General features: G+C 33.5%; 1 protein-coding gene and 1 long non-coding RNA gene across 3 annotated transcripts in view; both read right to left on the bottom strand.

The window, feature by feature from the left end:
* The window catches only part of LOC146992708 (uncharacterized), a 12,405-nt gene extending 2,485 nt beyond the window's left edge, over positions 1 to 9,920 (bottom strand). Inside the window, exon 1 of the long non-coding RNA XR_015039058.1 lies at positions 9,763 to 9,920. This is a non-coding gene — a long non-coding RNA (uncharacterized LOC146992708). The remainder of the gene's footprint in view (positions 1 to 9,762) is intronic.
* A 54,649-nt stretch (positions 9,921 to 64,569) lies between these two features.
* LOC118195926 (SIN3-HDAC complex-associated factor) lies at positions 64,570 to 133,791 on the bottom strand. 2 transcript variants are annotated; one of them, XM_085809204.1, is made up of 6 exons: positions 133,457 to 133,791; positions 121,022 to 121,298; positions 87,787 to 88,048; positions 85,471 to 85,615; positions 72,262 to 72,505; positions 64,570 to 65,599 (listed from the first exon to the last, which is right to left on the bottom strand). In XM_085809204.1, exons 2-6 carry the CDS (start codon positions 121,132 to 121,134, stop codon positions 65,377 to 65,379), a joined length of 987 nt encoding a protein of 328 aa, XP_085665330.1. In that variant the 5' UTR covers positions 121,135 to 121,298; positions 133,457 to 133,791; the 3' UTR covers positions 64,570 to 65,376. The 2 variants fall into 2 exon arrangements, with proteins under 2 accessions (XP_085665330.1, XP_035223159.1); XM_035367268.2 differs by lacking the exon at positions 121,022 to 121,298 and having other exon boundaries at positions 64,581 to 65,599; positions 133,457 to 133,787.
* Between the last annotated feature and the right edge of the window lie 10,388 nt (positions 133,792 to 144,179).

The following is a 144,179-nucleotide window of genomic DNA, read 5'->3' as shown; positions in this document are numbered from 1 at the left end:
TACGTTAAATCTAAAACATCACAAAATCTTCACTCAGATATGTTCTTATGTTATTGATGCAGTGGTTTTGTTTTTTCAAATATCACTCACCATTTTGATTGAGTAGAAGTACTTTTTGTGAATATTTGAAATTGGTGATGCATAATTTAGAAAGTTCAATTCAGTATCATGAAACATTAAATTTCTGAAAAATATAAATAAGAACTTTTAATTTTATAATTTTATTTTTATTTGTTTTAAATCTGTGTTAAAATCCCTAGTTGTCAGTTCTGGCCTAGTATAATTTTTTTTTTCTCATTAGCATAATTAGTGTGCCTGAAAATTTAGTGTTGATGTAACTTTCGAACGTCTAAATCTCTTCGTCTTAATCTTAATAAATAGAACGTCTTAAAATCTTAATAAATAGAAAGGTTACTTTAATTATTGAATTTCAAAAACAGCAATTTCCTACTGAATGCTTAATTACAGATGTTCCACTGTCTGCTCTGGAGGGTGCAATTTTAGGAATTCATTTTCTCACGCATAATAAATTGCATTTAGATTTTAAGGTTACTCATCTTTTAGGCAGTAATATCATTTTGGATCAATGATGTTAGGCAGTAATATCATTTTGGATAATATCATTCAATAGTAAGTGGAACACTACCACTAGTAAATATAGTGCAGATGCAAATCTCATATCTCGGTCTACTTTCAGTTTCTTTACCCCTATTTCTGCTATTCTTTTCGTGAACTCACACCTTTCTTCGAAAACATATTTCTGCTAATACTTCTAATCTTCCTTATAATAATACCCTACTTGACATTATAATACCCTACTTGCCTGCACATTTGCAGAGTAAACTTTCAGTCGCTAGTTCTGCGGACACTCTTTCTAACACAAAAGCACTTACAGTTGCCAATTTTTCTTTGGATTTCTTCGGCTAATGTCAACATAATCAAAGGTGTGATCTTAGTTATATGTTCAACAACTTAATGTTAATTCACAAGTAAATGAATGTGCAGCTTAAGCTTGACGATGATTTGGAGTATTGGGCAGGAAATTTTTATCCTAGCTTTTACCCGAGCAGAATTACAAGTTATCGAAACTTTTTACTAACATAGTAACATCTTTGCTTCCTTAAACATAATATAAGAAAATACTAGCCCTTATACCTTACCAATAATATTTGTTGAAGAGACTGATAATTCTTAATGTTTATCAGTGATTTAAGAAAGTTAAATGACAATACGTCAGAGGACAGTTTTCCTTTGTCTAATATGTTTGAGTTTAAGACAGAAGAGTAAAACATAACGTTAGGCATTTGGGTCTTTGTGCTTTGGCATTCATATAATTTATTCCCAGTCTAATTTGTTTAGTCTTATTTATTTTGCCAAGGTATAACTGTGTCTCTGTTTTTGATTTAGTGTAAGAATGGTTATGTAGTTGTTTGATTGATCAATTACTTTGTAAATTTTAGTTGCATTATTATTTTTGAGGATGCATGTCGGGTGTTGTTCGACTACATGTCTTATCTCTCCGTTTGTTTGTTTACTTTTTGAGACTTCCTAAGCTTTAGCTGTAGTTGTTGGCTTTATTATTTGAGCTATGAGCTTACACAGAATTGCGATTCTGAATTTATGTTAAAATTATACGTGTAGTACTATGTTATCCTACTCTACTAGCTGACAATTGGCTTTGTAACTGATATAACAACTGTTATATCATTCTCTCTGACTGATCAACTTATTTACAGTATTATTATTATACCAAGCTGAAAATATTTAATTTAAATTTCGTTTCCTAAAAGAGCGCTTATTTGTAAGTTTACGCCCCGAGTCCTTTTTGTAAGCCAAATGTAATGTTCCTTCTCGGTCGGGGGAGAAACTTTTGGGTAATATTTTGCTTAGTTTATTTAAATTAATTAACAGTTAATTTTATTGTGGAAACAACCTTTTCTATACCTCTTGTTTTCAATCCACTCCTTCGTACCAGAATGAGATTTCAGTTTCGCGAGTTATGCAAAGTAGGATAGAAAGCTACTATTTAAGCTGGTGTCTGAGTTACTTCAGACACAGCGTGTTTTGCCTTTCGGCCACATTGTTTCTCTGCTATTTAAGCTTGCTCTTTTACGACTGTGTATATTAATTGCCGATTAATCTACGTCGGCGGTAGGCCAAGAGCCAACTACACGGTAAAATATCTTGTGTAGCTTCGGCTGATTATTCAACTTAGGTTTAGTTTTAATTTTACATTTTCATTTCGAGTTGCCGCGAGGAATTGTAAGCACCAGGAGTGTCAACTGCAAATACTGCTCTTGAGATGAATAAAAGGGCCTTTTCACCTTTTCCTACGTGTTGTTGTTGATTTGTTGTTGCAATTGAGCTTAGCGAATAGTCGCTTCACAGTTTAAGTAAAGATCTTGGCTTCAAAGTAACTATAATTAAGCTAGAACCTTCTAAATTAATTTTTTTCTAAATTTCTGTTGGGTTTGTTTTATTAATTGTTTTAAATCCTAACTGCTTAAGGTAATAAATTAGTAGAACTCTAATAGAATTAATTAGTAGTTCTGAAATATTGTCAATTAATTTATTTCGTTAAAATAATGTAAACAATCTTTTTAATCTTTAAGCATAATTTGGGATTATGATAAGGCTTGTCTAGAAGAGGGAATGAGTGTTTTAAGCTATGGCTGAGTATTATAAATATTTAAAAATAGAAGTAATTAATTTATCGAGCTGAAATTTATACACAGTATGCATAAAAATATTAAACTTTCGTTGAACTTGAAGCTTTAGTCTAAGTAAATTAGGATAGGAATTGTATAAACTTAATTATGGTTTTGTTTGCCTATCTCCGGATTTCACATAGTCTTTTTTATATGTATTTTTAGAGCTTGGATACTACAAAGCAGCTCATAGGTGCTCAATCTCCTTTCAGGTATTGATGGGCTCTATTCCGCAGGAAAATCGGTAGTTAGCCAATTGGCTTTATGTGAAGAAGTTAATATCTAAAGGATAAAATTGAGTTTTTTTTTTTTGTGTGTGTGTGTGGGGAGGGAGAGATATGGTTTTGTTCTCGGAGGAAAATAGGAAAAACTCATCCTTTTTATCGAGTCTAAGGGCATGTGGTAACCTTGACCCTTTAAAATCGGGAAACGTTGAGGTCTTACTTTCCGCAAAAGCGTTTTCGCCTCTATATGCTAGATAAGACTGAAATACACTTTTATAATAAACGGAGAAAAAGAGGCTCGGATCTCTATCCCTCCATTAATCCTATGATCCAGTCCTGTCTAGCTGTCTTTTTGGATTACTGTAAGCTGCTATATACACTAGCGGTTTACCGCTGCCCTATTTCCCTCTTTCTACTGGGCGGCTCGAGCAATTACTTAATCTTTTTTCTAATTTCGTGATGACTGAAACTTTATAACACCTGTAACGGGCTAGATTTAGCCATAAGCTTTAGCATCTTGATGCTTTTCCTGCGAAGCCTGTATTTACATCTGATGGCACTTAAACAACTCCGTACTTTAGCATCTTCTGCGCTAGTTGGCTTGCCTAATGCTACCGTCTTCTACGATCTGTTAGCACTCTTCTGTCGGTCAAGATCAACTCCAAGTACTGTAAGCCTCTGACCGCATGTTTGAGCTAGTTATTTCTCAGGGGCTTCCCAGTCAGACGGTTGCAAAGGTACCACATGCCTTCTACGTTTTCAACTCGTAACGGCGTGAACACTTGCTCCATTTCTAGGCCATATTTATATTTTTTTTCGCATCTTCAGCTTCAGACAACTAGCATGAGTCTTGAGAGAAATGGGAGTATCTCTGTATAGGAGATATGACCCCTTCGCCGCATCAAAACCTAGTTTCTAAATAAGTGGCATTTATTCTTTTTCAATTAATTTTTGTTCTAGTCAACCTGAGTTATTATCTTTTTCTGTGATTTTAAAAGTTGTAGGGAAATAAACTGCCACTAACTGAAAGGAGTAACTCCTCCTTTCTCAATATCTAACAAAATAATAATAATAATAATAATAATAAATAAATAAATAAATAAATAAATAAATAAATAAATAAATAAATAAATAAATAAATAAAATAGAAATTGTTAATGCAAATTCAAAATATGTTTAATTGATTATGTCAAATTTGTATAATCTGACTCCCGGGAGTAAAAGTTTTTAAAATTACTTAAGGAGTGTGTTATTTAAGCTTAAATTTGGTTATTTTATTAATGTGTCGATTTGAGTTTGAAGCCACATAGCATTTTTGCAGATGTACATGAAACATTACTAAATCTTAGATATTGGGTGGATTACAATTAGCACAATTTGAGAGGAGTACAATTGATTACAGGATGTTGAGTATAAGAAAGAAATATCGCAGAAAAGTTTTTTAGCCCGATGAATAAAAAGACGTATTTAAATTTTTTTATTTTGAAAATATGCACATGTATTTAATATATTAGAAATTAACGGTAGGGGGAAAACTAGACATTTTTTATACCGAGGATTTAATTTTTCAAGAACGGGTTTTGAAATGTTATCATTTTATAACGTACCCAAAAGTTGATGTTAAATATATTAAAAGAAATTGCGGAAGATGAAATATAAAATGTTGAATGTACCTAGAATATATACATATTTATGAAAACACATAACTAGAATATATACACATTTATGAAAAATAAGAACATTGGTAGCATTTCCTGATGTGGAAACTAGCACGGGAGAATTCGCTAGTTTTATATTATAAAAGAGAAATTAAGAATTCATTTTTTGGAAGTATTTTTAAATTGTCTCAGTCTGTTAAATATTAATCATAACCTTTGGCATACACTGCAGATAAAATGTAGATTATCTCACATTCATCTCATTCATCATTATTTTATTATTATTATCGTCATTAGCATTATTACAGACTCTAGCACTCATGAATCACAGGAACTTTGCAGTTCTTCATTCATCCTTGATTATTAATAGCCTCTATGATAAATTTTATTCAATCTTTAACCAAAATCATTTCCGTGATGCATTACCGCATTGTAATTTCATGTAATTCCTCGCGAGTTTCACTCAGCATTATGAGAGATCATACAACCTATTTAATTTATGAAATTTTGCACATTTTACTAAAATTACAAGCAGGAATGCTAAACAAATGTGCAGAAATAACTTAAAATAGAGACTATTATTGCTGCGCTTTTTTTTAATATTAAAAATAACTTTGCCGTTACACAAAGAAAAATCAGTGCAAATGGTTTCAGTTATTTCAATAAGAAAACTGTCTTATCGGAAGATATTTTATCACGTAAAAAGGTTTCTACATTTTTTATAAATCAAAGTTGCCAGCTAAAAGCAAAGCATACATTCTTAGTAATTAGAGAATTTCTTTATTTAGTCTTGAAATATATGTGATATGAATTAAAATAACTAACAATAAATTAGCTATGCATTAAGTCATTCAGTAAGAAATGGTTGTTTTGTATATTTTCCATCTTAATCATTCCTCAAAAGCTGCAATAGATTTTTATGCTATTTCTACGGAATCAAAGGACTTAATGGACAAAAGTCTCTTGAAGGTCCATTTAAAGTGTCTCACAGGAATTATATTCTTTTCCATTAATGAAATTTTGCAAGCTTCGAACCACCGAACAGAGGGTTCAAAAAAAGAAAATTTTTTTCATATGAATGAAAAGTACCGTAGATGTTTACATCTACAGTACTTTTCATTCATATGAAACTGTACTGTAGATGTTTACATTTTACTGTAGATGTAAAACCCACCTTCCATGCTTAGACACTGTTCCAAATTTCTTCAAATGGCGACAGATGTATTATTTTTATATGTTGGGTAAGTGCTCAGTGATGATCGCAAGATGTACAAAAACATCGTTTATTATACATTGCTAATCTACTATTGTATATTGCAGTTATGAATAATAATAATAATAGATACAGTTACAGTTACATATATAAAATCTCCCTTTTTTAACAGAAATAATAATAAAAATAAAATTATACATCTTCTTTTAAATAGTGAGGTTTTTTTAACAGTCCTACCAGATCGAGTAATGTAGTTATGTCCATTTGCAGAATTTGGTGATACAATACCTCTTTCAGTATTTGGTGGCACAACACTTCTGTTAGGTTTTGAAGAACTTACAGGCACATCTAAATTTGAAGTGCTTCTGCTATTCTCAGGTATCTCGGGTTCATCTATAACTTCATTCTCAGGACTTTCATTTTCATAGTTACTTTGTATTGCAAACTCTTTCTGATTATTTCCTTTAAGAATGTCTCTTCTTTTCTTTCTACAATTCTTCCATCTGTTCTTATAATCCTGTACGAACGTGGTCTTTCTGCTTCTTCTATAATTTTCCTACTTAATTTTTTACCTTTCTCTTTTATGTACACATGGTTTCAATGATTCAATGATTTATGTACACATGGTTCAATGGTCTTCAGTGGTTTTAATGATCTTGCATTCCTATCATAATAGCTTTTTTGTAAAGTTTGTCTCTTCAGTAAATGTTGTTTATGGTCTTCATATCGTTTAGTTTGGAAGAAATTCTCTTTTATAGGCATCAATCCATTTACTTTTCTTCCAAACATCAATTCTGAAGGTGATTTAATTTCATCTGAAATAGGAGAGCTAACGATATTCCAGTAATACTAAATATGGATCCTTGTTGTCAATTACGACATTTTCTAGAATTCGCTTGACAGTTTAAATATGTCTTTCAACCATTCCATTAGATTGTGAGTAATTTGGACTCTGGTTCTGATTTCAAAATTCCATCTTCTTGCAAATTCTTTAAATTTTTTGCAACTATATTGTGGACCATTATCCGAATATACTATTTTCGGGATACCATGTCTTGCAAAAATTGATTTCAACAGCTTTATCACTACTACACTTGACAAATCTTCCAAGCTTCCAATTTCAACATATTTACTAAAATAATCTATAACTATTAGATAATCTCTTCTTTGAAAGTAAAAGAGATCTATTCCCAATACTTCCCATGGACCATCACGTATTTCTTTAGATATCATTGGTTCTTTAGTATTAGCTTTTTGTAAACTTAAACATGTTTGACAATTCAGTACCAAATTTTCAATTTCTTTTGGCCAATATAATATTTCTCTTGCTTTGATCTCGCATTTTACTACTCCTAAATGATCATAATGAATTCTACTTAACATATCTTTTCGTAAACTTCTTGGGCCCACCAGCGGCCGAGCGGTAAAGTCGCTGAACACTGGTAGTTCGGTCCGAGGTTCGAATCCCGCGAACGGGCTGGCTGCATGGGCGTTTTCGTGGTTTTCCCCATGTGTAACGTGTATACGAGCCAGTTTCCCTTAGAAAGTCCTCCACGAAGGCATTCCTCCCCTTTGGCAGATAGCCCTAGTGTGCTTTGCCATGATTAAATAAACCAAACCAAAACCAAACGTAAACTTCTTGGTACAACAACCCAGCATTTTGATCTCAATGACAAAGAAAGATTGCCTTTGTGGCATTTAAGAATTTTATAACAATTAATGATCATAATAAGTAATAGTAAATAAAAGAATGTAATTTGTATTTCTGAAGTCTGTGATCAAGAGAGACTGAAATAGTTACCTTTTTACCTGCAGAAACAGCAAAACAATAACAATAATTAAATACACTATTATCTCCTCTACTCATCATAACTGTAGTGCTGTGTGCAAAGTTTTATATTTTTTATCTAGTCCTTATTTTTTTATCTATTTATTTATTTTCTTTTTTTTTTAAAGTTTTAAAGACTTGTCAGAATCGAATTTATTTAAACACTGCTCAATGAAAGTTTTAATTCTAATTTATGAAAATTTTATCTCAAAGCCAGTAATTTAAGCAAAATAATTGCTGATATTTCTGCAAATGGAGCAATTGTAGCATTTAATGATAGAAGGAAAGGAAGCCTGAAAATCATACAAACTTTGAATTTTCAGTTATGGCAGCATTTATCAGAAGCTGCAAAATAATGCGATTCACTTTTTTTTGGGGGGGGGGAATGCTACAGAATTTAATAATTTAGCTATTCGTAGAAGTTCATACAGTACTTCAAAATTAGAAAAATAAAAGAATTGTACAGCAGAGTGAAAAATGTTAAATTGTTCTGAAAGATAGTATGTTTCGGTGAAAGCATTTTTATAGAGATTTGGATAAATTTTATTATACCATGTACAATTTTTATATTTTATTTGAGAATCTTCTCACAAGCATTATGCACCGCTAAGTTTTAGAACAGCTAAGTTAATTTTCAGTACTACAGTTAATGTGGGTACTTACATACACATTTAATAATTTTTGTTGTTCAGTAGTTCATTTCGTGTTATTTTAAAAATTATTTTACATTAAGCATCCTAAATACCACAGTATATTGTTTTAAGTGTTGAATTATTACACAAAAAGCGATTTTATTGCTAGTGAATCAAAATTATAATTTCAAATGGGAAATTTTAACTCTAAATAACTTTCACCCAAAGCACATTTCTCATTGGTTTTCAATCTTTCGAGCATGATATGTTATAAACTGGATAAGATATAACGTCAGAATTTATAATATACAGAAATATCAAGGCAGTAAATTAAATGAAGTAATTATGGAGTACCTTAAATGCAATGCAGTTTTTAGGGAAAATATTAATATTGAATGAATTTTTAATTAAGGCTTGGTTATTTCCAAAAACATTGAATTAATTAAAAGCTGCAGTTCACATAAATAATGATATTAATGTATTTAATTTGATATTAAACTTTTGCATATCATGTTAAATTTGCATCAGATATCTTGAGCACAATGTAGTAGTACGATTCGAGTTTTGCATTATTAATGCATGACAAAAACATTTTTTTAAATCATCATACTTTATTTCAAATCTACTTAGAATTTTTTACACGCATATCAATGTCATAACTAATACTCCTGAAAAAATTTTAAATCTAGGTGCAATAGTTATTTTTTTAAAACAATTCTGCAATATTTGTTGATTATTATGCATTTTGAGTTAGTTAAAGGTGTCCTGTCTCCTTTAAGGGGAGCTGTCATACATAAAAATGCATAGGAACATTTATACATTTTGTGCATCCTGTTAACAGAATCAAAATAACAGAAACTGTCATCGTTTAATGATCTTAGTGACCAAAGTCTTCAGTGCACGAAACAGTTCTCTCAGACGGCCTATTACTTCGTTTTTATTTGCAGTTTCTATTCCAACTTTAGTTTTAAAATGGAGAACATAATTGAAATAAAAAACATTACTAATTAATTAAGAGTACCTGGTATGCAACAAATAATAAATAAATAAATAAATATAAAATATTACCTATCAACTTTCATGTATTTTTATTTCTTCTTAAGAAAAAGCTAAAACAAATTTCAAACTGCCTTTTTTTTTGAATAAAATATATAAATGAATTAATAATATATTAGTTATAATAAGGGTAACCAATAACAGGGCTTTTTAGATCCACTCTCGAACCTCTGAATTTATATTTTATTTACTAGCCGTATTTGAAAAATTATTTCCTTGCTTCAATTTTTAAACTGCAGATAATTAGGATAATTTCTAGATTAAGATTATTAAAGAATATAAGTAAGCGAGATAAATTAAAAAGCAAGCTAATGCAAGCAAAGTTGCACCAAATTTAGACCGAACAGAAGCGTTAATGCCGTTCACTGAGAAAGGATTCCAATTTTTCTCACATTTTACCTTACGGAAGTCAAACAAATAAAAATACAATAAATATAACTTACATTAAGTCACATAGCATGAACATTACAATTATAGCCAAGACACTAGTAATACTATCAGGTAAAAGAGACAATATCTGTAATGACTTCATGGTGATCCACGACTGAGTTAATCCGCGATTAAAATTGTTGACAGCACAAGAGGGAAATAAAGAACATGGATGTTTAAAGCGCGTTTAAATGTTTAAAGCGCGCACAGCGCATGCTCAGGATGTGAAAGTTGGCGCTGCTATTTCATAAACTTAGCCTTACAACATCCTGATTCAAAATTCCGATGGCTAACTAGCCCATGTTTTTACAAATAAATGCACGACTAACAATACATTAAAGCATAACTGTCTTCAGCGAATTATTAAAATTCTTCCGGAACGAAGGTTTTTTTTTTTTTTTTTTTTTTTTTTTTTTTTCTGAATAACTATTATATCGACTTTTATTTCTTGGAAAGGAGGAATTCCTTTTCCCCTCTTCCAAGAATCAAAGGTCTTTGAAGATCTCAATTATTTAAAAATTAAGTATTAATATAATTCATTAATCTTTTCCCAAGGCTCTGTGCACGTGCTTGTAAAAAATTTCTTTTAATACCAGGTAATCTTTATTTGAACATAGTTTTCCCATTCTTTGGTTTCAAAACTAATAAATAAAATCATTTGACTAGGAAAATTACGGAAAGAAATAGCTGACTGCATATTTATACGCATTTTTGTTTCAAAAGCTGAAAGCCTAAATTTTACTTCAGTCTGTATCAGTACCATAACCAGTGATCATTACTGAAATAATAATGGTCATAAACAAAATTTAAAAAAACCTTTCTTTTTGCACTTATTAATCGATGGGTGCATTTACCTGTAAATAAAAATTACGATATATTAGGTTTAAGTTAGCCAAATTATTAAAAATCCGTTTATTTTATGCAAATAATTGCACTAATGATTTTTCTTTTGCACAATCTTGGATATCTTTTCTTCGTTGTCCAGGTTTATTCCAGCATGAGCCACATTATGGTAATATAAAATGCAGTGTTGCTTTTCTTAACTGAAGCTTACGTATTTCGACGAGTATCGCTAGCTCCAGTTAATTTAAATGTGCTCGATAATAACTTGAATATTTAGAAGTCAAGCAAGAAAAATCAGCGTTATATTTTCAAATTTTTCACAGGACTAGTTTCGTCTAGGGCATTTGCGCTTTTGCAGCTGAGGATGATGGTTCGGTAAAACCAACGAAACTAGTCCTGTGATAATTTGAAAATATAACGCTGATTTTTGTTGTTTGACTTCTAAATTAATATTTGTTCGGCGTGTTATTGTATCTTAACTTGAATATGTTTTAAACTCATGGCAACCTTTCTTAGATTTCAAAAATGATGATTGCATTAAAAGGAATTATCGCCCGACTCTGTGCAATTTTTTCGTACTGTGAGTGGTTAATACGTCCAACTAGCAAGTGCAAGAACTCTGATTCGAATTTCGGTAAGGGCCCAATTGATTTTTCCCTTTTCCTTCACCGGAAAACTAGGTTAAGTTAGGTAATTTGAATCTGACAAAACACACGAGGGATATCTGCCTAAGGGGAGGGATGACTTCGTAGAGGACTTTTTAAGGAAAACTAGCCGGTATTCAAGCTCCACATGGAGAAAATCCCTAAAACCAGCCAAGCAGCCAGCCCGTTTGCCTGGGATCAAACACAGGTCGAACTCCCAACATTCAAAGGTCCTCCTCCTCAAAAAAAAAAAAAAAAAAAAAAAAAAAAAAAGCTTTTACAGGAGCGTGCGAAGTAAAATGTGGCGGACAATAACGTGTCATCATCTGGATTTTGTCGACTGGCTTTCGTGTTTCTCTCTAGTCGCCCTTAAGTCAGAAGATTGTAAAAAATAATTGCATTCCTCCATCCGTTCTTTCATGGCAAGTGGTCAACACCTCCAACAAGCAAGTGGAAGATTTGTGGTTCAAATCCCTGTGAGGGTACAATAGATACCTTTTCTAGTCCGAAATTTTAAATATTTTTTACAACATGTAACAAGGTTTAATTTAATGTACACTTACATTTTTCTAACTTAGAATCTGAAGTTAGAACATTTCTCTTATCAAAAATAACACACTTAAAAACAAAAATAATTTTCTTAATAGAAGTATTAATGATATAAAGTAACATTAATTTACTTACTTTAAGTTTTTTAAACACATTTTGGTATCTCCAGAAGCAAGCGATCAGTTCGAGTTGGCAGACGTAGTGTAAGTACAACACTAAAAAGTCGCTTTATGTTTCAAGCCGAAACAAAAATGCTCTGTCGATCCAGTATTCGCTTATGATAAGAGAGTTTAATCTTGAAAGAAATCAGAATTCTCATAAATTACCAATTCGTCTTATTAATCGTGATGACAACTACTGCATTAAATGTAGGCAGGAGTTATATTTTAAAAGGGACCGATGTATTTATCATGAAAATCAAATGTTAAAGAATCATTTTTAAAGTTCATGCATCTTATATGATTGAAGGTAATAAAATAAACTGTAATTATTTTTCAAACTCTACAGCTGCTTTTTTATTCCATGAAATAAACATCCGTTTCATTCTCAATAAAAACTTATTCTTTCACCAAACATTAAAAAAAATTCCGCTGTCAATAAATTTTCGCTGACAGCCAGACAGCGGATGATCCTTTCTCAACTCAAATCATCCCGTTTTCTCCGATTGGTGGGATTTTATAGCAACAGAAAAGAGAAAAAAATCGAGATTGTTTTTACTGTTGAGTAATTCTTGCTTTTTGAACTGGAAATACGGAAATTTGGAGCAATAGACATAAACAAAATGTGTTTTGCTCGAATTATATTTCTTTTTCTGCGGATTAACCACGTTTTTACAAAAGAAGATTCTTATTTGCATTTCGTAACGAAAATCCAAGCGCACGTGTGAGCATATTTATTTCATTTATACATTTATTACGCTGCTTCAAGTTCAGTCTCTTGTCTAAGCTACAAGAACGCGGACAAAGTTTATTATTTTTTTCTTCCGTTTATATTTATAAGTAAAGAATTTTAATGAAAGTTAATCGCAGAAAATAAACGATAAGGAAAAAAATCTGTATAAGTATTACAGATTATATTGTAAGTGTCTGTATAAGTGTATCGATTTCAGAATTACAGAAGATCCAGGTCTGTCAATTAACACAAGTATCTTCCGTTTTATACTCCCCCCCCCAATAGCCAAATGGTTAAAGCCTCTTGAATGCCATAACAGGAGTTCGTTCCGGGTTCGAACTACGCGAACGGGCTGACTGCACGATTGCTTTTCGTGGTTTTCTCCACATGTAACGTGAATACGAGAGAGTTTCCTTTAGAAAATTCTTCACGATGGCATCCAGGGTCTTAAAGAGATACCCCACGCGCGCATTGCCGTATTCAAATAACCCAATCTAGCCAGCTTTGTGAAAACAGAGCCTTCTTGTTAAATATTTTGCAAGCAGAAATGCTATATTTATGTATATTTTTAGAAGCATTCCACTATGTTATTGTCTTCGAAATGAATCAAAGTCCTTTATTGCACAGAAATGACATTTATATAAAAACCTACATCGAAAGATAATATGAAAGCCTTTAAATATCCAGTACAATTTTAAAATTTGTATATTTAATAGTTTAATTCATTTAAAAAATTTAATTAAATTTAAACTTTAAAATTTTAAAGTTTAATTAAGTTTAATTTACTCTAATTTAAAAGTTTATATATTTAATTAAACTAAGAATACAAAATTTGTGGATATACGCGAGCGCATTGCCAGAGGATAAAATAATTGCAGCTAAAAAGAGATTTTATAAATCAATGAAGAGTGTATGAAAAACAATAATAAAATTTTCAGAATTTTTTAAGAGATTTTAAAAATATTATTTATTTATTTTATATTTTATTATTTTCTGCTGTAGCGAAATTTTGCACTTTTATATAATTTTACCTTGAATCTTCATTGTTAAGAAAACGCAGCGCATTACTTCAGAAAGAAGTCCGGTTTAGTAACATTAGTAGTTATAGTATTAGTAACATTAGTAGTATGTATTATATTAGTGATTACTGTCTACGAATAAAAGAGACTTCTAAGTTAGATTCTTGAGAAATGAAAAATGGATGTTAGATCACATAAAAAGAGTAACTACAATGGCAGTTAAGAAAATGAAAGACTTACTTTATCGAAGTATTCAATACCGTTGAGGAACCGTATTAAACTTGCCAGCACTATATTACCTAAATTGCAGTGAAACATTACAGGAAAATAGTTTTATTTTGTTTATAGAAACTGCGAAATTACTTTAGAAGATGAAACACGGCTCTCAAGCTAAGATTTTCAAATCTATTAAAAACGTAAGCAAAATAAGTAAATGAAAATTAGTAGCAAAAATGACAGTTCTTTTGCTTCTGTCTTTCTTAGAGCCTTCTTTTGCTTGTGGCACCCAAAAGCTCATTAGGAAATGATATGCGACAAGAAGAGGTATCTTTCTTCACAATTCATTGTAGCCTAAAACTAGAACATAGAAACCAACCAGTTCAGAAAAATCAAATAGACAGTTTTAAATCATATGTAACCTGAACCTATCGTAGAATTGTACTTTGAAGTGACTAGCTGGAACAGTGCTGCTGTGAAATTGCATAAGTATCGTATAATGCCATTTTTTTACTAATGAGACGTTGTGTAACTCAAGTGACGCATAAAATCTTGGGCGACTTCGTGTGTGATATGGTGCGGTTCTTAAAAGTCTACTGTGTGAATTAAATTTAAACGAATACGATGCCCACAGCTTAAATTGCGCCGGAGCCTAGTTCTGGAACTTCGGAGTTTCTAGAGGGATTCTATTCGGAGTGCACCGGAGCCCTAAATAAAAGGGCTCCGGCACTTCTTTTATGTACCTAACACACAGTTTCGGTGAACAAATTTTATTTAAAATATAAATATGCTTTAAAAACAGATTATAACTTCCGAATGCATGCTTGGCTTTCTCTCAGAAACAAATACTTTGACGAAGGTTGAGATTTTTAAGGAAAGAAAAGTATCCATCCACATGTCCAAGGCAATATGTCCACGTGTCCTCCGGGTAGTGCAATTAATTTATGAGAGCTGATAAAATGTTTTGTTTCCGAAAGTACTAAAAGTTATTACCTTGGTCGTGCACTTCAACGTTAGTCACTTCACACTGCAGAGCTCCTATAGACTTAAACTGTGTAACCAAACACAGGAAAACTATTACCATTTGCGCAAACCTTACCTTTGTTCTCATGTTGTTATCGGATGGGTTTCGGGCAAAATTTCTTTGCCCAGTCGCATTCTGCTTAACAGCTGGAGAATGATATCAGCAGAGCATCGCGGTCAGAAAGCCTTGGACTCTTCTCTCAATTCTTTCGAAGCTTCACTTCTCCATTAAAATTTCTTTCTATACTGTCATATTGTTTCTAGCATCATCTCTATTCTCATTAGTGACGCTTTAATCATTTTATATTTTTCCATTGGTGTGCTGGAAAAAAAAAGGGGTTTTTGTTTCTCACATCCCTTGAAAGTATGTTATACCGTATATTCAGGGACTTATAATCAGCCGGAGGCCGGCTGAGTTAGTATCTCTTCGTTCTTCGAATGAAATTTTAAGTCCAGCCGGAACCCCAGATAAGACGAAGTTCGATATTTTATCTCTTTTATTTAACTATTTATCAGCAAAAATTAATTTATTAAATTTGTATTCCTATTTTTATATGTTATTGCATTTTAATTTACTTGTTTAATTATTTTAATTATGATATATTTTATTATTTATTTTTTCCTCTTCTTCCTGACACTTTAATGTTATTGTCATCCGGCACTTCTGATTTTAGAAATTAAACCCCTATGTGCATGTAACTTACGTAACTCACCAGCTTTTGTGAGATCTTGCATGTGCTAGGCAGCCTGAACGTAATCGACATTTAATTACACACCAAGCTAGTTTCTCAAAAGCAAATGATATGAATTAAGTGGGCAAACAGTAAGCTGATTTTCATGAACTAATACTGCATTAATATAATAAAATTTCAGATTTTACTACTAATGAACTAATTTGTTTTGTTATCAAATTTCAAGCTTTAGAAAAGTAAAAACATAGCACATAATCCATTTTTATTGCTATACTTTTTTTTAACTAAAACTCATACATTTACTTTTATTTAAGTCAGAATTAAAGAAAAACTTAGGAACTGTTATCCAATTTTGCAGATTTGAGCAAAGAAATGCAAAGTTTTGTATTTTTCTATACAAAACTTTCTGTCCTAAGAAAACAACGATTTTTAAATGAATGCATTAATTAATCGTGCACTGTAAATCGAAAGCAGAAATTTTGGTCTATTTAAGAGAAAAATCTTCGAATCTGTTGGATAAAAAGAAGCTACTTTTCTTCCCACTCCTTTATTAGGAGGAATTCTTAGAGGTCTTAATTCGAGTCGAAAGGAAATTCATGTTGGACATAGGTTTTAAACTTGGAAAAGCTGTCCCATTCTGAGGTGCGTATTTTCTCATTCTTCATGGTAAATTGGAGAAAGGTCAGTATACTTTTCTAGTAGTACCAGTTTATATTTCATAAATATAAGCTTACAGGACACATGTTTCATACTTGCATAGGCACATCATGAGCTGTCATGATGGTGCAATTTAGTGATTTGCGGTGGCTAACATCTCAAACGAATTCTTCGTAAGACTTGAATGTTTATGTGTGTTCTTGACACTTATCACAAGTCTAATATTTATCTACTGTTTGAAGCCGTTTTTCAAGTCAAGAGATGTAAAGATCTCAGAACTCTGTAAATTATCAAGAATTTGCTCTATGAGGGGTAGAGGAAATTTGTCTTTCACTGTTTTCTTGTTAGGACGTCGGTAATCTATATATAGTAGGCAAGATACATTTCACTTTTTGCAGAGGACAATAGGGGCGGCAAAATCAGAGCAACTAGATTTGATTATTCTTTCGTTCAGCCACTGTTGGATTTGAGCCTATACAATACGCTGTTCGGCTATAGAAAGCGGCGAGGACGTTGGCTAACAGGGATTTCATCCATTAAAATCAATTACATTTGCAAATCAGTTGTCTGGGTTTTATTGGGTTTATAGGCAGAAACTAGGTAGAGAGAATTAGAGTTACTGTTAGTTTAAATTATAATTTTGATTCACATATTTTTTATCTTACATATCCCCCCTTCAAAGAGAAAAAGGCTTGGCGACAGGAAAGCCTTTTTAGAAGAAAACATTACAGCAGTAGCAAAAGAAAGGAAAATACAATAGTGGGAAAATATCATGAAATTTGATATAAATAATTTTTTAAAAATCTTGTAGATATCATTTTTAACAATAAATTCAAATTGAAAATTCTATTGAAAATTAAAAGTCTTTAAGTTCATATTTCTGTGAAAACACTGTAAAACTGTGCCAATTTTTTCCAACAATACCTGGGAGAGTTCACTGTCCTGTAAAATCTGTACCTAAATATTAATCATAATCAGTATTTTGCAGTCCTTTGCTTGAAAGTATTTCATAAAAATTGATGTTGCCAATATAAAAACAAAATTTTCTTTTATAGATTCATTAAATTTGAATTAATTATTTATAAAATAATCCACATTTTCTTAATTGTAGAGTAATGTAAAATGGAATTTAGAACTTAATACATAGTAAGTAAAAATGCAGTACAATAAAAAAAATAAACTTTGATAAAAGTGAGCAAATCCTCTACAGTGCAAATTAGCGTGATAACTTGCTGTGGGATGCTTAAATACAATTACACATAGAAGCCTCCGTTCCTTGATAAAGGTCACTGGCTTCCAGTATTGTATAATTATCAAAGTTTATATTTATAATTTAAGGCCATAAAAATCTTCAAACTACTTAAATGAAATGAACAAATATGCAAAAATTAAAGATATTGTTGCGTTATTTTCTTCTGACACCAGCTGTTATGTAATTTTCTTCCTTCACGTTCGTACGCGGTTCATGTGGATTTGCAGTGAATACCGACGACACTTGATGAAGTAGCGAATAACACACTTTATTGGCCGGTATTATCAGGACAGCTCCAAAACACGTTTTTACAGTCGTCGATGAACTACTATAAACACGCTGACATGATCAGGGACACAGCCTCCATGTTATCAGGCTATCGCGGTGGAGACAGCTTCACGGCAAAGTACCACAGTACAGCTTCCGACTCTGCTCGGTCGTTCTCGGAACTCCAAGTACTCTCGAGACTCTCCACGCTACAACTCGCGATGCACTCGACGACACACAAAGCACAGCTCCCGACTCTTCGGTTCAGTCGTTCCCGGAGCTCAACACGCTCTCTTGACGATGCACTAACCACGATACACTACAAGACGCTTTCGGTGCACTCGACGACCCATTCGGTACTCGCTGCCCGGCTGTCAACTCTATCGACTCCGCAGGGATTGACTCGCTAGCCGAGACACCAACTCGATACTAACTATCAGCTCGCTAGACGAAGCACTCACTCAATTCGCCCTCTCGACGAGGCACACACTAACTGACTGAGGACCAGCAGGGTTTATATAGCTTTCGGCTTGTGTTCGAGAACTTTCTGGGCTAAACCAGTAAGAATTCGAAGTCTCCATCTAGTCGAAGGTTCTCCATCCGTCCATGGCATATCGCCAATTTTGTCGCCAAATGGGCGATTTCTCGCGAAATGTGGCAACCTTGCCTTCCATTGCCATTTTATAACAGCCCTAAACCTGCTTTGCGGGAAAGCTATCTCACCGCGCCTGTACATTTTGTAACACTGCCCCCTCCCAAGGACTGCACGTCCCGGGCAGTACAACCCTTGGTCAGAAGCCAAATTCGATACAATCAAACCGCTTTAAAACATGCAGATAACATAACTAAAGAAGCAAATATTTACATTATGTATAAGTTACATACACAAATTAAACACATAAAATTTTAAAATTTATAAATTAAAGTTAAGAATGAATTTCACTCTCAGTCTTTTCATTAAGTTATAACCGGGTCAAATACTTTTCCACTGCAGTTCTCAGATACATTTCTGTTTTACATATCACCGTCTGAAGATTCAGTCCTTTCAGACCTTTCATTCACAGGAAGATCTGAGACATTTTGTTCACCGCTCTGTAATTTGTTCGCATCACGTGTACAGTTCTTCTCAGTAATTTTAGCAGTTGGTACATGCTTATTTAACTCGATTTCTTGAAAACCAGTTTCGATGTTTGCACCAGGGTCATGAATACAATCCGATCTTTACAAGTAGAAGTATCCAGGTTTAGAATAAAGTCCTTGTCTGCAAAACCTGCACTATGAGGCACACGCACAGTTTATGAAGTGGATGAATTTTCCTGAAATACTAGAGTACACTGCTTAAGCTGCACATCAGCTTCTCCCATCTCTGCATCACATGCACTTTCACATGATTCAACATTTACTGAATGCGACTTCATAACTTCACTATCAGTTTCTACAAACTTTACTGTCGCATTTTCGCGTTCTTCCATATCTACTTCAAGCATTTGAGAATCAGGAACTTTTTTCCCGTCTTTTATTTCTTCATGTCTTCGCTCTTTTTCTTTAATCCCGTTAGTTGTTTCATCTTTCATTTCTTGATCTTCCTCAGACAGTTCATCAGCTACTTCCTTCATTTCTTCAGATACCATTTCTATCATTTCTATATTGTCTTTTATGGCTCCAGTTTCTTCTGTAAGCTCCACTTCAGCTGTTGGAGTTGCTCTCTCACCTTTTCTTGGCCAGGATTTATCTCTTCTCGTCTGGTCTTCATCCCTTCCGGTCCGGCTTTGATCTCTTCCAGGCCGGCTTTCACCTCAGCCTTCATCTCTTGATATCCGGCTTTCATTTCAGCTCTCATCTCTTGATATCCGGCTTTCATTTCAGCTCTCATCTCTTGATATCCGGCTTTCATTTCAGCTTTTATCTCTTCCTGTCCGGCTTTCATCTCATTTCTCATCTCGGCTAAGAAGTCCATCAAAGTCCTCGTTTCCTCCGCCATGGCTTTTTTTCTTCAGGCGGGTCACTGACATTCACTCGCAAATCCCACTTCTGACACCAGTTGTTGCGCTTTTCTTTTCTGACACCAGTTGTTACGTTATTTTCTTCCTTCACGTTCGTACGGAGTTCGTGTGGATTTGGAGTGAATAACGACGATACTTGATGAAGTATCGAATAACACACATTATTGGCCAGTATTGTCTGGACAGCTCCAAAATACCTTTTTACAGTCGTCGATGAACTACTATAAACACGCTGACAGGATCAGCGAAACACCCTCCAGGTTATCAGGCTATCACGGGGGAGACAGCTTCACGGCAAAGCACCAGAGTACAGCTCCCGACTCTGCTCGGTCGTTCTCGGAACTCCATGTACTCTCGAGACTCTCCACGCTACAACTCGCGATGCACTCGACGACACACAGAGCACAGCTCCCGACTCTTCGGTTCAGTGGTTCCCGCAGCTCAACATGCTCTCTCGACGATGCACTAACCGCGATACACTACAAGACTCTTTCGGTGCACTCGACGACCCACTCGGCACTCGCTGCCCGGCTGTCAACTCGATCGACTCCGCAGGGTTTGACTCGCTAGACGAGACACCAACTCGATACTATCTATCAGCTCGCTAGACGAAGCACACACTCAATTCGCCCTCTCGACGAGGCACACACTAACTGACTGCGGACCAGCAGGATTTATATAGCTTTCGGCTTGTATTCGAGAACATTCTGGGCTAAACCAGTAAGAATTCGTTCCAGAAGTTTCTCCATCCGTGCATGGCATATCGCCAATTTTGTCGCCAAATTGGCGATTTCTCGCGAAATGTGGCAACCTTGCCTTCCATTGCCATTTTGTAGCAGCCTTAAACTTGCTTTGCGGGAAAGCTATCTCACCGCGCCTGTACATTTCGTAACAATATATTGAATTCTACAATGCCCTACAATAATAATATGGATCATTTAATTTTATGAATATTTAATAAGAAAATAATTTTCATAATTATACCTCTTTAGGGAAGACTTTTAATACTTTTTAAATATAAAAATTTCAAACACATCCATAAACATTACAAAATCGTAAAATATTTCAAAATATTATAATGTAATTAAAATTTTATTTGAAACATATTTGAAATAATATACTATTATTATCGAAATTTCTAATTTACTTATTTTGTACAAACTGGAAGACCCCCCCCCCAGCTTTCTCCTAGTACACACATATCCAGCTATTTTGGCAGCTTGGAAAGGCCTCCGTTCCTTTTATAAGGTAACTGGCCTTTGCGAACTGCATTATAACACTCCATTTATAAAAAAATTAACCACACTCCATTATATTAAAAAAATTAATTTATTATATATGAAAAACATAAAAGTGGGAGCCTTGAAAGTTTACCTGAACATATATGAGCCGTAAATTTTAAAATTAGTTAACATAATTCCATACTACTTATGATTCCTATAATACTACTCAAAAACACTATTTGTTTATCATATTTTATTCTAATTTTTGCATTCACTTAAACATTCTTATTAACAATTCAAAATTTTCAACATAAATTCAAAAATATAATTATTTACTTTAATATCCTTCCCTATACATAATTTAAATAGCTTAAAATTCGTTACTTAATTTGGTTTGAATAAAATGTTTCAGTTTCCAATTATTAAACCATCAGCCTTGCGCAGGCCATGCAAAAAGGAAAGAAATGACGCAATCGAGACAAGTTATTACGATTTTTCGAACCGAGAGAGAGAATTAAAGAGTTACCGTTAGTTTAAATTATAATTTTGATTCACATATTTTTTATCTTATATATATATGTAATGAAACTGCGGTTCGATGACACGACATGAATGATTTGATAACGAATGCGCCACAAACTTGCATTAAAATTTTGGCTGAAACAAGACTTTTCCCATGATTCACTGTGATCACAGAATAACAAACCCGTGTAGATTTCTTCATAATTAGAACTGGTTGAAGAATGTAATAACAGAGCAATTTGGGAAGCACTGCTGTAAGAAGACTACGACGTTGAAACGTAGAAATACTAATGACGTAGATACTTGATGCTTAGAGCGTCCATCCATTTTGATGATTGTTTCTAAGATAACAGTCGAGCCGAATTACACTCCATATTTATTTAAATTCACAATGATGGTCACAATTCACTTTAGGACGCCAATCGTGCCTATTTCCAGAACAATTTTATACTATTGTGATATAAGCGATCATTGCAGCGCATAGATGATTGCAGCAAAGCGTCTTAACAGGATGAAAGCATAAGCCAGAAGAGACTTATGGCTCTATTTCTAAGATAGAACGATAAGTTCCCAAATTAAATAAGAAATAAAAGTGGTTATAGACAATTAAATTTAGAAGTTTGCTTTCATATTTTTTATCTTATTTATATGTATGTATATATATGTGCTTGGAAAAGAAGAAGTTTTATATATTTTTCAAAGAAACAGACACAGAATGAACAGTAGTATGTATTTTGGTATAAATTTTTGAAAAAAAGTGCTTTTAGAAATATCTTTGACCTAGTGAAATAATGTAAGATATGTTTATTATTGACTGGTATTTTTATTAAACTTTCATTATTAATAACATAATAATGCAAATAAACTTGAATGAACGTCATATATTGTACTTCAAAGGAACAAACGCAGAATGTACATAATTCATATATGAAATTGATTCGTATACGAACATGATTCATATTTGTTTTGGTGTATTTACAGTAAATCACATTTAAAATTTTTGTTTAATGCTCATTAAAAAAGTGCTTTTAGGAATATCCTGGTAAAATAATGTAAGCATTTTTTATTATTGATTGGTATTTTAAAGCTTCCATTATTAAAAACGTAATAACACAAATGGAATTGAATAAATGTGATGTATTAAGTATCCTGATATAATTGGAAATTTTTAGGTTAAATTGAATTTAATTTGTAATTTGAAATTTCAAAATTATAAACAAAAACAAAAAAGAGAGTTGTACCTACAGAACTACCTCTACAAAATGTTTTGCAAGAAATATTAACAGTTCTACTCCCGTTCGATTTAAGACGCTTAGGGCAATAGCGATTACGAACGCCGTGACATTTCATCATCCTGAGCTCTTCGACGTTAATTGCAGTTTGAACTGCAAGCCTCTTATGTGAATTTCTACAGTCATTTTTATAAATGGCTGCAAAGAAAGGCTCTGGGTTTTTGCTTACAGGAATGACAGACAAGTGCGCACCTGAAAGAAGAAGATCGAAGGTAACAACAATGTAAATCAGGCGGAATTGCGCACCGGTAAGAGAGACACAGAGCTTACCAATAAGGATCATAATATTCTCTTAAGCTTCTTCTGGTATATTCTCAATTCTGAATATGATAAATAAACACCAGCAATTAAAAATAGCAGAGAGTTCTGCTTTTAGTGCCTAGAAAGTCGAGACGTTTGCTTTGTTGGGTACCGTCGTATACTTGGATCATCGATAACGATGCAACAAATGAATTCGTAAAGCGAGCTTTATCACTGAACCACGCAGCATGCCAATACCAGCACCCTATTCGAAAAATCGTATATTTTACAGACTTCTTGAAAAATCGCAAGAAAGATGAAATTCCTACCCATTGGTAGTACCCATTGGAAAAAACATACAAGTTTATTAAGAATGTCTCCACCAGTGACAGACCCACCAGCGGCCGAGCGGTAAAGTCGCTGAACACTGGTAGTTCGGTCCGAGGTTCGAATCCCGCGAACGGGCTGGCTGCATGGGTGTTTTCGTGGTTTTCCCCATGTGTAACGTGTATACGAGCCAGTTTCCCTTAGAAAGTCCTCCACGAAGGCATCCCTCCCCTTAGGCAGATAGCCCTAGTGTGCTTTGCCATAATTAAATACACCACACCACACCACCAGTGACAAGAACATATATTCCATAATCTGCTCATCCTCCAGAAGACATGGCGCATTCCCATCGCACATGCATCGCTTCAACATTAAAGCGAATGGACTCCACCGATGCGGTGCAGGTGGCGACAAAAATCACTGTTTTTATGTCCTCCTTCTAAGTGAAAGGTTAAAAAAAATTGCAGGGGTTCTTTCTTAATTATGCTCGGTTCGCTTCAAATTTATTCCATATTCTTAGAAATCTGACTTATGTAAAGCAAGAAATATGAAGCAGGGAAAACTGAATGTTATTTACAAAATACGCTGGAACAGTATAGGTTGTGCTTATATTTGAATATTACTTCTCAGTATTTTAAGGGTATAAAAGCATCAAATTTCCGTGCATAGTAAAAGTTTTAAATTTTAGAATTTTGCACTTTTGTAATAAGACACATACATTAGTTTACTACAAGCTTGGTTTGTTGAATGGAATACATATAGGCATATCTAAGAAAAATCTTCACATCTGAGGCTGTAGAGCTATGTAGGTATTTGGAGAGAGGAAATGCGAGAAATCAGCTGTATCTTTGCCGGGATTCGAGCTCCAGATCATTTGATTCCTAGTCAGACATATTACGAGTTATACGATGAGACAGTTGGGAAGATGAAAATACCATTTTCCCCCATTTTAAAAGCTACTGCGGAGACGGCAAACAGATGCTGGTCCAGACAAAATGTAGGTGGTAGAGAATTATCTCCGACTATATTTCAGTCACACGCCACTGTAGAACTATTAGCTTTATTTAGAGAAACGTGAGAAACCAACTATACCCTGGCCGAGATTCAAACCATGAATCTTCTAGTTGCTAGCTGGATGTGCTGTTACTTACACCAGAAGAGAACACACGCATGATAATCCATTATATATCCCTCCACTTAAAGGTCGATTGGGAAGAAGCGGAGAGTCAGTCGCAAAATGCAGGTGATGACGAATTAGCATTTTCAGTCCGGTGCTATTTGTAAATCTTGCGATTGCTATCCGGGAGTGCTACCAGTTACATCACAAAAGCACACTGTGGAGATGGCGAAAATTCCTTGTAAATTGCATTTCCGAATTCAGAGTTTATCTTTTTAAAAGTTCCATACCAAAGCACTTTTTTGTGTGGAGGGGGGAGGGAGGGATATATTAAACTAACTTCAAATGGAATTCCTGCTTATTCATTTCTTGAAATAGGTACCAGCAGTTTTAGACAAGTTTAAAAATTAAGAGTTTTAGTTACTAATATCATCTAATTTCTATTTTCAGGATTGCCATACCTGGATTACTGACATGTTGAGCGACCAGATTGAAGCTATCGTGCCTTCTGACCTCAATAAAATGCTGGTCAATAACCTAATATCTATAGAAAATAAGCAAAATGAAGTTTTGAACTGCGCAAACAAGTTCGTAAACTTGGCGCTCCCAGGTACAACTATTTCATTTATTAAAAATATGCTTTCCTGAAACTCTTGCTTCAGGCAGCTATGGTTAGATGGATGAAAGCTATCTAGGACTAAATTTTTACATCTTTTTTAACTAAGGGCCATAAACTTGGCTGATAGAAAACTTTGGAACACGTGTATCGCATCGCCAAAAATAGTGTGATACATGCAAAAGTAATAGGATAAGTTGAAAGGGAAAAGCGTATTAATTTCCCAAAATTAGTGCAAATTTGGATGACATTAATCCGGAAAGTTTGATGGATTCTTCAAGACAAGCTTTCAGTCAGTTTCTGATTTGTCTATTGCCATTCACGCTAACCCCCTCCGTTGATTCAAGTTTTTTAGGAGAATTCTTAGAGGAGGTGATTTTCAAAAGATAAGTTCGGCGTTTCATTTCATCCCAGATGTGTTTGAATCATAATTAGATTGCGGCGACCAATCTTTAAATCAGATCATTTCATATCTCAAAATTTCTATTTCTATATCGCAAAATAGTGTGGTGTAGGAATCGTGTAGGAATAGTGTGTTGTAGAAAGTGTAGTGGATCTATTTCATATCTCAAAATAGGGTGGTGTAGGAATGGGTTCCGATCTTATTTCAGTCAAGTACTTAATGGAAACATTCGGTCTAATTTCGAAGTTTTGCTTTTCAGTATCAAGTATGAACAAATCTTAAAGTAAGGCATGAAAACAATAAGTTTCATAAGCAATAAATTAACAGTATCGTCTTTCTAAGTCGCGTCTTGCAGGTAATATGAGTAGTTGCTTGGGGGCTAGGCTTAATGGGGCATTAATAGCACCAAAATCTTCTGATGTAGTAAAGCACAGCCGCCTAGTCGCTGTAGTGGTAAGTGACGCTGACTACCGTACCGATGGCCCGATTTCGAATCTCGAGAAGGCAAGTTTGTACGTGTACAGTGTTTGTGCGAAAAGTGGGCACTCAAAACACACGGCGAGCTCAAAGTCCTTTCTAGAACTTGGTAATGGGAGAAGACCCAGGGGTGAGAGACCTTCGGACCCCTCCCCTGGGTATTTTCCTCAGAAGTCCATCCGGAGCAGAAATTTAGCAATTAGCAAAGCCCATCGGTACCTAATATGCCTACTTGGATGCAAAGGTGCCGGCCTGTTTCAGCCTGTACCTAGCACACCACACCAGATGCATCTTCTGCCTGATGAGCGGCAGTGGGTCTTTTCGCATTTAAACAGCAGGACAAGGCACTTCCTTTCTCATTTCTGTTTGCCCATACTTCTTTACGAGTTTTCATCTACAATTACAGAATATAATTTTAAAACAAAAGTTAGATAAACTGATATTAGATAACTGATATAAACATTGAAGTCCGAGAAATCGCAATGAAAAAATAATTAAAAACCCTCTTTTAATATATTTATGAATAAAAATTTACATTTTTAAATTAATTGTTTAGGTAATAATAAGAAAGATGGCTAAAATTTAACTACAGTGATTGTTAGTAGAAAATGTAGAACGCCTTATAGCATCCTTAAGAAAGAGTATAAATATAAGCTAGTTTCTCTTAGAAAATCTTTCACGAAGGCATCCCATAATCCTCGCGTGCCCGACAAAATTCGACTAAAGCATACGATCTTAAAAATGAATAATCAGAATGGATTTTTCTTCTCTTATTAATTATTTTATAACCTAATCCTACATCAGACTTTTCGAGCAAGGAAAAATAAAACTTTGAATGTTTTTAATAAAGACCGATACATATTTTCCTGTGGCTAAAGGATAAAATTTGCATAATTTTTTATGAACCTCTGAATAATTTTACTAATGCTCCAAATTCATTATCCTTAAAAACTTTGCCACCTCCTTTTTTTTCTTTTTCCAGCTAGTCAATTTTCTGAACGGTCAGCAGAAAGAATAGGAAAAGCAGGTGTAATGGCCGCCATAACAAGACTGCCGAACGCTGAATATGCCTGGCCATTTGAAAAAGAACGAATTCAGCGGATAAACGGACTTTGCCAGGTAAATAAGAAAATAAGCATTCCCGCCTTTCTTTAACTGATATTTGCTGTAAATTTCATAAGGTATAAAGACAGTTAGATTTTTGAAGCAGGAAATACGTAAATTCCACTTTGCCATTGCAAGATTCGAATCACGTATCTTCCAATTGCTAGCTGGATTTACAAACAATTTACACCACGAGAGCATGCACGGGATCTCCTCAACTTGGGAGAAGCAGGAGACTCAGTTGACTAAATCCAGGTAGTGACGATTTATCGTCCATTACATTTAGTTCTGGCAGCACTGTAGAAACTACTGGGTGTTTTTAAACAGGAAACATGAAATATACACTATGCCGTCGTTGGGGTTCAAACTACAATGTAACAACTAGTAATTCGTAGGCTTTATATTTATTTTAAGTTTAAACTATCTTTCCTGTCAAGCCTTACTTTCCCCTGGAACTGCCAATGCCAGAGTATGTAAATTTTAGTAGAACGCGCAAGGATTCAAATTATCAGCGGAAGTATTCTGAGTTAAATAGAAAGGAAACGAGTTCGAAGTGTGCTTTCTTGCTTCACGAGTGTGGAGGTGGCTAGTTAGAAATTGAAGAACCACGCGTTTCGGCCTGTGTGCTTGCCTCGGCCAATTGTTAATCTTTCAACGTGATATTCAGAGTTTGCTGAAGTATCAGCGGTATTGTAAAACGCGGTGAGGTTAGTTACGTTTAGAGAGCCTCGTAGTTAGTTACTTGTTAGTATCTCTTTTCAGTTTCTTATTTTTATTTTATCACCGGGTCGGCGTAGTTTGTGAGCGTCAAGAGCACGCATTTGTAATTTCTAAAGTTGAATAAAAAGGGACTTAAACCCTTCTCAAGACTCTGTCTGATTCCCAGTTTCAGCAGTCACCACTTTGTTGCGTGCAGGTTTGAGGCGCGCAACTCTACAAACTATACGTACTAAACATTTACACTACGAGAATAAGCACGGGAGGTACAATAATTCCTTACAGCTTTAATTTCTGAAAGGGATAATCGCTTGCCACAATTACACGGGCATTGTTGATATGAAACAACATCCGTCTATAGTCTTACCACTTTACATTTGATGATCTACTTGAATTCGATATTTAATAATCTAGGACCATAAACTTTACAACTAATGATGTAGGATCATAAAATAATTAACGCTTTCGCATCAATATCAATATCTAAAAAGCACTTGCCTTTCCGCTACAAAATATTAGGTCCAATGATTAGGTTAAATTTCTTACAATAAAAGGGTAACTATGTACCTGATTAATATGTAGTTATATTGCAATAAATATATTACAATATTAACGTCATAAGAATATTTATTTGAAATATAATGCATTGTGCATCAAGACAGGAATTTTTAAAATTGTCAAGGTTAAGTTTTCCCGGAAAAAATCTCATCTTATCGATAACTTACTTTTTTTATTGCGAAACAAAACTTTGCTGATCTATGCGGAAACATTGCATAATGGATTTTCCATAATTTCTGTTCAATCGATCAATGAGCTAGCTAATCGTATCGCCAAGTTATCATAAAGAATGACATGCAATTATCGATTAATTTCAACAGAAACTGCTATACCTATCAAGAATTCTTGGAAAACTTCAGTCAGTCATTGTTACTTATCCCTTGTGATCATGAATTATAAAAAATTAGCTGTTGAAATGCTGAATACAAGCAAATAAAAATATGTAAAATATAATTATGTTTGGTGATGCAGAGTTTTTTTCCCATGAATTTCAAAATACTAATTCCCGAATCCCTAGATGATTTATTTTTGGAAAATACGTATATAAAATGAGAAGCAAATATATATATATATATATTATTAATTAAGATTCTGCATATATATATATATATATATATATGCAGAATCTTAATTTCTCTGCATTTTGTTCCATGTATAAGTTTAATTTATTTACATTATACTATATATATTAGATACACACATATATGTAAGATAAAAAATATGACCTCTTCAATGTGGATATTCTTCCTCTTCAATATGGATCTAAGGCCTATGATATCTACGTGCTGCGCCATCAGCATTTGTGCGTTTTTACGTCTCAGTGTTCCTACATCAGTGTTTCTAAATTTGTTTTTATTACGCACATATATGCAAAGTCGATGTAAATTGGCAATTAATAACATATTACCGCAACCATGTTTGACAACGTAAAGCTCTTTCGCTATTTCCAGAAGTTTCAAAATGTTGTTCGAATTTTATCATGAAGTTCGCTTATGGCGATCAAAAACTTATTATTTAAAAAATTTTTTCTGTCTGCAATGATTTATCAGGTAACTTTAAATGGTATCGCTGTTTTTGAATGAGCAAAATCAGCTGCATTTTTTTCAATCCAATGTGGAGTATAAATGCGGGAGATCCTTCTAGAAGAAAATGCTCGTAGTTGCATAATTTTTTTTATGAGGGTGTAATGTTAACATATTTTGTTCTCTTTGATTTTAAATTTATGCTTTTTATTAATTGCAGGAAATCTTGGAGCAGGATGTGGAAAAGTTTGAAGACTTCATTGCGATAAGCATCAGCGACGCGAAGCTGATATTAAGTCCATGGTCATGCACTAGAGGAAGAGCAATTACCTCAAGTTCCTCAATTGATTTGCAGCGTAATAATGGACCTGTATTTCCTACATATGTATATCCAGAACACTGACCACTCTTTGATGTTCTTCTGTATTATATAATAGTTATATCATTGGTTATATCACTATAAAGGGCTTCCATGTACCTTTTTTATATTTCGTTGATAAGTTCAAAAGGATCGATTACAAATAGGAAAAATTATTTTTGTAAACAAAGCAAGTGAAAATTTATCGGTGCAATCCAAATTCCATTAACGGATACTTTACTTCAGCGGACACTCCACATTAATGGACAGCTCCTGAATCTCTGATGCGTCGAAGTAGGAGTGTATGCACTCCTATTAAGTGGACATTCGCTAATAATGGACAAAATACATTATCCCGTGAGTGCCATTAACGCTTGACAACACATTTTCTCCATACAGGCGCAGGTTCGACTACTGTAAAAACCTCAGAGCAGTTGGAAATCAGGATTTTTTTTTTTTTTTTTTTTTTTTTTGAAGTAGGCAAGATGTTTGAAAAATGAGGAATCCCCTTCGCCGGGAATCGAACCACGGACCTCTGAAATACCAGTCCAGCGTGCAGAACCACTACACCACGAAAGCACGCTAGGAAGGCGGGAGAAATACGTTATATACTCCCCCCTTTAAAGGGAGACTGGGGTTTTTTAGGGGACCCAGTCGTCAAACCTGGGTGTGGAGAAACCTCATCCAACACCCTTTTAGTTCGGGCGCCACTGTAGAGACATTAGGTTTTTTTTTTTTTTTTTTTTTTTTTTTGAAGCAGACAAGATGATTGAAAAATGAGCAATCACCTTTGCCGGAAATCGAACCACAGACCTCTGGAATACCAGTCCAGCGTGCAGAACACGAAGGCACGCTAAGAAGGCGGGAGAAATACCTTATGAGCTATGGACAACAGCAAAATTTTGTAATTTCGTGTGTCACAAATTTTAATTATAGTAATTAATACCATTCATAAGGTAAATTAGAATGTACTGTATCTTACGAATGGTAGCACAACTTTGTTTTATGTATCATAAGTATTTTCATAATTATCTATAGTTTTAATTAAATTTTAATTAGATTGATAAAATTCCATAGTTTAAATGGCATTGATCCAAGTTATTTATACTTACGACAATAATGTTATGAGAGTCCTTTTTTTGTATAATTTAGTCTTCATTTATATGTTCTAGTTAAAAAAATTGCAAGTTTTCAAAGAAATTGTTGCAACAACCAAAATTAAATTCTCAATGGGGATGCAGTTGTAGTAATCAATGTTTGCATATATTTCATATAGTTTTAAGATTTGAAAAGTTAAGAAATTTTCAAAATATAATTTCTAATTATTTATATATCAGAACTAGTTTTAAGAATATAAAATTTGAAATAACATGTATATTAATAAGAATACATTTTTATACTTTCATTGCAATAATGCGAAATTTTACAGCACAATGTTCATTTACAATTGTTTTTAATTCCGTTACATTTAATTGAGGATTGATTGTTTTATAATTAAAATTTGGAGTCATGAGATTATTTAATTTTTATATTAGAAATTTCACATATAACAAAGTTTCTTTACGCTTTGCCAACGTATCTGATTATGAAGTTATTTTAACAAGGTCTGATATACAATATATTTACTTTTTTCAATTAAATTATTATTTTCATCAGCGTACATAACCTTGTTAGCACGTATACCTTTAATGGCTGTCATGGCTTCAACATGGACTTTTACAGATGACTTTTACTGCACCAGTCTACAGTCATTTAAAGCTGTGCGACTTTTATAAAGCTCTCTTAAAAATTTCTTAGCTTTTCCATATTTGTTTGAAAATTCTTCCTATTCTCATTAGTGCCTTATTATTTCATGCTAAATTTATATTTACTACAATACTGTACCTAAAACAGAAAAGGAGTGATGCTACTAGAGCTTGGATTCAGTAATGCTTCTCATGGTTGTCTGTGAAATTTGATGTTCAATGCATAATGTGAAGTTTATTTTCATAAAAATCTCTATTTACTTTCATTGCAATTAAGTACTATTTTATTGCAGAATTTTATACATATAAAGCAAAGTCTCCTTGTAATTTTTCAAAGTATCTGATTACGAGGTTATTTTAATAAACTCTTATATATACAATCGTGCCATTGTATTCTCTGAAGCGGTATCCATGGTTTCAATTATCAACGGAACAAAAAAGGACAGCAAATCATATACGAAACACAACAGTAAAGCAACGAAAAACGTCTACGTTTCGAGAAGTCCCAGCGGTAACATAATGAAATACTGAGCTCACACCACGGTTTGTATCGTCTTCAATGTAAGCGTACAATTACCTGCTAGTTTCGGACAGTTCGGTTTAGGTTATTTGGTTAGGCACCATTCAACGGAACAAACAAACGGAACAAAAAAGGACAGCAAATCATATACGAAACAAAACAGTAAAGCAACGAAAAACGTCTACGTTTCGAGAAGTCCCAGCGGTAACATAATGAAATACTGAGCTCACACCACGGTTTGTATCGTCTTCAATGTAAGCGTACAATTACCTGCTAGTTTCGGACAGTTCGGTTTAGGTTATTTGGTTAGGCACCATTCACACGATGTTTTTTTGGTCATAAGAGGTATAAACTGATCTCGGTTGCTAGGCAATCAGACCTTGCTATGTCACAAAAACTTGTTTAAAGATTTTACTTAAGAGAACTGACTTTTGATCTTTATGCCAACTTGGTACAAGAACCGACCAATCACAGAAAAGCAAACGGAAACTTTATATTCGGTCGATGGTTTCGCTGATTCAACCACACATTAGCGCACGTTCAATTTTACATTCCTTGATTAATTACGGCTTAAATACTGTTAAAGAGTAATGAACGGACTTAATAGCTTCTAAGCCTTAGACCATTATGCCTTATGATTGGAAAGCCTTCGTCTGAACGAAGTCTTATGACAAAGCACACGACAGCTATCAGTAGGTAGACCATGTTACTTCTGGGCCACAGGGATCAGATATCTTACTGAGGAGCACGCAAAAGTTGCTACGCCATCAAAAACATGGCTCAACCAGGGACGCGTTGCATCCTCTTCGTGACGTGATCACACATTGTCATCCCGGATTATCCTGCTGTTGTTACCTCAACCACATGTTTCATCCTGTTTGTGTTGTAATCTGGTTTCATTTCCATGCTTATCTATTGACACAGAACTCCCCGCTGTTCTGAAGTCATGGCAAATCTGCAAATGCAGATACATGCTAGAAGTTTCTAGTACATTCTTTCTAGTTTCGCAACGGCCGCTAGAGGGCAGTAGTCTCTCTCGCATGGCGCCTTCTGATTGTTTCTCGTGGATCCTGACCAAGGTCTGTATAGAGTGACGCTGGGCCATTTTTTATCATTTCAATTTTTCATTCGAGCTAGACGGACGCTTCTCTCCTCGCTGCTGAAAGAAAGACCTTGAGCGTGAAGGGGAATTTTCCCTTCGCTCGCCTCTCGGCACGTTGTAGGGCTATGCGAGACTGCTTGGTAACGGCTTTACACATACACTGAAGTGACAAAAGTCATGGGATAGCAATATGCAAATATACAGATGGCAGTAGTATCGCGTAGAAAATGCATAAATGCGAAGTGCTTTGGCAGGGCTTTCATTTGTGTTCAAGTTATTCATGTGAAGAGGCTTTGACGTGATTATGGCCGCACGACGAGAATTAACAGACTTTGAACGCGGAATGGTAGTTGGACCTAGACGCATGGATTATTCCATTTCGGATATCGTTAGGGAATTCAACATTCCAAGGTTCACAGTGTCAAGAGTGTGCCGAGAGTATCTAATTTCAGGCATAGCATCCCACCATGGACAGCACAGTGGCCGACCACCTGCACTTAACGACCGAGACCAGCGACGTCTGCGTAGAGTTGTCAATGTTCACAGACAAGCGACACTGCGTCAAATAACCGCAGAAATCAATGTGGGACGTACGAGGGACGTGTCCGATAGGACAGTGAGGCGAAATTTGTCTTCCTTGGGCTATGCCAGCAGAAGACCGACTCGAGTGCCTTTACTGACAGTACGACATCGCCTGCAGCGACTCTCGTGAGCATATGATCCCTAAACGAATGGAAAACCGCGGTTTGGTCAGATGAGTCACGATTTCAGTTGGTAAGAGCTGATGGTAGGGCTTGAGTGTGGCGCAGACCCCACGAAGCCATGGACCCAAGTTGTCAACAAGGCACTGTTCAAGCTGGTGGTGGTTCCATAATGGTCTGGGCTGTTTTTACATGGCATGGACTCGGTCCTCTGAACCGATCATTGACTGGAAATGGATACCTTCAGTTACTTGGAGATCACTTACAGACATTCATGGACTTCACGTACTCAAACAACGATGGGATTTTTATGGATGACAATGCGCCATGTCACCGGGCCACAATTGTTCGCGAATGGTTAGAACATTCTGGACAGTTCCAGCGAATGATCTAGCCTCCTAGATCGCCCGACATGAATCCCATCGAACATTTATGGGACATCATCGAAAGGTCAGTTCATGCCCAAAACCCTGCACCGTCAACACTTTCACAATTATGGACGTCTATAGAGGCAGCATGGCTCAATATTCCTGCAGGGGACTTCCAACGACTTGTTGAGTCCATGCCACGTCGAGTTGCTGCACTTTGCCGGGCAAAAGGAGGACCGACAATATATTAGGAGGTATCCCATGACTTTTGTCACTTCAGTGTATGCTATATAATACTGTAAATTCATAGTACAACCAATTTCTTGTGCTCAAGAAGAAAATAAGAAACTTTAGATTGCAGGTAAGCTGAGACCTTCTAAGCTTGCGTGCCGTCGCTTGTAAGAGGAGCAAATTACTTTCATTGGAAAGTACACCCGGCGTAGGTCGAGCTTTAGTGGCTCTTTGATTTTTTGTTTTTCCCCGTTCTTGCGGATTGATACTCTTTGAGTATTTCAATGTTACGCAATGGCTGATCAGGTTACGGACTCTGCTGCAATACCTCCAGACAGAAGTCCCGAAAAGAATAGTTAAAAAATGACAAGCTCGCCTCTGAGCTCACCTGTCTCTGAATTATTGCCTTCCCTGCAGAAAGACAAGCTCTTTTTTAGAATGAAGTTGAAGCAGATAAATTCATCACATTTCTTGAGTAACAATTACACATCCTTTCCACGGCGGAAGAATGCGCCAGGCTGTCATTTTAATTTGCATCTTAAATAAAACTAGCACTTTAAAGAAAAATCAAGCTGTTAATGAAATTGCGTACAGAGACAGTAAAATAATTGAGCTGTAACAAAGAACCTAGTCTGATGGAAGCCTTACATGGGGGTCCATTTAAAGAACAACGTAAAGGACAGAGACTTCGCTCCACGAATACCTCAAACTCAGATAATGAAGTATTCGAACCCTACATAAAAATAACAAATTGGTATAGCAGACTAAAAAATGAAATGAATCAAATTCATATTGAAAGTAATGAAAATAATGAGGAAACGATGGAAAATGAAAACACCGAATCACAAATCCAGAAGCCCCTCAAAATAAGAAAAATTGAGTACCGCTTATTGTCATAAATGACGTACCAAATGCTGACAAATTCCTGGTAGCCCTTAGTGTTCAGACCAGGAAAAGGATAACAGGAAAGTTGAAAGAACAAAATTACATGTGAACACGCCTCTCATAGATATATACGAAAAGTTATTAATGAAAATAACTTAAAATCACATACATATCAACTCTAAGAGGAGAAAGTCGTAAAGTTTCTAATACGCGGACTTCCTGTTCCCACTGAGCATCAATGCATTGCACAGGAGTTACGCAACCAAGGTTATGAAGCCATATAAATAACATACCTCAGGAATAGACGTGAAAACACACCAGTGCTCTTGTTTCTTGCGCATCTATTAAATAACAAATAATCCAAGAAAATATTTCCCATAACTTATGTTGGCTACCTCAGAGTCCTAGTGAAGTCACTGCGCAGGAAACCCGGAACCTCGCACTGCTGTAGATGTCAGGGGTTCTTCCATAACTCGCTGCTTTGCACAAGAGAATGGGTGTGCATACGCTGCGGCGGACTACATCGCTCCACCTCCAGAGAATGTAAACTCAAGCCTGAAGACCCTGCCAGATGCTGTCACTGCGGTGGGCTCCACCCAGCTTCTTATTCCGGGTGCCCAGCCATACCTAAAATTAAAAGATAAACAGACAAATTCATTCCAAGAGAGCCACCAGCACATGGAAAAGAAATACTGAAAATTTTTCCTCCTCTTACAAAGCTCCATAATACAGCCAAACCTGATGCCTCTAACACAACTTAAAATTCTAATGATATATTCAATTTCAAATCCCTAAAAACCATATGGAATGTAATAACTCAGGGAATCGGAAATTTAAAACGAAAAAACCTCTTGGACAAAATAGAATCAATCGCAGAAATAATTGATAAAGTTAGAAAATACATTTAACCTTCATGCAGTGATTAATAACAGATTCTACAGTGTCCTAACATGGAATACAAATGGACTATTTGGCAAGAAAGATGAATTAAGTGATTTAATCATGGAACTTGATCCAGATGTTGTCTTGGTTCAGGAGACTCATCTCAAACCGGCGAAGGCGGTACTCTTTCAAAATTACTTTGCTTATATAGGCAAGACAGGCATATAGGAGGGTGTGGCGGGGTGATCACGTGCTTCAAAAGTAGCATTACATATAGAAAACCATTTCTCTCAAACAGTTTTGAAAATACAAACATAATCATTAGAACTGATAACACCACTATCGTTATTTTCAACATTTACATTCCTCTCACTAATCACTTAAACGGCACAGAACTCAAAGATTTGCTTACATCACATCATATCTCAGTTGCTGGAGGTGATTATAATGCCAAACAGCCCAGCTGGAATCCCGGCCGTGCAAACAGAAATGGTGGGTAGAGTAGACTTTAATGTACCCCTTGTATTATGGTGAAGTTGTTGTTTGATTTATCGCCAAGTTGTTGTTTCATTTATGGTAGCCTGAGTAGTTGAATGTTATGGAAATACTATTGTTACGTAATCGGGTACATGATTCTGGGAAATTTTGAATCATGGGATGTTTTGTAAGCGTTTTTGTGGTGTGTGTTGGTTTGATTCTTTAGACGGTAGAATGGTCGAATGTAGGAATATTAATTTGAAGTTTCTGTACGATTTGGAGCAAAAGGGGAAAAGAGCTTTAATTGACTGGTGTGTAAAGAAGGCTTACTTAGTAGCCATTATAAGTGTCCTGTATGTAGGAAGGATATGCATCTAAGTCGAACGTAAAAACCGTTTAGACGAATTTGAATGGGTTTGTAGGAAGAAAGGTTCAGATGGTCACTATGTGAAGCGTTCGATCAGAAAGAGTACCTAGTTTGAAAAAGTCATTTGAGTATGATTGATATTTTGATTTTTACGCGGCTCTGGGTGTACGAAGCGAAATCGAAAATCATGGTTAGTGAATATTTGCTTTTGGTAGTGCTTAAATGTATAACATGTTTTTCCTTTTTTATGTTATTTTATTGTTTGGTTTAAAATGTATTTTATTGAGATTATGCATTGTTTGTTTGCCTAAATTGTAGAATTTGGTGCTCCTTTGACTTTTTAAGTGAACATATATCGATGTGTACATGGACAAAGTAAAGGGAGTGCGCAATGCAAGTTTGTGCAATTCTGGGATTTTTTTTAAAGTGAAAATAGGTCGACGTGTACATGGCTAAAGTTAAAGGAGTGCGCAATGCCATTTTTGTGCAATTCGGGATTTTTTTTTTAAAGTGAAAATAGGTCGACGTGCACATGGATAAAGTCAAAGGAGTGCCCAATGCCATTTTTGTGCAATTCGAGGAATTTTTTTTTTAAGTGAAAATAAGTCGATGTGTACATGGATACCGAGTTTGTGTTGTTATTTTGGCTTTGTGTAGCGGCGATATTTGGCGCAAAAATCGCCCCTTCGCAAGCCAAAATAACGAGTCAAAGAATTGCACAAAATCGGTATCTATGTACCGCCAAAAACAGCCAAGGGGTACTTCAAACTATACTTTTACCAGGAATGGTAACCTGCTCTTTGGACGTAATTAATCAAAATCATTTCACCATAAAACCATCAGATGAGCCCACTCATTTTTCATTAAATAGTTCTACAATTATCGATGTTTTTCATAGCTCATAATTTTCCATTTCAGTGTGATATCTCCTCAATTCCCCCACTTACCTCTGATCACAATCCGGTTTTCATTAAAATATATACAAATTCAACCTCCCCATCACTGTCACGCATGGTCGGTTTTACCAAGTGTTCCAAATTCGCCAATATCATTTCTACCGCACTCCCAGGAAACCCCAGTATTTACTCCAGAGACGATATAGACAAAGAAATTGATCAAGTTCATAAATCACATTAGTTCTGCAATTAATAATGCTATCGATATATTTCATATAAACAAACGGTTCCTCCCTCCACGTCACATTCAGGACCAAATTATACTAAAAAATAGATTGAAAAAACATAAGATACCCGCAAATTAAACTCTCTCCAAAACAATATTAAAAATGAAATGAAAACATTCAGGAATAATAAATGAACAAATTTCTTAAAATCTATGGCGACTGAGGATAATCCATTATATGACATTTCATGCAAACTCAAAAACCTCTGCAAACAAATGCCCCCCTCCACGGCCCCTCAGAAACAGACAAAGCTAATACACCTACAGACATTATTCAAGACACTTTCACGCCAAACCCAGCCCCTTATGACGATAACCAGATTGATCATGTTAATAATGTTGCGTGCGTATGGGTTCATTATAAACTGAATGCAGAAGTCCGATGAAAAATGAATAAAATTTATTATTGTCACAAAAAATGAAACAAAATGCTTAAATTTCCTCAGATATTCGTACAGTATTACAATATCTCACAGTAGTTATCTTTTAACTACTCAAACGTTCAACAGAACTTAAATCAAAACAGCTAGAGAAAGCTAATCCGCGAATTCGCTACAGTCAACAAGAGCAGTTTTCTAAACAAACTCTTAAAACAACAACTAACTGAATTGAGAGGTTTTCCTCCTTTTTATAAGTTTTTTAAATCACGCGCGAGATTGTTATAGCAATTTCTCGAAATCAAAAAGAGATATTTATTTATTAAATGTTAAATGCACGTGCTCTTGTATTTTTAATTTTCCAGCTTAGATTTCCTTTAATATTCGTCACGCGCTGCACTGCACAGGGAATAAAACAATTTAATTTATAATTCTACTAATATTAGCTATTTAAATACCAAATCCGTAACACTAATATAGTAGATAATTTTCTCAACTCCCCCGCCCCTCTTAATTTCACAGTCCTTGACACACCGTCTCTCCTCACACAATATATTAGCGCACTCAAAAATAAGAAAGCTTCAGGACATGATCACATTCCTAATAAAGCCTTAAAACATCTCCCCATCAACGCAATAACTTGCTTCACAAAAATAATCAACGACATAATCAAACTCTCTTACTTTCCTACAGCCTGGAAAAGAGCCACGATGATAGTCTTTTCGAAACCAAAACAAACTAATACTTTTTCACAAAATGACAAACCCATAAGCTTACTCAGCTGCCTTTCTAAAAATCACGAAAAAAGCACCCTTTATTTTATTCACAACAAAATACCTTCAAATCTCTACACACCGCCAGGACAATTCGGATTTCGCTACTCACATAGTACAGTGCATCAATTGCATAGAGTTATAAATTACATCACAGATGGCTATAAGCCGAAATTCCAACAAGCGCAATCTTTTTAGATGTCTCTAAGGCATTTGATCGAGTATGGTACAATGGTCTTATTTCAAATTAATTAAATTTCCCCCGATTATATTATCGGATTAATTGCAATCTGTCTCAAAAACTATCAGTTTACAATTAAAATTCAAAACACTCACTCCTCTATCCGTTCTATAACCGCGGATATCCCCCAAGGTTCTGTACCTCCCCCTACTTTACACTATTTACATTCACAATATCCCTGAAGACCCCACAATCACCTTGCCCCTATTTGTCTATGATAAAACCATATTAACTCGAACAATACATACAAAACATATTCGCCTCCTACAAAACTATCTCATGACACAGGAACACTAGTTAACTCTTCGAGCAATAGGAATTAACACACACAAATCAAAAGCAATTATATTTCGAAAAGAGAACTCAAATTACACCCCCACTTTTCGATGATGAAATAGAGTGGGTCACCAATGTAAAATATCTTGGTGTCACATTAGATAGTAAATTAACATTAAAAAAACACATTTGTGCAATTGCTGACAAATTTAAAGCCACAACTGCCTCAATGTGACTGCTTTTAGGTCGACATAGTGTACTCTCCACGTCAAACACAATCACCTTGTACAAGATGATTCTACACCCAGCCCTTCTTTCTTATATGCATGCCCTAACTGGGGGTACGCAGCTAAAACACACCTAAAAATTCCAAGTTTTACAAAACAAACTTCTGCGTGAAGTAGTGAATGCACCATAGTTCATCTAATAACACTTTTCACTCAGATTCTAACATTGACACCATTAAAGATTATATACATATGCTTATAATAAACTTTCTCCGTTCTGTACAGTTCCCCCCACAAAATACAGAAATCTTGAATCTTCATTTCCTCTTCCTCTAGACAAATACCCAGCTCACACTCTCGTAACTTAACACTGGCCACTACACAGATATCACTCTGACTAGTAACAATATCTCTTTTATTATGTACATGGCCCCGCCACCAAAGCCTCGCAGATTTTTGGACAGTAAAATGATTAATTTCATTAAGACATTAGAAACATAGTAAAAGAGCGCTCTGTGCTGTATAACTTAGCATACGATGTAATGCGATGGATTTTCATCATGTCTGTTCCTGTCCTCCTGCTGCTTTCACGCTTCCTGTTCTGAACCAAGACGTACTATTCAAGGCATGTATTTATTTTTTATCATATATCTTTTTCGTGTTTGTATTTACTAGATGTTAATATTTATTTTTTATTAGATATTAATATTTAGTTTATTTGTTCTTATTAGATTCCCATGCTTACTTTTATTATTCAATATCATCTATTTCTTGCATAGTTTCTATACTATTTTCTTTACCTTTGTTTCAGAATTTTCCTAGTGACCATTTTAGTTCAATCCATTTTGTTTTAATGTAATTAATTAATTTTCTATTCAACATTTATGATGATTTTTATTCCGTATTTTTCGCTATTATTTAAAGATTATATTTATCAAAATACCCAATGTAAATTTTCTTCGTTAAATATTTTTTCACTTACCGATACTCTGTGTTTTCATATGAATATTATCGCATTTCTTAAATTAACTGTTATGTGCTTCCTTTTTCTCATGTAAATCTTCTTAGTTACATTAGCATTACTTCGCACTTTAATGTAATTATTATCGCTTTTATTAAATTAATGACTTACAATGGATGGGAAATGTTTTACATCAATACGGTCTTTTTATTAGACTATTTATGCCATCAGGTGGCTGCATCATAATTACTAATTTTACTTTATTGTGAAGACTTTCAGACAGTAATGTATCTTGACCTAACAGCTGAACAAAGAAGTCTTATTATGTATGGGAAACGTGGATTTAATTTTTTATTCTTATATTTAATTTATTACTTAATATTCCAAGGTATTCAGTTCTTAAAGCAAAGTAGAAAGCTTTTTTTTTTTTATCGTTGCAGGTCCAAGAATAAAAAATTGCATTATAAAAGCCATACATGGTTACAATACGTGATTGAGTACTATGAAATGTTGAATTTCATAACACTGACAGATATGTGTTTGTGTGTATGAATAGTCTCAAATGACTAAGTATCTTTTACACATATTAAAAATAAGTTTAAAAAAAAGAGCCCTTTCATTTTCTTTAAATTTTAATGTGCTATATAAAACTACAAGGAGCAAGTAACAATTACAAACACACCAGAAAAACATATGCTCGGCACGATTGGAAAGATAAAACAAATAGTTTGTGAAATGTATTGACATGACAGCAGTGAGCATGAACATCGTTGTCAACGGTGGATGTACTGCAAGGTAGAAATGGAATAAAAATTTCTTCTCTAAGGAAAACAATATAAACTTCTGAAGAAATAATAATTCTTATTTGTAGCATTTCATTGCATTACACATCTAAAGATTTTGAAGAAAATATTTATGGTCAAGATAAATAATGAATATCAATACATATAACATTCTTCATAAATAGAAGACTAGAAAATGTCTCTAAAAATTCTTTTGGAATCTATTTTCTATATGATTCTTAGATATAATATCTCATTCACACCAGTTTGTAAGAATTACCATAGAAAATATGTATTAAAAAAATTCTTTAAAAATTTTCAAATTGCTTGAAATGACTCATTATTAATGATTTATTAAATGTTCCATATTAAGTATTCTACAAAAAGGCTTATAACATTATGTAAACATAAAAACTGATCATTTCATAAAACTGCTAATTTATTTAATTAAATGATTGTTAAGTGCAAAAAAATAATAAATGTTTCACATTATTCTCTTGCATGTTTCTTTTACTAAACCTTAAGATATCACTCCTAGAAGCATTATCTTGACCATAACTATACGAAAATAAAGTTGAACAATTTGATTAATTCAAGAACATAGCATATGTTTCATTGTTACTTATTAACCTACAATTAGTTATATTTTAATGCATGAAATAAAAATGTAAAGTAATTTTTAGAAAGCTTTAGTTCTCACTTCTAAGTGGCGCTTAAAATAATTGGACTAACATATTGAAATAAACAAACAAAATTAGCAATGCACTTTTCCCCCCTCAATGGCTTGATACTTTGTTAGTTAAGCATTCATGAGGAATGACCAAATCCATCAGTTATTTGGCCATCTTATCACTGAGAATATTACAGCTCAAAATTTCATATTTTGAATGCTGGCTATATATACAAGTCACACCTGATTTTTAAATAAATTTTACATTTCTTTTCTTTTGGTAATTATTTTTTAACTTTATTATTTTACAGAAATCCTTCTTAATTTCATTAATAATTCCGTTCTACCATTTGCATGTGCAATGAGTAAAGATGCAGCTAAACTACATCTATTGAGAGATTAAAATAAAAGTTTCACAAATCACACAGTATCACAGTATGTCAATTAGAAATATGCAAATGACAGTTCTTAACATTAAAACCAATGCAGAAACAAAACACACATTTTAAAAGTAATAGTTACATCAGTTATTAGGTTAGTTGCCAAGCACTAATACATGAATTTTTTCCACAAAAATATGAACACACTCCTTAAAACACCAAAAATATTTACTTTAATGAATGTATTCACTTGTGAAAATAATATGGGTGAGGGAAAAAAAAAAAAAAAAAAAAAAAAAAAAAAAAAAAAAAACCCTCCAAAACTTATCTAGATTATTGCATTAAAGCTGTATTGTACTGAATTCATTAGCAACTATGGATTGTTAAAAAATTCCTGAGTACAGCATAATTCTCATTTATAATGCATTTACTGAAAATCCTTTTTCAAATTTTAGAGACTGTAAATATACATCGAAATAATTATGCATATAGTATCTCAATGCTTCAATAATTCAAAAGGAATTTTGTAGTTTTTACAAGACTTGAAAAATAATTGACAGCCTAACATTCACAAAAGATTTTTTTATCAGCAAAAAGGAATGTCAACAAATATTGTTATACCAGTGAGCAGATTTAACAGTTCTTTGGTATAATAGTAAGTGACTGATGCAAAATTCACATAAAAATTCTAAAATATTATATAAAGATGTTCCATAATGAATTCATTTTGTTTCAACATTAAGAAAAACATCTAACATAAAATTATATAAATAGCGATTTCCTTACATAAACATATACATGCAAACACATACTTGTATTTATTAATATATAAACATGTACATGTACATGTTTATTGAAAAAGGCATATATGATAACAGTGTTTAACAGAAACAATAACAAAGGGAAAACTCAACAATATATTGGAATTACTAATTATAACACAACAATTAAGACAAGAAAAAATATAAACATATATTATTATAAAATGAAAGCCAACTTCAAAGAGAAATACAAATTTTCATACAACAAAAAAATGTTTGATACTAATATTTTTAGATATGCTATAAAATAATAATGCAATTCCCCCCTCAAATGTAAATAAAATTCTGGCAAGTATCAACTATATATTGGTGTTTTTTCACAACTTCATATTTCAGCACCTAAGTTGTATATAAAATGTAACTTTTAATTAGATATCTGTGGATTATTTTAAAATTGGACAAAATTAAATTTCAGATTATTTTAATTTTGTCTTAAATTTCACACTGGTATGCTTAATTTTCCTTTTATTAACTCTACATTTTAATAATCACAAAATGACATTTTCCCCCTCCTCTTCCCCCTTTTTTCTTTAGTGTGCGAGTGCGAAAATAAGTAAAACAGATAGTGAATTCATACGCTTTTTTAAATGCCTCATTTCATTCTAACTAGCTCTTATTTCATCATGAAATATAAAGTTAATGCACAGTAAATGCATATATTACATATTCATTCATCTATCTTAAACAATGTTGAATGAATTCAACATAGGGTAATCATATCATTAACTGACCAAATGATGACAGCGTGGAAAGCGAGAAATCCATTGCAACTTTTGCAAAATAAGTCAGAGACACACACAATATATGAAAACAAATACAGAACAGGTACCCAGTAATAGCATAAAAATATTCGAAAACTGCTAACACAAACATTGGAATTTCACAACAGCATGAATTTTGTTACAAAAACAGCATAAAGTGCTTGAGTGGCATATGTAGAATAAAAAACAAAAGTGAGAGAGACATTTTTAAACAACTGGAAACCAGCAAGCAAATACCTATGACAGAACACTACATGAAGTTCGTGCACTGGGTAGTAGCAACACATCCCAGGTAAAAAAGCATCTATTAAGAGGAATAATGTTCATTCAGTCCTTCTTTTTCACTAGTTCTTACACTTTTCCTTTTCTTTACTAGTAACATATTTCAAAGAAAAGTGAAATGATACTTTCACAAAAGCAATGTTGCCACATTGTAAAGCTGCATTACACGAACATTAGGTAGTTAGTTATTCGAATATAGCAAATAACATGAAAGCCATTTGCTTAAGGAAAAGGATGCTTTCATAGAAGGCCTTTTTAGGGAAACTGGCTCATATTCACATTACACCTAATGAAAACCATAAACACAAAACATGCAGCTAACTCAAATACCTATGATCAAAAACAAATCAGGTTGAACTAACAGTATTTAGTGGTCGTAATAATGCAGCACTAGTGGAGCGTTACAAGGAAGATTGCAGTGCTCAGAAGCATTACTCCAGTTTCGCCAATTATAGGGCACCTAAACAAAAATTCATTTTATTGATCGGACACCAATCTCCATGACCTGTAGAAACAGCACAAATGACTGTATGGACTGGAATCGAGGATAATTTCCTTCTAAAATTAAGGTTTTCAAAGATCCCTTACACATAAATTAAGCACAACAGAGTGTTACAACCCCAAGTTATTCATCAGTACTGTCCATACACTGATTTCAGAGCTGCCATTCCATGTAACCATGATTGTAAAACGACTGCTTCAAGTTCATTACAGTCATTGCTTTAATTTCATGTACCTCTTGTCTAACACCGATAAACTGCAGTTTTGAGTTTACTCCAAGTTGAGAGTTTTTTGGAATTGTACACTGAGAACTAAAATGAAAACATAATGCCAGAAATATAAAGTATCATGTCACCTAGATCATTTACTTTACTATCTCATTGTTTAAAATGCAATCTCTCTCATTTTTTGTTCTTTCCATATCATTCTGAAGCTTTATGGCATTTCTCATCAAGCAGAATTTTGTGACATCAGGAAATTCTGATGTTTGTATCAGAAACTTTCAGAAAACATTTTATTTGCCTGTTGATAAATGCTCCATCTCTGTATTTGCATACTGCGAGAACACACCTCCCTGTATTTAGACAACAAGAGTTGCAACAAACTCCTCGGTTTTCACAATTCAGGCACCACTCTTAGTTAGTCAAAGTATTTTATGATTTAGTTTGATTCGATTATGACACAAAATATGACAGCTATCTGCCAAAGAGGAGGAATGCCTTCACAAAGGGCTTTCTAAGAAAAATGGCTTATATCCACGTTACACATGAGAAGAACCATGAAAACGCCCAAGCAGCCAGTCCGTTCATTGGGTTTTGAAGTCAAATTGCCAGCTTTATATTATAGGACTTTAGTTACGTTATAGTCAGCTTTACGTTTCTTATACTTTTTGTAAAAAAGTACAATAATTTCAAATAGCAACCCACCCATTATAGTGGTTAGTGAGTCTTGACTGCCATACTGATGAGCTCGGCAAATCCAGGAGAAGGCACAGTTGTTTGTAAGCATATAGTGTCTGTGTGGCAAAAGGGGACTCAAAATACACAGCAAGCCAAAAGTCCTCTTGAGAGGTTGGTGATAGGGAAAGAGAGATGGGAGACCCTCAACCTTCCCCATGGTGATTTCTCTCAAAACTGGGTTGGAATTGCACAGTCAGTGCGGTCGAACCATACCTATACAACCAATGGTGAAATTTTGGTGTCCCACCCACTTCTATCTGAACCTATAAAAACTGAATAATAATATTTAAATACAGTTTCACTCATAATTATACTTTTTACTTACATAACATAGCTCCGAACAAAATTCTGAATGAAGATTCATTTTAAATTTATAAATACAGTGATATCTAATAGTTACCAACCATTACACATAGGGAAGGCCAACTATGAGTTATACCAGCCAGTGTCTGAATGTTCAGAGAGAAAAATGTCTGAATGATTCGTTAATAAACAATTAAATTGTGGATGCTTAAAATTCATATTAAAATTATGTAATTTTTACATTTGGACAGAAAATTCCAATTTTGAAGATGGCTTTCTTATATGTAATATCAACACAAAGTAAATCTTTCAGAATGCTATATATTTTAAGGAAATTCATTTTCTTGGTAAGAGCTTTTACCTGATACATACACAAAAAACACATAAATAAATAATTACATATTGATCAATAAACTTATCACAATATTTCATAAAACTATCACTATGAAAAGGAAATACAAGCATTATTAATTACAACTATTATTATTTTGATTTTAATCAACAATAAACAACTCTAAAAGTCTAAAGGATCACCTTCATAACAATTCCCTAGAGTAAAAATGCTGATAAGTTTATGCAGACTTTGTTTAGACAAAGGCTTTGTGGTTAAGGCATGAAAATCATTAAGTCCATTTACACCTGTGATAGCAAGGTTTAAGTCGTAGTCAGTTAAAGAAGCTAAAGTTACACTTGCATAAATGTGCAGCTGATTGAACGAAACTGTGGACCAAATAGCAGTTCGTGTTTGCTTCGCTGTGGTTGGTGGGTTTTAATAATAAACTGCATAAATGCGAAAAGTGCAGCTGATTGAACGAAACTGTAGACCAAACAGCAGTTCGTGTTTGCTTCGCTGTGATTGGTGGGTTTTAATAATAAACTGCATAAATGCGAAAAGTTAGAACATTTATGCAAAATTCTTATACCAGTTTTTCTGATGTAGCTAGGTCTGGCTACCTAGCAATGAAGCTTGGCTTATGCCTCTGAAGATCACAAAGCCCTTAAGCCTGATAAAACTGTCTGTCTTATTGAAACTAGCCAGCATCCTCAAGTTGTTGGTAAAATATTTATTTACAAAATTTTTCTTCTTGCCTAATAAATATATTGACTATAGTAAATTAAAACATTTTTAACCTTGAAAAATAGTTTCATGCAGCTTGTCTTCATATTAATTTCAAATGATATTTTACAGATCAAAAAGCACATTCAAAACATGCATTTGTTATATTATTTCTGATCACAAATTCTCTGCTTCAGATTTATAATGGACAATAAAAAATAAAAGCTGCAAAATGTACTTTTACATCTTTAATTATGTCTTCGTACACTATTTTGATGTACTAGTAGTAGTGTTCCGAGAATTTGTAAGAGATGAATTTGCATGACAGACTTACTTATATATATATTTTGTATACTTGGCCCAGAGTTAAAGTACATAAAAACATCTGCCTTTGCACACTCTAACTGCACTCTGTAATTAAAATGATGAATAAATAATGAGAATTAAGACTTTGTTCAAAAATTCACACACACTTTTACTTAAATCACACGACAGCAACACATATGAACATTTACAGACTAAAATCTTTGCATTAAGTAGCTTATAAATTAAAAACACTAATGAGCTAGAATAGTATTTCCTGATTAAAGACAAAAGAAATGTCTAACGATGCCACAACATAGTCAGAAATAGTCATTCTGCTAATAAATGAGGGATAAGAAGCTTTGCTGCTATCCCTAAGCTCAACATACCTCTTGGTCACATGGCGAGTTACTGAAGCCATAAGGCACTCTCTACCAGTATCAGAACTAAGGGAAATTAAAATTTGCTTCAAATGTTGCTAAGGGTGTAGTATAATGTCATGTATTAAACATACTAGATTCATTTGGTAAAAATAAACAGCACAAATCTTATCTTCTAAAAGTATCTAAAAACTGTTTGAGCCATTTTTAGAACTTTTTCAGAATTATATTAGCTTTTTTTTTTTTTTTTTTTTTTTTTTTTTACACAAAAGGTAAAGGCACCATTTAACATACTTTTTTTTTTCTGAAAATCAACAAACTTTCACATAAATAGTTACAATTTCTACAAGGCTTGATTATTACCTACAGCCACAAGGCTTGCTTTAAAGCCCAAAAAATCATCCCATAATTTCTCACAATCGAATTTTTTTCTTACAAAACATGAAAAATAGACACTGAGGACTATTGAAAAAATACTATGCTTATTGTAATCTTAATGCATTTTGAAAAGTAAATACTCATTGAAGACAGTGAAAATTACGTTTGAGTATTACAGTCAAAAGTCTTAAATCCGGACTCGTCGGGACTTCAGCGATTCCGGATTATCGGTTTTTTCCGGATTATAGATCATCAGTTTAAATCTGGTAAGATGGCATGCACAAATTATAAAATTAAAAATATGAAACCGTAATTTATGAAATAAAGAGCAATTATGATCTAAAAGGTATCAAAATTTACATAAAAAAAAAAGGCTTAATATTTATTTGTTTACTTTATTAAACATTTCTTTCAACGCGTGCATGTGTAAAGCATACATTACGCATAGTGGAAATTAGAAAATAGCAACCAGAAAACTATTTGATGTGTATTCGTGATATTTATAATGACGAGGAATTTGATTTAAATCGTATCACAGACGGAGTACATCGAGATGAAATACTACATTTAGTAAGGAATTGTAAGCCAAATAAAATAAAAACATCTGCCCTGAAGATTAGGATAGTGCTAACAGATCAACTTCCAGTTCATTGCGTGCCGTGACATCCCCCCCCCCACCCGCAGAGCAGCGTGAAATTGATAAACAGATTTCGGAATGGTTAGAGAAACGAAGGATATGCCTTTATCCATTTTTTGCAGCAATTCCCATTTTTGTTTGATGGACATCGAAACATGCTTTCTCTTTGTAGATCCTTTGGCAGCTCCAGAATCGGAAATTCCTTTTGACATAATCCCAAGTTCAAGCTTACTTTTATAAAATTGCTCTAACAGTCTGCAAAAAATAATAAGCCGGATCCAATTAGAAGATTAAGGAACAACGCAATCTGCAACATTAACTGAAATAGATAATTAGATAATTTTAGCTTAGCTTATACCATCCATTATACATTAAACGTGCATGCGCAGAAAGTTTGTAGCTTTGAGGTCCAGATTATAGATCATTCCGGATTAAAGACTTTTGACTGTACTAATATTAAATAAGTTTGCCTTTTGAATCTAAATGCACATATGCATATTCTGACTCTGTACAGTCTAAACACATACTACGAACCAAAAAAAATATAATTTCCATAATGAATTAAAAAAAATCCTTAGTTCTGATACTTATTCTTGCTGAATCTTTTCTTTCCTCGTTCAAATAACATCACATAAAAATGTATACAATCCAACATTTATAGTAAACTATATATTACCCTTGACTAAATCATTCTGAATTATCACATATACACATTCCACACAATTAGGATACAAAACATTTATAAGTGGCAGTGTAAGGACTAGCTAACTACAATACCAAAAGTTGTGTGTTTTCTATAATACACTTCTTAAAATCCAACATTTGCAAAGCTAGAATAAAACCCATCAGTAATTTCCGTTGTATTAGAAATTTCAGACTTTTCAACATGAAACTTCTTGATAACAGATTCTTTTCATTGACTTACTTGAAGAGTAAAATCTAGAATAAAGTTGTAAATTAAATCTAGATACAATTTCAACTTCCTAGCAAATACAGGAAAATATTTCAGATTATAAATGCAAATATATATATACATATATACATATATATATATATATATATATACATATATATATATATATATATATATATATACACACACACACACACACAGACACATAATACATATATGCATATATATACACATATGTAACCTTTCTCTGTATTATATTTATATACTCTCAGCAACAATACCTACTCTACATAAGATGTGCTTTGCACCATTAAATCACAGCATTATACCACAAGTACCTCAAAGTATAAGCATAGCATACCCCCCCCCCCTTTTCTGTGTAGAAGCACCTCATTAACATTCAAACACACTGTTTTCTTATCAGGCTTTTCGCCAGTAAATTTCTAAAACATTTTCAGTTAAATGCCATTAAAATTACATTTTACAGCAGTATAACAGATATTTTTATATATATGATATAGAACAAAGTAATAAAACGAGATGAAATTGCAAAGCAAAGGATGTAAAGCAATCTCAATGTCTAGCTACAACTTATTACACAGAAGAAATTTGCACATGAGCTTAAAAATAATCTGGTTAAACATTTAGAAGCTATTTTTCAAAGCCACCCTTTTTTTTTTAAATCTGCAATTGAAATAAAATATAAAAATTTTTAACCACTTAGTATAGACGGCATAACTAAATTGGTGCACCAACTTAAAGGGTGAGCCAAAGCTGGGCCTGTACATATTCATAAGTGTGAAAAATATTTTTAAAAAGTAACTTTGATAATAGCACATATGTATCAGTTTTTATCATATAAAGATAGAACTGTGGCATAATAGTTTATAAATGCTTGATTTTCATTATTTATTAAGCAGTGAAGAAAGGCGGGTATTGGCCAAATGGATTTTAAAATATGCAATACTTTGGTTAAGTCTGATACAATTCAGAAAAATGGCTCAGACTTAAGAAGTTAATGCTAATATTTATTGACAAAAGTCCCAATTATAAAAATTTCAAATTGCTTGTTAGAGATTTGAAAATTGATGAAAGGCTCCAGGAACATATGGGAAAAAACTGCAACTAAATATTAACAGAAGAAAATTCTGAATTAAACTATGAAAAGTATGCAATGAAGAGTTAAAACAGGTTAAAGAAATAACTGAGGTTTACAATAATAAATATATACATCTCTATTTTATTACTTTGAAAAATATGCATATCTTATTTTAAAAAGCTGTACCTTCTGTAAACTGCATGAAAACATTCATTCACTGATTGCACATTCATTCATTGAAAAACATTCATTGATTGTTTAGTATGAGAAATCAATACAAAAAGTGCCCTCTTCTTTTTCTTACTGAAAATGTTATACTTTTCATTAAATTGTACAAAATTTGAAAATGTTGAAAAACTGTTTAGAATGAAAGCTTATACAAGATTAATTTTAAATTACAAAACATCATATAAATTTGAAACTGACATAACATTACAAATGAATATGTGAACACATACTATTTAAAATTATTTCTTTACCAGTTGCTTAAAAACTACAAAAATTCTTCCATAAATTATTATACAATTTAAGGGGGGAAACTTTAGATTTTCAACTATTACACTTATTTCCGTCCATTTAAGAAAAATTCTTAGACATACAACACAAGGACTAAAAGGCTCGTGGCTTGACTAAATAAAAATTTCTACTAGAAATTATTTTTTGTTATATTGAAAGTGTAGACATTAATATGCAAAATAATCAAACTCTAAATTATGAAACAACCAACTTTTAATAGAACTAAACTGATTTATAAATAATTAAAATCAGATACAACAACTGTATCAATTACTTTCATAAAACACTTGTTTCATTCAACTGAAATATTACAGCATAAAAATAGACACTGCTCATTAAAATGAAGGAAACAAAGTTACGGAATTTTAATTCTAAAAGTTAAACAGATTCTGGAAAGTGCATTAAGTATGTATGCACTATTAAAGGCAAATTTATCTTCACCTCCTTTCCCCCCAAGTTTATGTAAAGCGCGGAATTCTTTACTCGAAGTTTGTTTAATTATGGCACAACAAACACATGAAGGCTATCTATCTAAAGGAAAAGATGCCTTCATACAGGACTTTCTAAGGAAAACCGACTCATACCTACATTTACACATGAGAAGAATCATGATAATGCCCATGCAGCCAGCCTATTTGCCGGGATTTGACCTGAATCGAACAAATGTTTAGCGATTTTACTACTCGGCTATTGGTCAGCTTTTTTCATTCAAGAAAAATTACTTCTATCGAACTCATTTACTTGTATTTTTCAAAGCTCTAGAGATCAATTATACTGTTTATTTATTTGGATGACATTTAATCTTTGTAAAAATCATTCTTGAAGACAGAAGATTTTCATATGCCTATGCCTTGAAGTAGAATCTCAAATAGAGATAAGAAATGCCTTGATCTGTAAAGTAATAAATATTATCTTGAGAAAACAATGCTAAAGAAAATGCTTTGAGACAGTTAATAAAAGACAAGAAAGGGTTAATTTCTACATAACAACACATTACATCAAATGTTTTGAGATTTTTTTTTAGCTACAAATGAAAATAATAGTTTATAAAATTAAACTGACATTAAATGCAAGTACGCAATATTTAAAGAATCCTACAATAATACAACGCGTTCCAAATGTGTTCAACAAGGTGTTTCAAAATCCAATTTGAAATGTATATATTATGAAAAATATCAAACATAGAAATTTAAAATTAATTTTATATTATGAGATTTTTTACAAACCAAGTTAAAGGTGTTCAATTAAATGTTTCTGTGGACTATGTGTAATATTCTGTCCAATGTGCTCCACATTTTCAACTGACATGTGTGGATGGCTAGGTGATTTCTTTTTACACAGATAACCCATATCTTAGAATTGTTTATACCATCACTTAATGCTCTGAGCAGTAGGTTATTGAACACTAGGGTATTATCGATGGAAATCATGTTGAACAGTTGTGACCGGATTTATACTTCGTGATTTGCACGAATTAATGCTATCTCTTGCCAACCGCACAAAACTCACGATTTCCCTTTTTTACCTACACATTATTCATTCAAAAGGGATTAAAAGCTGAATAGTTAAGATTTTTTTTTAAATCAGATGATTCTTTTTGAAACACCCTGTATATATCTTGCAATGGATCACAGAACAATACTACTACCAGCAACATACGAGTTATATACCATTCACCTGCTCACGCTAGTTCATTTATAGCATACTAAAAGTTATTATTAATTACGAAAAGGAATCATATATTTAAGGCATTGCAACCAATCCAGAAATTATATAATATGAATAAAAGAACTTCACATATTTGCAAATAATGAGATGATGAGCTAATATTTCAGAGGTTCTGTTTGCATGAATTTTCTGTTTATAAATGATTATGCAGACTCAGTAGATCTTCAAAGTACAAAAGTATTTAAAATAAACCACATGAAAGCAACTAGGCCAAAACAAGATTTCTGCCTACTAAATGTCTAGAAAGCAACAGTGATAGCTGAATGGGAATTTTAATCATGAACTGCTTACATACACATATAATAATGATGATTATTATCCATTATAACGCAGAATATATAAGAATAAAAGGGGATCAAATTATAAATTAGTTCTATTTCACAGAACCTCACATAAAGTTATTTAGTGAGTTCTTTTTCCACCATTGGTGCAAATTATTTTACACAATATATTGCTATACAGGTTTTTGTTTTATCGGATTGTTAATTAAAATGCTTATATCAAATTACTTGAGTGTTGCCATTAAGTTGTTCAGCAGTATCTGTATAAATGTTCATAAAAAAAGTATATATTTCTATAGAAGCTTATTCTCTCATTAAAAAAAAATTGCACAGTAAATAAGCAATATTAGATTTAGAAGTCAAACAACAAAATTCAGCGTTATATTTTCAAATTTTCACAGGACTAGTTTCGATTGTTTTACTGAACCATCATGCTCAGCTGCAAAAGCGCAAATGAATTCGCTCATTTGCTGCTGACGATGTTGGTTCGGTATGCAGACGTTTATATATTACTTTAAAGAGAATTTAATACAGAATTCAATGGAAAAACAGAACTGAAATATATACAGTACAAAAATTACTGTGCTAATTGAACGTAAATGTAACTGAGCTAAGAAATCAACTGCTATTGCAAGCATTGCTATCAATTCTCATTCCATGGGCAAATCAAATGGCCAGTAGTTATAAATTTGATTTGAAATGGGGAAAGTGGGTTTTGCTGCTTTTTCTGTTGAAAAAGGCTTGCTGTCAATTTAATTGGAATCAAAATGGAGATAATGTGCATACTTTTAATGTTTAATTACATTTAAGCCAGAAATATAGTGATGAATGTCAAAGGGAACAGCTGACAGGATACCTAACAAAAACTAGCAGGATTGTACCAGCATATGAATCTAACCTTTGTTATGCAGAAATTGTGAAGAAATTAGAACCCATAGAATAGATGACAAATACTGATTAAATCATGAGAGAAAAAGTTTTATTTAGGTTACAAGGATAAGTTAACTTTGAAACAAAACATGAAAAGTAGAGAAGGGCCAAAAAAAATCTATCGATGACAGAAGAATAAAAAAGGACATATGCTATAGATAGAAAAATTTCACATACTTACCAGGAGAGACTGCGGCTTCATTTTAAAAATCCCCAAAAGACCCATGGAGTGTAAAAATCTGACTATAATCTCACATAATTCAGAATATTAATTTAATATATATACATGCAAGCATACAATATTTCCAAACAATTTCATTTTAAAGCAAAAAGAATAATTTAATAAAATTACTAAAAATGAGTTCAGGTTTCACACAATCATTTCATAAATTTATTTACTTTTATGGTTTTTCAGCATTTAAAAATGTAACTGACAAGTTTAGCTTGCTTTCTGGGGAGGTTCAAGTTCTGGCAACTGCTGCAGTTCTATATTTCTTTGTTACATGTGTAGTTCGATTAGCAAGACATTTTACTGTAAACAACAGCTTTTCACTTAATCATAAGAGTTTTAGATTAGAATCTGAAGAGTGCATATTAAAAAGCACTTTCGTAGAGACATTAGGTTATTTCAACGTCAAGAAACTGAAGAAATGGGTAATGCCCTTGCCAGGACTCGAACCCCGGACCTCTCGAATACGCACCAAGTGTGCTAACCTTTACACCACGAAGGCATGCAGAAAGGAGGGAGAAAATACCTTACATGCTCCCCCTTTTAAAGGGTGATTAGGGATAAGGGTACCTAATCACCAAATCCTGGCAGTGAAGAATCATCATTCATCATCTATTTTAGTTCGGGTGCCACTGTTGAGACATTAGGTCATTTTGATGTTAAGAAACTGAAGAAATGGGCAATGCCCCCGCTGGGACTCGAACCCTGGACCTCTCAAATATGTGCCATGTGTGCTAATTGTTACACCATAAAGGCATGCAGAAAGGGGGAAGAAAATACCTTAAAACTTGAGATGAAGAATATCTAGGAGAAAAAGAACTGTTCATGAAATGTAATGAATTTCGGTAAACTGTCTAGTTATTCAATAAATTACTCCTAAAATCTCATCCAACAGGTTCCTGAGAAGGATTTTAGGATTAAAAAATTTCACATACATTTTTCTTTAATAAGAATAAATATGTTACAAAATACATAATATTTTACAGTCTAGTACATCAACGTTCAAGCATGTTCTATAGTCTGTTATAATATCTGCCCACATGATCAAGTCACTTCACTTTTAACACTAGGGTCCATAGAAGCAAGTTAAAACAAATTTCAGCAGTTTTGCCATTGCAAGGAAAGTATTTCTGTCTTCTATCTTCTCTCAACCTGAATACTTCAGCCGAAAAATTTAGAATATGACTTTCTACTGTCTCCATGTGCCTAAAAATTTTAAATTTATGTAATGACACATTTGTTCTAAAATAAAACTTAAGATAGATATTGAACCTATGTTTCACAAATCCTGAAATTTTGAATTTCAGCAAGCATAACATTTGAAATTTTTCTTATATTCAGACCACAATTACCTGTCTTACAGACGAAATGAATGCAACAACATTTCTGCAAGAAACATTTAGCTTACCTTAAATTTATAGAAATGCCAGTTTTACTCAGTCATTTACGACAATATCAGAGATAAATATGTCATTTATATAAAGACTACACTTTTCTGGCCTCTTCCTTTACTGTTGTTTTATATATTACGAGACGGGGATTTTGTATCTTTTGCATTTCTGATTTCTTCTCTTTGCCACCAACTTTCATTTGCATATCTTGCAATTACACACACACACACACACACCCCAAAAAAAAAACTCATACTACAAAAATATTACTGGTTTTGTAAGCATTCCAACTAGTTTTTCTCTTTAGGGTAAGAGTCCTATTTATTATTTCTACATAAATTAGAATACGTTAAATGTTTAAATTAGGCTTTTGTCATTTTGATAAGTATTTTTCATCAAAACTAATCTTCCTTAACTTGAAATATAACATATCGCAGATTTTGCTATTTGACTACTGCCCAGAAGAAAGAACATTATGGTTGCAGATACATTCGGCTGCTTGATTTCATGATACATGCATGAATGAACTTCATATATTTGGATATGTTTGGCTAATTCATTTTTCTAAGAGAATTAAATTTATTTCTCTAATACAGTGACATTTTTTCTCATTTTCAAACACAGAAAAAATTAAATTGTTTTTCAAGAACTATATAAACATCTGCATTTAGTAAAAAATAACATTTTCTGCAAGTATGAAAATTTTTTAAATAGGAAAATTTTTATTTTTTAAAGTAACCATATCCAAGTAAATATGCTTATGTACTTCATACATAAAATGAAATAATCGTAATAAATTTAAATCTGGTTAATCATAAATACTTTTGCCTCTAAACTTTGAAAATAAATTACTATGCAAAATGATTTTATAAAGTGTGCTGGCTGCAGTTCCTCCTCAAGCAGCTGCAAAAAGCAGGAAAAAATAAAAAGCAAATTCAAAACATTATGAGTGTAAAAATAAAGTTGTTAGCGAACTTTGAAAGGAAGGAGAAACTTTCACATATTAAAAATTAAACACTTTAAAATATAACTGTTATCAGAACAAATAGGGTTGCCACTCAAAGGGTAGAATGAAATTCCCTGACTTTTCCAGGTTTTCCAGATGTGTTTTGAAAAAATTCCAGTCTATTCGCATAGCGCACCTTGGCTGTGCTGAGAGGTAAATTAATTATGGTATTATTTGAAAACACAAAAATTTGCCAATTACATACGACTTATTATATATATAATCCCCAAAGCATTACTATTATTAACTATTATAGGAGTTGTTTTTCTTCACTCAAGATTGAGATCAAAATCTGCCCAATTTGGATTTAAAAAAAAAAAAAAAAAAAAAAAATTTTCGCAGACATTTCACAGCTAAATGAAAGAAATCTGTTTAAAGATATTTTAAAATAAATTCAGGTATTTTATATTTATTTAATTATATTTATTTATACATAAGCAAAAAATATGTGCATTAAATTTTGTGATAGTATGTCATCATACTGCTAGAATTAGTTTCAGAATTATGCCAGAGAAAATTGCCTGATATTTGAAAGTATTATTAACTAATAATAAAGGAATTTAGAGGAAAGAAGCAACATTAAATGATATGAATACATTAAAATAAATTACTTAAGAATTATAATAATCAATGACATTTTGCCGAATATATTAATTAGCCTAGTTGACTGATTACTATTTTTTTTTTTTTAATTTTACTGCAAAATGAAAAATAAGGCCTTTATTAAAAAGCGAGAAAAAATGTTTAAAAGATTTTGAGGGAAAATCCTAGTCTAGGCTATGGCCTTGGCACAATTTTGAAAACTGCCGTCAACACCAAAATGACTCACTTACTGTAAACACCTTCTTAAACAGAGAGGTGTGTTGTTACTGCTCATCATAATGTCGCCAAATCCCATGTGTTTCATACATGGAGGTTAGAATTAAGGATATGTATTGTTAAGATGTAAAACTTCTCCACAACAGAAGTGGCTCCGTCCCAACGTAGAGGGAAGCAGCTGCACATGCACGAAATATCTGTCACCAAAGCTGGCGTCAAAGTTCGAAGGTCATGTTTAACAAGAGTACATAAAACAAATATCATTTTAAATTACTTTAAACAACTTTATAAAGGAAAAGAAAATATTTTTTGTGCAAGTAAATTAATTAATGGATTAGTTATTGAGCAAAAAAAGTATGAAAATCTGAGCTTAAATTATCGCAAAAGTCAAAGAAGAAACGTTTTGTCATAGAATGTTCCTTCTTAACTCATGCTCAATTTCCTGTACAAATCACAGAGGGAAATTCTTGCTGCCAAATCCCTTGATGAGTTTTCTCTCCTTTTTCTAGCGGCACAATAGCAAACTTGTTTACATAATGTCTATGGAAGCTTTCCTTCTTTACACAGACATTTCTTTCGTTAGAATAGAGTATATGGGGGCTAATCTAGCTTCCATGGTACCGTATACTAGAATTAAACAAATTTTGTTTTAAACGAGAATGAGAAGGTATTTTCTTTAGTTCAATATGCACTGCACATGCACATGTGAGTCTCTCGATTCTCAAGGTTACTGGAAACTTGTTTTGCCATTCTCCAAGACAATCCGATTGGAGCTGTGAAAACAGGCTCTATGCCAGTTGCCCGAATGATGCTCACACAATACATAATTTGCCAACAAAGTCATCGCTCCCAATGTTGGTGCAAAACTCGCTTTTTTGGGGATCGCCGAATGACATTTCCTGACTTTTCCAGATTTTGACTAAAATATTTAAATTCCTTGACTTTTTTGGTCAATTTTAGAATTCCCTGACTTTTTCCGGTTTTCCAGGTAGCATGGCAACCCTGAATAAATTTGAAATTAAAAAAAAAGGAGACATTTGGTCTTTCAGAGTAGAAATTTGTCTTCAAAATGCTAAACTATTTTTTTCATTTTCAATGGCTAGGCAAAAAGTTACAAAGAAGTAAAATCTTATAAACAGACATTACAAGCAATAGAACTAAGACCAAAAGGATCGAAGTCATTCCCTAATGAGTGTTCTTGCCTCCCAGTATGTTGACTCTTCTGTAAGACCATGAAGAGCCCCACATTGGAACAGGTGGTCCCTGTACATTTCTTCTCCAGAATCACAAAGTGAACAAATAAGATCACTTGAACTGCCTATGCAATGCAGGTGGACAGCAATGCAAGCATGTCCTGTAGACAGACAGTCACAACTACATTGCCTCTTGACTGGGAAAAAGAAAGGGACTTAACATTCTCAAACTTTTTAAGGCTGTATGAGTCTGAAGACCTCATAAGATGTTAGAAGGAAATAAATTTATCCTCTAATAAGAAATGGCTGTATTAGGATGTTGTAGTAAGCTGACACTTCTTTTTGCACGGAAATCCACTTGTTTATTGCCCCAAAGGCCACAGTGGCTAGGCACTCGCTGGAAAATGATGTTTCCACTTTAAAGTGAGAGTTCTTGACATTGCAAAATTTCAGGCATTAATGGGTGTCAGCTGTGTTAGCTGACTGAATGAATGGCTGCATGAGAATTAGAAAAAATGACTGCCTTTACAAACTTGTCATGGATAGCTAATAATTGATTTAGGGCTATGCATATGGTACTAATTCCATATTAAAAGGAAGTACCAATGTATCCTTCAGGGGTGTAAAAAGAAAAGATTAGAAAACACATCAGCCCCCAACTTTAAAATGACAGTCAAACTGAGAACCATCAGTAAAAATGTGCAGCCACTGAGTAGGTGGATATATAGCTGCAATGGTCACCAAAGTGCTAAACTGATTCAATAAATCTAGAATAATTACTTTAATCACACAATCACAGGAAATGCCACATAAGAGTTTCAAAAATCAGTGATGCAAAATCAGTAGAGAATGAGTTATTTGAATTATTTTCTTTTAAAAATGTATGCAGTTAATAATAATAGCATCAATAAACATAATCCAACCTTAATTTTTTCAACTAAGCATGACGTAACGTGAAAATTTTAAGCTTATTTGAACGTGCTATTAAAGGCTATCTTTTTCAATACAAACAGAAATAAATATTCATTAAACTAGAAAATATAACAAAAATTATCAGTCTCTGATTTAGTCTTTCTTTTCTAACAACTGATAATTTAAATCAACACTTATTGAAATTTTCTAAGTGATACTCCTCATCAGTTCTCAGTACTTGATGCAGACTAGTTTTTGGAAAATAATTATGCTTAATTTTCCACCAGAGATATTAAAAAAAGGAGAAATTTAGTGAGAAATATAAGCTTTTTTTGGCCCACTTAAAAAAAAAAAAAAAAAAAAAAAAAAAAAAAAAACCTTAATGTATAGAAAAGTATACATGAGAAACCCAAACAAAAATTATGAAACTTTCTGCACAGAAAAACTAAAATATTTGGTTTCATTTCTTTAAAAGGATTAACTGAAGCATGTCTGTTGAATTACTTTAGTTATCAAAATTTTTAGATTATAGTTTTCTTAAATACCTTAGAAATTTTATAAAACCTACATATATACATACAAAGCAATTTAAAAAAACTTTCAGACATATGCTGTATCTGTATGTTCACGAATATAAATTTACATAATAGACTAATTGATTTTTATGAGTAAATTTTCATTTTTTATGATTATTCTTTGGACTAAACTCTGAACATATTGGTACAATTAATCAGTTCAAGCATATGATGGACATCCGAGAACTCTGCATTTAATAAGCTACATTTCTTAATATAAAATATCGTATTTGCACCAGACTTTTTTTACAGAAATAATTACACTGGCAGCATTTGTAGATTTAAATGAGCTAACTGCTTCATGAATTAGTCATCATATAAAGGTTTTTGGAGTGGGAGTTGCATCCCCTTTACCACATTGAAAAACTAAGACAACAGTTTTCATCATCCAACTCAAGATATACTAAGAAAACACTAAAATTGTCAAGGTCTACCATTTGCTTTCAAGAAAAACTTAAATGTGAATACGAAGTTTTCAGTTTTAAAGACCAACACTTAAAATTTTTAAATATTGCATTGCTTTGAAAAGTAATGCTATGCATTTTAATAAACTTTATTGTTAAAATTCTGTAGTCTTACTTATTATACCAATTATTAAAATTGATGTGTAAAAGAAAATGATCCATTTAAATACAAGATACCATTTTACATATTTTATTGGTACAAAAATTATTTGTCCTTAGCTCTTTTTCCAACTGACTTTATGTGTTGAACAATTTGTTCTAGAATATATTATAATGCCCAACTATAATTTTTCTACTCACAGTAAATATAAAGTAAGAAACTGATTATGGTAGTCTTGCTCTTGATCTACCAACAAGCATTCAACTCAAGAATGAAAACCAAATGGAACACAGTCTTTTACTATTAAAATTCTCCTTCTTAAACACTTACTGATTTTATTTCATTTGTCCTGTATAAAAAGCATGCCATGCTTTAAATTCATTATACTCCCTTCCTTATCAATCATCTGCAAACAAATGCAGCACACTATTTAATAAAGACAATAATTAAGATGAAAAGATATGTTTTTACATCAGAGTAAATTTAAATGAGTGAAATAAAAATGAAATCAATATTCCTAAACTTGAATTTAAAATTCATGGTGGAGATCATAAATTTTCTTTTAGAACTTCTTTTCTTTTTTGATCTTCTTTTTAAAACCTACTACTAACAATTTTGGTTAACTATCTTTAACTAAATATTATTCAGACAGTAGCATGCTTTAGAAGATTCAGCTTCTGCTGTATGTCTTTAATCTGTCCATGACATAATTTTAAAAAGTTAACAATTCAGAAACATATACATAAAAAACAGACGAAGTTGCAAAGAAAAATTTGCTTTGTCATGACAGATTTCTAGATAATAAAAATCTAAATTTTACAGAATGCTAAATAAATTTTTGAGTAATCATAGATTAAGTTGCAAATTCTGATAGCTGTGATTCAAGTTTAATTCCAGGTGGTAGAAAAGGCTGGCTGCAAAAGTATTCCTCTAGTTTCACCCATACAGTTCAAGCCCTTTCCCTTATAAAGTTATATAAAGGTATCTTTTCTGCAGTAAACAGACTTCAGATGCCTAGTGGATTAATTAACCAGTCTGGTCATTTTGCTAGTAACTCTATATGTATATTTTATATGAATTTTAGAACACTTCACAGGTTTAATAATTTCAAAGAATTGAAAACTTCAAGAAAAGAAAAAAAATTGTATTAAGGCAAAACTTAGTTTTCAGATCTGCACTGGATGTTTACAGGGGGAAAATTATTTTTTTAGTTTCAGAAAAATGTTATTCATACCATTTAAAAGTTATTTAAAATTAAATTCTTCACTTCTAGGCAGAAAATTACAGAGTTCTAACAGAAAAATATTTTTGCATAATGTTTAAAATCCTTTGTTTTGCAATCTTTTGTTTACACAAATTCAAATTTCATGTATTTGATTAGACAAACTTTAGGCTTTTGTAGCTAACATAGAAAGCAGAATTATCTAAACTAATGATATATTTTATTTGCATAGGGCATAAATATGTTTCAGCAAGATTATACTTACCGTCAGGATTGAAAAGTTAAAACTTAATTGATACAATATTATAAAGTTTTTCACACACATTTAGCACAATGAATCTCAAATCAAATTAAAGTGATACCATTTATCCTTTAAATGCTGTTTTTAATGCAGAAATAATTCTGATTCATGATGACTCTTTTTCAAAATAAAATTCAGAAATATTAATCAACAGAGAAACAAATGCATTATTTTACTGAGGTAGTCTGAAAACAGCTGTAAGGAAAACTAGGATCTGAATTTCATTGTAGTGAAATAATTCTCAACAGGATGAAAAGCGAGATTAAACACATTAGCAATAACTATTTGAAACAGTAACTGCTTATATGAAATACATACATAATTTCAAAATTTATAACAGGGATATTTTATTTTGCAAAACATTTCGATTAAATCGTCATATTTTATATTTTATTTACAATCATCTTGTTTATTTTCCACCTGAGAGTGAGAAACTTAAATTACAATCTCATAGCCTGAATTGAAAAGCATCCAGATCACAGAGATCCCTTGATTATGTTTTATAAAATGCTATGAAAAAATTCTAATGTTAAGCACATTGCTCAATGCCAAAAAGAGGGTGTGCTGTTAACTTTAAACTAGGTTACAATTATCACTATTATACTTTCTACTCCTTCAAGAAATACTAAGGACATAGTAACTGAATATATATGATTCCACTAGTATATATATATAACATAAAAAAAAATCAACATACTATTTCTAAATTTTGACTAGTACAGACATCTTTTATTTCGATGAAAATGACAACTAGTTATAAAAAAAAAGTAAATTCTTCAAACCCAACAACTAAAACATAACTTCTTAAAAATAATAATGCACACACAATATGTTTTACACCAGTTTAGATTCATTAATTGTTTTGATCCTGAATACGGTTATCACATAGTAATAAATGCAGAGCTGGTGAAGGATTATAATGGTTCAACACCACATCACCAAGCAAAAAATCCATACCATTTTAGAACTGCACAAATTCCATTGATGAAAGATATATTATGTTTTTTCTTCTTAGATTAGTTGGAGTTCCTCTCTATATAGCAAAAAATGTGATAAAACTCTCACAGTAAAAAAGCCATGTTATATATATAGTGTATATATATATATGTGTGTATAAAAAAGATTCATCACATAAACAAAAATCTGTTAAAATCAATGAATGATGTTACTTAAAAATATGGTGTATAGTGTCATACAAAGTCTAATAAAATAAAGAAGTATTACATTAATCAATATAGTAATATGACATGAGAAAGCATACTTAACATTTATGAGGTTCATACAACATTTAAAACAGACAATAAATACTTGTTAAATATATTATGACATTCATGACATAACACACAAACATCACTGTTCCACAATTAAAAAAAATATTGCTCTTTTGTTTTCACACATCTATATATACATATAAAAATTAATAAAACTGTACTGAGATAGAAATAACACTAATGTAATGAATATTTTGACAATTTAATTTTTTACTTGAACTAGATAGTGTTCATTTGTAAATTATGATTCATTTTAGAATAGTGTTTAAAATACATAAATGAAATGACAAAACTGTTAATTCAATAATATCATAATGCAAGAAACATTGTTAAATACATAGATGTAATGTATAACATTTTTTAAGAGTTTGGGGCATGATACAATTAAGAAAAAATAATTTCTTGCAATTTTTGTCTATTTAACATGTCATTAAACAGATACTTTATCACTAGCTGCATTTAAAAAGGGTCAACACACACATTCAATTTACATTCAATAAATTAAAAACACATAACAATTAAATAAATATTTATAGACTCAACATATGACAATAAATAAAATGCATATCAACAATAAAACTTGCATTATTTTTAAAAATTTCAGTTTCAAACTCTGACAAGATCACTTCCATGTAACAAACATATTTTGTAAAATTTTGCATAGTATTAAATAGACAGTCATATATCTCTAGAAGTTTTAGCAACAAACACAGAACTTCTGAATACTTCATCTTTAATTAACTTGATATAAATGCATCTGAAACTGGAACTGACTAGTAATTTTTTTTTACTTCAGACAGACATTTACAAACAACTATTTGCAGAATTGCTGCTGATTTAAAAAACAAAACAAAATAACAAATTCAAAACAATAAAAACAATTTAAAATATGTGAGCAAGTGTAAAATACTGAAACAAATCAACACAGTTTAAAATGACAATATAACTTCTCATTTAAAAAATGGAAGCACAAGATGTTGCATTTGAAAAATAGAATGACGAGATTTACAAGAGCTACAAAAGTTGCTCAAGATTAAATAAATAATAAACCTATTTAAATATATATAACAAAGAAAGAAGTCAAGGACAAAAAATTACACACTAAAATAAATAGTAATTAAGCACTTATTCCATTAGGAAAAAGGTTTCGCCCTGGTGAGCAGGCAACATGTGTGGCAGTGTTGGTTGCATTAGGTAGAAATGGCACAGCTGCTCCCTGTGACAAAAATTGATTTCCAGAACTTCCACTTCTTCTACAGTGACATGGACGGAGGAGCTTAGGATATATAAGTGCCTCTCCATGAGGGCCTCGGAATATTACTCCACAACAAATTCTCTCCCTAAGGAGGTTAAAAAATCAATTCATTACAGTAAATCTTAAAAAGGAAAATAAGAACAATAATTCCCATTAACAGATTCGAGTTGCACATTTACATGATTCACAACTAGCAAAGTTTACTATGGTGCAATTTCCCATATCATTAGAATTTATAAGTAAAAATGCTACAAAGTATTGACAAGTAACCAGTATAAACTAAAACGTTGAATTACCATTCAAAATTTCAAATCAGTCCCCATTTCCACAGTGAAGATTTGCTAGAATGCAAAAAAAGCCATTTTCCTAAGTAATGTAAAGCTGTTACCCATTATCTTCAGTACCCTAAAAATGTCAAGCCACACAAGATTACAGTTTTCAGATGTTTTCTTTCTTTTTTTTATTTTCTTAAATTTTTTTATAAATTTACAAAAGTGATATTTATTCTATAAATAGTCACCCTTTTAATGCTAACCTTATTCTTCAATAACATAACTGCTAATTATATACTAATTACTGCTCCTCACTCAAATTCATCACACTTTTTTATTGTGGATACCTCTCTCAATATTCATTAGCAAGTTTTGCTAATCCTGGCAATATGCTACCACTTTTCTCTACCTCTTGTAATCAGAGCTATATTTCAAATGAGTTCTCAAATGACAAAATGAGTTCTCTCATTGAAAGCTGTTAAGTCAGAATGAATTTAAGGAAAGTGACAGTTCCCTAGACCATACTGAGGTGTAAGATAAGCCCCCCCCCAAAAAAAGTTAGATACAAGAAAAAATTGTGAAAGAACAGATCAAAAATATTTACACAGTTTCAGAATTTCAGCATGAATGCAGTCACCAATTAATTTCAGGTGGAGACAAAGAGCCCTTGCAATGGACCTCCGTGATTTTTACAATGCACTGAAGAAATCACTTTCACTCTCAGAAAGTAATATCCGTCATTCTGATGCAATTTTCCAGAATTCTGTCACATTTTATTGAACAGACTTTGGCTGTAAAGTAGTAGTTCAGGGTGAATGTTTGGTATAAAAAAAGTAGAGTGAATAGATGGACATCCAAAAAATTGCAACTAATGCCACTGCAACAAGGTTTAGTTTCCAGACACATTTCAGATGAACCTTAACGAAAATGTCAAATGAGACATTACATAAAATTGTTATCCTTACTTAGACAAATGGGTTACCAAGCAATTAATGAAAACCTCAATTTATTCAAATTATCAAGAACAGCAAAAATCCTAGCACATTGTCAAGTTACTGATCTAGCTCCCCCACCAACATACTGAATAATTTAACTGAACGATTTATTGGTAATAGACTTCTTTTATCAGTAAAGACATGATTGCATTCCATCAGGATTTCAGGAAAAAAGGAATGCCGTAGAACAGTCAGAGAGATTTACCCAACTAATCAAAAGTGGTTTCCAGCATAAACAGAGCTCAATGATTATTTTTATTGATTTTTATATTACCTCTGATACGGTGTGCAGAAGGATTTTTCATAAGGTTATAAATTTGGAAACGTGGAAATGTGTACAATTGGATAAAATCCTTCTTTTAGACAGGGATGGCCTCGAGGCTCAATGGTAAGTCCAATGGATGATAGTGATCTGAAAAAAGATCAACTTATTGAAATGCGAGCAAGTGGACATGTTCAAATGGAATTCGAACAATTAGAACTGCAACAATTCTGGTGTTCACAGTTACAACGTTATCCAGAATTGGTGAACGGAGCACTGCAGTTACTCTTACCCTTTGCTACCACCTGCTTGTGCGAAATGGGATTTTCATCGCTTTTGCATATAAAATCTAAAGCGAGAAATCGCTTAAATGCAAGTGGTGACTTACGCGTATGTCTTTCAAAAAAGAACCTTGCTTCGGCAGTATAGTAATGAAAAAACAACAGACTAGTCATTAATAAAAATAATATTGTTTTGTATTTATATAAAATGTACGTTTTTCAATAAACAATAAGTTTCGCAAAAACTGTATTTTTCTAGACTAAAAAAATTAAAACACAATTTTCAATGGGGTGCGGGAGATATATTTTCAGATTCAATGGGGTGCGACTTGCTAGAAAGGTTAAGAAACACTGGCTTAGACCATCCGTTATACATTAAATGCACATGTGTAAATGCATTATGTGTTTACGCATGCGCAGAAAATTTGTAGCTTTGAGGTCCAGATTATGGACATCCGGATTAAAGACTTTTAAACTGTATTATAAAATCAGAAATTTTACATACCTATATCTTTTTGATATCTTATTTAGATTTTGCAAAAAGTTTCACTTTAATACAGAAAAATTTCCTTAAAAGTTTAATTAACACATTTGTGCAATTTTGGCAGAGAAGAGGAATAAAATAATTATGTTTAAATAAGAATGTGAAAACTGCAAATGAGGATTTAAAAACTTATTTACGTTTATATATTACACCTTCAATAGGTAGTAAAGATTTAATACTTTCTTTTAAGTAAAAGTATATTTATAATATATTTCATCAATTAATTAAACGGTACTACTCTTATACACTGGTGTGCAAAAAGTAAGGACGAGACGGTTTTCTTCAATATAACTTTGTACAAAAGCTTTCCAAATAAACACATTTAATACCGTAAGATCCCCAATACGTAAGGACATGAGTAATGTGAGCAACACTTACTAAAAGAGAAATCAGAGGGATAAAAAGAAGCTTTATTGAAAAAGTAGCATGGAGCGCAATGCGACTGAAGGCCGAAACATCCCTGTGATGGGTGTCCAGCAAGAAACATCCGGTCTTTAATAGGGGATATGATTTCCCCTGACTGCTATGCAGATTTCACAGCGCCTGCCCATGCTGAGAATGAGGGTGTCAATGAGTTGTTGAGGCATTGCTGCCCATTCGTCTTGCAGCGCCAATCAAAGCTCTGGAATCGTTACTGGTGGTAAGGTACGAGCTGCCAAACATCTGCCTAGAAAATCCCATACATGCTCGATGGGATTGAGATCCGGAGATCGTGCCGGCCAATCCTTACGTTCAACATCCTCACTCTCTAAGAGCTGTTCGGCAGCTACTGTGCGATGACATGGTGCATTGTCGTCCATGAAAAGGAACTGCGGACCCATAGCGCCTCTAAAAGGACGCACATATGGAAGAAGAATCTCATTACAATAACGGGTCCCGTTGACTGAACCTGCGTCGAAGATGTGAAGGTCTGTACGACTACCAAGCACAATGCCTCCCCAAACAAGAACACCTCCATACCTGTCTGTGTTTCAATGATGTTCGAGGGATGATTGCGGCTTCCCCGCTCTCTCCAGATGAGTATGCGATGAGAATCGCTACTCAGACTGAATCTGCTCTCATCTGTACAGAGTACTAGTCCCCATTCATTGTCTATCCAATTCCGGTGTTCCCGGCACCACAGAGAATGCCTTCTCCGATGGGCAGGCGTTAGAGGTACACACTGTACAAGGCGTCGTGCAAACAGACCACCACCGTGCAGTCTTCTGGCCACAGTAAAACGCGATGTCGGTCGTCCAGTCGCCTGTGTCGTGTGTCTAGCGATTTCTTCCGCTGTCTGCCGCCTGTTTCTTCTGGCCTGTAAGGCAATATATCGGTCATCTGCGGGTGTGGTTCCTCATGGACGACTACTACTAAACCCCCGGATAGCTGTTCCTGTAGTTTGAAATTGTCTCCAAAATCGTGAAACGATGCTGTGGGCAATTCCGAACTCTGTAGCCACACTTGTCACACTGCGGCCTTCCTCCAACTTCCCAATGATTTGACCTCGGGTAAAAGCATCCAGATGTCGTCTTGATTATTTGCCATTTCTCGCTGAAGCAGCAACTCGGTGTGATTTTAACTGCTGTACGGCGTGCAATCTCTTTGCCAGAAATACTGATCTTACACTGACAACATGCTTTATACTACTCAGACACTCCCCCATTACGTCTACCTGCATATTTACCTTACTTAATCTCCGTACATCACCTTACTTAATCTCCTGATTGGTCTTTCTGTCCGCTCTGCCTCTTCGTTCAGCTGATATGCTAATTTTTCGACTTCGTCCTTAATTTTTGCACACCAGTGTATGGGCCTCAGATGAATGGCATCGCCAAATGTGGCGATATGTATTCTGCACTGGTTTTTGGCACAATTGTGTGTTTGCATTATTTTGCTGTAGTGGTTGGTTGGTTGGTTTGGTGGGCGTTTTGAAATGGCTTATGTTGCAATAAAAGACGTGGTAGCAAAATTTCAGTTGCGTATTGGATTGTCTGCAAGGTAAATTTAGTATTAAAAAACACGACATAGGAGTTGTTAACGAGTTTTTTGTTCATGGGTGTATTTATGTGGTTTCTATACACGAATGTATGCTGGGCTTTGTATGCTCTCTGTCTCAGAAGATAGGTTGGAAGAATAAAGTGGTGAAAATTGATCAGTTTTGCTGATGTTTGAAATTGATATTTCTGCTGTTTGAAAAAGCATTCACAATGTTAAGTGCATTTTATTTTTTTTTTTGCTGTTCTTATTTTGTAGAATGTTATGTTCATTTTTTTTTTGTTATGAATTTCTCTTGTTACTGTTTTTTTTAATTGTTTGTAATTTATTTTAGTTTATTTTGTTGATTTGTGCGCAATGCTGAGGGAGTGCGCGATGCCTATATTGTGCAATTCGCTGATGTTTTTTGAAGTTAAAACAGAATGCTGTGTACATGGTATTGTTTGAAATTTATTGTTGTTATGTTAGCTTATTTAAGCGAGGTGTGCATAATTCCCAGCTTACTACACTGTATAGATTGTGCAATTCTCTGTTTTTTTTTTTTTTTTTTTTTTTTTTAATCGCTGTGTACATGGATTCGTGTCAAATATTTTTGTTTAGAAACTTTAAGTTTTCGCAATCTAAATTTTTTGTTTTTGTTTTGGATTTTCGGCATAAATTGTGAGTTAAAAATGTGGTTTTTGTACATGCGAAGAACCGCATTTTTGCAGACATTTTAGGCTTAAAGTTCAAAATGTAGACAAAAAATTTAGATAGCAATATGATGCAGTGGAGTTTCTCACCCAAAATGTTTGGCGAGAAATTTGTTGCCAATCGAGGGCGTGTTCAATTAAACAAATTATTTGTGAAATAGTATACAGCATGCATTATTAAGGACAATTTTATATTAAGCATATCAACAAAGCACAAACCATACATACAAATGTAATGTTTCATATTGGAAAAGTGTTAAAAAATCCATATCTATATTTTGCTGTTTCTGATCTCCATTTATAATCTGTAACTGCTTGATCAACGGACAAGATGATATTCTTTGGATCAAAAAATAAGATAAAATCATTATTACAAATTTTATCTGTAAGTCGCTGATTCGTATTTTATTCTGGAAAACCTCACATTTGAATTAATAAGACTCAGGGGTTTTTTTTATTCAATTTAAAAAAAAAAGATTTTCATGAATTTTTTTTTTCATTTCATTTTCACATTGTTAATGAACTTCCTCCTTTTTATTTGGTAAGAAGAAGAAGTTTTGGGCATTCCCCGTATCGAGAACTCAATCTCATTCCGGGTCCACTCCCCCTTCGGGCACATCATGGTGGTTCAACCTCCACTATTACCCTCCAGGAGAGCAGTGCACCGCCTGGGACGCACCCGGGGCGGCACCGGTCGTCTAATGCACCTACCAGTCGCTTGGGCGAGCCCGTCGCAGCGGGACATTACCCAGCGACCCCGGGGGAGACCCCCGGGTTACTAGAACCACGCCACGCTAGGACGTGCCAGACTCCGAGGCCAGCCAATAAGTGACCTTTCCCAGAGCCTTCAGAACCACCAAGTTCATAAATTTTATACCCCCGTGGCCGAGACTGCCTAGGTACAGATCCTAACCAGTAGCTTCGCAGAGTTCTCTACGTCGACCCCTGGGGGGATTTATTTGGTAAAGTTGGCATGACATATCTTACGTAGGCTGTTGATTAAAAAAAAACAATTGTTGTAAACCTACTTTACTACTTTATCCACCCAGGATGCAAAATCACAAGATAGCTTCATCAGCATTATTTCCTCTTATCATAGCAACTGTTTCTTATATCATAAAATTTCTTTTCACATATTTCAGTTACAGAATATTTTTACAAAGGAGGGAAATAACTTTCTAACAACACATCAAAATGAAAATATATACTTATATAACAGCAAAATGTACAAGCATGTACACAAATACATTGGAAAGCAAAATTAAGCTCATTTTTAACATTTAAAAGAAAATATTTCTTCTGAATGAAACTTTTCAAGCTGAAATACGCAAGAAATTTTCTCTATCATTTCATTTTCTGAGGAGGTAAAATAATGAAGAGTATACAAACATTTTGCCAATCAGTAAGTGCTAGTTCATCTTTTCACACACACACACACACACACAAAAAAAAAAAAAAAAAAAAAAAAAAAAAAAAAAGAGGATCCTGATCAATATAAAAGGCTATACGTGAATTTAAAAATATATAACTACACAATGAATTATAATAAATGCATTTACATTGCAAAAAAACTTGATCACATATGCCGGAAAAGTTGAAATTTGAGCTTACCTTGAAATGGCTTGACTTTTGATATCTATAATTTGTCCATACATTTTTAAATTTTAACAAGAATCACAAAGCAATCAAAGTATTTATTAAAATGCAAATACTTTTCTACTCACTCTCTCCAAAATGTCATATCTAAGAATGAAGATATCTTATGAATATTATATGGTGTTTTGTTGCGTTTGTTGATTTTATTTAAGATATCTTTCCTTCTTTTGTTTTGAATAATATCATGCTCCATGTCTTCATCAGGTTCTTCAAGTATTGTTGAATCATCTGAGGAGTTACTAGGAGAGGGACTTGGCACTCGACTATGTGGCACTGAGAAACTTGATGATTCACTGAGGCTGTCTTCATTTCCTAAACGAGAATTTTAACAATAAAGAAGTGCAAGCTATTGCACTGATTCTTTCCTGAATTGATTTGTCCTTATGATATATTTCCCTATTAATATTAGATATTTTTTTGACTTGGTGTAAAATATGTGCATATGTATAAATAAATAAATATGTAAAACGCGTAAATTTAAAATAAGTAAAGCACTTAAAATCTTGAGGATATTCCTTGGTAAATATAATGCGAATGTTAAAGTGAATAAAGAAAATTAAAATCATGATTAACACAATGTTAGTTTATGCAGTTCTAATGGAACTTTCATGGACAGCCTGCCTATTTTGCCAGTTAGAACTTAAATATTTGCCTGTTTAACCCTGAGATTTCCCTTCATTTCTTCTATTCACTTATCATGTTGGTTTAATCAACAGTTACACTAAGGCACTGGTTACAATCTGTGATTTCCATCTTAAGGTTTCATTTGTACTTGTTCTTTTAAGAATAGCCAATTAAATATATAAAAGAATGACCAGATCTTTGATACAACTTGGTCTGCTTGTTATTTCTGTTCTTTTCCTAAATTTAAAATCATTCATGGATATAATTACTAATGATTTTAATTTAAGTTTTTAAATATGCTCTTATATTTTTTATTTATTTAAAAAATTAAACATTACTTACATTTATCCTTATATATTATATGAATGATCCTTACATATTTAATTAGAGATGTTCTGTTTTTTAATGCTATTACTGTTGATGAGTCTCTGCATGTCTTTGTGTGCTCCATAATTTGGCTACCAAACTAGCATTATTATTATTATTATAGGATGTTGGGCATAGATTTTGCATTATATCCTCCAGCCTTATCTGAGTTATGTATACCTGTTGTACAGTCTGCACACAAAGCCCATAACCCCTAAAATATTTTGTAGTCTGTTAAGCTTTTAAAAGAGGGATACATAAAAATCAGCTATGCCCTCAACAGGATTCAAACTCTGGATCTAATAGCCACATGTGCTACCAGTTACACATGAAGGCACACAGTGAAGAAGAAAATTCTGTATAACTTTAGTACATGCATCACAAAATCACTTACGTGAACCAACATAGAAGGGGGCAATTTCTTACTTAAGAACCCAAACTGTTCATATGTGTCCATCCATGGTCTCTACATAGCAAAATGCACCACAAAGTTTTTTTGTTCACGTTATCCAACATTCATGTAATCACTTTCTTAAGGCCTTCAGATATAGCTTCTTTGGAGTTCACATTTATTAAACAATAAACATACACACATTTTATGAAACTCCTCATACTGCATTATCCAAGATCAGGGCTTTGAGACCAGGGAAGTGAAGTCATTTCATCTAATAATTTGGAAAAACTTTGTTCAGTGGGCAATGAACAAGTAATGCAAAATGAGTAGATATGAATTTACTCTAAAGAGGAAAAAAAAAAAAAAAAAAAAAAAAAAAAGCTGTATGGAACCCGTATAAATTTGCAGTTGTATTATGCTCAATATTTCAAAATAACTTGCATGTGTGATAAAATCAGTTATATGGATGAAACAGACACATTGTTGTCATTCTGGCCCATTGTACAAGTTTGTGCAAGAGTCGCCAGCATAAATGCGGCATCATTATTTACAACCATATAGCGTATACAGATTTTGTATGCAAATTGTATATAATTTCTCCGCATTTTTTCTTTTCTTCCTGATTAATTTCCGGAGAGATGGTTCAGGTGTTTATTACAAGTTTACAACCATAGTTCTTGAATCCTCATGCAACATGTATATAGCATTTGGGTAAAAAAGTCAAGTTCCAATAAATGTATATGTATTTTGTTTTTGTATGGATCAATACTTTCTCCTAATCAACTAACAAATTAAGTGAAAAGATTTTACTGAACAGACATTAGAAGAATTATAGAAGGTGAATTATAGAATTATATAGAAGATATAAAAAATATCTGAAGATATCATGCCTTTCAACACAGTCTCTTGAAAAATATGCACCTTTCAAGGGTTCCTAATGCCCATTTCCTTGTTTTCATTATAGAAAAATAGTATTATGAGAAATTACGGGAAAGTTTTATTTTCATTTCCTTAAAGCCTGTGAGGTTTTACCTCCCCCATTGACGTTGACAGCCCATGATGATTTTTCCTCAGATTAATGTCTTTCTAACTTTACACATATATTTTGATTTATTAAAAGAAATTATTCTTTACAAATTGGTGTTTAAAATAACCAAATAAAAAAACTCCAAACTGGTAATTATAAATTTGAGAAGAATGCGTTTTTAATAGTTCAAACATGTCAATAACCTGCAATACTATTGTTTTAATGCAAGCACTTGAAATCAACAGAATTTCCATTAAAGTGCCACTATTCTGCAAAGATAATCTGAGTATATGGTTTTAGATTGAAAGCTAGTTCATTAAAAGTGAGAACTGTCAATGCCACAAAATATCATATCATGGTAGCCACATCGAGACTAATATCTTAAGCCACGTAAGTGATAAAATTAATCTTCCTGTAGTTATTGATGAATATGACACTTAAAAAAAGATTAATATAAGTTTTTTTGCTAACTTTGACAAACAAAAATTACAAAAATGTTCTAGAGATCGAGCTGGGCAACAAACACTCATCTGTTTTATTCCAACAAATGCAGGAATTGGTTGGACCTCTTGTTGGAACTAAATTATTAATATATTTATGGTTTCAATTTCTTCCACCCCAGATGCAAGCCATTATTAGCCTCTTCTGATATCGAGCTTAAAACATTAATAGCTATGGCTGAAAAAAATCTCTGACATGACAATTCCTGCTCAGCATCATGCAATGGAAGTCAGCTTGAAAGTAACTAATTCTATATATTTGAGTGATGCTTTAGATAGTTTGCAGAAACAAATATCTAATTTAAATAAAAAAAATTATATACATATAAAACATTTTACGTTGCATTCTTGTGTTTGATTGCACGCTTGTGGTCGTTTTGATTCTAGATTCTTGCCCAGAAATAAACAAAGCAAAAAAGTATATATGTGTTGGTACCACAAAAAGTTTGGCAAAAAAGCCATTAAATGCAACAGCCCTTGCACTTTTAAATTGGAAAACTAGAAGGCCAAATTTGTGTGGCAACGAATGTCATAGGCCAAAATAATTGTTGCATCCTTGTATATGAAAAAACTTTGTGAACACAATTTTTGGTCGACACAAGAGCTATTTGTTTGTCTTGCTTCCTACTTTACAATACTGTTTTAAACCAACATCTTAGCTTTAATTAGGTGCAGCAAAAAGTACAAAAACTGATGTACACAGCACAAAAAAAAAAAAAGGGGACAGTTTCATAATCTCCCGTTCTACAGGGCCGATTGACGAAATTCAAGGCGCGACTTAGGATTATATATTAGATTTATATATAGCATTGTTCTAACATAGGTATTTTGATACAAAATAGGACTCTTTTTTAATTTTTTTAAAATAACATACTAATTTTTTTCCCATACTTCAAATCTATGACTCAAATTATGCCTAGATATTAAATTTTGTAATTTTTTGTTAGAAATGTATGGAGAAATTTAAAAATTTATCTTGCCGCATTTTTTTCAGTTTGTGTCAAGAATAATTCACTTGACGAACTTCTTAATTTATAGCAGCCTATTTTCCTTTCATTTTTTTCATTGTACACGAGCAAGAAAAAAGGTCATCTCTCAAACTTTCGAATAATTTCAACAAAGTGCATAAACAACAGTTGGCATTATTATCGCTTATAACAAATATGCCAAATTTTGAAACACGGCAATATGTAAATTCGCATGTATCTTAGGAAATTTTGAATAAAAAACTCTCATTTTTTACAGGTATGCTTAGAAATACACCTACTAAGATGATGGTAAAAATTTTATATTTAAAGATACAAATTTAAAAATATAAATCATAAAATATGTGTGAATTATACTTGCATTAAACCTAAATTTTGAATTCTGAAAGAAGGAATCAAGTAAGTTTAATAATAAAAGATATGTTAATAAATATATACCAAATTCAATTAATATATAAAAGCTAAAATTGACACCTAATTTTTTTATAATTTACTTGTGTGATTTTTACAAAACTCGGCAGTTTGGCATAATTTGAGTCGTAGAACTGAAATATGGAAAAAAAATGGGCACGCCATTTCAAAAAAGTCCAACTTTGTTTCAAAATACCTATATTAGAAATCTAACACATAGCCTAAGTTGTGCTTTCGAGATATGGTAAACGCAAGTTGAATTTCGTCCACTGGCCCAGTAGAACGGGAGATATAGAACTGCCCCCCCTTTTTTTTTCCGGTAGTGTACATGGAAAACATCAAGTAAATTTAAGCACAGGTCTACACTGACATTTTCTATGGATTTTTACTATTGCTAATGTGTCGCAACTAATTTTGGGTTCAGATTTTTAAAGTAATTATGGCATTGTTGTAAATTTGAAATCCCAAAATTCACTTGACAGTGTGATTAACACTGCTTCAGATGGCAAAATATCCCAAGATATTATACTAAAAACTAGTTTTACAACTGGTTACATGTATTTAATAATTTACTTTAAAAATATGATTCACTCTGAACACTTTTTTAAAACAGCCTCTGGATAAGGATACTCATGGCATTACATAAGTAATTGAACCCAAAGTTTCACAAATAGTGGCTAAGGCACCTAGCACATGACAAATTGACTGTCACAATAGCAGAATTCACTTATTTAGTTCAAAAAAGCATTTCTAGTCCTTCGAAAAACTGCTTGAGTAGTCTTCTGCATATGAGATCAGATGTGCCTTGGCAACCTTACACTATCATAAATTAAACTCAATCACTATTCCAGGTAATTATCCAATTATGTATCTACACGATTTTACATACAATTTAAAAAATAACACTTTTTTTTTTTTACATTAGATACCAAGAAAGCGTGTCAACCCACGCCAATGAATAAAGCTGACATACCTAAAAGGGCAACAGTTACTCATTTTGAATTACCTGAGTTTAACTATAAGACATTTGGTTTACATAATGCTGCACAAACCATGCAAAGATTACTAAATCAAATTTTGATAAATTTAAATTTCTGTTTCATATATATAGATGTTACTTTGATTGAATCATCATCTTCTGATAAACATGTCCTTCATATGAAAGAATTTTTTTTAAGAAACAAAAAATCATAATTGACTGCCAGCCTTCCTAAATGCCCATCTGTTTCAGAATGTGCAAAATTTTTAGGTCATATTATCAAGAAAAACGGAATCATTCCTTTGCCATCTTGGATCATTGAAGTAATCCAAGATTTTCGCAAACCCAAAATTATTAATGAACTTAAGACTTTTTTGGATAATTCTCGATTTCTATAGGAGATTTTTATATCGTGCTACAGAAGTTCAACTTCCTTTAAATGTTATATTGGGAATGTAAGAAAAATGGCAAAACACCTTTTGATTGATCAATAGACAATGAAACAGGTTCTGACTTAGAAGGTTCAATTTAGTCCATCCAGACCTCAAAAAGGAAATTGCTCTTACTTGTGATGCCTCGGAAAAAGCCACAGGTGCTTGCACCCAGCAACTTAACACACAAATGGGGAAACCTATGGGATTCTTTTCGAGAAAACTGAGTGATGCTGTACAGAACTATAGTACATATGATGGAGAACTTTTGGCAATATTTGCCATATTAAATTCTTCGGGTATCTGCTTAAAGATATGAAGTTTACAATGTTTACAGATCATACACCACTTCCAAAAGTATTACGACAAGCTCTCCCTTCGACAAATTAATCAACTTAATTTCAATGACCAGTTCACTACTCATATTCAACAAGTGAGCGCTGCAGAAAATGGACCAGCTCATACTCTTTCTTGCATCGAAATGATTACTAACCTGATTCCTATTAACTATGGACCCTATGTCGCAAGTGCAACAGAGTGGCATCATACTCCAATCCTTTTTTTTTTTAAAAGAAAATTCTGTTCTACATTTAAAGAAGTTTTGTTCCAGACAGTCATCGAAAAACTGTTTTTTCAGCTCTGCATAGCCTTTCTCATCCTGGACCAAAAGTAACTCTGAAGTTAATCAGTGACCATTTTGCCTGGCCCAGAATAAAAAAGCATGTCATGAACTTACACACACAATGTCAAAAGGCTGTCTTGTCATGTACACTCTCCTTTAACTACTTTTATTGTTCAGGATGAGCATTTTTAACATACGAGGGCTATCCAGAAAGTAGATTACATTTTGGAATAAAAAAATAAACAAAGTATAGGAAAAAAATTTTATTATATACAGATGAAAGCCACACTCAAATACTACTTTTCTACATAGTCACCATACAAATTAAGGCATTTATCGTAGCGATGTACGAGCTTGGAAATTCCTTCGTCGAAAAATTCGGCCGCCTGCGCCTTCAACCACTTCGTTACCTCTTCTTGCAGCTGTGCGTCGTCATCAAAACGCATTGATTGCAATTTCGTTTCACAGTTCACATGTTTCACCCATGTTTCGTCACCAGTAACGATGCGATCGAGTAAAGAGTCACCATCCTTATGGTAAGCGTCCAAAAAGTTCAACGCTGCAGCCATTCGCTGATTTTTGTGGTCCTCTGTCAAGATTTTTGGAATCCATCTTGCACAAAACTTGTGGTAACCAAGCTTTTCGCTGATGATTTCGTGCAACAAACTTCGCGAAATTTGTGGAAAACTCAAAGAAAGTTCCGTTATTGTGAAATTTCGATTTTCACGGACTTTAGCATCGACTTTTTCGAGAAGTTCGGCGGTCACTATGCTGGGTCTCCCACTTCGATCTTCGTCGTGAACATTGGTTCGGCCATTTTGAAATCTTATGACCCACTGACGCACTCCACCTTCAGTGATAATGTTGTCCCCATACACTTCATGAAGCTGCCGATAGATTTCTATCGGTTTACAGTTTTTTGCAGTCAGAAACCTTATTACTGAGCGCACCTTGCAGCTCGCGGGATTTTCAATTAACGCAGACATTTCAAACCGTCACAGTATCTGAACGGAGCACAGCACGAACCTCTCACTAGCACGGCTAGATGCAGACTGAGCTGCGCAACGCTCTGACCCCAAGATGGCCGCGCTAGCCCCGCCCCTAGCGGACACAGACGGAAACGTAATCTACTTCCTGGATGGCCCTCGTATCAATATAGATTTGATTGGAACTCTTCCTCCATCTCAAGGAATGTCTTACTGTCTGTCCCATTGACAGGTATACTTGTTCGCATGAAGCTTATCCACTGCAGGCAGAGACTGTCAGCTCTGCTCTTTACACAGGCTGGATCTCTAGATTTAGTGTACCTGCCCAGATCACTATTGATTGTGGTAGTGAATTTCAAAGCGAGTTTTTTTGAGTTGCCTTTCACATACCACCAAATACCATCCACAAGCCTAAGGTATCATTGAAAGATGGCACAAGTCACTTAAATAGTCTATGTGTCATAAATGTGTATACTGGATTATTACATTACCATCAGCTCTTTTATAACTTTGAACCACTTTTAAAAAGGAACTTAACTGCTCTTCAGCTGTGTACGATCAAACTTTAAATCTTCTAGAGTAATTCTTTACACCTCTCGAAAGCAAAAACCTGAAGAATGACTTCCTACAAAATTTAAGTGACCATATAGAGCACCTTCGACTGACTACTGCTATAAATTATTCAAAAAAGCAAATATTTGTCTACAATGACTTACACAAATGTTCTTCAGGAAAATCCTCCTAGCACTCACCATACACTAGTCCTTACAAAGTGCTTCTAAGTAGTGATAAAACTTTCACCATCTCTACAATCACTGTGTCTAACATCATCATGTCATGTCACTCTAACATCACTGTGTCTATCAACAGAGTAAAACCTGCCTATCTGGCCCCAGATAATGTATCTGTACCTCATATTTTATCTGATGTTGACAGGGCCTCATCACAGCAACCAGCTTGTCTCCAGTAGATGACGAGCCTCCAGAAAAAATTGCTCCTGCAAACCAAACTCTTTTTGCACTTCATGTTTACTTTCCAAAATGATTTGTGAAATACTTATTTTTATTTTTCTCTTTTATGAATTTTCAGGGCATTTTTTTTTTTTTCCAGGAAGGGAGATGACATGGAGTTTTACTTCTCTCCCACATTTCTTCACCACTGACACCATACCCTGATTTCTCCATCTAAGGCATCCATGCTAAGATTCTTAATGCTATGGAACTCATCTCTCCTTCTAGCGCATGCGTGCTAAGAATCTCGACTTTGTGGGACTGTCAAAAAAAGTACTTCCCTTTTGTTTTTACAAGTTCATTTGCACACACTGTTCATCATTCAAAATAATGTCATTCTAACACTATGTGTACATTTCGATTTATTAAAAAAATTTATTCCTTATAAATTGGTGTTTAATAATCAAATATAATACCCCCAAAACCTTATGCAAAAACCTGAACTTGTGCACTAAGGCAGTAATCAGGTTGGATGTTAACCTTTTCAGGATGAAAGGTGCAAACATGCACATACTGTTGGGGGCCTGCTGTTTCTGCTGCAGACGTCTCTCCAGAGGCTGAGGGTTTTCTGCAACTAAACCTTAACCCTGTGGCTGCTCATCCCACGATTTCCATGGGCAACTCAAATGTAGCAAAATCTGCTCATCCCGCAGACATGTGTTTTTCTTCCTTTATTGAGGAACACATCCCGTTTTTTCCCCATTTAACCGCTGAAATAAATTATATACAGTATTAGACATTTAGTTTACGTTTTGGATAACAGATACCATTAGTCATCTACTAAATTGTGGCATTTGAAGGCACATGGTATTATTGCTCATACTCCACTTTTTGAGCTTTTTACTTGCAGAAATGGCTGCTGGAAAACATTTAGCGATTATTTTGATTACTTAATTAAATTATTAATCAGATTAATTATTAATTAGCTTTATTGAATCTGGTGCAAAGACTGTGACATTGGACTTTGCCTTGAACCCTGTTTTAAGCTCTATCATACTAAACTGCATTTCTAAGGTATTTTTACCTCAGGGCTTTATATTTTATATATTTTACTTTTTTTATATTATGCAATAAATAGAAATGGACTTTAATTCAACTGAAATTTATTTTAAAAAATTTTTTGGGGGTGATAACATCTGAAATTGGTTTTTCTGGCAACTTAGTTTCTCATGATAAAAATTTATATAAAAATATATTTTCTAGAAAGAAAAAATGCATTTTTCAATTCTACAATACATATAGATTTAAAATATGCAAAAAGAAAATTGCACAATCTTTAAAGCAATTTTGGTCCACAAATTGAGCAGTCAAAGGGTTAATCCATGAAATTATGAAAAGATGAATGAGCTGTTTAAATATTCTCTAGAGTATATATACAGTATATGCTCTATATATTTTTTAATTATATACTTCATACACTTGAGTTTTTTGTTGTTGTTTAAATATCTTTATTTTGTGCATTAATTTTTTTTTCAACATTTTCTTTTTTGTTAGTGACTTTTGATGTTATATAATTGACAACAAACATTTTACTAAATTCATTTTTAGTGGGATAAATTTCAGAGCACAGATCTATCTACAGTCCTTGCATTTATAACAGTTAACTTGCCTTTTTGGAGGATTTTTCCAAGAGTGTGAATAAAGTATCACTGTCATACTTCCTTAGAACTTTCAGTTGAACAAAGTTCTTGCCATATATATTTAAAAAGCACTTAAAAATTCAGGTTTTGATTTCTGCAAAACAAACATCTCGCTAATTTTACTTTTTGGGCAGTGGAAAATTTTCAGTCATGCCTTTCCTTCTCCTCATTACAATCCCACAAGTATTTCTTGCAAGTCTAATGAATTCATCCACAACTGGAGGAAACATGAAAAAAAAAAAAAAAAAAAAAAAAAAAAAAAAAAAAAAAAAAAAACCTCAATATATAAACGAAGTTCTTTAAAAAGAGATTTAACAACTCTTTCTCCATACTATCCAAAAATTTCTTTTAACTCTGCTTCTTTTCCAAATGATAAAGTTTTAGACACTTCAACATTGTAACACACAAAACAGAAACATTTCATACATCCAAGGTATAATTCTCAATTAGATACTGGACTATAAACACTAAATGCTTTAAAAAAATGTAACATTTATTGATAAATACTACATGTGCATTTAAGAAACACACAATGCTGTACCCCCAAAAAGAAAGAATTAGGAAGCTTGCGACTTGAGAACATGTTTTTGGCCTTATGCTGATATAATCAAAATCCAAGTGTGTGCCATCTTTGCCTCATTTCCAGTGAAAGATACATGTAGAAGGTCAAGTCTATATACATCTCAAATCCTATGGACATATAATGTCATCCTGTGGCAAAAATTTCTGAAATGTTCTAAAACTCACAAGAATACGTGACTGGCAGAGATGAATGAGAAAATGGTCTGTCACACCAGCTTGCAACATGAGAAAAGAATGAGGTTCTTGATGACTCATGCGCATGACAATTGGCACGAAAGAGTTAGTAGCCAAAAGTATCTAGTACAAGGTTCCGTTTGTTTTATTTTGATTAATGCTCAGCCTAAGGGGAGGGATGCCTTCAAGGAGGACATTCAGACAGAAACTCACTCCTATACACGTTAAACATGGGGAAAATCATGAAAGCTCCCATGCAGCCAGCCTGTTTATCAGGATTTGAATCCTGGACCAAAATACCAGCGTTCAGCAACTTTCCTACTCGACTGCTGGTGCACCAGTACGTAGTACAAGAATGACACAGAGATATTCATCAACAAATAACAGCATTAATAAAAGCAAATGCATTTTTGATTAAATATATATCAGATTATCCACACTTAAAGAATGAAATGATGTTATGAGCAAAACCACTCATAAAAATAGCAATTTTCATTAATCAAATTTAACACAGGAAATATTTCTTAAAGTTACAACTGTTTACAATATCCCCAATGATCTGGTTCAGAAGATTGCAACATCGAAAAGACAAACTTTTAATAACTTTCCAAATAATAAACTGGACATCAAAATTAAAGGATAATGAGAAAAAATATGCTTTTGAATTTAATGTTGCAACCAATGCCCAAATGCTGTAATTATCTAAATTAAATAAAATTGAACACAAAACTGCACTTCTTTGTATGTGTTAGCATCGTTAGCATATGCATTTTCAGTGATTGAAAATATGTTACACAATGGATGCAGGTTGGCATTCTGGTCTGTACTGTTGTTTAAAGTGAATGTGGTTTCTGAGAGTGATCACTATTCAGTAGTTATGGCTCAAAGGCATAATTTAAGTGGCAGTCAAAAGTGGCGAATAATTGGTAGAATTAAGTGAGGTTAAACACAAATAGAGGCTGTCCAAGATTTGAATATCCCTCAAAGTGTCATATCAAAAGTTTGGTGCCCCTTTTCAAGCACTGGATCAGTTGATAGACAGCCTGGTCAAGCGTGACTAAGAATAACAACTGAATCAGAAGCTCATTTTCTGTTGTTGTCAGCTCAAAACCAAGAAGCGACTATAAGAGATTTGGTTTTTAGACATTCAGGCAGCCACAGGAACTCGAATTGGCCATTCTACTGCTACACAAAGGCTTAATGAAGTTGAATTGTATGCGAGGAAACTAATGGTTTGTATCCCACTCATTCCAGCTTCCAGAGGGGCCCGTTTAAACTGGTGCTGTCATCATGTTCAGTGGAACCAAGGCAACTGAGCTCGAGTACTGTTTACTGATAAGTCCTGTTATAGTCTGAACAGTGATTATAGACGTGTTTTGATCTGGAGAGAGGAAAGAACATGCAACTTTCCTTCCTTTGTCCGTGAAATATCCCATTTCGACAGCCTCAGTTTCATGGTTCGGGAAGGAATCATGACAAATGGCTGCACCGAGCTGCATATCTTTCAAGGAGGTTTTGAATGCGCTCGGAGATATAAGGATGAGGTTTTGGAACCCCAAGTTAAGACAGTTTAGAGGTGCTGTTCACTCAGGAGTTTTTGCTGATGGATGACAATGCTTGGCCTCATCCAGCATAAGTGGTGTCAGAATGTTTGCAAACAGAAGATATCATTCAAATGGATTGGCCAGCTTACTCACCCAACCTGAAACCGATGAAGCATTTGTGGGATACCTTGGGGCATCTAATTTTAGCATGCTAAATTCCTCCCTAAACCCTTCAGGAGCTGAAAAGTGCACTTTCAGAAGAATGGCACGCAATTTCACAAGACTTAATCAACACTTTGGTTCTATGTAATCAAGATGTGAGGTATGTATATCTGTCTGAGGTAAACATATACCATATTAAAGAAAAATTTGTTTCCAGAAGAGATCACTTAGTTTTTTCATCATTTTCCAGTTTCCATAAATTTCAATATTTTTTGAATAATCAATTGTCAGAACATTAGTTTATGTTAAATAATGCTTTTGTACAAATTTCTGTTAATAATTTTTCATTAAGTATTAGTTAAATTTTATTTCTGTCATTATCCTTTAATTTTGATGAGCAGTGTACTTGAGAACAGATTACATTTCAAATGACCTACACAAAATTTTAATAAGAAAGGCATTTGGTAATAGTTAAAGTATTTTCATTAACAAACACACCAAATATATAATGCATTCTTAGAAAACATTTTGACGCTAGCAAAGCAAAATTACAGAAAATTATATGCTATATCTTTTCTAAAAATATCTGAATACACCATGCACACAACCTTTAAATTATGACATTATATATGTATTCCAATGCTATTATAACAGAGCTTCAGATGACATTTAATACTCAAGTTCAATAAATGAGAAAACCAAGGATAAATTTGAGTTTTATTCATTATATAATATTCTCTCAAAAATAAGTATTAAAAATTATTATTTAAATTAAAATCTATAAATATGAAAATTGATTTCATTCCCAAATATTATAGAAGTAATAAAAGGGCATTTACCAACTATATCATCAGATAAAACTTCAGTTGTATTTTGTTTATTTCTGCACAACCTTAGCCGGAGTTTCTTCACTGGTTTCTTTTCAGGCTTAGTTTTGTTTTTATTCACACTTTTTGTTCCAGGTCCAGCTCGTGCATCTACAACCTAAAAATACATGATTATCTTCAGCTGAAGAATCTTTAGTAACTTTGATTACTGGAGAGGGAGAACTCATTAAACAATATAGAACAAGGCATTCCTTAAGTTTTTAGTCTCAACAGGATTTCTGACTTTGAATAAGTGAATATAATTGAATTCTCGCTATAATTTAAATGTTTTAATGCAATAATTTTCCTATATCAGTCTCAGACATAATTACATGTTTTTTAGAAGATTTCTAAAATTAGAACAGAAATATTTGCAACTATTTCACCTAGAGGTAGACACTGCCATTAGGTCACTTACTGCTGCTGCTATTGTTTCACAGCTCCATCTGTTACCAAAGATGGGAAACGCCCTGCCAGAAAACCTACAGTGCCCTTTGACAGTGGTTGATACCTTTGGAGGGTGAACTAGGGTCTGCTGCATTGAAACTAAACATTGTACTGCCACACACAAGTATATTTTTGCTATCTTGCCAATATTTGTATCAGCTTCCTGGTACAGCATCAAGACTGCCAAATTGTCCTTTGGCAGCATTTTTAATGCAATGCAAGAGGACATGATAGGTCTTTTGCATTTAATTTTCAGAATGTGCATAAACATTTACTAAATACCACTATAAGGACCAGACATTCATATAAAAAGTTAGATTATATAACTGCAAAATTAAATTCCACTTAAGGACGTTATACACGTTATACTACTAATAAGAAATAAATTAGTAGCCCAATGAATAAGGCATTAACTCGATAAGGCCCAATGGATAATGGTAGCTTGCCCAGAGTCCTGTTTCTGTTGAATGGGCTACCTGCACAGGACCTTTGCAACGTTTCTCCAGTATAATGTGAAAAGTTTCTCTAATTTATTTGAAAAGTATCTTCTTTACAAAGGTAACCCTCTCAGACAAACAGGTTTCATGCTGTTTGCAATTATAAGTTAACTAATCAACCAGTTAATCAAGAAAGAAGTAAGTATATTATAAGTAGAATGCCTACAGTCTAATGACTTCTTGAAGTCAGCTGTTTGATGCCATTCCTTTTTAGCGCAAGTATGTTATTTGAATACTGCAACAATCTAAGTGCATTAACAGACCTTTTTCAAGACACAGCCTGAAAAATTTACAAAATATTTGTGAAGCATTTTCAGTAAAGTAGTCAAGTGACTGGAAGTAAAGCAACACACAAAGTGTCGCAAATTTTTTTTCAGCAATTTTGCTTTTGGCAATCAATAACTTTTTATTTTTCTGGTTTATCTGCACAGAGTCAACAACTGACCTTTTTTTAATATGCATAATCAGCTGTACCTTTTCAATCCAATTCAAAAGTTGTTGAGTTCCAGACAATACACTAATTGTAAAAGATTTCAGTTACGCTATAATGAAGCACGGGAATTATTAGGTTACAGCAAAGCACATTAAGTCCATCTGACTAAGGGAAAGGATGCTTTGTGTAAAATTTATTGGGAGGAACTAGCTCATATTTACATTACACATGGACAAAATTACTCATGCAGCCAACCCCGTTCCCTGGGGTTTGAACCTGGGGTGAACTACTTACATTCATTGGTCTTATCCTTTTGACCATTGTGAGTGCTGGGGAGAAAGGCTTAACCATAATGAATTTTCCTTAAGAGGAGCATTAGATGCAATAATTCAGTTTCCATGTCTCTTGGAATATAATGGAAAACTTTAAACAGGCATGGTTTTCAGTTCCTTCTGAAATTCTCCAGCATTGCATACAAACTATCATTCAAATTAAGAAAAGCAGACAAAATCTTCTTTCCTTCCCGAAATAACATGACACTTGCTCTTCAGATATTTGTTAAGAATAAACAAATTGACTGAACCCATCAGCCATTCAGCTGTCCCATCATCAGGACTTGTTACTTGGGGCACCCCAGAGAATCCAGGCCTATGGCAGCCTTCTTTCTAACCACCAAGCCCAAGGCAGCACTGAAAAGGCATTAAGCATACTTCTTTTAATGTTTTCCTTGATTGTTTTTATCCATACTTACTTAGAATATTAAAATGGCAGAAACATAAACTATAACAATTTAAACAAAGCATAAAATACTATAAGCTTATTCTTGTGAAAATTTATTTCTTAGATTCTTAAATTAGGCACACATTTCAAGGACATTAAAAAATCAGAAAAATAAATAAAACAATCACTTACATGGTGCCAGTCTCTATTAGTACCAAGAGGCAACTTTTTCCATCTTTTTACCAAAAGAACACAAGCATTACATATCTCTCCAGAACGCTTTTCACTCATTCGGAAACATTTTTCAAATTCAGGTTCGTACTTCTTGCTATCTGTAAACCTTGAACTAGAGGACTTAGCTTTACATATACAGCATCCATTCACTGACCGATAGATTTTTGGTTTATGGAAACTAAACATGATCTTCACTTTCCTTTGCTTTTCAAGCACGAAACTATGTAAAAGAAACAAATTCATGTTCTTTTATGAAAAATTTTAAGCTAAAAAAGTGAAACAATATAGTATCAACAAGCAACTGTATTTTCACTTATTCATTTAAACACATCAAATGCAGAGAAATATAAAATAAGAAAAAGATTTGTGTTTTTTCTGTAGCACTTTTCAATTTATTCTTCAGTCATTAAATGATCTCATTTCAACTATTAAAAATAATGAAATAAAATAACTTTAAAAATAATCCAACATAACTATTGGAAATTTCTATTACAAATGTATCATGCATGCATTTTTGGTAACAAAGCAGACCTCAAACAATTTCTCAGGTAAATAAGTGAGTGAGAGATTATGGCGCGCCAAATACGAGATGGGATGATTGCAAATGATGAAATTAAAATACAATAAATAAAAACAACTAGACAAATGTACCAAATCCAGAGGATGAAGTCACATAAAAAACAAGTTAAAAGCACACGTTAAAATTCAAGACACAGTCTTCAAAACAAATTACATTAGATAATAAAAGCCAGTCTCTTTTAAATAATAAAATAAATTAAAATTGACCTCTCTTCCGATTAAACGGTCAAGAGGTCATTAAAACATGGACACTCAATTAAAATATGACGGACAGATAGACAAACATTACAATTTGAACATACAGGCTCATTTTCAGCTTTTAAAAGGTAGTTATGTGTCACTCTAGTATGACCAATTCTGAGGTGAGTCAAAAGAACTTTCTCCTTACGATTTTTGGTTAATTCCCAATGCTCAATTCTAGGCTTTACATGTCTTAATTTATTTTGAAGCTGAACATCCCAAAGTTGTTGCCATTTTTTTCGGATTTTCTCTTTCACAACACAACAGATGTCTCCAAAAGGGATGAGACGACTGGACAGTTCAACAGCACATTTTGCTGTGATATCTGCCAGCTCATTCCCTTTTATTCCCACATGCCCGGGAACCCAGCAGTACAGGATTTCATATCCATGACCTGTTAAGTTTATATGTAACTTAAGAATATTCACTATTACTGGATTTTGAGTGTTAGAAAAAGCTTCTAATGATTTAAGCGCACTATACGAGTCTGTATAAACTATAAACTTTTTGTGGCAGAGCCTTGAGATGTACAAAAGACTATAATATATTGCAGTAAGTTCGGATGTTAAGACAGAGAAAGCACGGTGCAAGCGTCTGCCCCTCTCCATGTGATCTTCAATTACAAATGCCATCCCAACATGATCTTTTGACTTGGATCCATCTGTATAGACTGGAAGATAACTGCTATATTTTTGCCTGTGCTCAGCAAAGAGTAGTCTGTATACGATCTCGTTAGTGCTTGCCTTCACTTGATGTTTGAAAACATCAAGAAGCTGAATCCATGAATTTTCCCAAGGTGGGATTTCAAAGTTCTGTACTGCGTGGGGGCGCATATCAGAGAGGGAATGTTCCTCAATGATAGGGCGAACTCTTAAAGCAAAGGTAGGAACACAGGATGGACGTGTTTCAAATAAAGTGTTACATACATTATCAAGTAAGCACAGCTTATTGGGATGTTCAGGTTGTGATAGAATATTAAAATATTGCAAAAGGGACAATTGCTCACGCCTCAGATAAAGTGATGGTTCGTTAGAGTCAACATACAGACTCTGGACAGGAGAAGTCCTGAAAGCTCCTGAACAAATCCGCAGAGCTTGATGGTGAACAGGATCTAGTTTTAACAAAACTGATGACCGAGCGGATAGCGAACAAGGGCTCTGTAAATGCGAAGGATAGAGGAACGTTCTGCACCCCAGGAGGTGTTCGCCAACACTTTTAAAATATTTAGTGTTTTTAAACACTTCTTTCTCAGGTTTAAAACATGAGGAAGGAAAGTCAATTTCTGGTCGAACATCACTCTTAAAAATTTTACTTCGGGCGCAACTGGAATAATTGTACCATTCAGATATAACTCAGGTTCAGGATGGAGACCTCGCTTCCTACAAAAGTGCACGCACACAGTTTTTTGTTTGGAAAAAGTAAATCCCTGTTTGTTTGACCATTCCTGGATCTTATTCGGAGCCATCTGCAATTGCCTCTCTGTGTATCTCATGTCTGCCCCTCGACAGCTAATTTGTAAATCATCTACATATAGTGATCCCAAGATGGTGGGAGGAAGTTCTTTTAATACAGAATTTATTTTTAAACTGAACAGTGTTACACTAAGCACACAGCCTTGAGGCACACCCTCTTCCTGTTCAAAAACATCCGAAAAACAGAGCCAATCCTTACTTGAAAAGTTCTAGCGTTCAAGAAATCATGTATGAAAACTGGTAGGTTGCCGCACAAGCCACTCTCGTGAAGATCCCGAAGTATACTGTATCTCCATGCCTTATCATAAGTTTTCTCAATGTCGAAGAATATTGAGACAAGGTGACTTCTTCTGACAAAGGCTTTTTGAATAGATGTCTCTAAAAGAAGCATATTATCTACGGTCGTTCTCCCCTTTCGAAAACCGCTCTAATAAGGCGATATAATATTATTCTTTTCCAAGAAGTAGACTAGGCGGCTGTTTACCATCTTTTCAAACAGTTTGCAAACACAACTGGTAAGGGCAATTGGCCGATAGTTCGAGGGATTCCTCGGGTCTTTCCCTGGCTTAACAATGGGAATTACAACAGCTCTCCTCCATGCACTGGGAAAAGTACGCTCCTTCCACACTCTGTTGTAAAGTGTTAGAAGGGCAGTCAGTGACTTATAGGACAGATGCTTTAGCATTTCATAATACCAGTGACTTATAGGACAGATGCTTTAGCATTTCATAATACATGCCATCCAGACCTGGACAAGACCTATGTGTCTGCAATAGAGCTCTCCTTAATTCAAGCATAGTAAAGTCTCTATTGTAAGGCTCAGATTTGGGAGAGTTGAATGCGATGGGATTTATTTCTGAGTGCTGCTTAATAGAGAGAAATGCAGGTGAATAGTTTCTGCTGGAAGAAACGGCAGCAAATGTCTCACCAATAGTATTCGCAATTTCTTCTAAGGAGCTAATGACTCGGCCATCTTTTTCCAGAAAAGAAAGTGAGTGGTCTTCATATATTCCGCATGCTTTTCGAACTCTTTCCCAAACCCGCTTACTAGTCGTAGAGGATGTTATTGAGGACACATATGTAGTCCAGGTATCCCTCTGGCTCTGCCTTCTTACCTTTCGTGCATTTGCTTTGGCTCTTTAAAATGCTATGAGGTTTTGCAGAGTAGGATATCTACGAAAAATTATCCATGCTTTTTTTTTTTTTTTTTTGTTTCTTCAGTGCTTCACGACAGCTGCGATTCCACCATGGTTTCGTATATCTTAGTATTTTTCCTGACGTTCTAGGAATAGAAAGTACAGCTGCAGCAATAATAGTATTAGTAACAGCATCATCGATATGCACATCTTCTACCATTTCATCTGTCAGCTCTGCAACGGAAGAGAAAAGTTCCCAGTCTGCCCCGTCCAGTATAAACCGAGGGAGTCGACATGGGGTTTGCTCGTCTTCGTGCAAGAGACACAAAAATGGGATAATGATCGCTGTTGTACAGATCATTTCCGACACTAAAGGTGCAAAATGACAACACAGATGGTGAACGGATGGCAAGATCGAGAGCGTGGAATGTCCTTGAAGGCTCATGGAAGTAAGTATCCTGCCTATTATTCAGGAGACAAAGGCTATGATCTTCGATCATCTGCTCTATTTGTCTCCCTCGGGAATTTGTATCTTTACTACCCCAGAGCGGACTATGGCCGTTAAAATCTCCTATAATGATATAGGGCTCAGACAGCTGCTCTATAAGATCATTTAAATCTTGCTGATCAATGTGCTCATTTGGAGGCAAATATATGGAAACAAATGAAACAACAATATCAAAATTTGTTTGAGTAGCAACAACTTGGAGGGATGTCGTCAAAGAAAGTACATTTGAGGGATAATCCAGTGAGGTGAGGAGACCTACACCTCCACTGGCACACTCACCTGCAAGGTTATCCTTTCTGACAAAAGAAAACCTCTGAAGTTTTGCATGTTGTTCTGGTTTCAGATTTGTTTCCTGTATTGCTAAGAACACAGGATGATAGGCATTTATTATAGATTTGATGTCAGGCAAATTTCGGTGGAAACCGCAACAGTTCCACGAGATGAGGGTGGCCATTATGAATGGTTTTTATTCTTTCTGTGCTGTTCTTTTGTTTTTCGTGGAAGTAGATGCCTGGGAACTTCTAGACCCTCTTCTACATCCATACTTTCTGAATCCGCAGATTCAGAAATCATTTCATCAAAAGAGCTACTGCTGGAACTTCTATTTTTATTTGATATTTTTTTAGTGGCAGTTTTAGGTTTACTTTGAATGACTGTTTCTTTTTTTTTTTTTTTTTTTTTTTGTATTAAATGAGTTGCATTTTCCTTATTCTTGGTGGATGAAGTCGGTTGGGTTTTATTTGGTACAGTCTGCGTGCCTATTGATGTTTGGGTGGCAATGCTACGTGTTGTTTTAACTGCACTGGCATATGATTTGTTTGAGTTGATCGTGTGCTTTGAACTATTTTTCTGGCTTCAGCATATGAGATGTTTCTGGTAACTTTTACAGTCTGCACTTCTTTTTCGGTTTTCCATTTTGAGCACAGGCGTGAAAATGCTGGGTGCTGACCCTTGCAATTTATACACAAAGGCACAACGGTACAATTTTCAGAATCGTGGCCAATCTGTGAGCATCGGGCGCATGCGAGGCTGCCACGACAAGACATCTTAGAATGGCCGAAACGCTGGCAATGGAAACATCGCATAGGGTTAGGAATATAAGGTCTTACAGGAAGGTTTAGATACCCGGCCTTAATATTCTTAGGCAGATCAGGCGTGTTGAAAGTCAGGATCACGTGTTTCATGTCAATCAACTGACCTTCCTTTCACATCTTGATCCGCCTAGCACCACAGACATTTTGGTCACCTAACTCGGAGACGAACTCTTCTTCTGAGACACACAGAAGGTTGATCTCCGAGATCACACCTCTACAAGAATTAAGTGTTTTGTGCGCTGACACAGTTATAGATATTTCTCCAAATTTGGTTTGTTGGGAAAGAGAAGCAGACTGGGTGGCCAATATGGTATCAATAAGCAGGTCTATATGGTATCAATAAGCAGGTCTCCTGATCGGAGACGCTTTATGTTCCTTGGCTCACCTATACACGAATGTATATATTTACTTACGAGAAAAGGAGACATCTTTTGCAGTTCACCAGAAGGACTAGAGACAACGAGGAAGCGAGGATTTTCAGTACTTTCCTTGGCATTTGCATTGGTACAAATCTTCTTGCTAATGGTTTTGTCAACAATTTCAATATCTTTGGCATATGAATCTGTACGGATCTTCTTGTTAATGGATTTGTCGACAATTTCCATATCTTGGTTGGTTTCATTCGACTTAGGTTTTTTAAGAATAAATAGAGAAGCCATATTTAAGAAGAAAAGATTCGGGTCCGACGGCCCTGCCCACCACGGAGCCCAACAAGGGAACACAGATTCCTGTGCTAGGGCTAGCCGGACCTATACGCAAACTGAAGCCCCGCAGTCGGCTTTCCCGAAAGCAGGTACTCCCGAGAGCTTGACCCCAAGCCAACGACACAAGGACTAGTGACCAGCCGATTGACACCCATGAGGACGACTAAGGTAACTCCCGTTTAGCTGAAGCTGAGGCCAAAGTAGTGTGTTGGGGACAGTACCTCGCCCCTCAACTACCAGGACCCTCCTTTCCTGAGACATGGGTCTCCACGCACGGCAAACACGTGGGCAGTTTTCTCGCCATTCGAAAACTAGAGATAAGGTCTGTTCCAGTCTCTCGTGACGAGCCCCAAACTCCGTAGAGAGAAACCACAAGGGAAAAGGGAAGGGAAAAAGTTCCAGCCAAGAGGAGAGGAGACGGAAAAGAGGATAGATCACTGGGGCTCCAGGATCGTGACACCCGTCTCACCAAGAAGATGATCCCCTGAAGGGCTAGGGTACCTCAGGATTGCCACACCCATACTCACAAAAGTGAGCCCCCTGAGAGATCTCAGGTAAATAAAGAAATACTTGTATTTAATGCTTTACATACTAGAATCAATAATTCTAAGGTCAGATGTTCTTTTAACTTGGTGTCAAGTCCATTTTGTTCTATTGGCTCTTGACTTCAAACTAATCTTTATAATTGGAACTCCGTTTCTTTAAATAACTTTAATCCGCATTTTTTTATTCAAAAATAATCTTTGCGAAACTCTTAGCAAACATAAACAATTTTTTAACAACAAATGAATACTCTTTTCGTTGCCATTCCAAAAACAACAAATAAATAAATTAATTAATTAAATAATATTAACCATTATTTAAAATTTCTGTATAAGTTCAAGCCACAACAGTGCCCTTTCCATTAACTAAGTTACTGTCGAGCATATTACCTTCAAAACACATTTTTTACAAAAAATATTATAGATATATGTAAATGCTAATCCCAAAATCTCACAGGGGGTTTTATTGTCCATCCTATATGCGACTGTTTTGCAGGAAGCTTTTTAACTTTAAAAGGTAAGTCTGTTCGAGGTCTGACAAGCTGTCTTATTGACATTGTTGATTGCTTCGTAGTAACATCTGGTATTTGCAAGAAATATGCAGGCTTTAATCTATCAATAGACACTGTAACATCTTTGTGTTGAATTTTTTACAGTAAAATATTTTCCTTTTCTGCCAACCACTTGAAAAGGACCATCGTAAGGAAATTCTAATTGCTTTTTAACTCTTTTGGAATAAACACGTGATGTTGTTTTCAAGACTTGAGGGGCGAATATTGGACATATTTAGCGGATACTGTTCCATAGTTTTCTTTAGCTGCTTGAGAAAAATATCAGGTAGTGTAGGAGTAGTGCTATCTTGGAAAATTTCTCGAGGTAATCGTATAATTTTATCCATAAACCATTTGAGCAATAGTGCATGCAGAGTCTTCTTGCATAGCTGCGCCGAGGCCAAGAAGAACACTTGGAAGTGTTTCATTCCAAGCCAAGCTGTTGTATCCCATAAGTGCAGTCTTGAGAGATCTATGGAGGCACTCAATCTTTCCATTAGCTTCGGGATGGTAAGCCATTGTATGTTGCAATTTTATTCCACACAATTTTGATAGGTTGTTCAACAACTCTGCACTAAACTGCGCTCCACGATCTGTGACTAGGCAACACGGCATACCAAATCTTGAAATTCAGTTAGAATAAAATGCTTTGGCAACTGTGTCTGCTAAAATGTTGTTAGGCAGAATCACTTCCATCCAGTTACAGTACCGGTCAATGCAAGTGAGACAGTAAATATTCTCATTTGATGGTGGTAGAGATCCAATGAGATCAATAGGCACATCACAAAATCTTTCTGAAGGCAGTTGAAAATCACTGTAACTTGATTTTGTGTGCCAATTAATTTTACTTTTTTGGCAAGCCATGCAAAATCGAGTTCAAAGCTGCACATCTTTACGGACACTTGGCCAAATAAATTTAGACAATAAGAGCTTTACAGATGACTTAATACCACAGAGGGTTGCATTATGTATTTAATGAAATATTTTCTTGCAATAACTGTCAGGAATATATGGTCTGATACTATTCGCTGAAGTTTCACACCACAAAGACATTCCAGAAGGTAGTGGATACTGCTTGAAGTTCAGGGAAATTGCTGATGTCTTCAAATTTTGCAATTCTTTATCCATAATTTTTTCATTTGCAAGTTTATCATAGTTGATCATAGAAATTTCTTCAATTTTAGATAAAGTATCTGCAACAATGTGGTCTTGACTTTCTATGTGCTGTATATCAGTTGAAAATTGACAGATGTATTGTAAATGTCTAAGTTGACTAGGCGATGCTTTTTCTGGCTTTTGTTTAAATATAAAGATTATGGGTTTATGGTCTGTGAATATTTTAAATGTTCTGCCTTCCAGTAAAAATTTGAAGTGTTTGATTGAGGCGTAAATTCCTAGTAACTCTCTATCATAAGTACTTAAATACTTTTGGGCTTAGTTTAGTTTTTTGGAATAAAATGCAATAGGTTTCCATCCCTTATCTTCAAATTGTTGAAGTACAACTCCAATCGTCGAGTCTGAAGATGATGACAGAGGTAGTTTATGATTCAGAAATAAGAGTGTCGTATTGACTAAATCATCTTTCCATCACTGAAATTGTTCCTTAGCTTCATCCACTGAATTTTTTGTTTATCTTTTTTCTGAGCTTCTTTAAGGTAGTCATACAGGAAATACTTTTTTATGCATTTTTTAAATATCACTGATAAAAATTAAAAAGGCCTAAGAATATTTCGAGTTCGTGAACGGTTGTTGGAAGTTTGTAATTAACAACAGTTAACAAATTTGAAACATTTTTTCATTTAATTTTTTTTATGGAAAAACAGCTTTCAAAATTTCCTTTTCTCTGGTGAGTTTTGATTAAGATCATTACATATCAAGTACTGCAGATAATTAAAACATACTTTCAGTATTTAACAATGCTTAATAAACTGTATTTTACAAATTTGTCACTGGAAGCATCTGCCACATTAAATGATGTTATAACATAATAAAATTAATTCAGAAAAATTTGTTTTGTGATTTACATCTCCATTAATACACTGTTTAAATTTTGCAATTCAAAGTTTTTAACTTGATATATTACCAAAATCAATGGATACCACTTTCAAAAGAAGTTCTTCAGAAAAGTACTGTGAAACTTATGAAATATCTTAAACAAAGCTAAAATTTCAATTGTAATCAAAGTACAAGAAGAAACAAAGTAATTAAAACATGCTTGCAAGAAAATTTTTAATTTAAATTAATAAGCACAAGGTCTGAGATGTTTTCAAGTAGTAAGAAATATCAAACAACATCAGAACTTCTTAAATTTGGCAACATATGTTCGAAACTATTCCACTGATAGAATATTTACATAATTACAATAAAAACTCCTGCATGAACTAAGCAAAATACTGTTGCGCGAGTAGAGATTCATATGCACACAGAACCCATGACAGCTTGATCAAATTTATTTTTACCAAAAGAAACACTTTACCATTCTAAAACTTTCTCTGGATGCCATTTGACCCACGATTTTGTTAATCAGCTCATCTTTTGCTTTGACCCTGGAACAATACTGGTAACTTTCTGGGCAGGGAGTTCTAGAGAGGGTACCTGCATTTCCATGTGATGATCTTTTCCTATGAAAGACACTGATGTCATATTCCTGAAGTTTCTGTATCCACCTGGGTATTTAGCCTTTAGGATTCTTGGAATTTAAAACTCAGGTTGACAATGCATGATCTGCTTAGAGCAGGAATTTTCTACAGTAGAGATGATAGCAATGTTCATGGCTAAACCTTAAACCAAAATCTTATAAACCAAAAATTTTTATGGTGAGAAGCTCTTTTCTGGTGACAGTAATTCCTCTCCGGTTTAGATAAACTCTTGCTTCAGTATGCTACAATATATTCTTGACTATTTATTTCTAAAGCAGCATAGACACTCTCATTGCTCAAATCTGTGTTGAGAGCAAATGGTTTGTTGAGCAAAGGATACATTAGGATAGTAGTAGATGTTAAAGCTTCCTTCAGTTTGTTAAATGCATCCTCACATTCTTTTGTCCACAAGAACTTCTGTTTGCTCTCTGTCAGCTTGTGAAGTGGTCTTGCGATGGAAAAAAAATCCTGCACGAATCTCCTTTAGTAGGTGCAAAGTCCTTTAGTAGGTCCCTGGGAAACTTCTCAGCTGAAGGACATTTTCGGGGCATCTCCAGTCTTTAAATGTTGATACTTTTCCTGGATCTGTACACACACCTTCAGCAGAGATGACACATCTGAGGTAAGTCACTTCCTGCCAGAATAATTTACATTTGGTGGGATTTTAGATTGGCTTAAGTTTCTGAAGCAACTTGTTAATATTTTCTAAATGCTCTTCAAAACTCTTTCCAAAATTAATAATGACATCCAGACAGGCTTCTTAAGAAAGACCTCTCAACATGATTACCATGAGGTATTCAAATGTTGCTGGCACATTACATAATCCAAACAGCATCACGTTGAACTGCTAAAGTCCTCATCCCGTAGTAAATGCTGTCTTTTCTTGGTTATCAGAGTGTATCTCTGCCTGACAATATCTACGCTTTAAATCAAGCATCAAAAACCACTTGCTTCCAGAAAAAATATCCAGAATGTCCTCAGTTTTAGGAAGAGGGTAGCTGTATTTTTTCACAAGTTCATTCATTCGGCAACAGTCAATGCAAAATCTAGTTCAACCATCTTTCTTTCGGAAAAGGATGATGGGAGAGGCCTAAGGATTTACTGAATGCTCGGTAACATCACTTTCTGGCATGTCCTTTAGAAGTTTTCCTACCTCCTCCTGTTTAGCAATTGGTAGAAGTCTTGTATTGATTGATAGGTGGATGATCTCCTATACGAATTCCATACTGAGCCAAACTGGTTCGACCAACGTCAGAAGATGAGTGGGATAAAAACATTTCAAATTCCTGAATGTCACATTCTGCAGCACTCGTCTTCATCGCTGCATTCTGCAATACTCCGAAGTTAGGCTCTCCAAAGACAAAGAAATTGGCAGACTACTGATCCGTTAAACACAGGTCACAGGAGTACATGCTGTACATCACTTTACCTTTCCTAATGATTTTCGCCTAATCACTTACGTTGGCAACTCTGACTGGGATGATGGTCCTCAATAGGTTGACGAATGCTGAGGCTACTAGTACACCTTTCGAGCTGTTAAAGTTCTTGGGATACTCTACCATGCAAAACCAAAAATTTCTAGTTTCAGCTTCAGATCCAGGAAGTAAAAATTCTATTCTTGCTATTACTGTGTAAGCTACAATTGGGTGGACCGATTTAACTCCATCATCCTTCAATTCCATACAGAATTATGCCCTCGGAGGCAGGGTGCAGTTCATTATTTTCCCAAGTAAAAATTATATTTCTTTAGAAAGTCTAATCTGAGTATGCAAGAGTCAGTAATATCTGCTACATATGCTGTGTGATGGTTGGCAACACTTGTAAACGAGATTTAATGTTTAACTTTTCGTCAATTTCAATTTCATCACCAAACACAGTCTGGAGGGTAATGCAGGGCAACATCCAGGTAGGTTTGTAAGTATTTATTTTATTCTAACCCAGGGGTTCTCAACCGGTGGTAACCATATGTATGCAAAGAATCAAAGTACTTTTAACTATTAAATTCAAAAATTAAAACTCCATCTTGATCAAGTTTTTTTCCTCTAACACTCATGAGCAAGCTGAGCTTTGTTCAAGGTCAGTAGCTGCTTATAGACTTGAGTAAGAGGTGAATGATCTATCTGCATGGCAGTTTTTGTGGTTCTTCTATGTTGTACGTTTCACTAATATTCTCTTAGCTATAGACATACAATTTGCCTCAAATGATGTTTTTAAAAGGAGTGATAGAAATGGATGCTGTATTTAATAGGGGAAAAAAAATAAGTTCCTATTAAAAAGATAATAGTATCTCATTAATTCTCTTACAGTTTATCGATTTATTAGCATGTTACATTCTGAAGTAAGATGGCTATCCTGAGGCAAAGTTTTAAATCGTCTTTTTAAATTTCAATCAAAAATTCAAATTTTCCTCTGTGATTCAAAATTTGAATTGCAAAACTGTTCATTTAGTGAATAATGGTTGGCACGTTTAGCATACTCAGCTGATATTTTTGGAAAGTTAAATGAATTAAATTTAGGATTACAAGGAATTTGTTTACTGTTAGAGATAAAAAAAATTATAAAAAAAAAACCTCAAGCTAATAATCAAATAATTGGATAATAATATTTTAAGCTTTTTGCCATTTTTAGAAAGCTTTCTAACCGAAAATAATTTGAAAATAGAAGAAGCATCCGACATTAAAAATCACTGTTTTTCATTGATAAATAATTTCAACATGTATTTTCCTTAGGATCATGAAAAAGAAAATTGGATTACAAATCCATTTTGTAAAAATATATCTCAAATTTTATCTTGTAAAGAAAAAGAGCAATTGATAGAATGATAGCAAATTTCATGATGATTGGTTAAATAATTAAGGCATAAAAGCATAACAAACAAACACACAAACTTCCATTCGCATTTATAATATTAGTAAGGATGTTATATCAAAGAATGAAAGGGCTTTTTTAATGTTACACATTGAGGAATTCACAAAAATGCATGCAGCACAAACAATAACATACCCAGAAGCAGACAGATAACCATAAACAATTGTTACAGAGGTTGATAGAGCGCCACCTCTCCCGTGTGAATTGCCCATTTGCCCATGCCTTGTTCCATGGGGCACACAGTTTTGTGGCCCATTTAAAAATAGTGTTCTGTACAATACCTAGATGTTATAAGAACTGAAAGTACACCTTGCACAAAAAAAAATGGGATGGTTCTACATCTCTCATTCTACTAGACTGATTTGTCGAAATTTAACTTGCGTTTTCCATGTCTTGAAAGATATATATATTGGATAAATTGAAGATATATATTAGATAAATTGTCTGAAAGATATATATTAGATATATATTAGATAAATTGTCTAATATATATCTAATACTGTTTTGACAGATATATATTAGATAAATTGTCTTGAAAGATATATATTAGATATATATTTTTTAGAATTTAAATTTGCTTTTTTACTTTTATACGTATTTGTTAAGAATTTAAATTTGTTTAAATATTAGATATATATAGGTATTTTGACACAAAATCAGACTTTTTCTACAATTACATACCATTTTTTCCTCATATTTTGATTCTACATTTCAAATTATGCCTAGATATTAAATCTTGTAATTTTTGTGAGAAATTTATAGAGAAATTTTAAAATTTATCTTACAACATTTTTTTCAGTTTGCGCCAAGAATAATTCACGTGGTGAACTTCTTAATTTATGGCAACCTTTCTTCATTTCCCTTTGACTGCGCATGAGCAGGGGTAGGTGAGTCGTTTATGCTTTCGAATAATTTTCTTGTTAATTTTAAATAATGTCTTGTTAAATTTAGATAATTTAGTTTTCCTTTTTAAAAATTCCTTTTAATTGCTTTAGTTGCATGGTTTCCTTAATTAATAGTTTTAAATTTTTTTATTTATTCATTCGAACTACATATTTTTAGCATTCTTATTAATATAAATTTTATTTATTTGAATAGTATTTACTTCGAAAAAATACTTTGTGACCCAAACTATGATGCATTAGTAAACTGAAAATATTGAAAGAGAAAATACAGTAAAGCACAGTTTAATGTGGTTTTAAATGGGCTGTTCAGAAAAGATGCATAAATGAGAAAGACGTATAACTGAAAATTTAATTTAGTATGAGTTGCAGCATATGAATTGCTTTAAACAGTTTTATCACTGTGTCTTGCTTTATACAAGTATATCATCCTACTTTTAGTTTCTTAAAATATTATTCATATTTCAGTCAAATATATTATTTTTAAAATCACAAGAATCAAATAGCATAAGGTTTAAAAAATATTTTAATTTTAAAACAAATACAAAATTTTATGCAATTTTTCCCCCCTTCTTAATGTTTTGTCATTTTCCGTCAGTATTCTGCAGATATATTAAAAATCATTCACCTGATATTTGATTGTGATATACAGAAAATATTTTCGAAACAGCTTGATATTTCGGATTTTCACATTAAGTAAAAGTACTGACTTCTCTTTTACCAGTATTTGGTCAGATTCTTTATCAGTCTTTAGGGACTAGACATTTTGAAGGCATACGATGAAAGGAAAGACTGGTTTTATCAATACGGAAAATATTTTTAGATAGTAGAATCGGTTAATCTAAACAGGTGTTATGAATTTTGTACTTAGGTAATTTTAGTAGAATTATAAGTAAAATTGTTATATTTTTCTGTGTAATGTAGCACAAGAAAAATTTTAAGACAAAGCTATGCCAGAAAAGTAAGACTACTACGGGCATCTAACATTGAGTAAATGGGTATCTCTGTAATTTGGGGAGATATCGGCAAGCTGACAATGGTTTTGGTGCCTTATTTTGTCTCCAAAGTTGGCAACCACTTGACAACATATTGGTTTTGTCACTGTATCACCATAATAAGTATTGTAACTGAATAAATGTAATTGACCACTATGTTAGCTGTAACCATAATTCCACCATCCTATTGCTTTCCAGTAGTTTCAAGAAGCAGAAAGTACTAGAAATATCTCGCGGCCGGTTAAAACTATTTAAGGCCGAAGAGACAGCATCTGCTCTCAGTTGCGTGACTGCGAGTTGTCTTAGTTATCGTGACTGCGAGTTGTTACTTCCATGTTAATTAAGATATCCGAGTTAGCCTTCTCTTTACATGCTCTTTCCATTACATTGAGTTTAACGATCTTAGTAGTTTGAAGTGTAACATCTAATTATACTGCAAATTACAGGAAATGGGAAAAATGTACAAAGCCCTCAGCGGGACTCGAACTCTGGACCTATCAAATACGCTATGCTATCCATTACACCACCGAAGGCGTGCCCAAAGGAGGGGGAAAATACCTTACATAATCCCCCCTTTTAAAGGGCAACAGGGGAGGAGGTGATCGAATCGCCAAATCCTGTTGGTGACGTTTTATCATCCACCACCTTTTAGTTCACGCACCACTGTCATTAGGTTTTTTTGAAGCAGGACATGTGAAAATTAGCAACGCCCTAGCCGGGACTCAAACATAGACCTCTTGAAAATGCACCACGTGTGCCACCATTAAACCACGAAGGCATGCTGGAAGGAGGAAGAAAATACCTTATAACCAATTATTCACTGTTAAATAGACTTTCCCCTGCATTCTTACTTTTCTGACATTGTGAAAAAAAGGTCAAATAAATTTTCTCAGTTTTAGAAAAATCATTTAAATGAAATTAAAGTAAAGTAGCAGACGATAACATGGCAAACGTATAAATTTACTCTTACAAAACATTTAAAGAAATCAAATGTAATTAAAAGAACTATATCAAATTAGTTAAAAATCTGATTAATATTTTTTACAACTAAAATATAGCCTTTCATATAATAGTAATAAATATTTATTATGCATCATTAATAAAGTTGATGGAAATAATCTATATAATTAATTTCTGTAATAATTTATTTGAAAATTGGAGATTAAAAATAGCAGTGGTAATTCACTGAAGATTGTAACAAAATCAGTAAACCACATTTGGTGTTATTATCGTTTATAAGGAATATGCCAAACTTCAAAATGTAACTTCAATTATATCTTAGAAAATTTTCAATAAAAAACCTATTTTCCTCCCCTTTTTTTTCATCGTATGAGCGGGGGAAAAAAAGGTCAACTTTCACACTTTCAAATAATTTTAACAAAGTACGTAAACCACATTTGGCGTTATTATCGCTTATAACGGATATGCTAAAATGTAAATTCCCGTATATTTTAGGAAATTTCGAATAAAAAACTCTAATTTTTTGCAGGTATGCATAGAAATAATTTACTTTAAGCTGATGGTAAATATTTTACCAGGTTGTAGTTCAAAATTTTTTTGAAATTTAAAAAATAAATCATAAAGAATGGGCGAATTTTATTAGAAATGAACCTAAATCTTAAAAATGTGAAAAAGGAAGAATGAAATAAGTTTAATAAAAAAAAAAGAGATATTAATAAATATATACCAAATTCAATTAACATGGAGGAGCTAATTTTTAAAAAATCTATTCAAGTGATTTTTATAAAACTTGGCACTTTGGCGTAATTTGAGGCATAGAATCGAAATATGGAAAACAATTGGTATGTTATTTCAGAAAAAAGTCCAATTTTGTATCAAAATACCTATGCTAGAAAAATGTTGTATATAAATCTAATACATATCTTAAGTCGCGCTTTCGAGACATGGAAAACGCAAGTTAAATTTTAACAATCAGTCCTGTAGAACGGATGATATTTTTTTTGTGCAACGTGCACGTGATTTACCTAAATGCACTTCGTAGGTTCCTCACCCGACCGCAGAGAATTTACGTGGCCTTCAAATATCCTTTTAAACAGATGAAATGTGGTTTTGATTAGATAGCAAACTCAATGCTCAGAACTGTTGCACATGGAATACTTTGCATCCTCATAGACTCCAACCTTCAGCAAACCTTGTCAGTAGTCAACGTGCGAACGACATTTTTACAACTTTGAAAATGTGCGCGTAGCGTATGTTGTAATTAAACATTCATTAATTTTAAATTAATAATTAATTGTAATCAATTTTATTACATTTAAAATCCATATACATATAAAACTGAATAATTAAAAATATACCTTGTAAATTATATGCACATTTAATTAGAAATTTTCTTTTAACTCCTCAAGCATTCACTAATAAAAAGTACTTCAAATCACTACTAATCATAGAAAAAATCAGAAGCTATAAATCATATCTTTATTCTGGATATGATTTCTACAGGGAAATAAAATTTAAATAACCAAGAATGATACATATAAGTATTAAACAAAATATGCATAATTTATGAATGCAAAGATTTATATGTAGCATGCTTAGCAAGCTTAAGTTCTGATTCTGAGAATGTTTTTTTATAACACAGTTCTTCATTTGCCTGCATATTTATTTTTTCAATCAAAACAGCTTCAAGAGTTTTAAGACCTAAATTTGGTCGAAATTCCGTCTGATTTTTTTTAACAATAGAAAAAATTCTTTCGCAAGCTGCATTTGAATGAGGTATTATTAAGACAGCAAGCATTACAGAAGGCAATACTTTGTATTTAATACACCCATTCATATTTTTTAATTTGGCAATTTCTCCCCATGCTACATCAATACGCAAATCTACAATTTCTTTCAAATCATCTACTTGATACATGGAAAATTCAATTTCTACTTGATTAAGACATTTTTCATCAATAATGGATGGAAAAGTATTCATCAAGTAAAGAACAGATGAAAATGAGACTTCAGTTCTCAAGTTGATGTCAGCAACTTCAGCATGTTTTAGAAATGGATCACTCAGTGGAAATTTATCAATTATATATGAACATGCAGTTACAAAAAAAGCTCGCACAGAATTGAAAAATGATTTCACTTCACTTTCATTCAACTTGGCATTTTTTAAATATAGTCTTGTTTCCGCATCAATCACTAAATTTTCATTTTCTTTTTGTTTACTATACTTCTGAAATGGAATAGACGTTAGAGTAACATCTTCATTTTCTTTAGAAATTACTGATGGTTTTACGAATCTAACAAATAAATTCATTAAAAGTTCAAAAAGTTCTCTTCTCAATTTATGTATATAAGGAGCTTGTTGTTGCAAATTAATATTTACTGTTATAAACAAAGGCAAAGTATTTTTCAAAAATAACAAGTACAATTTGGTGGTCGGTGACTGTAAAATTTTTTTAATGTTTTGCAATCTCTTTCCTTCATTCTCACTGTTATCTGGTTTATCTCCAAAAAAATTTATCACAGCATCCCACTGTTCCAAAATCCTTGTTATAGATTCTAAAAGAGACAACCATCTCGTACTGCAATATTTCAAAATTTTATGAGATTTTGCATTCTGTCCCAAAATTTGTTGAGCAACTTTGAAGCTATGCTTCCATTTCGAACTTTTCTCCAAGTAAAAATATATATCTATTATCAACATTTCAATTTCTGAGCCAATTAATTTTTCAGTAGCTTTTTTTGCAGCTATATGCAAGAGGTGGCACGGACAACCTCGGGTGATTATACTTGGTTGATGCATTTTGATAAATGATGCTACACCTTTAAACTTTCCAATCATATTACTAGCATTATCTGAAGAAAATGATAAGCAATTTTTCCATTCTAAACCTTTGTTTTTAAAGTTTTCATTTATACAATTAAAAATACCTTCTCCTGTATTATTCGTGCATTCTAAAATAGAAATCAATGAAGTAATTATCACTCCCTTTTCTTTACTGTAGTATGTTATAACCAATGGGTACAGTTTGTTATCATTGTTATCATTACTTCCATCAGTACTTAGAGAAAATGATGTACTGCACACTGATTTTATAATATCAGCAACAGTATTTTCTGCAAGCGTTTTCACAATAGCAGCAGTTTTAGTATGACCGCAGCTAAATTTTTTTGCTATGGCAGAATCCGGAAACATTGCTTTGAAAAGCTCTTTGGAATGATCCGAAACAGAAAGCGGTAGATTATGTTCAATTAAAAAACGAACAAAATAGCATTCGGCTTTTATAGGATCTGTTTCATCATCTTTTATTAAGATTTTTGTTATTTCTTTAGATTTTACGGTGCCAAGTTCTATATGCTTTTGAGAAAACACATGCCGTTTACAGTCATCTTTTCCGCCATGAGCAACTGAGAAGTCTTTGTTGCATACACTGCAGTGTGCGTGATTCACAGAAATTTCGGACGCTTTAATGCATGGAAATTCTGAAGAATATGAATCTTTAAACTTCTGCTTTGATAATTTTGGCTTCTTCGTTCGAGGCAGCATTATGATTAAAAATCTTTCACCTGATTCACAGTTCACAAGACGCACGCTAAGCTCTCGCCGTAAACTACACAATGCAGCCGAATGCAGCCTAAACACGCATCAGCGAGGAACCTGGGAGACAGACAATTGGGTGGAACTATTGATAAGTCATTAACGGTTGGAGTTACTGATCTACGATTGGCTAATTCTTCAAAACTAGGAACGCACTCAACACGTGATATATGATAACACGAGTATTCAGCCAATCATCGGATGAATTAGTTGGTTCCGTTTTGCGTACTGGTTCTCCTGCTCTTGTTTCTGTAAAATCCGTAGTTTTTTCCATACTTTTCGTAGCTCGTAGTTTTTCATGAATTTCCGTAGAAACTACGGAGAATCCGTAGTAGTTGGAGTCTATGCATCCTCATGCAGGCTGTTGCTGAATTTACCATATGGTTCACAAAGACAGTTTCCATATTTAGGAGTATGTAAAATTAAATTTTATTTCTCTAACAAAGTTTGACCAATTGTTCTTGAGAGACTCTGTATCACTTCGTTTTCCATCAGTGATGAAAATTTGAACTAACCCCCTCTTCAGAACATCTTACCCATGATCTCAGTATGTATATCAAATTTCATTAAGATATATCGATTAGAACAGGCTTCAGACAGCTCAGTTTACTCTACTATCTTGTATTAACTACGGTAGTAATTATTACAAAATTGCTTTTTAAAGCTAAAATCACTAATTTTAATTATTGTAAGCTGAAATTTTGTGCAACAGATGTGATATTTTCATAGTAAAAATATGTGGTAGGGGATACTGATCAGTTACCCAAGTATTTACTAATAATATAATATATTCAAGAATTTAATAAATGTGTGTTTAAAATTTAATTGCATTTGTGTATTTATCTTGTGTGTAATTTACTGTGGTCTGTCATTTTCCTCCATTTGTTTGAGCCGGGAGGCTTTTAAGAAACATGGAGTTTTACTGAACTGGGGTTACTGATTTTTCCCTAGTGGGCTTCACAACGCACCCAATACCACTATATGATTGTACTAACCCAATACCACAATACGATTGTACTAACCCAATACCACAATACGATTGATTGTTTGATATGATATATGAATATTATGAATTAGATTTGCTTTGATTTTTTTTTTTTTTTGTCCGGCACCATAAGTTGAGTCAAAGTTCAAAGTTATAAAATTATAAAACACCTAAATTTTCTGATATTCAACAACAATATAAAGATGTTCACATGGGCATTCCAGCATTTTGATGAAGGTTGCATTCATCATAATTAAGTTGAACTTGCTAAGAATGCCACATACAATTGTGTCTTTATCATGAGGCAATTTTCCGTCTTTGTGAAAAATGGACAACTTGTAAAAAAGGTGCTGCCATCTTCCTACACATGAACTATGCTAATCAGGCCAGCTTCATATGCCCCTGGCTGGTGGGATAATTTGGATCTTTACCCTGCTTTAATATAGGAATAACAATAGCTTTCTTCTAGCTCGTTGAGAAGATAGGCTCTTCCACATACTGTTATAGAGAGTGACAGCACTGTCATAAAAAGTAAGAACTATCAAGGACTTACTGGCAAAATGCTTAATCATTAGATAGTTAATGCCATCAGGACCCGGTGAAAACTTAACCCCTTACTCGTCGTGCCCGTGTCTCATATGGGCAACCAATACGAATAAATTTTGTTGCACCCATTACTCACACAGGCTCTGCTTTTGCAATAAAAAGGTCAAGGAATACCAATTTTTATCATGCCCGTATCAATTCTATTTATGCACAGATGGCAGCACAATACTTGTAAGTTGATTAGATAATGGTAGTATGTAGTATAAAATTTTTGTTCCGTTACAACATATTTTGAAAGGATGCAGTTTCAGTGATCATTTCTTTTAAGTGTTTAACGTTTGTAAAATGAATACTTCAATTGAACAAGAGGATTTCAGTCTTGAAGAATCGTGAAATGATTCAGAAGGCAGCTTTCTTTCAGATGCTTTTGATTCTGAAGTATCGGATTTTGAAGATAGTGACGATCGCACACAACTTTTACCAGGGCACCAATGGAACCAAATTATGCTGGATGTCCCACATATTTGTCCTCCACGTTTTCAGTTCAGACTGTTGCCTAAAGTGAATATTTCATTTCAAGAAAGTGCAGGCATTTTACAATATTATGAACATTTTATAAATGATAAAATAGTGGATATAATTGTAAAAGAGACTAATTGTTATGCTGAGCAATCAGGTAATGTTGTTGGGAAAAGGAAACTGAAGAGAATGGAAACCTGTATCATCACATGAAATGCATTTGTTCCTTGCACTTTCAGTTTTAAAAAAATCTGAAGAAAGCATGTATTGGACTAAGAAAATATCAGTAGATACTCCTTTTTTTCGTAAGATTATGTCATATAATCAATACTGTGAAATAAAAAAATACTTGCATTTTGTTAACAATGATTCTTATGATCCAGAAAATCATCCTAACCCGAAACTACAAAATTTGGTCTATCTGGGAGTATCTGAACAAAGTATATCAAAAAGCAATTACTCCAGGAAGAGATATTAGTGGTTGGAACTGTTAGACAAAACAAAAAGGATTTACCTTTAGCATTGAAAAATAAAAAATTAAAAACTGCTGAAGTTATAGTATCAGGATTCGTAGGCATTTCCGCACACGGAAATTAAGTACTTTTAAGGACCATTAATGAAAAAAATTAAGGACCTATGAGCAAATGAGAACTGAATAAATTCAATTAAAAACATTATCGGTGCCTGCATTTCACATTTTTAATACCATCCTAAAAATAAAATAGATCCGTAAGTAGTATGCATCATATCCGTAAGTAGTATATTACTAAACATGAATTAACATAATTATTAATAAGTTTGAAAATAAAATAATCTTTAAGCAATTGATCAAGTAGCATTAAATATTTTACACTTATATATTTGGACATATTTGAAAGAAGTGACATTTATGTTTTACTAACAGTTAGCTTTATGTTATTTTTATTTATTTATTTATTTATTTTTTATGTCTCATAATGTAACATACTTGGTCAGTCTAGAGGTTTAGTAAATAGCAGGTAGATTTTTATGTCAAATGGCATAGGTTAAAATGAGAAGTAAGATCATAATCAGCATTATTCATAACCAAAAGACTGAATGTTGTCACTGCTGCTGCTTGTGAGAGACCTGCTGATTAGAATAAACCTAAAAGGACTGATGTAGGCATGGTTGGCAAGTGTTGAAAGCTAGTCAGGCTCTGTTTAATGCAGTTAGTGTCATAGGCTCGTGTAGAGTTCCAGGGATTATAACCCATTTAATATACTTTAAGGTTTCAATAAGCCATTAAAGCACCAGAGGTGATAAGTTATTTCATATTATTTTAAATCTCACTAAATGCAAAGAATAAGTTTTACTCGAATTTTTAAATTTGTGTAATTTATCTTGTGACCACAATGGATATTAATGAAAGGCAATAACTTGCTTTAATATGTAGAGATAATTTTTAAGGGTAAGCAGTTAGTTACAAATAATTAAATTAGGTAGTTTGATATCCTTAGCCATTATTGATTTACATGACCACTATTAAATTTTATTTTTTAACAAAATTTGTTAAAAAAGCCCTATTAAAATCAAAATTTAATAAAATTTCACAGTTTAAAATACATGTAATTTATGGCATTGATTCTTAAACGATATTAGGATTATTACACATTAAAAGCTACAAAGCATTTATGTTTTGTAACAAAAACACTCAACAAAATATTTATCCGTCATTTTAATTTGAAGCCTTCCTAAACATTTTGGCTAGTTTATATCGATTTCCTTCTCTTTAAGCATCTTTTCTAACAATTAGATTTGTCTTAAAGCATGCAGAAACTAGCGAGGGCATTGGTTTGCATATTATCTCCTAACTTGTCAACCTCTCCATAATGTACCTATGAGGGTTTACATTATCTGGTAAAAGTTAAATAGTCCAAAACCCCCGACAGATGTGAAGCATATTAATGCTATGTCTGAAAGTAAGTACAATATCAGACAAAGGTTTAAATAAGAGGCTTATTTAAAAAGAACTTAGAACATAAAGGCATGTTCTGATGCTAATAAAATCAATTACAGCTCACGGTGACGTAATTAAACAATAACAGTCAAATTCAAACTAAGAATGTGGAGTAGTGGTCAAAGACTATACAATTTAATTTTAATTTAACCTAGCTCAGTAACTCTATCATATAAGGAAATAGAAACGGGAAATTATAGTAAAAGCTGAGATCATAAACAAAAAATTTTAATTTAACCTAGCTCAGTAACTCTATCATATAAGGAAATAGAAACGGGAAATTATAGTAAAGGCTGAGATCATAAACAATTGAGTAATTTACATAATAATAATAACTGCATATATCTTTGAAGAATAATTTTCTTTATGTATACAGTTTCTTCAACACGTTTCCTTTTCATTTTAGAATTTCTGGATTTAATAAGGATTTCTGTTATTCTAAAAAACACTAAATGATTTAGAATGTATAGAAAAAAGCAGTTAATTTTATTTCTTTAGCAATATGAACATTTAGAAGAAATATGAAATATCTATGGTACAGGCCAATTACAGAGCTGATGTGGCAGAATTTTTAGAATTTAGTAACACACCAAACAACAAAATCTAGAAATGGCAGAACTTTTAGAATTTAGAGGAGGTATTGGAAGCAGAATTTAGAAAGGCACTAGGCAGCAGAATTTAAGATCCACAGAGATTGCGTCAGCTGGGAAAATGCCTAGTACCAGCTATATGTATGATGCATTAAGACATATTAGATGAATCTTTTAAATTGCAAGTTTTCAATTTCTTTACTAATAAAAAAAATCACTTTTTATAATGCCTGCCCATGTGATAAGATTAGAAGCATTTCAGATACTTTCGATGCTTGAGTCTAGTGAAAAGTAGAGAAAACAAAGGGAAGATAAACAGGTTAAAAGATTCTAGTATCAGAAGTAAAACATTCAATATTATGTTTTCATTGTTCTTCCAGACGTTCTCCAAAAAGTAAGAAATTCATTGCAAACTTTCTGTATAATACATCCATTACATGTTGATACTCTGGAGACATTTCAAATTTTGTCACATATTTCTTGAATCTTCTAGAATGATGGGTCTATAAATCTTGCCTTCATATCCTTCTAAACCTTCCAAGCTGCAATGTCTAAAATCCTAAAGAAAAATTACTCCTACGAATTCTATAACAGCAAAAAGACAGAAATATTTTGAGAAAAAAAAAATCAGAGGGGGAAAAATGTAAAATTAATTTCAGAGAGAAAACCGATGCATATTCTGAGACAATAACATGGGAAAACTCTTACCATAAAAAATTTAAAAACAAAATATTTTTAATTAATTACATAGCTACTTTGCTTTTGTTAAGAAATGTTTCGTAAATTGTGCTTCATAAGATTATACCTTATTTATTTTTCAGATTCAAGATATTGTATAAGTGGATAAAATGGAATTTATAATATGGCAGCAAAAAATAAAAATGCTTTACTTTAATGTTATTTCTTAAATATAATTACAATTATTTTAATGATATTTATCAATGTTCTAATGTTCTAAAAAAATCATCGAAAAATTTTCAGATCTCGGAATTAAAAATTTTCTATAGAAACTGATCTCAAAATCGCCAAAATGTTGATAAGTCACCAAATTTAGAACCGTTTAATAAAAGAATTCACATCTCCAAAAGCGAAAAGTTGTTTAAAAGCTCTTTATTGGAAAAAAACGAATTTCGAAATGCTTATGTTTCACTTCTTACTTAGAAACTCAAGTATCCCATGATTTATATTAGAAATAGAAACAAATTATAACCCATGAACCCATTCAAAAGATAATCATATATGTCAGTGAATTGCCAAAAATATTCCTCCAAAATGCTAATTCACACTCAAAATGGCAGTCGTAAAAACAGACAGAAGTTTCAGATGATTAAAATTAAGGAACTTCTGCCGAGTTTGGCCAAAATTAAGGACTTTTAAAGACCAAAAATCAATTCCAAAAAATCTAAGGACTCTTAAGAACTGTATGAACCCTGTATATCATTTAGACGTGGCAAAATCCTCACTCTCAAATGGAAGGACAAAAAGGAAGTAAGAATGTTATCATCTTTTCATGATTCTGAAACGGTCGAAGTAATGACCCAAAGTAAAAAACTGAAAACAAAACCAAAGGTAGTAACTGACTTCAATAAAACAATGGGAGGTGTGGATATTGTAGATCAATACCTTTCTATTTATCAAGTAGCAAGAAACGGTGGGGAAAATATTATAAAAAAATATTCTTTCACCTTTTAGACCAAGCCATTTTCAACGCTTTTCAAGTTTATAAAAAGAAAAGTCATACTTAAAGTTTAGACTGGATTTAATCGATGAAATAATTGACAAATACCCTACTTTTATCCCCAAATTTTCAAGATGAGGTCGTCCATCGAGTGAAACGCCATCAAATTATTTATTTGAACGACATTTTTTGGAACCTATACCACCTACAAAAAAAAAAAAAAAAAAAAAAAAAAAAAGGAAACCCTTTCAGAGAATGTAAAGTGAGAATTCCAGAAAATGAAATGATTAATGAATTTTGGCATATCTGAAGTCCTGAATGTCAGGATTACATGCTTTGTATGGATAAATTCACCATTAATTAAATATTCACCATTAATAAATTCAAATTAATTCATCAAAGAAGAATGCAAATGGAAAACGAATTAGGAGGGAAACGAAGTATTATTATAAAGACTGCAATGTAGGACTGTGCATACCATGTTTCAAACTTTGCCATACCCAAAAAAAATATTAAATTTTTGAAAAAATATTACAGCTATTATTAATGTTGAATAAAAGCATCACCATTTGCAGATAATAGTGTGTGTTATTTAAACATACGTGATTTTTCTCTCTTCAAAATTTACATGTAATCTTAAAGGCCTGTATTGAAGTTTTTTTGCCTAGCTTTGGTGTAAGAGGAAAGCCAAATATAAAGTAAAACAAGGTAAGTTAATAAAAAATTTTACATATTTAAAAAACTGTTAAATTTAACGAAAACTATAGTGTTTATTATATGAATTTATTTTAAATTTCATAAGTATTAAAAACATTAATAAAAAATTGATGATTTTTGAATAAATTTTGTCAAAATTTTACGACGAGTAAGGGGTTAAGAGTATGCAACAGAACACTCTTTAACTCAAGCATGGAGAAATCCATATTATAGCTTTCAGAGTTGGAAAAGTCAAAGCAAATTGAGTGTTTCTCAAATTTAAATTTGCAGGAAATTAATGTTTGGGAGTAGCTTTTGGCACTGGATGAAATGATTAATGAATTTTGGCATATCTGAAGTCCTGAATGTCAGGATTACTTGCTTTGTATGGATAAATTCACCATTAATAAATTCAAATTAATTCTACAGTTATTTCTTTCAGTGTTTCTGAAAGAAGATCAAGTTCAGATATTACACAAGGAGAAAAATTTAATTATTATGAGGAGAGATGACAATTTCCGCGTTTCTAGAACATGTAAACTTTACTGTGAAATGAACTGCAGAGTGTTTACATTTTCAAACTGAAAGTCCCACCACAGAGTTTCTTAATGATTTTAGGATCACCAATAGCAGATGTTACACAGTTGTTTACTAGAAAAGGCAACATATTCTCTAATTCCCCATTTTTAGTATATACAGGGTGTTCGGGATAAATTTGACAGTTTCATAAGGAAAAAGAAAATCCGCTTTGCATCTATTAAATTTAATGAATTGACAAAAAAAATTACAGGCAGAGTAAATTACAATAGTATCAACAAGATTCACTCAAAATAACCACCATTAGCATCGATCACAGCTTCATTCCTGCTTCGAAACTTCGAACAAGCTGATGCTACAGTCTCCCTGGGAAGGGCCTCAAAAACTGTTTTAATTTTATCCATTAACTGGGCTTTTATATTACTGGAAGTGCGATTGGTGTCTTCTTCAACTGCACCCCATACAAAATAATCCATGGGGTTAAGGTCTGGGGAGTTTGGAGTTTGAAAAACGTAGAAATTTTCAAACAACCATTTTTGACTTTTCCCAGAGGTGTGGCAAGGGGCCAAATCCTACTGCCATACATACGGCCTACCTTTGGCTACCTTTGTTATCCAGGGCTTGACTACAGTGTTTAGCACGTGACAAAGCCCGAATTCCAATGCCAGGGTTCTTCAACACCTGTTCCTGCAGATTTGCGAGGAATTCTGCTGTATAAACGCAATCAGATCGTCTGCTAGGGATCTTTCTTCTTGCTACATCCTCATAGTCACTATTGCAAGTCTCTAGTTCATGCCTGATTGTTTTTACTGTGTTCAGGGAGCATTGAGCAGCAGTCATAATATCCTTATTTTGATGGCTGGCACGAATCATTATGATGCAAGTTATTCTCTTCAATGATTCAGGTGGGTTCCAGTCATCCATCCTTTCTGACATCTTGTGTATGAATGAAGAAGGGTCCAAACTTTTAAATGACGAGTAGTGTGTGTCAATACTTCCAACCTATGGGAAAATATAATCAATTATAAATATGTCAAATTTATCCCAAACACCCTGTATCATATTACTAAAAATATCCATTATTTCCCAATTTTTCATTTGAATTTTGTATAAGAGCCATTTTTGAGACAATAAAAGATTCAGACATGAAGTCCAAGAAGGGAATGCAGATCTCTGAGCCAGTGCTAACTGAGTCGACATGCAAAGTGAAGCCTCATGTCAGATTTCCCAAAGGCAATTAAGTGCCAAAAGTTAATCCCCAAGCCACCAGAATCATGGACTGTGAGCCAATTGGCACTAGTGAGGGCAGCTAGCCAGGTGCATCCCGTTTGACAGTAGCAGAGACCAAAGCAGCATACTGGCAAAAACAAGAAAAAAATTCATAACTACATCTTGCAGAGAGCCTCATCCTCTGAAGAGGAAACCATAAAGGAGAAACAGTCATCAGTTTCTTCTAAAAAGTACTAAATCTGAAATTTTGTATATTAAAAATGAAAAGATTTTTTTTTCCATTGGCACTTAGCTGACTTAAACTTGACCACTACTAAGGCTCAAACTGGTGGCCATTTTACTGTGGAAGCACTTAATAGGTGGGTCACCATTACCTCCAGTGAAGGGATGGACAAATACAGCCATGCCTTCTACGGGATTCAAACCGGGGCCCTTTGGTATCGCTGAGTGGCAAAAAGCAATTATAGGTTAGTTAAGTATATGGAATCTGTTCCCAATAATCTGAGCCCAAAAGGGTTAATTTTTTCCCTTATATATTGTAAGGCTGCAGCCAAAACTGGCAGCTGATTATGATCATTTTAGACCATTTTATTTCAACCCCCTAAAAATAAATCAGAAACAAATTCTGGAGCTTTTAAAATTGAAATTCATTTTGAGTTGTTTTAATTTTTTTAACAGTAAAAATTTAATTTCATATGTTGGTAACAATAAACACTTTTACTTAAGAAGAAAAGCGATATAATTTTTTATATTTTTAAACTTTTCTTTGAGGTGCCAGACTGTAATCAAGTATCAAATAGCAAGTTCTCTTTATTTTTATTCATAAAATTACTGATGCCTAACAGCATTTGTTAATTTATAAAATTACAGTTTTAATAATTATTTCCATTCAGTTTGATCTCTCACGTTCTAAAATGTTAGCATGCAATAACACTTTAAAGACATTCAGTTAAAAGTTAAGCCAAAAAAGAAAAGAAGCAGCCTTAATTTGGCACAGATTTTGAACACAACTTTTATCAGTTTTGAAGGACACAGGTCCTTCTTCTTCATGAATAAAAAAATTCACAAAATGGGAGGAGTGACATAATATTTAATACTTAGCTACATTATAACTAATCTTAGAAGTCTAAAATTTTAATTTTTTATATTTCATTTCTATTTTACTCAAGAGATGGTATTATATCTGTACACATAACATTAAACCATTAGAACAACTCTCCATGGTTCACTTTCTCTGTAACATTGCTACTCCTATAAATAAGAAAGATTATATTACTAACCACCTTAGACAGTTTCCCTAGGAGGTAATAGACAGTATCCCCAAAAATGCTACCAAGATCTTCACTGATGGCAGCAAAATTGCTGACTACGCAGGTAGCGGTATTTATATCGAGACCCCCAAGGAAAAATTACACTCCACGAACGCAATTCAGATCACTGTTCAGTTTTCAGAAGTAAACTGATAGCAATCAATTTAGGACTCAAGGCTAATGGAGAATAATTTTGAAGATTATGGATCCTATCTGACAGCCGAAGCTCACTCCAACATCTTAGTAACTGGATTTACGTGGACGATAAGACTAGTATCTCTGTCCTACAAAAACTACACCTAATTTCTCAGCATCTATTTATCATCATGATATCAGTGGATCCCATCCCATGTGGATTTTTATGGCAACGAAATGGCAGACAAACTAATAAAGGAGGTCTGTGGACTTTTTAACTCCCTCCTCTTCCGCCCTTACCTATCTGGAATTTTCTCTGATAATATCACAAATCATGGTGGAGTGGTTGGTGCCACCCACCCATCTCTGGTACCTGCACAGCAAGCCTGGTTAGGTGCCCTTGAGCGCGATAGGTGCTCCCGAACTGCGCTCTCACGTATTACCAGTGGTCATATTATGAGCCTCTCTTTCAAGGAGGGCATGAAAATCTTAGCCACAAACAACCAAGTGCTGAGAACATCAGGTGTCTGTTGAGTATATATTAAACTACTTAGACCTCTCTAAGGGAGGATATTTACTCCAATCCCCTCCTAGCGCTCGACTTTCTTAGAGTCGACGGTCTTTTGGATTTTGTTCGACTTCATCAGAAACCGGAGGAAAAGCAACAACATATATGTACTCATTTTGCTCTGCTCACAAAGTACAGCCAGTCCTCTCTTTTTGAAAATCCCCCCCCTCCTGAAGAAGGACCTGTGTCTGATTGCCCTTAAAATCTATGCCAAACTAAAGATGCTCTTTTCTGTTTTTTTCTCTGTTTTTGTCTAATTTTAAATTTTACACTGGCATACATCCTTTCCATTTGAATATTTGCCTTGTTTACACTGCATCTCCTGCCTTGCATTTGCTTAATGAAAATGTGTGTTTATCAAACACTCCATAATACTACTTGAAATTTCTCATTAAAACATGCAGCATCTGTTATCTTTAATGCTGCATCAATTGTATAGCCAAATTTGTTTTTTAAGCACACAGCTCTTAAGTTTTTGTTTTGTTACAGCGTTTATTTTATGGCTTCAAATCAAATATGTCAAAAAGATAAAAGAACAAATTTTAAAATGTGCTTTCTAATTATCTGCACCCCACTAATGAGGCAACATACCAAAATGCCAAAAAGTATTCATATGGCAATCTAGTTATGCACATTGCATCCCTATAAATGGCTTTCCACTTATCTGCACATTTTTGCCAGCATATCTGCAGATTATGATCCATCCTATGGGAATTCCAATGTTTTAGCTGAGCAGCGGACCACATACTGCAATTTTCATCATCTTTGGTGAAATCTCAGACTTAGCTTTCTGCATACAAGCAGAGGCTTGCTTAAAGACATCATGTGTCTCTTTTTTTCCTTCCCATTCTAGGGTTCTGGTTGCACTCAATGCCAAAATAATGCAATTATACTTTTTTCCCTTTTAGTAAAAACAGAGTACTGTGTACATAAAGAGAACAACAGGAAGAAAAAAGCATGCATGTTTTGTATGGAAAAAGATGTATGCAAAAAAATAGATGGCACTAGATGCATCAGTGTTTATGTATTATCGCATGCACCTTAGTGGAAGTTGCCACATTTTCAGAATGTGCAAACAGTAGAGTCTACACTTGTAGAATCCTTCAATGAAGCAACAATGTCATTTTTAAATACATTCTTTTTCTTGTACTCCAAGTTCCGAAGGCTTTTATAAGCAAATCTTGATACTTTTTGCCTTAAACTCAATTTTAAAATACACACTCGTGGAATTTGCAAGCAATGGAAGAAACTGTGGGAAAATTTCTGTAGGAATGCAGTATTTTGTGGCAAAATCACTAAAAGGAACAATGATGAGAAGTGTTTAGTAGATAGCCAATGCATAATGCTGAGTTTGTGATATTCTCTAATGTCTTTTAAAATGAAAACAGATTGCTGTATACTAGCGGAGAATAGCAGAAAAAAAATCTGAAGAACTTTGCCAAAAATGTTATTGCTTCATTTATTAATGCATCATTTAATTCTTATCACATAATTGAAATTAGTATTTTAAATTGATAAAGTCCGTTTTCTTTTGATAATCAAATCAATAGTTTGAGAAGTTCTTCAAAAAAAGAGCTTAAAAAGTTGCCAGCTTGCATCTGATAAGTAGTTTTTTACCTTTTCATTTGCAAAAAACTGCCAGATTGTGCCAAGGTGGTTGTGTTAATTAAGTACCGATGCATCATTGAAAGATAAAGAAAAAAGATGCAAAGAAAGACGGGTACTCAAATATAATCTTATCAGCCATGAAACAGTCGCCAAGCAGTGCGATTGAACATTACTCATGACAGTGGACATGGGCAGTGGCAGTGGACTCATGCATGACAGTGGCCTAATCAACAATAACAATACCTGCACTTTTTGTAACCCCTATTGATTCTGAATAAGCTATGTTTCATTTTTATGAAAAAAGTATACAAATTAACTGCTGTATTTTTCCTTGCATTTTGAAAAAAATTATTAAAATTTCGTACTTGCTTTCTACCAGCCAGCAGTGAATTATTTTCAAAGTTATGGGATCCTACCATAAAAAAACTGTGTATTAACCCCTTAAGGACCAGCAGCGGGAGAACAAAACGCAGTCATGGGACCGGACCCTCTGAAATGGATCATCGCCACCGGCCTGCGCATTTTCAGCAGTTAAGCCCAATTTTACAAAAAAAAAAAAAAAAAAGAAAAAGAAAGAAAGAAAACGTATAAAATCAGCATTTTGATATTATGATTTCAATTTTTGAAGTAGCATATTTAATGTTCTTGTTTTTAATGTGCATTAATATAAAGAATATCACATTAATAGAAATAAATTAAACAGGCAAAATACTAAAATCATAACTATACACACAGAATTAAATACTATAAACATGAAAAAAATTTACAAATACGAAATTAAAAAAGAAATAAACAAGAATGACCTGTAGGTAATTAAATTCCAGTTTAAAAATTCTGCTGTGTATGAAATAATTCAAAACAAGGATTGACACGCAGTCCTACATTGCATATTTCGCACTCAAAATACGTTGTTCGCTTACGCTTTTCCTTGGTTTTAACGCACACAACGCATCTTCTCTTACCTTTATTACCTCCTCCGTCAACGTAAATTTTTGGAAACTGTCTTCCAGTTAGATGGAAAGGTGGAATGTCCGGTGATTTTGGGCAATTTTTTAAGTTTTTAAGTAAGGGCTCTTAGCCATGGCTAGCGGAATGAAATTGAATATAACCCCAACACATGTCACAAAACTTCAAAAGACACTCAGAAATATTTCATCCTCAAACACTGTGTGAAATCAGGTTTATATTAGAAAACTTCCTGTTTTTCTAAATCGAAAACAGCATCCATGATTACCAGAAAGTGATCAAGGAAAGACCCTCCCACTGGTGGGATATGCATTACTGATCACGTCAATATATACATTATATATAATTACATTATATGTAAAGTAAATACATAATAATTTATTTGCTAAAGAAATATTGATTATATTATCTCCTAAGATTAATTTTAGTAGAATTATCTCTTTATGACTTATTAAATCGAGTAAGAAACACAAAAACGCTGGCTCTTTCCTGAGAAATGCGAGCAAGATGCATTACGCATTGAGAAAGCTGATAGTCTTTCCCCTTCTGAATAATTTTGTAATGTTACTTTTTAATTAACCAAAAAAGCTTATGTTAAGTTTCAGAATAAATACGAAAAAAAAAAAAAAGAAAGAAAGAAAGAAAGAAAATCCTAACGAAATAAACAAAAACACCCTTTGATTCACAGGCGCACTTAGAAAGAGCCTTGATTTCCAGTTTGTTTATTTCAATAAATCTCTGAAAACCAGAAGCACAAAACAGAAACTAATGCCAGTACATGAAGGTCAAAAGCCGTATGAATCAATCCATGTGAAAACAATTACCACTTAGCTCCATTTACTGACTTTTAAAAATTAAAATAAATCATTCCTGTTTAATGCCACGTATACACGACGCTGGGCTCGTAGGAGCAGAATTGTTGCGTCGCGTATACAGGACGATGGGCTGGTAGGAGTGGAATCGTTGCACCGCATATACCCGACGCTGGTCCTGAACGCGTTAATGGCCACGATATGGTCAACTAAATATGGTCAAAAAACATTAATATACTGAAATATTTACCTACGGGAAGTCTGTACTGTTGTTGTTGTTTTGTCCATGTATTTTATGGAAAAATGATTGCCAGGAAAACAAACAAAACAGTAGAAACTAACAAAAACATTTTTACAAAGCATAAAAACAAAGTGGGTTGAATACTAATTGTTCACTAAATAAAGAGGCAATTCCAATTCTTTCAGAATTCCACAGGCATGACTGGCGTAACTTTAGCGAGATCTCCCCTAACTTTCATGGTTCTATAACAGACAGCATTTATGGTTGATGGGATAATATGTAAATACTGAAAGAAAAAAAAAAAAAAAAGATGAGAAACTACTGAAACAAAGATAGATTTGTAAAGATCAGAGCCAGATTTACACTTGATAAGGCCCTAAGCTACTCGAGATATGGTTCCCTTTATAAGTCTGTTATTATATACTTTAATATTATTTATGCTATATTTTAATTTTGGGGGGGCCACCAAGAAATTGGGAGCCTTAAGCTATAGCTTGTGTAGCTTATACGTAAATCCGGCCCTGGTAAAGATATAAACAAAAAACAAAAAAAAATTCTGCTCCAAATCTGGTAATGAGTTCATAACTTTTCACTGTAGCTGCGGATAACTTAATAATGGTAACTTAAAATATTCTAATGTACTAGTAATAATCACTTAAAAGATTCCAAATTCATCAAACTGAATAAATTACTTAGTTCTAAATAGAGGTGGTAGATCAGCATTGCCATGTCCATTTTTCTCTTGCTCAAAGATACTGAAATATCAAAACTTTTTTTATAAAGCAAAGTTTACCTGAAAGATGCATATGATATAAGAGTGATGCCATACAGTCTTCCTCTGTATCATCTTAAAAGTTTCTGCATGTATTTACAACAGATTTACTTTAAATCTCATATTTTTTATAAAAGTTTTATTATTAGCTTCTCAAAAATGTGTAAATATTTTCAATTAGTGATAAATTTCAGTCTGTTCCCAAAAAAAAAAAAAAAAAAAAAAAATTGTCCAGAAATACCACACGGTTGCTTTGCTCAAGCAAAATTACTTACAAATTCAATTTATACCCAAAGTGTGATAGGTAAAATATAGTTCTACTACCCTTATCAATTATAAAATTCCAAAGCTTGCTTCTTTTGTTCACTATCCTCTTGGATCCAAAATACAATCATATGGTGATGATGAAAGTACGGTATGGATTGAAAATTTCCTTTTGTAAATTCATTCAGACTGTTATATACGTTTTAATTTTTTTTTTTTTTTTTTCCTGATTACACAATATTATATTCCTAATTCAAATACAGAAACAAACGTCAACACTTCAAAAAACAGGAATTCTTTTAAGTTCAATTTTATTCAACAGTAAGTATTATTTTCCTTTAAAAAGAAATGCAAAATACTTGCAAGGCCTTGTTATATTTTTTTAAAATTGTTAATGACAAACTATTCTTCAATATTTTAAATTATTCAAAATTTTCAAATTATAACTGCTTACTCTGGCACTGTTTATGAAAGCCCCTTTTTTCACATTCTGATTTTTATTCAGTCAGCTTCAGGATTTGAACTGAGGCATTCCCGAATGGAAGTAGCCTCCACTAAATACCATATTAGTGGAGAACCACAATCTGAGCATAAAAGATAAGAAGTTTCAGAATGTTTATAACTGAAACTTTGTTTAAAAAATAGTACCTTTCTGTTAATGGGGTGCCAGTCAACAAATGTATGCTAAAGCACCAAATGTTGTAGCCTATTTATACCAAGCAATGAAAAGCTGTGTAATGTGCTGTGATAAGGTTATTTAAACATTACCTACATACAGCAATAGTTCTGGGTACTTAAAACATATTATCCCATCAACTGTGAAACCTGGTTACCATCAAAACATGAAAATTGGTGGATATCAAGGCAAAGTTGCATCAATCAGTTCTACAAAATTCTGAAGGAACTGACAGCTCCGTCATTAATAAACAATCAGCAGTCAACATGCTTTGCGAAAAGGCTCTCATGGATTGCTACTATTTTGTTATGACATTTTATTTTACTGGAAGTTTGTTTTGAAAACTGTGAGTACAGACTTTTCCGTAGATAATTGTTCCAATCCTTGACGGTTCATATTCAGTTGATTATATCATGCCCACAGACGCATGTCTTTTTTATGGCAAAATCACGTAACTTTGAAAACAATCTACTGCTTGCTTTCTATAGAAGAGAGATCTCAAATTGTAATAATTCTTTTAAGAAAAAATACAGACTAACACTAGAATTAATTTATATCCCTGTTTATGCATATAAAACAAGGCTTATCAAGAATCAGTCGTGGTTGCAAACAAAAGCTCAGATTGTTCTCAAGCCATGCTTACCGATAATTGATGCTAAATTGAGGTGCTTGGCTGCAGTTTTACAATTGATAGGACATACATAAGTATCCATTTTCATTCTATAGCTCTGTTTTCACTTTAAAAAAATCTAAGAATTCCATAAATTTCACACCATGCACAGTCTTGGCCCTACACAGATTAAACATTATACAGTACAAAGTCCGTAATCTGGACATCCGTTATCCGGAATGATCTATAATCTGGACCTCAAAGCCACAAACTTTTTTTTTATGCTTTACGCATGCGAGTAATGCGTTTACGCATGCGTGTTGTATAACGGACGGTATAAGCTAGACTAAAATTATCTTTACTGATTCTAAGGCATTTCAGTTAATGTTGCAGATTGCACTGTTCCTTAACCTTCTAATTGGATCCCGCTTATTACTTTTTGCAGACTGTTAGAGCAATTTTATAAAAAATTAAGCTTGAACTTTAGATTATGTCAAAAAGAGTTTCCAATTCTGGAGCTGCCATACCGCTTTCGATAGTGAAGCAAGTGACAGAGAGGTTATTGAAAACGAAAATTTCAATTGACAAGTTAGTTGGTATTCTCGTTACAGCAATTACAGGACTTGAACAGTGGAATTTTGTAACTGAACAAGAAATTGTATCTATTTAAGGAATTAAAGAGAAAGTATTAGCACATAAAACGAAGCAACTTAAACAATTTATATTGAAAGAAACGTTTAATAAAGTAAACAAATAAATATTAAGCTTTTTTTTTTTTTTTTTTTTGTAAATTTTGATACCCATTAAATCATAACTGCTCTTTATTTCATAAATTACGGTTTCATATTTTTAATTGTATAATATCTGCATGCCATCTTACCAGATTTAAATTGATGATCTATAATCCGGAAAAACCCCTAATCCGGAATCAGCGAAGTCTCAATAAGTCTGGATTACGGACTTAGTACTGTATATATTATACACGAAACAGTTATTCCTTTTACGAAGCTTTATGTATCTCTAGGAGTGCCACCATCAAGTCAAATTTCATACCAACACGGGTTTGACACTGACTGGTGACCCATTAACTCTTTCGCATCGAAGTCGCCCCAAACGCCTGAGCATTGACATCGGCTGGACGCACGAAATGCCTGAATAATTTCCTACCTAGTGCTTTCCCCCATCACATTACTGCATTACTCATTGCTTTCGGTTGTTGTTAAATGGCATGTCAATCATTCTTTTGAAGCTACTAAAAGTAGTTCTATTATTTTAATGCCCCTTCTTTTTTCTTTGTTTACTGTCAGTGTTTATCTTTTGATGTCCAAAGTTGCAATCCCGTCCCAAGGGGGAACTTCACACAGAGTGAAAGAAGTTTTCGCTTTACTTTAGTAGGTTATTGTTAGCGCTGTAGTATTCAATTTGTCATGGGGGAAGGAAAAGCATTCCAGGAGAAATTCTTAGACACAGCGTTTTCGATGTTTGGGGAAGAGAGATTTTGCCCTCTCTCGATGCGAAAGAGTTAACAGACGAGTATCAACATAGAAACATATTTTTTATTTTCTTAATATATGGATATCTATCTCATGATTAGATATAAATCAAGAAGCATTAGCTCTTAAGTTAATAGAACAGCAATAATCTGTGCTGTAAAACAATTCTGGTGTCACACACATCTTATGCAGTCATTCCTAAACTAAATACATTAGATCACACTCACATCTACAGAAAACGTAATGAGCTACTAGTTTCCTCAAAGCATATTTATAGTTTAATAAAATTATGCCATATTTAATTAAATACTATTAACATGCTAAAGGGCCATGTGATGTGATCTTCAGCATGGTATTTTATTAATCAATAACTCATAATTTGAAACTTACACAATGCTCCTCTTTACATGGTAAAGGCAATCATTTATGCCTTCATTTACCCATTTTCAACTAATTAAAATGTTTTAACTACAGTACAAAGTCCGAGATCCGGACGTCTAATATTCAGAATGATTTTAAATTCCAAACCTCAATTACACAACAATTTTTTTTTTTTTTTTTTTTTATGCTTTACATATGCACATTTGATTTTTTCCCCCATAAGAAAATGTGGAGAATCCCGGTTCTTAATTTCACTTCAACACTAAATAAAATACCTCATTACTGAAAAAACAATAATTTTAGCATAAATTTTTGTGTTCAATAATTTGGCTCCGTATTTGCTTGGCATACCTCTCAAACCAAAGCATTCTACATAGAAACATCATTCATTTTACAACTACAGTCAAAAGTTGTTAATCCGGACGCCCATAATCCGGAATGATCTATAATCCGGACCTCAAAGCTACAAACTTTCTGCGCATGCGTTAACGCATAATACCATGCGTGTAATATTTTTACGCATGCACGTAATTTTTATTTTTTATTATAATAAAATTTACGCATGCATACTTTAGATCATAATTGTTCTTTATTTCATAAATTACGGTTTCATATTTTTAATTTTATAATTTCTGCATGCCATCTTACCAGATTTAAACTGATGATCTATAATCCGGAAAAATCGATAATCCAGAATTGCCGAAGTCCCGACGAGTCCGGATTAAAGACTTTTGACTGTACTAATATTTTATATCCCTGAAGCCAACTTAGCAAAGCATTATTTATTATATTTTGCTTTCATCATTGTATGTTTATCAACACATGACAACTTGAGTAATGACTCATGCAGCAATGCCTAAACAATTTTTTGGTAAAAGTATATTTTAGGGTACTCCTTGACGAAACTGTGCGATTTTTGGCGGTGCATGGATACAGAGTTTGTGCAATTCTTTGAGTTATTATTTTGGCCTGCGCAGCAGCGATTTTTTTGCGCAAAAATTGCCGCTACACATGCCAAAATAACAAAAATTGCACAAACTCGGTATCCATGTACACATCGACCTATTTTCACTTTAAAAAAAAATCCCCGAATTGTACAAAAATGGCATTGTGCACTCCCTTGACTTTATTCAAGTACACATCAACTTATTTTCACTTAAAAAAACATCAGAGAATTGCACAAACTATGCTTTACGCACTTCCTTGAGTTTCTCGATGTACACATCGATATATTTTCACTTAAAATGTCAAAGACGCACCCAATTCTACAGTAGAGGTAAACAAAAAATACATAATCTCAATAAACTACATTTTAAACGAAACAATAAAAAACACAAAAAAAGAAAAAAAACCTGTTATGTATTTTAGCACTACACCAAGCAAATAATATCCCCTTACCTTATTTAGAAATTCGTTCGTCTTCAGTCTGTGGCACAAAAAATTCCTTAACAGCATCCAAAAACGGTTAATCTTCGAATTATGGTAACTTGACGATTTTTTGGCGAAATTTTGGCGACCAACCCTGCTACAGCAACCTGCTAGTTTTTTTTTTTTTTTTGACGCCATTTTGTTTTCATGAAGTAAAGGATTCCCTCCCCCTCAACATTTTTTTCCAACAATCTGCTAGCTGAATTACACTTATGCTAGAACTTTTATGGAACAAAAGTGCTTAATCATGACGAAGATTAGGTGCAAAATTGGGAGAAAGTGCAGAATCGCTTTCTCCCAAAAAATTCTTAAAATTCTTAAAAATGCAATTCTTAAAAACGCGGCACTACTTGCCGCGTTTTTAAGAATTGCACATACACAGTATCCATGTACACGTCGACCTATTTTCACTTAAAAAACATCCCAGAATTGCACAAAAATGGCATTGCGCACACTCTTGACTTAATCCATGTACACTGCTAAAGTCCTAGATAATAACCTTTATCGCCTTACCAAAATGTCGCCAGACTACCTGTTACCATATTCCAAAGATTAGCCGAAGTGGTACAACTCTGATAAACGCCCTAATTTCACCTAATGTGGCGATATGTGTTTTGTGCTGGTTTTTGGCGCGATTGCGTGTTGTTTGGCAACCATGTCGACGTTGAAAAATCTTTTGGTGGAGTAGTTTAATTGCTAGTTGGTTCGTGTCGCGTGTTTTTGAAATGGCCTATGTTGCGATGAAAGACATGGTGGGAAGGTTTCAGCAGCGTATTTCAGATTGTGTGCAGAGTAAATTTAGTATGAAAAGGTACGATGTTGGAGTTGTTAATGAGTCTTTTGTTCACGGATGTATTTATGGGGATCGTAGTGTATTTTTGGAATTTCTGTGGGAGTCAGGACTTTTAAAACGGAGTTTGACGTGTCCGAAATGCGGAGCTGATATGAGAACTTGGACGAAAAATGGTGTTTCTGATAGACTTGAGTGGGTTTGCAGTAAAATTGTTGCTAATAAAGTATGTGGGTGTCAGCGGAGTTTAAGGTTTGGATCTTGGTTTTCGTGTAGTAAGTTAACGTTGGAGGAAGTTTTTATTGTTACTTTCGAAATTTTGAATCGTAGGAAGCCTTGTGACATAGCAAAATCATGGAAGTTTTCTTCACAGACATTGTGTGACTGGCGAAATTTTATTAACGAATGTATTTTGGACTTTGTATGCTCTGTATCTGAGAAGATAGGGGGAAAGATATTTCTGCTTTTAAAAGAAGCTTTCATTATGGTAAGTGCATCTTATTTTATTGTTTTTATTTTGTAGAATGTTATATTCATTGTTTTTTGTATGAATTTCTGTTTTTATTGTTGTTTTTTGAATTGTCTGAAATTTATTTTAGTTTATTTTCTTGATTTGTTTTTAGTGTAGATTGTGCAATTCGTAGATGTTTTTTAAAGTTGAAACAGAGCGCTGTGTACATGGTATTCTTTGAAATTTATTGTTGTTATGTTAATTTATTAAAGCGAGGTGTGCATAGTTCGTAGATTCGTTTGTTGCCTACAGTGTGCCATTCGTAGATGTTTTTTTAAGTTAAAACATGTCGCTGTGTACGTGGATTCTTGTCAAATATTTTTGGTTAGAAACTTTACGTTTTTGCTATCTAAATTTTTTGGGTACTTCTCCGTTTCGCCGGCGCAAATCTCGCCAAGCAGACTTTGTTGGCGACAACATACAGTATACACATAAAAAATGTTAACAAATGTTAGTTCTAAGAATTTTTTATTTTGAAGGCATAAGCATTTTAATATGGTTTAAAATTTTGTAAAAAGCCAATAAATACATTTTTAAAAAGACATTAATTTAAGAATTTACTATGCTATCATGGTTCAACATCCTGATTCACCGGTTCATATCACGTGACCCCAAGTGATCTCACGTAAACTACGCTACAAAAATCTAATTCTCTCAGTAATTATCTACACTCATTTCAAGTTAGATATTAATTTGGAATACAAGTTTAAATGCAAGAATTATTTCAATTTATACGATTAGCTTACTCATAAATTATATAAAACCGCAGTGCTTTACTTCGCTAGTGCATTCGCATTAGAATGGACAAATTAAACCCTTCATTTTGTCTTTTCTATATTTTCGCCTTCGGGTGAGAAGTGTGATTGCATCCTAATTGACTTAATTGCCGCGAATGGTATTAGGGCATAAAATTTAATTATCTTTGTAAGTATTCTATGTAATTGTATGCCAGTATTGAAAAAAAAAAATCAATCTGGTAAGAAATGGCTGCGACTTGTTTTGAAAATAAAGCATTAAAGGTTACAAGCAAAGATATTCCGTTTGGCATCGGTTGTACCATTATTGGCAACTTTATCGTTTGCGCCGGCAAAACAGAAAAGTACCATTTTTTGTTTTTGTTTTGGATTTTTCGCTTAAATCGTGTGTTCAAAACGTAGTTTTTGCATGTGCGAAAACCGTGTTTTTGGAGACATTTTAGGCTTAAAGTTCAAAATGTAGACAAAAAATTTAGGTTGATCTTTACATTATAGTAACTTGGCGTTTTTTTGGCGACCAACTCTCCTACAGCAACCCTCTATTTTTTTTTTTTCCCACCGCCATTTTGTCTTCACGAAGTAAAGACATGTTTCTTTTCTTTTTATCTACTGAACACTTCTTCCAACAATCTACTAGCCGAATTACACTTATGCTAGAAATTTTATCTAACAAAACTGCTTAATCATGACAAATATTCACTGCAAAATTGGGAAAAAGTGCACAATACCATACTCCTTACGCGTTTTTCAAAATAACACATACACATAAACCATGTACACGCCGACTTATTTTTACTTAAAAAAACATCCCAGAATTGCACAAAAATGGCATTGCGCATACTCTTCACTATACCCATGTACACTGCTTTTTTCTCATAAATTAGAAAAATTTCACGAAAATACATGACAATTTTCTCAATCTTTAAACCCGGTAAAAAGAACATATATGAAATTACCTCATCGCGAAAAAGTATTTACCCTTTCCAAATATGAACATTTCCACATATAAAATAAATAAAATATCCAAAAACTTTTACCTCTAAATCATCTATTACATTATACACGTCACCAACAAATTCATACTGCAAGCATTACAAATACTTAGTATCAAATATTTAAATTATTTCCATGCACGTTTACTTCAACTAAAACGTATACCAAATTCCTACAAACATAAAATTCACAAAATAAGTATCATTTAATTAAAATATAATTAAATTCAAAAACACTACTTAAAATATAAATGAGCACATGCATTAAATTAATACATACATTAAATTAATACCCATTTCAAATTCACTTTAGTTACAGCCATGGTATCCAAAAATTCACGAACACTGTTTCACACAACACAGAATAAAGCCAAATACAAAATTTCCAGATTTTTTCCCGATTTCTCCCCTTTTCCGATTAAAGAACCGTAATTCGTCCATTAATATCACATGACATATCCCATGATCTCTCATTTCCCTCACACAAAATAATGCGTAATCGGAACTGAGTACTGCTCACATTATTACCAAAGTCCCAGGTAGTAACCTTTATCGCCTCCAAAATTTTGCCAAACTACCAGTTACCATATTGTAAAGATCAACGAAAATTTAGATAGTAATATGGCAGCATGATGTTTCTCGCCAAAAATATTTGGCAAGAAATTTGACGACTTGAGGGCGCATATCAGAGTAGTTCCGCCGAAGTTTCTGTACGATTTGGAATGAAAGGAGAAACATGCATTAATGACTGTTGTGTAAATAGTTTGGTTTTGGTTTATTTAATTATGGCAAAGCAAGGGGTAATCTTTAGAATATGGTAACAGGTACTTTGGCGACATTTTGGTAAGGCGATAAAGGTTACTAACTAGGACTACTTTTTAAGTGAAAATAGGTCGATGTGTACATAGATAAAGAGTGTGCACAATGCCATTTTTGTGCAATTCTGAGATTTTTTTTTAAGTGAAAATAGGTCGACATGTACATGGATACCGTGTATGTGCAATCCTTAAAAACGCAGCAAGCAGTTTACGATTCTGCACTTTCTCCCAATTTCGCACCTAATCTTGGTCATGATTAAGCATTTTTGTTCCATAAAAGTTCTAGTATAAGCGTAATTCGGCTAGCAGATTGTTGGAAAAAATGTTGAGTAAAAAAAAAAAAAAATGCCTTTACTTTGTGAAAAAAAAATGGCGTCCAAAACAAAACTAGCAGGTTGCTGTAGCAGGGTTGGTCGCCAAAAAATCGCCAAGTTACCATAATGTAAAGATTCACCGAAACTTCAAATTAATCCTACTATATTCAGCCATTGTACCATCTAAACAATGAAACAAGCAATATACTTTCTCAGCAACACACCACAAAAGCCTTTACAAAACATCGCAAGATTAAAAATTTCCCAGAATAACGCAAACGATTACGTCATAATAGGGTTTCTATAACATTCAACTACTCAGGTTACCATAAATGATATAACAACGTGGCGATATACGAAACAACAACTTGGTGATACATGAAACAACAACTTGGTGATACATGAAACAACAACTTTGCATTAATACAAGGGGTACCTTAAAGTCAACTCTAACCAATTTTTTTATTGCCATTGACAGATAGAATGCTAATGGCTCACGCCAAAATATTTCATGAAGAAATGAACTTAAAAACTGAGTGTACATATTTGACAGATTGGTTGACTAAATTTTAAAATTGCCATCGTATGCAATTAAAAATTTGAAACTACTCTTATATACACCCTCAGGCCGCCAAATTTCTCGCCAACACGGTGCCATATTATTATCTAAATGTTTTGGCTACATTTTGAACTTTTAGCCTAAAATGTCTCCAAAAACGCAGTTTTCGCACAGGCAAAAACCATGTTTTGAACACACAATTTAAGCTAAAAATCCGAAACAAAATCAAAACATTTAGATAGCAAAAACGTAGTTTATAACCAAAAATATTTGACACGAATCCATGTACCCAGCTATATGTTTTAAAAAAAAATGCTTCTGGATTTTAAAAAAAAATCTACAAATTGCACAATCTAGGCAGCGAAAGAATCTATGAACTACGCACACCTCGCTTCAATAAATAGTGAAACATTATCTCCAGCACAGATTTACAATAATGATGAAAGTTGTCTTTTCTGGCAATATGTATCGGGAAATATCTTAGCAAACTCTACAGAAAAGGCTCCAACTGGTGTCAAAGATTCCAAAGCTAGACTAACAATTTTAGCATTCGCAAATGCTGCAGGAATGCACAAGTGTAAGCTTTACGTAATCAGGAAAAATACACGACCTCAAACATTTAAAGGAGTAAATATTTTCTTGTTATATATCACGCAAATAAAGCAGCCCGAATGACACAAGCATTAATGTATGATTGCTTTGAAAATCATTTCATATCCGAGGCTCAATAAAAATTGAATTCGGTTCGTTTACCTGATGCAAAAATTCTCCTGATTGTAGATAACTGTTCGGCTCATATTTCATTTAAAGTTTTAATGAAAGATAATGCATCTGTGTTATTCTTTCCTCAAAACTGTCCCTTCCAAACTTGTTGTTGTCGTGTCCACATTACATGGAAGAATGGTTGCCAGAGCCTACTCCAAAGAGAGGTTGGACTTCTACTTTCCACCCCAATTTTGAAAGATCAAACCATATGAGAGGACTTATGTCCCTATATGTAGAGTGCCTCCATGCCACGAGGACACTATACATTTACAAACATCTATGTCTTCTCCAGGATTCGGACCCAAGCCCTTCGTTACCACAGTATGCTCCCCTAACCACCATACCGTCTCGGCTACAAAAGTGTTCTTTTACATATAGCTTTAGAAAGCTTAAGTATTTTTTGTAGATAAATTTCCATATTTTGAAAACGTTACATGTACTTTTATTAAAAAACAAACCAACTGATCTTATGATGACCATAATGATGACTAGCACTTATATTTCGTATTTTCTAACAAAATATACATGCACTATAGTAATAAAATAAATGCTGCATATATTACACAAATACAACAAACAGAATAAGACAGTGCTTGAGGAATGTATTATGTTCATAACAAAGAAAATAGTGTTTTGGGCTTAGTTTCAATGTTTACTAAAACTATTTTACTTGCACCTTCATTAAAAGCTCTCAAAATCATTTATACACATAGTGTACGTTTATCCATAAGAATAAGATCATAAACTAACACTGGGAACTCTATGATTATTATGCAACAATGCATCTGACAAATTTTATAACTGAATTTACACGAATTTTTTTCGATTTTCCTGCATGCACTTTATTGAAAAACCTATCCATCAGCTATTTAAATTGCCCCTTTGCCTTACACTTACACGCAGCAATGCATATATTTAAGAAATATATTCTTCTATAATAATTTTCGTTTAATTATGTAAATTTAACTAGCATTGAATATGAGAATCATCAGAGCAGAAGGGATGACAGGACGGTTTTTACTGCTAATTAGTTAATCATGAAATTGGTACACATATAAAAAAACCGAAAATTTAACATACTTTTAGTACCATATTTTAAACATAACAATAATTCTCAAATGACATACTAAAGGTATGAAACATAAACATGAATATAAGCAGGTATCTACATCCAAAACACATGAAATTGAATGTAAAACTGAAACGAAAGGAAAACTTCTACACAATTTTGTCACGATATGACGATTTATACACATGGTCAGGCAAAAGAAGTTCACAATGACAATGACAGTTCTTTCTAATATCATTATTCTTACCTGAAATTCTGGCTTTCACACAAAAAACCTCACTACTTGCTCTCTCACCGGCGATCGCTAGACACAACTTAGACGGCACACGGTCAAGATATTGGCCAAGTTCCAAGCAGGTAAAGCCCAATATTCAGGGGTGGACGTGATATGATAAACGGAGTATAAAATTAATCCAGCCTGTGAATGTATAATGCTCTGTAAATTTCATGCAACATTATTTACTATCCTAGGTATGTATTACCTAACTTAATTTAAGAACAAATTGTTCAACTATTGTTTGCACTATCTTTATCTACCGTTGTTTTTTTTCTATTAGAAAACGCTAAGTTTTGTAAAAACGTATCAAGAGTCTTGGGTGAGTATATGAAATTGGATGGAAGTGGGTAGATCCTCAAGTTAATGTGTATATTACGCAATTTCAGATGCGAGTTTCAGTAAGGAAGGGTAAAATAAACTCTAGATTAGGCTCCTTTCATATTTTTACAAGCCCTCAACTTAATATGTTTGAAGAAATTTATATCCATTACTTTAAGAAATAATTGCATAACTCTTAAATCGCTGGTATAAGGACTATGTGTTGAAAATAAATGCTCTTTAGCGGCAGAGAATTGTAAAGAATCAATTATAGATCTTTCCTATATTTGAATAAAAACACCTGAACACTTAGACATCATATTTTAAACTTACTTCCTGCAATCCATTGCCAAATGCATTTCTTTACCGAATTTGTGACTTTAAAGTTTAAAATGGCAATTAAATTACGGTGGTAAATGATATTATCGTTGTTTTTAATGTTTTTTTTTTTTTTTTTTTTTTTTTTTTTTTTTTTTTTTTTTGTAACGTGTTTTGCACTACTTATAAATAATTCCTTACAAGTGTTTCACGATTAAAATTAAAGAAGAGGAGTTGGTTTCCGTACGTTCAGAAACTACTTCCCCCCCCAATGGCAGATTGTGAACAATTACAAATGTAATCCAGTCCATTAATCTATATAAGGCCGGATGTGGTGGTCTCTTTATTATAGAAGCACCTAATAGGTGGGCCACCATCGCCTTTCCTATGAAGGGGCGGACAGTTACAACCATGCCTTCTCCGGGATTCGAACCCAGGCCCTTCGGCATCGCAGTCAGATTCCCTGACCACTAGACCGACTGGGCGGCCGTTCAGAAACTACTTGATAATAGAGAAAAGCGACTTCTTTAAGGAAGCCAAGGAGAGAAATCTTTAATTCAATGGGCTGTAGGCGAAGCGGAAAAAAATGTTTTCCATAAACTCGCAGTTTTACTGTCAATGGATGTACTTAATTGTGATAACAGTAGCCAAAGATTGTGGAACAAAGAAATAAGTGGAAAAGGAAAGGTGGTGACATGGAACCAAGAAATATAAATAATCCAAATCGTCAAAATCATTTTTATCTTCAAAAACCTATGAATATTCCTCCCCCTTTCTTTTAAATGTATGCAAAGGAACAATCTCAAATAATATTCCATCGAGCGGCAGCTTAAGCTGCTATCACACGTCGGTTTGTTTCGGAAGAACAACTGTTTCGAACAATTTTTCTGCTTTGTCATAACACCCAATCACCATAGTTCGCTTTGGGGTTAACACAGGGGAAACTGGTTCCCCGTCACAAACAAGCTGGTAGCAGATTGGTTGAAAACGCACGTCTTTCTTTCAGTAGTAAACCAGGCAGAAAAATTGTCCGAAACAGTTGTTCGTGTGAAATAAACGCCGTGTGATATGGGTGTGAATGACTCGCTTTTCCCAGTCGTAGGGAGTCGTACGACAGCTTCGTTGGGAACCAGTGAATGACTCGCTTTTATCAATGCCAATGATTTCATATTACGAAGTGCCTATGGTTTAAAACCATTTACCTCCTCATCAGAATTAAATAAAGTGAGCAGAAATAAGAAAATTGCTAAGTTAGTTTACTTATTGCAAGCTAGAAGGAGCCACATATACTCGAGAAAGGTTAGGGATAGAGATAAATATAAACAACTCCCAGTCGTAAAAACCTTTGCGCACGCTTCATGGTGACGTTGGGAACTAAGATTAAAAGGATGTGGTTCACCGTAAGGCTGAAGAAGATTTTAGAGCACGTGAAAAAAACAATTGCATGTAATTAAATCTCATAATTTCGTGGATAACGTTGAGGGTAAAAAATACAGTCAAAAGTCGTTAATTCGGACACCCATAATCCGGAATGATCTATAATCCGGACCTCAAAGCTACAAAATTCGTCGCATTGACGCATGCGCGTAAGACCTTTACGGCTACGAATATGCGTGTGCGCATGCGCATAATACGTGTACGCTTGCGCGTTTAATGTATAACGGACGGTATAAGCTAAGCTAAAATTATCTAATTCAGTTAATGTTGCAGATTGCGTTGTTCCTTAATCTTCGAATTGGATCCGGCTTATTATTTTTTGCAGACTGTTAGAGCAATTTTATAAAAGTAAGCTTGAACTTTCGATTATGTCAAATAGAATTTCCGATATATATTTACTAATATGTAAAGGATCTACAAAGCGAATGTATGTTTCGAAGTCCATTAAACAAAAAGTGGAATTGCTGCAAAAAAGGGATAAAGGCATAGCCTTCGTTACTCTAACAATTCCGAAATCTGTTTATCAATTTCACGCTGCTCTGCGGCGGTGGGGAGGGGGAAACGCCGCAGCGCGCAATGAATTGGAAGTTAATCTGTTAGCACTATCTTTATCTTCAGGGCAGATGTTTTTATTTTATTTGACTTCTAATTCCTTACTAAATGTAGTATTTCATCTAGATGTACTCCCTCTTTGATATGATTTAAATCAAATTCCTCGTCATTATAATTCGCTTCCGACAAAGAAGAAAGTGACACAGAGGTTATTGAAAATGAAAAAATTTCGATTGACAAATTAGTCAGTATTTTCAACACAGCAATTATAGGACTTGAACAGCGGAACTTTCTAACTAAAGAAGAAATTATGTCTGTTTATAGAATTAAAGAGAAAATATTATCACAAAAAACGAAGCAAGTTAAACAACTTACATTGAAAGAAATGTTTAATAAAGTAAACAAATAAATATTAAGCTTTTTTTTGTAAATTTTGATACCCTTTAGATCATAATTATTCTTTATTTCATAAATTACGGTTTCATATTTTTAATTTTATAATTTCTGCATGCCATCTTACCAGATTTAAGCTGATGATCTATAATCCGGAAAAATCGATAAGACTCGCCGGAACGACTTTTGACTGTAAATGTTGAGACGGCGTTAGATAGTGCTAAACAAAGAAGAATTTAAAGCAAAACACAAAAATTAATACCAATCTTGAAAACTATAACATTTAGCCGTGTGAAAAATATCCCTTTAAGAGGTCTTTGTTACTACAAATCTATTTTTTTAATTACGATGATGGTGATGAACCCGTAATAAAAAAATTCTTAAGTTTAATAGAAAAAATGAGTTAAAGGGTGGATGCAAAAGATTCTTGAAGAGCATTTGAGGACAAAGCGTCATAATGCTGTTTGTATAAAACAACACAACACGAACTGATTCAGTGCTTTGGAGAAATTATTCAAAACAGAATTGAGAAAAACACACAACTTCTCAGTTCTACAGTTTGACCACCGACAATGGTATTTCCAAACAGCTATTATTTTGTAATCGGAATTTTCATCAGGCAAAGTATACTATCGAAAAACTGGAATTGGATTCCGAACTGGATTCACAAAAGTAACAAACTTAAGGGGCGAAAAATTTCAAACACAATAATAGAATTAAGATGCAATAACACGCGGAACAAATATTAATTTAGAAGTTAAACAACAAAAATCAGAGTCATATCTTCAAATTTTCACAGGACTAGTTTCGATGGTTTTACCGAACCATCATCCTGAGCTTCAAAAGCGCAAATGAACGAGATAAGATATAATGATTACATAAGATAAGAAAGCATGGACAGGAGATAAGCCACTGGCGCCATCTGTTGATGAAGCCAGAACTAAAACATAATTTCTTTAAAGGCTGAAGGCAAAGATGGATTGGAATTAGGGTCGTTAACTAGAACAGAAAGATATTTTTAAATGTGAAATGCCTCTAGAAAATCCAGTTCACCAATGGAAGATGTTTTTTGAATAATTTGGCAGCAGAAAAATTGAAAGTGGGATTTTCGGACCAACAATATTGGGCAACAGAAGACTTTTGTGTTTCCTTTCCTCTAACATATGCCTCATGTTCCTTAACGCGAAATTTTAAGGCTCGCTTAGTTTGGCCAGTGTAAATTAAGCCACACTGGCAAGGAATTCTGTAAATACCCCAGAAATTCATATCTGGAATTGAGTCCTTGAGTATGGAACTCGGAATTTTATTGATGGAAGAATAAACGACCCGAAAGTTAAATTTCTGCAAAATACGTGCAACCTTATAACTAATTGATGGAAAGAAGTGAATGACAACAGAATTTTTATAATCTCCTAAAACAAGAGTGTGCCTTTTGGTGTGTTGAGATGAGAATTGTTTAACTGCTTCATTAATAATGTTGGGTGAAAGGCCCCTATCAATAGCTATTGCTTTTAAATAATTTAGTTCTTCATCAAGGAATGGTTTGGAGGAGCAAACTTGAAGAGCACGGAAAACATAGGAATAGAACTATTGGCTAACTATTGTTGTTTAACTAACTATTATGGAGGACATGATTTGAAGTGTGGTGGAAGTCAAACCGATGAAGGTTTACGGTAAACCGTAGTACTAAAGTTGGATGTGTTACGTGTGACCAGAATGTCGAGAAACGGAAGAGAATTGCAAGTCTCAAGTTCAGAAGTGAACTGAATAGCAGTATCAGTGGAATTCATTGTTGAAAGAACTTTATTTAAATCATCTTTATTGCCTTCAAACAGGGTAAAAGTATCGTCTACGTAGCGGAACCATACCGGCAAGTTTAAAGTATAAAACAATTTTGATTCATAAATAATGCATGTAGATATCAGCCAGGATGTGACTGAGGGGGCTTCCCATGGCTAATCCCTCAGTTTACTTGTAATATTTATTTTGGAAAACAAAATGCGTTTGTTTCAAACAGAATTGAGTGAGAGAAATTAGCTCATCAATTTGAAAGCAAGAGAAATGAATTCGCGAAGTCTGGTTTCTAGACATCTTAATGCACCCTCCACTGGAACACTGGTGAATAATTTTACATCAAAAGAAACCATGAGTAAATTTCTAAGAGAAATGTTTTTAACCATTTTTACAAATTTATAAATATTTTAAACTTAGATTATATTATAAACTTAGATTTTCAACTCTATTAGACAATAACATTTACACCACAAAAAATTCAATGGAGTTTGTAAAAAAGGTTATAAACATTTCTCTTAGAAATTTACTCATGGTTTCTTTTGATGTAAAATGTAAAACCAAATTAAGAGAGCCTTAAAATTTCGCGTTAAGCAACATGAGGCATATGTTAGAAAAAAGGAAACACAGAAATCTTCTGTTGCCCAATATTGTTGGTCCGAAAATCCCACTTTCAATTTTTTTGCTGCCCAAATTATTCAAAAAACATCTTCCATTGGTGAACTGGATTTTCTAGAGGCATTTCACATTCAAAAATATCTTTCTGTTCTAATTAACGACCCTAATTCCAATCCATCTTTGCTTTCAGCCTTTAAAGAAATTATGTTTTAGTTCTGGTTTCATCAACAAATGGCGCCAGTGGCTTATCTCCTGTCCAGGCTTTCTTATCTAATCATTATATCTTATTTCGTTCATTTGCGCTTTTGCAGCTGAGGATGATGGTTCGGTAAAACCATCAAAACTAGTTCTGTGAAAATTTGAAAATATAACGCTGATTTTTGCTGTTTGACTTCTAAATTAATACAATAATAGAAAGCAGTAGATTTGGATATTGCCTTCTTACGCGGTCAAGGCTACTATGGCCATGCAAACATGAGTGGTGCGTTTAAGGGTGTCCAAGCAAGAATTTTAAATATGCAGGTTTTTGCTTTTTATACCCATTGTGCTAATCATAATGTTAGAACAGATCATTAAAAGCTAAAAATATCTACCTGACATAAGTAAGCTCAAAATAAAATATATTTCAGAAATAATACCTCCTTTTACTCATTCGAGACGTAGAGCAATCCAGATAAAAATTTAAGCTGACATATCTGGGTAGGGTGATGATGACTATCGGAGAATGCTAAAGGCGGTGCTTGGTGTAGAAGTATAAAAACAAACGAGGCTGATTCATTTATCAACAGTTTTATTTTTATAACAATACAGAAAAATTTTTTGCAGGAGTGACTGATGCAAATCATTAAAATAATTAAAATCGTTAGAAGTTGTTATTCTGAAAACTGTACAAATATAGTTTAAAAGACTTCGGCCATAGCATTTTTATTAACATTTATAAAAACTAAGGACAATTTCTTTTTTTTTATAAGGTCACTTATTCTTGGCTTGTTCACTGCTGTTCTCTTTTGACATGTCTATGAAGTTTTGATCAGTTTCACAACAGATAGACTGCATTTAGCTCTGAACAATGAAAGTACTGTGTCCATTATAAGAAACACTGTCAGTGCAATTACAAGTGTAAATAATTTTTAATGAGAATTCGCCTTAAGAACACAATTTTTAAGTAAGAAGATTGGGGAAATTTTATCAGCACAAAAACCATCAAAGGAGTATCGCCGAGATTATGGACGTTAAGTAAGGATTCCTAAAATCACTACTGTTCGACAAAATCGTGTTGATTCGCGCATAACTGATCCTATGGATTTTTTGCAACAAATATATAGTTAGGCTGACTAAATTTTCTTATTTTCGAGCTAGATCTCCGCTTTGATATATAAATAATATGATATGGAAGTTACAAAAAGTATTTTCCAAATTTTACTTTGAATCCGCCTTTCCTAATAGAGGTATTACAGATCTCGCTCGAAACTGTGAATGTGACTTATCTCTAGGTATATACTCCCTTTCTGTAGAGTTTCTTTTGTAGACAAGCTTTGGATAAATAAACACAAAAAAAAACTGACACACCAATGGAAGCTTTGAAATTTTCTTCAGTGTTTCGTAATATACAAAGTATTTTAAAAATGTTTCGTCTTTTACTAATCAAAACTGCCAATGCTAAAAGGTTTTTAGTGCTTTTAAAAGAATAAAGATATTTTTAAGATCTACCATAGGTCAAAAGAGGCTGAATGGTCTGCATATGATAAATGCAAGCAGAGACACGAAACTAAGCTGAAAAGTATCTAGATCTATTTGCAAAGAAATGTGCTATAAAATTGCAATAACAGTTTACTCGAGCCTTTCGAATGAAGTTTGTCTGTGTTCTGTGGATTTTCTAAATGTATTTACTTGTAGTAAGTTACTAAATAAATCCTTAAAAACCGTGACTTTGTGCCACCATACCGATATTGTTGGAGCACCATGCCGCGAGTTGTTGGAGCAACTGTTAAGAAATTTTTCAGATTTATTTCATGACACCCATGATTCACGAATGTGGTGAGTCACAAATGCCTTCTTTCCCATGTAGAGAAAACCCCTGCCGCTACGATAAATTAAAGAAGAATCCATAGAAAAACATATTTCGGAAATGCTGAAAATAAAATAATCCTCCCCTCAAGTAGCCCCTACGCTAGCCCAGTAGTATTATGCAGAAAAAAGTGTAAGCTTACTCGCACAGATTTTAAGGCATGGCGATTCATTGCCGCTACAGAAAATTAAATACTGCAACAAAATATCCTGTTTACTCCTTGCAAATAATTGAAGAGATAATTACGAAAATTAAATCGACAAGCTATGATCACACTAGATCTCACTTCTGGATATTTCCAGATAGTATGAAATCTAAGGACGTGCTATAAACAGCATTTATCACTAAATTAGGGGTATAAGCGTTCTTAGAATGCCTTTTCGCTGTGCGTGTTTCTCGCTATATTTCAAAGAGCAATGGACATTATTTTAAGGCTCGTACTTGGCAAATCAATCAACGTTCACATACGTAGGTACATAAGAAACATGGGTAACACAACTGATGAGAACACTGAGGATTTGAAACAAAATTTTTCGCTTCTAAAGTAAGTAGGTTTAAAAGTGAATGCAGCGAAATGTAAATTCTTGCCCAAAGAACTTCCGTGCCTGGGGTATAAGGTAACAGATTGAAGAATAGAAACGAAAGATTAAAAGAATTCAGCAATAAAAAATTATGCGACGAAGAAATGGTATTATTTTTTGACTTGTTCTAGTATAGAATATTCATTACAGATTTTGCTAATAAGGCAGAGTCCTTATTATATTTGGAAAGAAAAAGGACTAGATTGATTTGGTCGGCTGAGGTGAATACTACTATAGAAATTTTAAATCAGCATTAATGCAAGCTATCGTCTTGAAATATCCTGAAGCGGACGGCAAGTTAGAAATTGCTGCAGATGCATCTGATTTCGTGATAGAAGCTGTCCTTTCGCTCAGATAACCAGTAGCATATTTTAGCGAAACACGTAATCCAACACACAGAAATGATGCTGCTATCGAAAGAAAAACATTAGCAGTCCTGTTGGCTGTTGAGAAACTTAGAGTTTACTTTGGCGAAGAACTTGTCACCGTATACACGAATCACAGTATGTCTGTATTCTGGGAAAAAATTGTCGCCTAAACTCATAAAATAGGTTTTTAATTCCAAGAATAATTTAACATATAAACATACCCAGGAAAAGGAAATACTTGTGGCGGATGTCCTGTCAAGAATTAAAATAGATGGCTGAGGGTAACGAAGTAAAATGTGCTATGTTGACTTCAAATGTTTTAGATTCATGAGAAACAATTGTTTTAGAACTACAAGTAGGGCCCAGAATTTAAAAAAATATTTATGCTTGTTTGAAGCATCCAGATCACTATGAGTATCGTAACATAACTGAAAATAGGAACAGTGCCGCCAACTATAAAATCATTGGAAACCTTCTGTTTTATTCGAAGGGAATAAATAAAAACAATGAATTGCGATCGGTTATCCTAGCGAGCTTAAGATTAAGCATTTTACATGAACTGCAAGATGTGCCACTGTCAGACCATCTCGAAACAAGTAAAGCAGTTTAATGAGTGAGGCAAGCTGTTTGATTTTCACAGCTACAAAGATTTGTAACTGAATATGCCAAGTCCTGTATCACTTGCCAATTGGTTTTTAACGATGTTACTTATAGCCCGACAGGGTACCTAAATAGCATAAAAGCCACATTTCTTAACGATGTTTTAGGAATTGATCCGTTAGACTGGTGTGAAAACTTGAGAATCATGTGAAAATTTAAAAACAGATATTTGCTCGTAATTGTTGATCTTTTTCGAAGTGGGTAGAAATAATTCCCCTCAGAATAGAGTCCACGAAGATCGTCACATATTCATTTTTAAATAAACTTACATTAAAATACGGAACTCCAATAAAAGTAATTTCAGACAATGATTAGCAGTTCGTAAGTCACATTTTTGAGGAAATGTGTACGGGTCTTGACATAAAGCATTCTAAATAGTCCCTTGGCGAATACAGTCAAACATCGTTGAACGGATGATAGAAACGTAGTTAAAATTGTCCACAATTATGCGAAAAATTACTACCAACGCTAGGACAGCTATGTTAAGGAACTTCCCTATACACGAAGATCCGCTAAACACGACATCACTGATGAAAGAGGCTGAACTATCACTTGCGAGGAATTTGATTACTGCATTCGATAAACTGTATTTTCTTGTAAAAAGTCGGAAGAGTTTAAGATGGCAGATTTTCAGAAACTAGTGGATGAGGTAACATGCAACTTAGTATTGCCAGTGAAAAGCAAAACTTTTACTATGATAAGAAAAAGCGTGAGGTCGATTCTAATGTAGAAAAGCGGGTTTTGAAAATTAAGCATTGAATTTCTTTTCCACCAGATGGAAAAATGGGGAAATTCTATAATAAATTCGAAGGCTCATTCTCATTGAAAGATTCGGAGAAACATTGTTGTATTTAAAACGAAAGAATGGTGAATCTGTAAAAGCTAACTTGGAGACAACAGATAGCTTGAAACTGTTGCATAGATGCAATGATAAAGTTTCAGGCAAAAGTGCCGAATTTATTTATTTTTTAAAGCATATCCTTGATTGATGCAACACCGGGGGGAGGGTATAAGCGCCCTACAATTTTATATACACTGCTTACATTTTAAATAATATAACATACAGCCAAGCGAAGAGACGTGGGTTGTTCACGCAGAGTAAGCAGCAAAAGAGAGGGCGTATAACGCAGCTGTAGTATTAATAGCTCGGAAATTTTTTGTTTGAATTCTGAACAGAGACTGAACAAGAGCTAAAGTATTTAAAAGGAGGTTGTATTTAAATTATAATTCGGAATTAAAAAGCCTATTACTAATTAAGTTAGCAATTTTGTTAGTGATTGTCTTTCGTATTTTATGCTTTACGTATTTATATATAAGCCTTGTTAAATCATAATCAAGATAAGGTACTCTACTTAAAAAAAGAAAACTCTGTCGAAAACAAAAAGTTGCAATGACCTTTTCAAATGAAAGTCTGAAACTAGTGTGTGTGTGATTATGGCAAAGCCTCGAGGGCTATCTGCCTAAGGGGAGGGATGCCTTCGTGGAGGACTTTCTAAGGGAAACTGGCTCGTATACACGTTACACATGGGAAAAACCACGAAAACGCCCATGCAGCCAGCCCGTTCGCGGAATTCGAACCTCGGATCGAA

This window comes from Stegodyphus dumicola, chromosome X2, assembly GCF_044657685.1.
Source record: "Stegodyphus dumicola isolate Sdum_Otavi_A_Nest chromosome X2, ASM4465768v1".
NCBI classification, from domain to species: Eukaryota; Metazoa; Arthropoda; class Arachnida; order Araneae; family Eresidae; genus Stegodyphus; species Stegodyphus dumicola.
Note: the sequence above shows the minus strand (reverse complement) of the source record. Positions and strands in the feature narration are given on the sequence as shown.

Bases quoted from the DNA above. Each gene is read 5' to 3' on its own strand.
- LOC118195926 (XM_085809204.1), bottom strand. From the start codon at position 121,134: ATGCTTTGTAAAAATGTTTTTGTTAGTTTCTACTGTTTTGTTTGTTTT. The intron at 88,049-121,021 runs GTAAATATTTCA...TCTTTTACATAG, and splicing joins ACAGTACAGACTTCCCGTAG to TTTCGTGCTTGAAAAGCAAA. The intron at 65,600-72,261 runs GTGAGTAGAAAA...TAACCTCCTTAG, and splicing joins GATATGACATTTTGGAGAGA to GGAGAGAATTTGTTGTGGAG.